Source organism: Oryctolagus cuniculus, chromosome 11, assembly GCF_051225735.1.
Source record: "Oryctolagus cuniculus isolate XC-2025 breed Fujian yellow rabbit chromosome 11, ASM5122573v1, whole genome shotgun sequence".
In the NCBI taxonomy this organism is placed as follows: domain Eukaryota; kingdom Metazoa; phylum Chordata; class Mammalia; order Lagomorpha; family Leporidae; genus Oryctolagus; species Oryctolagus cuniculus.
In genome coordinates, this window is record NC_142877.1 from 71,867,809 (window position 1) to 71,989,704 (window position 121,896).

General features: G+C 44.7%; 2 protein-coding genes, 1 long non-coding RNA gene and 2 pseudogenes across 6 annotated transcripts; 3 read left to right on the plus strand and 2 right to left on the minus strand.

Moving 5' to 3' along the window:
- Positions 1 to 4,034: 4,034 nt before the first annotated feature.
- On the minus strand, positions 4,035 to 45,858 carry LOC103348325 (uncharacterized). Its single transcript, XR_016216879.1, has 2 exons — positions 44,989 to 45,858; positions 4,035 to 7,698 (listed from the first exon to the last, which is right to left on the minus strand). It is a non-coding gene; the product is annotated as an uncharacterized LOC103348325 (long non-coding RNA).
- On the plus strand, positions 30,360 to 37,111 carry LOC108175363 (lysozyme C). Its single transcript, XM_002711324.6, has 4 exons — positions 30,360 to 30,523; positions 31,436 to 31,600; positions 34,177 to 34,255; positions 36,369 to 37,111. Exons 1-4 carry the CDS (start codon positions 30,388 to 30,390, stop codon positions 36,433 to 36,435), a joined length of 447 nt encoding a protein of 148 aa, XP_002711370.2. The 5' UTR covers positions 30,360 to 30,387; the 3' UTR covers positions 36,436 to 37,111.
- On the plus strand, positions 37,494 to 37,605 carry LOC127491235 (small nucleolar RNA SNORA40; annotated as a pseudogene).
- Positions 45,859 to 45,877: 19 nt separating the features above from the next.
- On the plus strand, positions 45,878 to 71,884 carry YEATS4 (YEATS domain containing 4). 3 transcript variants are annotated; one of them, XM_008256771.5, is made up of 7 exons: positions 45,878 to 46,200; positions 49,068 to 49,187; positions 57,618 to 57,684; positions 57,778 to 57,872; positions 62,796 to 62,888; positions 62,978 to 63,065; positions 71,236 to 71,884. In XM_008256771.5, exons 1-7 carry the CDS (start codon positions 46,150 to 46,152, stop codon positions 71,403 to 71,405), a joined length of 684 nt encoding a protein of 227 aa, XP_008254993.1. In that variant the 5' UTR covers positions 45,878 to 46,149; the 3' UTR covers positions 71,406 to 71,884. The 3 variants fall into 3 exon arrangements, with proteins under 3 accessions (XP_008254993.1, XP_069908713.1, XP_089164787.1); XM_089308661.1 differs by lacking the exon at positions 49,068 to 49,187 and having other exon boundaries at positions 45,889 to 46,200; XM_070052612.2 differs by lacking the exons at positions 57,618 to 57,684; positions 57,778 to 57,872.
- A 25,488-nt stretch (positions 71,885 to 97,372) lies between these two features.
- On the minus strand, positions 97,373 to 99,399 carry LOC149123520 (ubiquitin-conjugating enzyme E2 variant 2 pseudogene; annotated as a pseudogene). The gene has a single exon (XR_016216880.1). The product of XR_016216880.1 is annotated as a ubiquitin-conjugating enzyme E2 variant 2 pseudogene (transcript).
- Between the last annotated feature and the right edge of the window lie 22,497 nt (positions 99,400 to 121,896).

Consider the following 121,896-nt stretch of genomic DNA (forward strand, 5'->3'; position numbering starts at 1 on the left):
TCTACTGCACTCCCAGGCCACAGCAGAGAGCTCGCCTGGAAGAGGGGCAACCGGGACAGAATCCGGCGCCCTGACCGGAACCAGAACCCGGTGTGCTGTCACCGCAAGGTGGATTAGCCTATTGAGCCGCGGCGCTGGCTGCTTAGTGCTTTTTAAAAATGTATTTATTTACTTCTTTAAAAGGCTGAGACAGACAGAGATTTCCCATTCCCTGGTTTACTTCCCAAGTACCAACAAGAGTTAAGGCTGAGCCAAGCCAAATTCAGGAAGTCAAAACTCAAATCTGGGGGCTGGCACTGTGGCTTAGCAATTAAGGCCACCACCTGCAGTGCTGGCATCCCATGTGGGTGCCAGTTTAAGTCCCAGCTGCTCTACTTCCAAACCAGCTCTCTGCTATGGCCTGGGAAAGCAGTAGAAGATGGCCCAAGTGCATGGGCCCCTAGAGCCACATGGGAGACCTGGAGGAAGCGCCTGGCTCCTGGCTTCGGATTGGCACAGCTTCCACCGTGTGGTCAATTGGGAAGTGAACCAGTGGATGGAGGACCCCTCTCTCTCTCTGCCTTTCCTTCTCTCTAAGTGTAACTCTGACTTTCAAATAAATGGGTAAATCTTAAAAAAAAAAAAAAAAAACAACAACAACAACAACTCAGTCTAGTCTCCCACACTGGGATGGATCCAGCTACTTAACCGTCACCTGCTGCCAGCCAGAACAGAGTAGGAAGCTGCAACGGAGAGTGGATCAGGGACTTGAACCCAAGACTGCACTATGGGATGTGGACGTCTCAAGCGGTTGCTTCAACCCACTGCAGCTAATGCCTGCCTCAGGGTAGTAGCATTTTTTCTACTCCTGTGAAGAATGTCATTGGGATTTGGATAAGGATTGTACTGAATGTGTAGATGGCTTGGCTGAGTATGGACATTTTATTTATTTATTTATTTATTCTACAGGCAGAGTGGACAGTGAGAGAAAGAGAGAGACAGAGAGAAAGGTCTTCCTTTACCGTTGGTTCACCCTCCAATGGCCGCTGCGGCGGGCGCGCTGTGGCCGGCACGCCGCACTGATCTGAGCCAGGAGCCAGGTGCTTATCCTGGTCTCCCATGGTCTGCAGGGTCCAAGGACTTGGGCCATCCTCCACTGCACTCCCGGGCCACATCAGAGAGCTGGCCTGGAAGAGGGGCAACCGGGACAGAATCTGACGCCCCAACCGGGACTAGAACCCGGTGTGCCAGTGCAGCAAGGCGGAGGATTAGCCTATTGAGTCGCGGCGCCGGCCCAGTATGGACATTTTAATATTGATTCTTCTAATATTTGACACAAGATGTCTCCATTTTTGTGCTTTAATTTTTTTCAGCAATGTTTTAGAGTTTTCAGTTATTTAGATATTTAACTTATTTCAACAATAGTTTGTTGTTTTCAGAGGGCAAGTTTTGAGCTTTTTTAAAAAAATTATTTTATTTATTTGAAAGAATTACAGAGAGGGAGATATATAGAGAGAGGTTTCCCATCCACTGGCAATGGGCAGGGCTGAGCCAGGCTGAAGCCAGGAGCCAGGAGCTTCTTCCAGGTCTCCCACACAGGTGGCAGGGCCCGAGCACTTGGGCCATCCTCCACTGCTTTCCCAGGTACATTAGCAGGGAGGTGGATAAGAAGTGGAGTAGCCAGGACTTGAACTGTTCCAGTATGGGATGCTGGCATTGCAGGCAGCAGCTTTACCCACTGCACCAACAATGCAAGCTCCTGAGCTTTTTTGGTTAACTTATTCCTAAGTGTTTTATTCTTTCTTGTGCTATTGTAAAAGGAATTATTTTCTTATATTTGCTTTTGAATTGCTCATTGGAAATGTATAGAAATATAACTGAATTTTATATATTGATTCTGTGTGCTGCAACTTTGCTGAATTCATTTATAATTCCAAGAGTTTTAAGTGGATTCTCCAGGATTTTCTTCTTTTGATTTTTTTGTTTGCTTTATAGATTTATTCATTTATTTTCAGAGTCAGAATTACAGAGAGACAGAAAGAGGTCTTCCATCTCTTGTTTACTCCCCCAGATGGCTGCAGTGGCCATGGCTGGGCCAGACCAGAGCCAGGAGCTTCATACAGGTCTCCCACATGAGTGCAAGGGCCCAGGCACTTGGACCTCGATCTGCTGCTTTCCCAGGCACATTAGCAGGGAGCTGGATCAGAAGTGGAGCAGCTGGGTCTTGAACCAGCACCCATATGGGAAGCCAGCATTCCAAGGAGCAGCTTAACCCACTACGCCACAACGCTGGCCCCTAGAATTTTCTACATACAAAATCATGCCATTCACGGTTAGAGGTGGTTTTGCTTCTTTCTCTCTAATCTGGATGCCTTTTCTTTCTTTCTCTTGCCTAATTGGCCTGGCTAGCACCTTAGTACAATACTGGCTAGAAGGGGTGAGAAGGAACATCCTTGTTCTGTTCCTGGTCTTGCGGGGAAGCATCTAGTCTTTCTTCATGAAGTGTGACAGTATCTGTGAGTTTTTGTGGGTGTCCTTTATCAGACTGAAGATGTTTCTTTCAATTCCTAGGAAAACCCTTGGATGTTTTCATCATGAAAGTGGTTTGGATTTATTTTTCAAATGCTTTTTCTGAATCTATGGCGTTTACCATGTAATTTTAAAATCTGTACATTTTATTTATATTCTGATATTAACCCAAATTTACATTTCTAGGTTACATCCCACTGGGTCATAGTCTATATTTTTTTTAATTTTTGCATATTTGTTTGCATTGTATTTGAAAGATAGGCAGAGAAAGAAACAGATAGACAGGTCTTTTATCTACTGGTTCACTACCCCAGATGCTCACAACAGCTGTATCTGGGATGACAGGAAGACAAGTGCTTGAGCCGTCACCTACTGCCTCCCAGCGTGCCTTTTAGCAGCAAGCTGGAAGGACCAGCAGAGCCAGAACCTGACCTGGGCACTCCACTGTCGGATACGGGTGTCCCAAGCCGTGTCCTGACTGCTGCACCAAACACTGCCCTGAGATTATTCTTCCTGTGTTGCTGCATTCAGTGTGCTGGTATTTTTAGAGGAATTTTATATCAATTTCTATAAGAAATATTGGTCCGTGGCTTTCTTTTTTTAAAAACTTTTATTTAGTAAATATAAATTTCCAAAGTACAATTTATGGATTACAATGGCTTTCCCCCCCATAACTTCCCTCCCACCCACAACCCTCCCCTCTCCCGCTCCCTCTCCCCTTCCATTCACATCGATTCATTTTCAATTATCTTTATATACAGAAGATTGATTTAGTGTATATTAAGTAAAGATTTCATCAGTTTGCACCCACACAGAACATAAAGTGAAAAATAGTTTCAGTACTAGTTATAGCATTAATTCACATTGAACAACACATTAAGGACAGAGATCCTAATGAGGAGTAAGTGCACAGTGACTCCTGTTGTTGACTTAACAAGTTGACACTCCTGTTTATGGCGTCAGTAATCACCCTAGGCTCTAGTCATGAGTTGCCAAGGCTAAGGAAGCCTTTTGAGTTCACCGACTCCAATCTTAGTTAGACAAGGTCCTAGTCAAAGTGGAAGTTCTCTCCTCCCTTCAGAGAAAGGCTCCCTTCAGAGAAAGGTACCTCCTTCTTTGATGACCCGTTCTTTCCCACTGGGATCTCACTCGCAGAGATCTTTCATTTAAGTTTTTTTGTTTGTTTGTTTTTTGCCAGAGTGTCTTGGCTTTCCATGCCTAAAATACTCTCATGGGCTCTTCAGCCAGATCCGCATGCCTTAAGGGCTGATTCTGAGGCCAGAGTGCTGTTTAGGACATCTGCCATTCTGTGAGTCTGCTGTGTATCCCGCTTCCCATGTTGGATCGTTCTCTCCCTTTCTGATTGTATCAGTTAGTATTAGCAGACACTAGTCTTGTTTTGTGATCCCTTTGACTCTCAGACCTATCATTATGATCAGTTGTGAACTGAAATTGATCGCTTGGACTAGTGAGATGGCATTGGTACATGCCACCTTGATGGGAGTGTATTGGAATCCCCTGGCACATTTCTAACTCCACCATTTGGGACAAGTCCGATTGAGCATGTCCCAAATTGTACATCTCTTCCCTCTCTTATTCCCACTCTTATATTTAACAGGGATCACTTTTCAGTTAAATTTAAACACCTAAGAATAATTGTGTGTTAATTACAGAGTTCAACCAATATATAGTATTAACCAGAACAAAAAAAATACTAAAAGGGATAAAGTATTAAATTGTGCATGAACAATCGAACAAGGGCTGATCAAGTCACTGTTTCTCATAGTGTCCATTTCACTTCAACAGGTTTCCTTTTTGGTGTTTGGTTAGTTGTCGCCGATCAGGGAGAACATATGATATTTGTCCCTTTGGGACTGGCTTAATTTACTCAGCATGATGTTTTCCAGATTCCTCTATTTTGTTGCAGATGACCAGATTTCATTGTTTTTGACTGCTGTATAGTATTCTATAGAGTGCATGTCCCATAATTTCTTTCTCCAGTCTACTGTTGATGGGCATTCTTACATAGCTCTGTCCCACCCCCACTTTGATTTGAGGTATTGTTATAATACATGTTACATCTCATTCAACCCTAATGATGCATAACTAAAACAGTTACTTTACTGTTGAACTTTACCTTTGTTCAGTGAAACTTTGCTCCCACACTTCCTTGCTGTGTCATATGTTTGGCAATTTTTTTGAAATGAGGCATTGTAGACTGTCTATTATACAGGCAGACCTCAGAGACATTGCAGATCTGGTTCCAGACCACTGCAGTGGAGTTAACATCACAATAAAGCAACTGACACAAATTGATTTCTCAAAACATGTAAAGTTACATTTAAATTATACCAAGGTCTACAGCATATGTAAGACCATGTGTGTCTTAATTTGAAAATATTTTATTGATTTAGGATGCTGGCAATCCACAGAGCCTTCAGTGAGTTGTAATCTTGCTGGTGGAGGGTCTTGCTTTGATGGTGATGGATGTTGATTGATCAGAGTAGTATTGTTGAAGCTTGAAGTGGCTGCGACAATGTCTTAAAATAAGAGAGTGGCAGTTTGTGGAATTGGTTGACTCTTCCCTTCATGAAGGATTTCTCTGTAGCATGTGATGCTGTTTGATAGCATCTTATCCAGAGTCGAACTTCTTTCAAAATATGAGTCAGCAGTGAGCACAGCAGTTGTGATGCTGCTTGGAATGCCTGCCTCCCAAATTAGAGCGCCTGGGTTCAAGTGCTGGCTCCACCTCTTATTACAGCTTCCTGCTAATGCACACACTGGGAGACAGCAGGTCAAGTACTTGGGTCCCTGATACCTACTTGGGAGACCCAAATTGAGTTCTCAGCTCCGGCTTCAGCCTGGCCCAGCCCCAGCTGTTATAGGGACGATGATCTAGCAGATGGGAGATCTCTGTCTGTTTCTCTGTCTCTCTGCCTTTCAAATAAGTCAAATAAATAAATATTAAAAGGAAATTCGTGGCAGTTCTCTTAAACTGACACTGTTCTTTTCTTTTCTAAGATTTTATTTATTTATTTGAGAGGTAGAGTTACAGACAGTGAAAGGGAGAGGAGACAGAGAGAGGTCTTCTTTCTGCTGGTTCATGCCCCAAATGGCTGCAACAGCCAGAGCTGGGCTGATCCAAACCAAGGAGTCAGGAGCTTCTTCCAGGTCTCCCACGTGGGTGCAGGGACCCAAGCACTTGGGCCATCTTCTACTGCTTTCCCAGGCCATAGCAGAAAGCTGGATTGGAAGAGGAGCAACTGGGACTCAAACCAGTGCCCGTATGGGATGCCAGTGCCACAGGCAGAGGATTAACCTGCACCACAGTTCCGGCCTCGACACTGCTCTTTAAATATATATATAATGTTCTAAATACTTTGTTGTCATTTCAGCAATATTTGCAGCATCTACACCAGTAGATTCCATTTCAAGAAACCACTTTTTTGCTCATTCATAAGAAGCAACTCCTCATTAAGGTTTTAATCATCAGATTGAAAGTCAAACTTACTCTTTGACCCGTGGACTACAGAATGGGTGTTGTATTAACAACCATGAAAACAATATCAATCTTGTTATACATCTATAACAATTCTTAAGTAACCAGGTACATTATCAAGGACTAGTAATATTTTGGAAGGAATGGTTTTTTTCTCAGCAATAAGTCCCAACAGTAGAGTTAAAATATTCAGGCAACCATGTTGTATACCAGGGATGAGGGATGTGTAGCCCACAGAATGTATAAGGCCTGAGAAATCATTTGGACTGTGTCTCCCAAAGCAACCACAGGTGTGACTCAAAATTCAATAAATCTGTAGCAGGCTAATTTTTTTTTTTTTTTTTAACAGGCAGAGTGGACAGTGAGAGAGAGAGACAGAGAGAAAGGTCTTCCTTTTGCCGTTGGTTCACCCTCCAATGGCCGCCGCGGCCGGCGCGCTACGGCCGGCGCACTGCGCTGATCCGATGGCAGGAGCCAGGAGTCAGGTGCTTTTCCTGGTCTCCCATGGGGTGCAGGGCCCAAGCACCTGGGCCATCCTCCACTGCACTCCCTGGCCACAGCAGAGGGCTGGCCTGTAGCAGGCTAATTTTAAAGATTTATTTATTTACTTGAAAGTCAGAATTACACAGAGAGAGAGAATGAGAGGGAGAGAAAGAGAGAGAGCGTCCTCCATCCTCTGGTTCACTCCCTAGTCGGCTACAATGGCTGGAGCTGTTCCAATCTGAAGCCAGGAGCCATGAGCCTCTTTCGGGTCTCCGACATGGGTGCAGGATCTCAAGGGCTTGGGCCACCCTCCACTGCTTTCCCAGGCCATAGCAGAGAGCTGAATGGGAAGTGGAGCAGCCGAGAATCCAACCGGTGCCTATGTGGGATGCCAGCCCTGCAGGCGGCAGCCTTCCCCGCTACGCCACAGCGCTGGACCCCAAGCACGCTAATTTTCAAGTTGATAATTTTATATGGCCGACGACTAATGTTATAAATACGCAAATGGTCCCTGCTGGTAAAAAGGTTCCTCACCTCTGTAAGTAAATGTGCTGTCATACAGGCTCTGTTGTTCCATTTGTATAGCACAAGAATAGAGTTACTGTAATTCTTAAGGACTCTATGACATCTGTAATGGTAGGTGAACATTGACTTTAAGCTAAAGTCACCAACTGCTTTAGCCCCTAACAAGAGAGTCAGTCTGTCCTTGGGAGCCTCCAAGCCAGGTCTGACTTCTCTCCAGCCATGAAAGTCCTAGGTGGCATCTTCTTCCAGTAGAAGGCTGTATCATCAACACTGAGATCTGTTTAAAGCAACCGCTGCCATCAGGGATCTTAGCAAGATCTTGTGCATAACCTGCTGCCTGTGGTACATCAGCACTTGCTGCTTCACTTTGCACTTTGAAGTTGTGAGACGGTATCTTTTCTTAAACCTCATGATTCAAGCTCTGCTAACTTCAGACTTTTCTTCTGCAGCTACCCCCACCTGTCTCAGCCCCCATGAAACTAAGGACAGTCCAAGCCTTGCTCTGGAATCAGCTTTGACTTTAAGGAATGTTGTGGTTGGACTGATTGTCTGTCTAGACCACTAAGACTTTCTTCATATCAGCAGTATGCTTTCATAAGTATGATGCTTTCTTATCATTCCTGTGTTCACTGGGATGGCATCTTTAATTTCTTGAAGAACTTTTCCTTTGCATTGAAAGCTTGCTGTTTGGAACAAGAGGCATAGATTTTAGTCTGTATCAGCTTTCAACATGACTTCTTCACTAAATTTAATCCTTATTTTAAAGATTTATCTTATTTAATTCAGAAGCAGAGTTACAGAGAGAGAGGGAGAGAGAGACAGAGACAGAGAAAGAAAGAGAGGTATTCCATCCTCTGGTTCCCTCCCCAAATGGCTGCAATGGCTGGAGCTGGGCTGATCCAAAGTCAGGAGCCAGGAACTTCTTTCGGGTCTCCCACATTGGTGCAAGGGCCCAAGCACTTGGGCCATCTTCCACTGCTGTCCCAGGCCATTAGCAGGGAGCTAGATTGAAAGTGGAGCAGCTGGGACTTGAGCCAGCACCTATATGGGATGCTGGCACTGCAGGCGACGGCTTTACCCTCTACGCCACAGCACCAGCCCCAGTTTAACCCTTTTTAACTTTAATATTTAAAGCAAGACATGTGTCTTGTGAAATTTACCATCTTCTATGCATGCAGTTCATGGCACCCCAATACAATTACAGTAGGGAAGTCTAATCTCAGATCAGCATAATAAAATGAAAAAGCTTGAAATGATCTGAGAGTTACCTAAATGGGACATGACACAGGGACATGAAGTGATCACAAACCATTGGGAAAATGGGACTGGTAGACCTATTCTGTGCAGGATTGCCACATGCCTTCACTTTGTGAAAAAGCAGTAAAATGAAGGGCCATAAAACCTACCTATATATTTTTCCTATACATGTGTACATATCCTAAAGTTTAATTTATAAACTAAGCACAGAACAAGATTAACAACAAATAATAGAATAACTATAACAATATATTGTCATAAAAGTTATGTGAATGTGGTCTCTCTGAAAATATTTAATTGTGCTAAACTCACCTTTCTTCTTCCTGTGATGATGTAAAATGATACAATGCTCACATGATGAAATGAAGGGAGAATAGCAAGCATAATGACGTAACATTAGGCTACTCTGTAAGAATTACTTAAGCACAAGCACTGTGGTATCAAAACATTTGATCTGATAACTGAGTGGACAAAGTGACTAACGGACAGGTAGCATATACAGTGTGGCTACACTGGACAGAGGGACAGGTCACATCCTGGGTAGAATAAACCAAAATAGCATGAGATTTCATCACATTATTCAGAATGGTACCCAGTTTAAAAGTACTGAATTGTTTATTTCTGGAATCTTCCTTTGAATATTATTGGAACATGATCAACTTTTTTTTTTTTTTTTTTTTTTGCTTGAGAGTCAGAGTTACACAGAGAGATGAGAGGCAGAGAGAGAGAGGTCTTCCATCCGATGGTTTACTCCCCAGTTGGCTGCAACGGCCAGAACTGCGCTGATCTGAAGCCAGGAGCCAGGAGCCAGGAGCTTCTTCTGGATCTTCCACACGGGTGCAGGGGCCCAAGGACTTGGGCCATCCTCTACTGCTATCCCAGGCCATAGCAGAGAGCTGGATGGGAAGTGGAGCAGCCAGGACTCAAACTAGTGCCCATATGGGTTGCCAGCTTCACAGGCAGCAGCTTTACCCACTGTGCCACAACATCAGTTCCAAAAAATGACATTTCTATCCTTAGTTCATTGACCAGAACTAGTTACATAGCTCTGCCAGACCACTCAAGACTGAGGAAGTATGGTCCTCTTTGTGCCGGGAAGGACACAGAACCGAACATGCAAGAGTACTTGAAGTTTCTACCATAAGTCTTCTATCTCAGCTGCTCACCAAACAGAATCCTGTTCTGCCTCTAGTTCTCAGTCAGCTGGAAACCTGTGAGGCCTTCACTGTCTCTTCTGAATAGACTTTAGGTTCTCTCTCTGCTCCATCAGCACGCTATGCATCAGCAAAAAGACAGCATCTTACTGCATTACGGTTGTTTGCCTGTCCTTTAGAAGCAAACGGCCGTTCTTTCTGACTTTGGCATACTTCACACCAGTTTAGCACCTCTCCCATTGAAAATATTCAACCAACATTTATTATTTATTGAATTACGAATGGATGCATCCTTAAACTTTATAACCAAATATTACACTGTAGTCTTTTCTATAATAAAATTACACATAATTCCTTGACAGTATAGATTAATGTTTTACCCTTGTGAACTTTACTTTTTTAAAAAAGATTTATTTATTTGGAAGGCAGAATTACAGAGAGCAGAGGCAGAGAGAGAGAGAGAGAAAGAGAGAGAGGTCTTCTATCCACTGGTACACTCCCCAAATGACAGCAATGGCCAGAGCAGAGCCCACGTCTTCATTTTTGTTTTTTTAAGATTTATTTATTAGTGAGAAGACAGAGAGTTACAGAGAGGCAGAGGCAGAGAGAGGTCTTCCATCCACTTGTTCACTCCCCAGATGGCTGCAACAGCCAGAGCTGCGCTGATCTGAAGCCAGGATTCAGGAGCTTCTTCCGGGTCTCCCACACGGGCGCAGGGATGCCCTTGGGCCATCTTCTGCTGCTTTCCCAGGCCATAGCAGAGAGCTGCATTGTAAGAGGAGCATCCGGGACTCGAACCAACACCCATACGGGGTGCCGGCACTGCAGGCGGTAGCTTTACCTGGTATGCCACAGCGTTGGCCCCAGTGATCCACCTCTGATCCAGCTCCTTGCTTATGGCCTTGAAAAGCAGCAGAAGATGGCCCAAGTGATTGGGCCCCTGCCACCCACGTGGGACACCTGGCAAGAGCTCCTGGCTCTAGCCTGTCCCAGCCCTGGCCACTGCAGCCATTTGGAGAGTGAACTAGTGGATAGAAGATCTCTTTCTCTCTATCTGCCTCTATCTCTGTAACTCTGACTTTCAAATAAGTAAATGTCTTTTAAAAATAATAAAATACCTCAGTCTGAGCACAGAAGTTGACTATTACAGGTGGGGAGGAGTGGAAGGAATGGAAAGAGTTTGGAAAAATAGAGATGTGGTTTATTAATTGTGACAAATATACTCTACAAGCTGCTAATAATAGAGGAAGCTCAGTTCTATAAATCAGGCATGGATTACGATCCAGGCCGTAGCAGCAAAGCTCTGGATCATGGTATCCTGCTGGTTGGCTGCTATGGCTTTGAAGGAACACATCGGAATATCACTAAACATTGGCTTGTGAAGAACAGCTGGGGTCCAGAGTGGGGCAGCAATGGCTATGTAAAAATCTTTAAAGACAAAGACAATCACTGTGTCATTTCCAGGAGAGCCAGCTCCCCCACTGAGTAAGTGGAGGGATGGCAGTATGGAGGACTTGAGGATGCATGTCTGGAGGGATTTTTATCTTAAAACAGATAAACCCTTATTGTGCAAGGTGGGACACTTGAATTATTGAGAATCCAACTTGTGATTTGAATTCTGTGACATATTTAAAAAGAGTAAAATGTGAGCACTACTTTACTATTATTAACAGCTTTATGATATTGCAGACTTGTTGCTTAACTCTAAAAAACCAGGAAGCTAGACATGGCTTATTGATTATGGCATATACATCGCATTAATGTATTCATGGGGAGGCTGAGTGTGGGTATATGGGCACTTTGTACTGCTTCACAATTTCTATTTTGTGAATCAAACTATTTTGAAATTAAAAAGTTTCTGAAATTATTCTTTTTTTTTTAAACTCCAGGCTGTCTTTTATAATGAGTAATGATTTTCTAATGTTCAAGAAGGATGTCCTTCAGCAGTTTGTGGTTGGTTTTTGTTTGTTCGTTCATGTTACTTCATTTCATTACTTGTAATGTCCGAATCCTGTTTTTTTTTGTTTTTTGTTTTTTGTTTTTTTTTATTCTTTTGGCAGGCAGAGTGGACAGTGAGAGAGAGAGAGACAGAGAGAAAGGTCTTCCTTTTGCCATTGGTTCACCCTCCAATGGCCACTACAGCTGGCACACTGCGCTGATCCGAAGCCAGGAGCCAGGTGCTTCTCCTGGTCTCCCATGGGGTGCAGGGCCCAAGCACTTGGGCCAGCCTCCACTGCCTTACTGGGCCACAGCAGAGAGCTGGCCTAGAAGAGGGGCAACTGGGACAGAATCCGGTGCCCCAACCGGGAATAGAACCTGGTGTGCCGGCGCCGCTAGGCGGAGGATTACCCTATTGAGCCGCGGCGCCAGCCTGGAATCCTGTTTTAACATATGGTGGTCAGAAGACAAGAGCAACACTTCCATGGCAGGTAGAGTGCATTTTTGATACAGTGACTTTACACAAGTAACTGTGCACCTCAGTGGGAATGCGCAGGACAAGCCTTCAAGGAGTGTAAGTCCTCAAAGAGCACATGGTGGCAGGTATGAATTTGTGATAATAAATGTCAATCACAGATGACGTGTGATTGACGTGTACGTGCTATAAGTGCTGAGTCCTCTGAGCTCAGAGATGGCGTGCTCAGGGAGTAGAGTGGGTCAGAGGGAGAGACTGGAGTTAAGGAGATGAGGTAGAAGGCCATGTTGATGGTCCAGTCAGGAAATTCAGGTCTGAATCAATCCACACTCTGAAGTCCACAGAGGATATTTGACTTGCAGTCTGATTTTGAGAGAGATTTTAATTTTAAGGGAGATATTTTAATTTTAAATGTAATCTTTATGGCTTTAGGTTTGTTGTATTCCCATTGTTTTTCTTTTTTACAAAAATTAGTAGTCATGAATGTATACATGTGTAAACCTTTCTTTTAAAAAATACTTGTTTTAAAGGCAGTTAGAAAGATCTTCCATCCACTGATTAACTACCCAAATAGCCACAATGGCCAGGACAGGACCAGACCAAAACCAAGAGTCCTGAACTCTGTCCTGGTTTCCCATGTGAGTGGCAAGGTCCAAAGACTTGGGCTATCATCCACTGACTTTCCAGGAGCATTAGCAGAGAGCTGGATCAAAAGTAGAGTGGCCAGGACTTGAACCAGTGCTCATATGGGATGCTGGTGTCTCAGGCTAAACCACAACACCAGCCCCAACTTTTGTCTTTTAGAAGATAGTACACTTAGGGGAGCAGCTTAAAAATATCTTTGCTTCCCAGTTGTTAAAAATGTCCATGTTTAGGGGCTGGAGCTGTGGCACAGTGGGCTAAGCCTCTGCCTGCAGCACTGGTATCCCATATGGGCGCCAGTTTGAGTCCCGGCTGCTTCACTTCTGATCCAGCACTCTGTTGTGGCCTGGGAAAGCAGTAGAAGATGGCCCAAGTCCTTGGGCCCCTGCACCCACGTGGGAGACCCAGAAGAAGTTCTTGGCCCAGGCCCAGCCATTGCAGCCATTTGGGGAGAAAACCAACGGATGGAAGCACTTTCTCTTTGTGTCTCCCTCTCTCTCTAACTCTGTCTCTTCAGTAAATACATTTTTTTTTAAAAAATCAATTTTAAAGCAGATTGGAGTTTATCATTCTATACATTTTTAATTTACTGACTTTTTAAAAAAAATTATTTATTTGAAAATCAGAGTTAACACAGAAGGAGAGGCGGTGGGGGCGGGGAAGGAGAGTTCTTCGATCTGCTGGTTCATTCCCCAATTGGCTGCAATGGCTGAAGCTGTGCAGATCTGAAGCCAAGAGTCAAGAGCTTCTTCCTAGTTTCCCACATGGGTGCAGGGGCCCAAGGACTTGGACCGTCTTATACTGCTTTCCCAGGCCACAGCAGAGAGCTGGATTGGAAGTGAAGCAGCCAGGACTCCAACTGGCGCCCACGTGGGATGCCAGCACTGCAGGCGGCGGCTTTACCCGCTATGCCACAGCACCAGTCCCTACTGATTCTTTAATTGAACATCAGTTTGAGTCATCAAATAAGCTGTTTTCCAAGATAGATGTGTGAGATTCTGTCACCAGCCCTCATCATCTTTACGATAAGCTGACTTTGTTACAAGACCTGTGTGTAAATGCAGTGATGTTGGTGGGTTGGAAACAGACTGTTCCAGTACTTCACCGAGGTGTGCTGTTCGGGGGAGGACTGAAGAGTAAAGTAGTGTAGCTGCCGAGGCCAGCGCTGTGTTGCAGCAGGTTAAGCTACTGTCTGCAATGCCAGCTTCCCATGTGAGTGATAGTTGGAATCCCAGCTGCTCTGCTTCTGACCCAGCTTCTGGCTAATGCACCTGGGAAAGCAGCAAAAGATGGTTCAAGTGCTTGGCTCTTGCCACCCATATGGGAGGCCAAATGGAGCTCCTGGCTTTGGCCTGGCCCATCCCTGGCCATTGCCGCCATTTGGGGAGTGAGCCAGCACATGGAAGATCTTTCCATCTCTCTTATCTTGTAATTCTGCTTTTCAAATAAATGAAGTAAATCTTTTTTTTTAAGATTTATGTATTTATTTAAGAGGCAGAGTTACAGACAGGGAGAGACAGTCAACCATCTGCTGGTTGACTCCCCAAATGGCTGCAATGGCCAGAGCTGGACGGATCCCAAGCCAGGAGCTTCTTCCAGGTCTCCAAAGCACTTGTGCCATCTTGCATGCTTTCCTAGGCCATTAACAGAGAGCTCGATCAGAAGAGGAGCAGCCAGGACGCAAACCAGCACCCACATGGGATGCTGGCATTACAGGTGGAGGCTTAGCCTACTATGCCATAGTGCTGGTCCCCCCGCCATTTTTTTTTTTTAAATAATGTAGCTGCATCCAGAATAACTTAGAGTGATGCCAAAAGAGGGAACAGCATCATTTTCAATTTAATGTACATATAAATTGTTAACAATACAGTAAGCATTTTATCTGATTGGCTTCTAAGAGTTATATAAAATGCTTGTTTGTCAAGGGATGGAAAAATACAACCCAGTTTATGAGCCCACTCCCCTTTCTTGGTGACAATTTCTTCCCACCTTCCCCTGCCATCTGGATTCTCAGGTCTCCAGCAGTTCTTCCTGCATCCCATCTAGGGTGATTTTTTTTTTTTAAGATTTGATCCAGTTACTTTCCCATTTAAATACTCAGGAATAGTCTCCCTTTGTCTCCATCCTAAAGCTCCCAAGCATCAGGGTCTGGCCCTACCCATCCCCTCGTTTTCTTTGCTATTTTTTTTTTCACCAGACATCCTAGCTGTTCTTTCAGTGTCTACATCGACTCTTCTTGCCTCGTGGCCTCTGAGTTTTCGAACCTGCTGTTTCAGCCTCTCTCTCCCCCAGTTTCCTTACTCTTATTTGGAGAACCACAGCTCATTCATTCAAGTCTCAGCTGGAAACTTCTACACAAGTTTCTCTCTGCTGAGTTCTCCCATACGCACTGCATTCTCCAGTCTGTAATGCCTGTCACACTTAAAATTATGTGCTGTCAATCAGCATGGCTTACTATGCCATAAATTCTCTGTGGGCAAGGATGAGATCTTCATAGTTCCTCTAACGGCCTAAGTTCCGGTGTTTGCTTAGCAGACAATAAAAACAGCTCTAAAGAATACTGTCAAACAGTGTTTCTCACTCAGCTTGCCACCTGGCAAAGACAACCACAATAAAAGACATGCAGAAAGAAACACAGGAGCTGTGAAGTCACGGTAGCTTTTGCTAAACTGTGTCTACACTTCAAGCACACCTCCACGAGTCTTAACTTTACAGAAGTGTTCTCTTTCAAAACTACCTTCAGTGACTTCTCCAGGTGAGGCCCACTCCCCGTGCTCCCTGCCTTTGCTCATCCTGCCTCCTCCGTCTAGGACACTGCCCACCTACCCTCAATGCCCTCCAGGCCCCTGGTTTTCTTTGCACTAACTTTTCAACTACTTAAATGGGCCTGACTCTCATCCAGGACTGCCCCGTCTTCCTTGTTCCCTCTGATGTCTTAGAACCCCCTGCACCTGGCACAGAATGGTCTAGTCAGTGCTTAGTTTTTGTTGAGAAGTGAATGAAGTCAGGATTGGCGAAACACTGAGTCCTCCCTGTTAGGGGATTTGTGCTCTGATGATGAAAATAAGACCCATGATTGCAGTTGTGAGATAGAGTGTTATCCACAGCTTACATTTCCTTACACCTCCAATTCAGCCATGGTAGTCACTCTGATAAGTGCTTATTAGAGACCTACCATGTGCCAAGTACAGGGTTAGGTGTCATGGGAAAGGGAGATACATAAAAAGATCTTCAAGTCTAGTAAGAGAGGGAATTAGGTAACCAACTATATGAGACTTCCAGAAAATGCTGTTTAAAATAAAAAGGATGGGCACCAGGTTCTAGTCCCGGTTGCTCCTCTTCCAGTCCAGCTCTCTGCTATGACCTGGGAAGGCAGTGGAGGATGGCCCAAGTGCTTGGGCCCCTGCACCTGCATGGGAGACCAGGAGGAAGCACCTGGCTCTTGGCTTCAGATCGGCGCAGCGCCAGCTGTAGCGGCCATTTAGGGGTAAACCAACGGAAAGAAGACCTTTCTCTCTGTCTCTCTCTCTCAATGTCTGTGACTCCACCTGTCAAATTAAAAGAAAATAAAAAATTTAAAAAATGAAAGAATAATTGATCCTGATGGAATTTAGTTGAACTTTATAGAATTGGCAGGGTTTCCCTAGGCAGAGTAGATGAGAGAAGAGCATGCAGACTGAAGAAACAGGAGACAAGGCAGAGGAGAGAGCAAGTGCACAACAAACACCAGGAACAGTGTGTTTTCCTCAGTGGCTGGAGGGAACGCGCACAGCTGGGTCTTACTAGCTAGAGTGTGTGTCAGGCTAAATGAGCAGGTGGTGGGTTTCAAGCTCAGGAGCTTGTGGCTCTTGGTAGAGGCTATTTTAGCAGAGTATTGGCACTACATTAGCAATAATTCCTGTTACTCGGTCCTTTGGGTATGTTGAATAGCATTAGTTTCTCCCAGCATTAACTAGTAATTTGGCTCAAAATTCAACAACAGCAAGACCATAGCATAAATCAAAGTTAGGTGAGCGTTTGAGGTGAGCATAGTGGCGCAGTGGGTTGAGCTGCATTCCATATTGAGTGACAGTTCAACTCATGCATCCTGGGAAGCAGCAGACAATGACTCAAGTATCTAGGTCCCTGCCACCCACATGTGAGACCTGGCCCAATCCTGAATGTTGCAGGAATTTGGGGAAATGAACCAGAGGATGGATGGTCTCTGTGTGTATGTGTGTTTATGTCTTACTCTTTCAAACAGATGAAAATAAACTACATGCACACACACACATTTATATATATGATTTTTGGAGTTTTGATGGCATCAGAGAACTGAGGAAAATAATCTTCCTTGTTTGATCTGTTTTGCAATGAGCAGGAACATAAATTACGAAGATGTTGAGCACTAAAAGAACAGAAAGTGATCACCCATCCTTGGAAAGAAAATGCACTGGTCTGGATTAAACACACTCAAATCATTTGCATTTTTTCCTGGTGACCAGTGCACCTCAGGGGCCAAGCCCTGCTCCTGAGGCAAGGAAGGTCCCTACAAGAAACCACCCCGACCCTCCGCCAGGCTGCTGCCCTTGCAGGAAGCGGCTGCTTGGGGGGCTGCTTCTGTTCCCAGCCAGGACACAGCCAGGCAAAGGCAGCAGCACCACCTGGCTTCACCTTCAGCTTTCAGCCTGAGGGTGTTGTCCGTCCCCAATCCCAGCATCCATGCTGCTGCAGTGAGACAAGTCTAGGTCCTGTGCACCCACGAGCCAAACCCGGCAGGGCAGCATGAGCTGAGTAAGGAGTCAGGTGCAGCTGGCCTGACTGGGCTCCTAAGGTCCCCAACAGCATCAGGGGGTAGTGCTGCTTCACAGGCAAGTGAGGACTTGGACCCTTTGACAGAAACACATGCACCGCTTCCTTCCCTGAATGTGAGCACTGTTTGCCTCCGTCAGTGGTTTTCTGAGGCATTTTTTTAACAGCGTTTCATGTTTCTCTCCCAGTGGCACAAACAGACGGTAATTATTGAACACCAATAGAGAAAATAGGAATGCAGGAACAACAGCAGCAGCAGCAAAGACACCGAAGTAGTAGTGCTGTAAATTACAGTGAAACAGAATTATGAAAGCAGAGGGGACTGTCCCAACAGTCTGAGTCACTGAAAATCAGAATAGCTGGGACTGCCTGTGGGGTTGATGGTGACCCCATTCATGGGAACACAGAGCCATTTCAGGACAAGAGTTAAGCCCTAGGGATCCTAGGAGCCCTCTCGTTGTCCACTCTGCAGTCTTATGCTACTCAGACCAAGCAAGTCAAGATACTGTGCTGTAGTGGGTATAAATGGGCTCTACCAAAAATGGGTGCAAGAAACATCACTGCTTTTTTCTTTTTTTAAAGATTTTATTTATTTGAGAAGTAGAGTTACAGACAGTGAGAGGGACAGACAGAGAGAAAGGTCTTCCTTCCATTGGTTCACTCCCCAAATGGGTGCAACGGCCAGAGCTACGCCAATCCGAAGCCAGGAGCCAGGAGCTTCTTCCCGGTCTCCTATGTGGGTGCAGGGGCCCAAGGTCTTGGGCCATCCTCCACTGCCCTCCCAGGCCACAGCAGAGATCTGGACCAGAAGAGGAGCAGCCAACCGGCACTAGAACCGGTGCACATATGGGATGCCGGCGCCGCAGGCAGAAGATTAACCTACTGCACCATGGCGCCAGCCCCCACTGATTTTTCTAAATTAAACAAAACTCATGTCCAAGTTCCACCTCTCCATAAATAGTGAAGCAATAATATTTTTTCTTTGATTTTTGATTTGCTTTTTAAAAAATATGTATTTATTGGATGGACAGAATGATAGCAAGAGAGAGGAGAGAGAATGTGAGAGAGCTTCTCTCCACTGGCTCATTTCCTAAATAGCGACAGTGCCTGGGGCTGGGCCAGGCCAAAACCAGGAACCTGGAACTCCGTCTGGATCTCCCACGTGGGTGGCAGGGGCCCATGCACTTGGGCCACCTTCTGCTGCTTTCCCAGGTGCTTTATCAGGGAGTTGGATCAGAGGCAGAACAGCTAAGACTTGAACAGGTGCTCCAATACAGGATGCTGGTGTCGCAAGCAGCCGCTTAACCTGCCGCACCACAACACCACTTTTCTTTCATGTCTGTAGCTGATCCCCGGTGCAGAAGCTTCTCAAGAAACTACAAAGTCCAGAAAAACCTGGTGAAAACATTGAAGCTTCAGTCTGTCGGGATTACGCTGAGCTGTGCAAACTGTGGTTACTGCCCAGGCAGACGTGGCCATTCAAAGACAGGTGGCTCCTGTTCTCAGCTGTGTGACTCCCAAGGCAGGGCAGTAGTGCCCGTTTGCCCCAGAAGCTCTATGTGCCATCCAAGAGGCCTTTAGCATTGCCTCTGGGCCCCACAATAAGTAGGATCCAGGGCATGTGTTAATTCTTCTATGAAATGGGCTATTAAGGTGGTCATATTTTTAAATGCCAAGGGCTCCTTTTAAGAACTTTTTAAAATTTCTTTATTTTCCTTGTATTTAAAAGGCAGATAGATAGAAATGTAACATCTGCTGGTTCACTCCCCCATATGTCCACAACAGCCAGGTTTGGGCCAGGCAGAAGCCAGGAGCCTGGAACTGCATCCAGGTCTCCCACAGGAGTGCCAGGGAGCCTTGTGATGAGCCTTCGCAAGGATGTGTATTAGCAGGGAATTGGAGCAAAAGCAGAGCTACAACTCAAGCAAGGCACCCTGATAGGGGACACAGGCCTCCCAAAGGGCATTTTAACCACTGCACCAAGTGCTTTCCCATAGTGCTTCTTTCTAAATTCTCTAATTATCTCTTTATTATAACATACTTGCTTGTTCTATGGACATGGTATTTCTCTTGTCTCTCTCTTTTTATTTTTTTTTTATTTTATTATTTTTTTTTTTTGACAGGCAGAGTGGACAGTGAGAGAGAGAGACAGAGAGAAAGGTCTTCCTTTGCCGTTGGTTCACCCTCCAATGGCCGCCGCGGCCGGCGCGCTGCGGCCGGCGCACCGCGCTGATCCGATGGCAGGAGCCAGGAGCCAGGTGCTTTTCCTGGTCTCCCATGGGGTGCAGGGCCCAAGCACCTGGGCCATCCTCCACTGCACTCCCTGGCCACAGCAGAGGGCTGGCCTGGAAGAGGGGCAACCGGGACAGAATCCAGCGCCCCGACCGGGACTAGAACCCGGTGTGCCGGCGCCGCTAGGCGGAGGATTAGCCTAGTGAGCCGCGGCGCCGGCCCGTCTCTCTCTTTTTAAAGATTTATTTTTTTTTTTATTTGCTTGAAAGGCAGAGTTACAGTGAGAGCAGGAGAGACAGAGATCTTCCCTCTGCGCGTTCACTCTCCAAATGGCTGTAACAGCTGGGGCTGGGCAGGGCCAAAGCCAGAAGCCCAGAACTTCTTCCAGGTCTGCCACATGGGTGCAGTACTTGGGCCAAGTACTTGGGCCATCTTCTGCTGCTTTCCCAGGCACATTAGCCAGGAACTGGATGGGAAGTAGAGCAGCTGGGTGTCAAGCCAAGACCCATATGGAATGCAGGCATCACAGGCAGAGGCTTAACCCACTATGCCACAGGGCCGGCCCCTGTCTTTTCTCTTTCATATATCCATTACAGTTTTTATTTTATTTTGTGTTGCCATTGTTTCCTCTTCTCTATTTAATTGGATCTGTCATCCACATTAGCAGTTATCATCAAGTCTGTAGTGTTCAGGGGCCGGCACTGTGGCTCAGTGGGTTAACACCTTAGTCTGACGCCCCGGCATCCCATGTGGGAGCCAGTTCCGGGTGCTCCTCTTCCAATCCAGCTCTCTGCTATGGCCTGGGATAGCAGTAGAAGATGGCCCAAGTGTTTGGGCCCCTGCACCTGTGTGGGAGACCCGGAAGAAGCTCCTGGCTCCTGGCTTCCAATCGGTGCAGCTCCGGCCGTTGCGGCCAGTTGAGGAGTAAAGCATCGGATGGAAGACCTCTTTCTCTCTCTCTCTCTTTTCCTGCTTTTCTTCTCTATGTGTGACTCTGACTCTCAAGTAAAAAACAAATAAATAAATAAATTTCATTGTGGGCCCTAAATATTTGTACCTAGGGGATGTTTCTTCTGGTTCAGGCAGGCATCCCACAAAGGAGTGCTGCTGGATCCTGCCAGGGAGGTCATTTTGCCAGCCAGTTGTGAAGCTCAGTGGGGGCAGGTGGAGAGCTATGGATGGCTTCCTGCTCAGCATGCAGACTTTCACTTCATTTGCATGTTTCCTTTGTGGTGTCGTACCCCCGCCTTTGGCTGTGCCTTCATCCATCCCAGAGACTGTGGTTCATCATCTCAGAAGGTCATCTTCCCATCCTTCTTTTGTGGGGTTCAGAGGTTCTGTTATCTCCATCATTCAGACCCTGTGACCTCATTAGAGGTGTGTAGTACTGTTATTTTCTTAGTTTGTATTGTTAACGTTTCTTCAGGCCAAGCCATTCTTTTTTTTTTTTTTTTTCAAGATTTGCTTTTGTTTGAAAGCAGAGTTAGTTACACAGAGAGAGGGAGAGACAGAGAAAAAGAGATCCCCCATCTGCTGGTTCACACCCAAAATGGCAGCAATGGCCAGAGCTGGGCCAGGTTGAAGCCAAGAACCAGGAACTTCTGGGTCTCCCACCTGAGTGCAGGGGTCCAAACACTTGGTCCATCTTCCACTACTTTCCCAGGCACATGAACAGCAAGCTGGATTGGCAGTGGAAAAGCCAGGACTCAAACCAGTGCCCACATGGGGTGTGGTTATCCCAGGTGGTGGCTTTACCTGCTACACCACAATGCTGACCCTAGGCCAAGCTATTTCTACACTGATTACATCGTGAGGAGGTTTGAGGGTGGTATCTCTAGAAGACATAGAGCATTAATCAAAGGAAATATGTTACTTATGAATATATGATAAAGTTTAAATACAGTTCTAATCATTATCAGAACCCTATAAGAGCATATATCAAGGATCATGCTGGATTTCCAAAGGAAAGTCTTCAGTGGCTAAATTAAGACATTCAGGGTCAGTGGAGATATCATATAACAACATACAGGTAAGAAGTTAAAGTTTGTGGTCATCAGTTATCCTGTTTGGCTCATCTTATGTTTGTAAAAGACGAGTCAGTGATGGCTTTCACAGTCCTCATTGGTTTAGGTGTCGAATCAGGTGCATGCTTGAAGTGTGGATGTGTGTCCAATGATTGACTCCTTTCCGTTTGGCAGTGCAGGAGTTGGTAAGAAGTGCTTGATAGGGTCCTTTCCATCAAGGATGTGGGGACTCCTTTATCTGGTTTCTTTTCCAAAGCAAAAAATCTCCAGGGATATTTTTTTGGAAAGGCCAAAAGATGGAGATACGGGGGGACATTACATCTGCAGGTTCACTCCCCCAAATGCCCACAATAGCCAGGACTGGGCCAGGCTGAAGCCAGGAGCCAGAACTAAACTTCAGATCTCCCACATGGGTGACAGGGACCCAAGTACTTGAGCTGTCACCACTGTGTCCAAGCGTGCACATTAGCTGGAAGCTGGAATCAGAAGTGGTGGAGGAACTCTCACGTCTTAAAGCTACTCTTAAATGGGATGTGGGAGTTCCAAGCAGCCTCTTAACAGCTTAAAATGCCAGCCCCACGAAGCCCCAGGGTTCAGTCTGTGGTCTTTGGTGTCTTCATCTCCCAGGAGCTCACTGTGGAAAGACTCAATTAGCGATTTTTTATTTTTCTAACAGAACTTGTTCCTCCAACCCAGAGGACAGGAGGTAATACACAAGGTGGAAATGTTGGCTTATACGTTTACAAAGGGTGCTGTTGTTGAACCACAAGTCCTCCTATTTGCACACATTATTACTATTATAAAAAGTGAATTCATCTGAGAAAGGGAACATTTATTATTATTATAGGCCTATAGAAATGAGCAGATCATGTCAAAGCCCCATAAATCTTCCCATTCAAATGGGGTTAGGGAATTGATGAGTTAGAGTAAATGGAGTGTAACTGGGCACAGCAGTGTGACAGAACGTGACAGGTGCAGAGGTGAAGGGTAAGGAAAGTCCTTAAAGCATGCACCTTGATAAATCATGCCCTCACATCGCATGGTTAAACATGGCTGCAGAAACATCATAGCATGTGTGTCACCTACCGTGATAATGAAGCATAAGGTAACTCTCAGGTCAGTCTGAGTCGATCTGCACAGGCTCTGTTTACAATCTTGGCTGCCACAAATTATGTCTAGTCATATCAGGGGTTCTGGAAAGACATGGCAGCAGATTTTTTCTTAATCCCAAAGTATTATGTTACTGTGCAATAGGTGGGCAAATGACTATTGTCAGCTGTTAGTGTGTTATGCAGTGTTGGGAAGCTTGCTGTCCATGGTTTCATTGGGAGCCACTGAAGTCACCCTCATGCAAGGGCATGTTCTTGACCTATAAGGTCTAATTGTTGTGGGGAATTCAGTCCCCAGCTGGACTTGCTCCAAGTTTTTGCTTCCACGTGAGAAAAGAATTTAGGGAGGAGGGCCTAGCATTGTGGTGCAGTGAGTTAAGCCACTGCCTGCAACACCAGCAGCCCATCTGAGCTGGCCTGAGTTCCATCTGCTCCACTTCTGACCCAGTTCCCTGCTAATGCACCAGGAAAGAGTGGAAGATGGCCCAGGTCCTAGGGCCCCTGCTACTCATGTGGGAGTTGAAGCTCCTGGCTCCTGGTTTTGACTTGGCCTTGCCCTGACCATTGCAGTCATTTGGGAAGTGTAGCAGTGGATGGACAATCTCTCTCTGTCTCTTTCTTTGTCTCTCTGTCTCTGTCTCTGTCACTTTGCCTTTCAAATAAATAAATAAATCTTAAAAAAAAAAAGAAATGGAAGAGAAGATGCAAAGGTATAGAGGAGAGCAGGATTTATTGAAAGACATAGCACATGCTCAGATGTGAGTCCGGGCAACCTCTCTTTAGGAGGAGGGCAGTGCTGCTGCCCCCACCAGCAGGTCATCCTTTTATAGGCTAGGGGATGGTGCCCAGGGCAGGGCAGTATTCAATGGTGGTGGGGTTTGGGTGGGACTTGAACACCACTAGCTTTGATGTCGCTTTATTGGGGATCTCAGAAGTATCATGGTGTCTCCATGCAGGGTTGGAGCACACACTGCTCTCTCTAGGAAGGCGTCATGGCAGCTTATGCACCATGGGAAGTGAGGCTCCAGTGCATGATGGGGAATGGGTGTACTGAACCTGCAGTCAGACTGATACTTCCAGCCTGCAGGTGTCACTCACAAAAGGAGACGGGGTTTGGTCTGCTCAGGTGTGCAGTCCTCAGCTTCTCATTCCCTAGCTACCTGCCTGCCCACATCATAACTGTTGGCTACCATAGCTAACAGGCTTGTCCTAGGGCAGGGGCCTATGTCAAGACTTCTTTTTTTTTTTGGACAGGCAGAGTGGACAGTGAGAGAGAGACAGAGAGAAAGGTCTTCCTTTTGCTGTTGGTTCACCCTCCAATGGCCGCCACGGCTGGCGCGCTGCGGCCGGCGCACTGCGCTGATCTGATGGCAGGAGCCAGGTGCTTCTCCTGGTCTCCCATGGGGTGCAGGGCCCAAGGACTTGGGCCATCCTCCACTGCACTCCCTGGCCACAGCAGAGAGCTGGTCTGGAAGAGGGGCAACCGGGACAGAATCCGGCGCCCTGACCGGGACTAGAACCTGGTGTGCCAGCGCCGCAAGGCAGAGGATTAGCCTATTGAGCCACAGCACCGGGTAAGACTTCTTGAGAGTAATTACTTTGAGAAGTAATTTTAAATTCTTTTATAGATCATAGTATGTCTTGCATTGGATCATGAAATCCTGAGACTAAGGCTTTTAACTCTTTTTGTCCAGGGAACATACGTAGTATGTAGTTCCCCACATCCAGTGGGTTTGGTTCTAAAAGATGCAGTTACAAGATTTGTCCCTTCATGTAGGGTTTCCTTCCTTTCCTTAATTACAGGCAAAGGTTCAGCTGCGGGGAGGTGAGCAAACTTGAGATCTAGTGTATGAGGAAACTAGGGGGAGGAAGGACAGGGAGGAACTGCATGTAGAACAAGTGGGTGTGCAGATTCAATGTGGTTGGTTTTCCTGTTGCAGCTCCAGTGGCCCTTTTAAGTTCTGTGACAGTCCAAAAATTTTCTTACTTGCTTCATGTATTGAGATGAATTTATCATCCTCTTTTTTTAAGCTTCAAAGTACCAGTCAAAATAGCTTTTTTATTCTATAGATTTTGTTCAAGAGTCTACCCTTTCTAAGTTTTTAAGAAAAGATTCATTTATTTGAAAGGCAAATTGCTGGGTGGGGTTCAAGAGGGTTCATTCTCCAAACGCCTATAACAACCAAGGTTAGGCCAGAATTAAGCCAGGAATTCCATCCAGGAATCCCACATGGGCGGCTGGGACCCAAGTACTGGAGCCGTCATCCACTGCCTCCCAGGGGCATTAGCAAGAAGCTGGATTTAAATAAGACGCATGGAGTAGCTGGGATGCAGACTGGGCATGCCCACATGGGGTGCAGTCATCCCAAGTGCCTTTCCAATGTTTACCGAAGAAAAACTAATTTCACAATATTAAACATTTCCCATTTTGGAAATGTAAGACTTAAATCACCTTTAATAAAATGTTTTTATTTACTCAGATATTTCCATGCACACCAGAAAGAAGTTGATCTCCTTGTTGTTTAGTTTTTGAAATAGCCAATAGGTAGGATCAAGAAGGAGAGGCCTCTTACATGTGACTTAAGGTACTGAAAAGTGCTCTGAGCAAGAAGGACAAAAAGAAAAAGGGGAAAATGGGCCAGGAATAAACCCAGGACATCAATGACCAGAAGGGATGTCTGGAGGCCCAGGAGTAGTTAGCATTCCACCCAGGGGAGAAGCTTAGGTCAGAGGGGCGCAGCGTCCCATGCTGGTACCAAGTGCTAATCTGGACCTCCAGGGGTCCTGAGTCTTCTCTGGGTCCCACATTGGGCACCAAAATACTGTTGATGGAAATAAGCAAGATCTGTAAAAGGACACATTTAAGGTGTATTCGGGGCAGAAGCCCAATGTCTTTCAGCGAGACTTGGGAAGTGTTCTGAATGGTCAGTTCTTGCAAGAATTTATGATTCATGGATCACACAGTGAGCACACATTGGCTTGGCCTAAAAAGATGGGACTTAGGTAAAGGGGGAAGAATAAATTTCTTACTGGCTGAAGATTGTTTTCTTCATCTTCAGGGACAATGAGAGTTGGAAAGCAGCTATTGAAAAGGTTACTATTGGCCGGCGCTGTAGCTCCCTAGGCTAATCATCTGCCTTGCGGCGCTGGCACACCGGGTTCTAGTCCCGGTCAGGGCACCAGATTCTGTCCTGGTTGCCGCTCTTCCAGACCAGCTCTCTGCTGTGGCCAGGGAGTGCAGTGGAGGATGGCCCAAGTCCTTGGGCCCTGCACCCCATGGGAGACCAGGAAAAGCACCTGGCTCCTGCCATCGGATCAGCGCAGTGTGCCAGCTGCAGCGCGCAAGCCACGGCGGCCATTGGAGGGTGAACCAACAGCATAAGGAAGACCTTTCTCTCTGTCTCTCTCTCTCACTGTCCACTCTGCCTCTCTAAAAAAAAAAGAAAAAGAAAAGGTCCCTATTAACATTAGGGAGAATATTTCTGAGAATAGATAAGAAATGTATTGTCAAAGAACAAAGGATAGCTCAGGGTTGCTCCAGATGTGCACATCACCCACACCAAACTAAGCTAATCAATAATAGTAATAGCTCAGTGCATCCACTCAGATAAGTCTACTGAGTGTTTCTCTTCCATGGGGTTTAGGCCTTTTAGAGGCCCTATAATCTCAGAGTTAAAGGGACTAAAACACCTCTTTAAATAGTTACATATTATTATGCTCTCAGTTTCCAGATATTTGTTTATTCCACTCTAAGAAATTAGACTATAACTCTCCAACATTTGAAAAGAAGAGCGAATCTCATTGTCAGAGGCTGAAACCAGCTTAGGTAATGACTGGATGTTCTTTGCCCTTGAGTTTAGAAGAATATATAAGAGACTAGAGATGAACTCTTTTAGCTCCTTTTTTGTCTCTTTGTGTCCTGAAAAATCTGTCTCACTGTTTCAAAATTAGGCCTGGCCTAATACATAGAGTTATACTTGGTTTTTGGACAGGGTCCAGCAGTCATAGCCAATACTGACAGTCTGTAAAGGCCAAAGAGAAAGAGACTGTCGCTGATGAAAAATAAGGATAGCTACGAAGTGATGGTATTCTTGTGTGGCTCAGAATCTGTCTTCATAGGTTGATCTGGAAGGACAGTTCCTCTGGAGTGCTGATTGCATCATTTTTAAAAATGTACAGAAGGAGCACTATTTGCTGCAAGCACAGGTGGTAGAGGCCGGGGCCTGGGCTTAGGAGGCAGCATGTTTCTTGGTGCTGGGGTCGGGGAGCTGGCATGTCCTCCTGCTGGAGAACACTGATAGGCAAGTGTAGGGACTGAAGGAGCGCTAGGTTCTCAGGCAATGCTTTGTTGCAAATCCTGGAAGAGTGCCCCTCTTCCTGTCTTCCGTGCATATACTGTATGATTGCATTTGTTTTGGAACTTGACCAGGATTTCAGCAGTAGCTCATTGTAAAACTTGGCACCCTCTTTCAAAATAGCTATTCATCTGGCTCCTGTAGGAACTGGGATCTTGCACCAGCTGTCACATAAACCCCTGGCTCAGCCCCTCCTCCACAGGCCCAGCATCCACCGCATCCAGGATATCCTGGATGTTGCCAAACTTCCATGCCCATGGACTATAATCTTTTCACCCTCAGCAGGTATAACGTGCTGTTTCCTCCAGCGTATCACCCAGGACCCCAGCAACCTTCATGTCCCTTCCCTGAGCCCCCACAGCAGTCTTACTCTCCATAGCAGCAATCTGTCTGCTCAGAAGCTCAGCTGGTTCAGTTTAGAGGGAAAGATACAGCAACAATGCATTAAGTTTACTAAACTCCTTGCGCTTGTTAATATAGTGTACTCTACTGTACTGAATGTGGTATATAATTTCTGTATGTGGCTAAAAGCTAAAAGCTGTGCTCTTGTTCCATGTGAAATCTGCTGCTGTTGCAATATAAACACTAAGTGTAATGGGATTTGAAGTAAACTACATTACACTTCCTAAAATTTGAAAACTAGGAACTAAGCCTGGAAGTGAAACATGTGAGATTACTCTTCTTTTTACATGAGACATGGTTGGATGTCAGATACTTATAAAGATGGCTTCAGTGCTGATAGTCAAAAACTCAACTTTCTTTTGTCTGTTGATGTGCTTTGATTTCCAATATGCTATTTTGAGTAATCAAATCATTATAAATCTTTTTTTTTTTTTTTGACAGGCAGAGTTAGACAGTGAGAGAGAGAGAGAGAGAGAGACAGAGAGAAAGGTCTTCCTTCCATTGGTTCACCCCCCAAATGGCCGCTATGGCCGGCGTGCTGTGCCGATCCGAAGCCAGGAGCCAGGTGCTTCCTCCTGGTCTCCCATGCGGGTGCAGGACCCAAGCACTTGGGCCATCCTCCATTGCCTTCCCAGGCCACAGCAGACAGCTGGACTGGAAGAGGAGCAACCGGGACAGAAACCCTCGCCCCAACCGGGACTAGAAACCGGGGTGCCGGCGCCGCAAGCGGAGGATTAGTCTAGTATGCTGTGTCACTGGTCTACAAATCTTATAATTTAAAAATAAATTGCTTACAAGCTGGGGCTGGCATCATGGCAGAGTAGGTTAATCCTCCACCTGTGGCACCGGCATCCCATATGGGCACCGGTTCTGGTCCCGGCTGCTCCACTTCCAATCTTGCTCTCTGCTGTGGCCTGAGAAAGCAGTAGAAGATGGTCCAAATGCTTGGGCCCCTGCACCCACGTGGGAGACTTGGAAGAGGCAACTGGCTCCTGGCTTTGGATCGGCACAGCTCCAGTCATTGCAGCTACTTAGGGGGTGAACCGATGGAAGGAAGACCTTTCTCTCTCTCTCCCTCTCACTGTCTGTAACGCTACTTCTCAAATGAATAAATAAAATCTTAAAAAAAAATTACTTACAAGCCAAAAAAATGTGCAAAGCCTCCTCAGATGGGTATTTTAAAAGGTAACACTTAGTTGAATAAAGTCCTATTGCCTTAAAATGACCTCTTTGGGGGCCAGTGCAGTGGTATAGCAAGTAAAGCCGCAGCCTGCAGTGCTGGCATCCCCTATGGGCACTGGTTCGGGTCCTGACTGCTGCACTTCTGATCCAGCTCTCTGCTATGGCCTGGGAAAGCAGTGGAAGATGGCCCAAGTCCTCGGGTCTTGTTGCCCATGTGGGAGACCTGGAAGAAGCTTCTGGCTCCTGGATTTGGATCTACCTAGCCTGGCCATTGCGGCCATCTGGAGAGTGAACCACCAACTGGAAAACCTCTTTCTCTCTCTCTGCTTTTGCCTCTCTGTAACTCTGCCTTTCAAATAAATAAATGAATCTTTTTTTAAAAAAGTGACCTATTCCATTCTGACATAAAACTGGGAGGCCAGTCACTATGGAAAAGGAGTTAGGAAAGTTGTTCATATGACCCTTGTTTGTAACTGTAAAACACTGTTTTATAATAATAAAATATATACAACCAGTCTAAAGTAGAAAACCAGCTGAACATTGGGATGCCATGATTGGACTGGGCTCTCCCTGCCTGCCCCCACAAAAAAAAAAAAAAAAAAAAAAAAGCTTTGAGTGCAGAGGCTAGATACCATCAGGCCTCACTCAGTCCTCTGGAAATTCTGTCTTGGCTTAACTCACTGAACTGAGGGAGTGGTACAGCTGGCCCTCCAAGATTCCAGTCTCTAAGCTCATGAGGTCATTTGCTTCTTCAGTGGGTAACATGTGGGTGGCCAGTATTTTCTCCAGGGGTTCCATTAGGGGAAATCCCGGATCCGTGCCGGGGAATCCCAGGTCGGGGCACAAAATAACTACCTGCATGTAGCCCCCAGGCTGATTAAAGGCCACTTGACTGCCCTACCAGCAGAGCATCTGGGTGATGCATCGGGCTGGACTCCTGGCTTCCCACTCACCGCTGTCTGAAGCACACATTGCTTTTTTTCCTTACCTCAGTTTCTTCTACAGACAACCAGACAACCAGAGCATTAAACACAAAAGGAGTGTGCAGGCCTTGGTGCCTGGCCAGTGGGCCAACATGCAGCTGGCCCTTTCCTTTGTCCCTCTTATTCCTGACTCCCCTGTAGTTCTTTAAAAGCCCCAAACCCCCTGAAGGAGGGTGGTGGTTGTGGAGACCCTGGGGTCTGCCATGCTTTCATCTGTCAGCAGATTAAATGTTCTCTTCCCTTCATCCCAAACCTCGGCCTCATTATTTTGATTGGCACTGGGGTTAGGGACTGAGTTCTTGCTTGATAACAGGCTATGTACCCATGAGACAAGAGGCCAAGTGCCATGTCTATTCTCTAGAAAAGTATATAGCAAATAATTCTAAGTGGAGATGAATACAAAATAGTGAATTTATATTTACACAGACCATTTAATGGAAATGAAAATATTAGGCAAAAAATCACAGCTCATTTTAAGTTACATAGAACAGTCCTTTTTTTTCTTCACATTTGTTTTACTCCTAATAAAATAGAAGAAAACTTCTATTTTGGAAAAGTGCTACTTCCCAATTCTTCCTGAACAAATCTTTAAGCAATGTCTTTTCATTATTTTACTGAGATTAATGCTTAGGACATGAGACCGTTTCTCTTCAAACATTAAAAAAAAAAAAAAAAAAACCTTTCAAGTCAGTGAATCAGAAAAACAAGCATGTTTTCCACACAAAGGGTGGAGCCCTCACGCCACCTGGGGAAGAAGGAAGTTGAAAGAGGTTAAATACTGGGGCTGCCTCTGTCCTGTCAGCATAGAGGTCTTGCTTCCCAGTCAACATGAAGGCACTCCTGATCCTGGGGCTTCTCCTCCTTTCCACCACTGTCCAGGGCAAGATCTATGAAAGGTGTGAGTTGGCCAGAACTCTGAAAAAACTTGGATTGGATGGCTACAAGGGAGTCAGCTTGGCGAACTGTAAGTCTCCACTCTTTCCAACTTCCCGAGACCATACCCGGCCCATTCCCCAATGCCTTTGATAGAGATCATGTTGGGCCCCAGAATCTCTCCCCTGGCCTGTGAAGAGAGACCAGGAATCATGAAGACTCAAACTGCCCATATTAGCACAGTTAGCATCTTAATGGTAGATTTTACAGTGACTCACAGGCCCACAACAAAGAAAGGAACATCCGATTTGCTGTTAGACTCAGATAGACCTGAGCCTATCAACTCTTGATTTTTCTATTCAAGGCTGCATGTTGCCTGAGCCATGGGAGCAGGGAAAGGGTAAAAGCAAAGAAGAAACTGTTATTTTAATTTTTTTTTTTTTTTGACAGGCATAGTGGACAGTGAGAGAGAGAGACAGAGAGAAAAGTCTTCCTTTGCCGTTGGTTCACCCTCCAATGGCCGCCACGGCCGGCGCACAGCGGCCGGCGCACCGCGCTGATCCAATGGCAGGAGCCAGGAGCCAGGTGCTTTTCCTGGTCTCCCATGGGGTGCAGGGCCCAAGCACCTGGGCCATCCTCCACTGCACTCCCTGGCCACAGCAGAGGGCTGGCCTGGAAGAGGGGCAACCGGGACAGAATCCGGCGCCCCGACCGGGACTAGAACCCGGTGTGCCGGCGCCGCTAGGCGGAGGATTAGCCTATTGAGCCGCGGCGCCGGCCGTTATTTTAATATTTTTAAAGCACCTTCTCTTGCTGCAGTAGTTTCAGAAGTTGGTTTGCATTACAAAAATGGTTCTCTTAAGGGCCTTTCTTCACTAAAGTGTTCAGTTATAAGTTAAACACATCAAGTCATTGGTAAAACAGAGTTAGACACATGGATTGCTTTTTGTTTACACTGTAAGTCATTTTATGTTGCTGTTCATTACAAAAATTACTTTTTCAGGGATGTGTTTGACCAAATGGGAGAGCAGTTATAACACGCAAGCTACAAACTACAACCCTGGAGACAAAAGCACCGATTATGGAATATTTCAGATCAATAGCCGCTACTGGTGTAACGATGGCAAAACCCCACGAGCAGTTAACGCCTGCCATATACCCTGCAGTGGTAAGACAGGATAATACTTGAGTGATGGCACAGGACCCCTCTGGGTATCTTGTAAGAGTAGAGATTCAAGACAAATTCATGAGGGACCTAGGAAAACTCCCATCACAGCTTCCAGAAAGTTTTGTTATCCTCCTCCTAATTCCCCAAGTAAGAAAGTAAAGAGCTGGTATTATGAAAGGTTGGTGCTCTTTCATATGCACATGTTTCTGGAATGATCTGTTAACTGATTGTAAATGGCCTCACTGATGCTTTCCTCCTGCTGACTCAGGGGAGGAGAGGAGTAATTTGGTCTTGGTTCCTTTTTTGATTGTATATATATATTACTATGAAATGTTCTGCATACACAGAAAATTGGAGGTAGTAGTATAACAAACAGCCATAAATGCAGCTTTTTATTTATTTATTATCTTTATTTGAAAGATAGAGTTATGCAGAGAGAGGGAGAGACAGAGAGGTCTTCATCTGCTGTTTCACTCCCTAAATGACTGCAACAGCTGGGGCTGGGCATGCCAGAGCCAGGAGCCAGGAGCTTCATCCAGGTGGGTGTAGGGGCTCAAGCACATGACCATCTTCTGCTTTCCCAGGTGCATTAGCAGGGAGCTGGATCAGAAGTAGAACAGCCACAAATTGAGTAGCAACCATATGGGATCCCAGCATCACAGGCAAGCAGCATAACCCACTGCACCATATTCTGGCCCCCATAAGTCCAACTTCATACTTTATTTATTTATTTTAAATACAGAAGGACACACAGATCTCATATCTACTTCTCATTCCCTAAATACCCACAACAGCTGGGTGTGGGCCAGGCAGAAGCTAGGCGCCCAGAACTCAATCTCAGCCTGCCATGTGTGTGGCAGGGACCCAGCTACTGGAGCCATCACCTGCTCCATCTCCAGATAGCAGGGAGCTAGGATTGGGAGCAGAGTGAGGACTCTGAACCCAGGCAATCCAGTATGGGACGCAGGCTTCCAAGTGGCATCTTTCTTGCTCTGCCTAATGACTGCCCTCAGATATCTGACTTTTAAATTCTTAACTTTTTGCAGTAGTTGCTTCTTCTCTATATATTTTTTGTTGAAGGATTTTGAAATGAATTAAAAACATTATGTCTTTCATTTCTAAATTCTTTAGTTTGTATCTCAACAAACTGCAGTTCATACATAATCATTATACAAGAGCCAGCACTTGGCCAGGCCAAAGCCAGGAGCCAGGAACTCCATTTGGTCTCCCAAATGGGTGGTAAGAACCCAGATATTTAGGCCTCTGTCTGCTGCCTTCCCGGGCACATTGATAGGGAACTGGGTCAGAATGAAGCAGCCAGGACCTAAACAAGTTCTCTAAAAGGGGATGTTGGTGTCTCAAGCAGCAGTTTGACCTGCTGTACCACACAACACTCACATCAAGAAGATTAATTTTAGCATATTCTTTTATAATCTAGTTAATTTACTTTCAAATGTATTTTGCATTGTATAATAGCATGTAGTCATTAAATAAAAATTAGAAAATACAAATTGGAAAAAAATAGCAACCGTAACCTTACTACCAGAGTTGTCTGACCATTGTCACTTTTGGTATATATTCTTCCAGAATGTACATCAATCATGGACATGCAAGTAAAATTACAGGGACTGGCACTGCGGTGTAGCAGGTAAAGCCATCGTCTGCAGTGATGGCATCCCATATGGATGCTGGTTCAAGTCCCAGCTGTTCCACTTCTGATCCAGCTCCCTGCTGATGTGCTGGGAAAGCAGCAGAAGATGGCCCTAGTGCTTGGGCCCTTGCACCCAAGTGGGAGACCTGGAATTAGCTTCTGGCTCCTGGCTTTGGATTGGCCCAGCTTTGGCTGTTGCGACCATTTGGGGAGTGAACCAGTGGATGGAAGCTATCTCTGTCTCTCCCTCTTTTTCTCTCTGTAACTCTACCTTTCAAATAAATAAATAAACCTTAAAATAAAATTATATCATGTATATATGTACCCATATATAAACATGACAGCAATGTAAATTTTTACAAAAACTAAATTGTATTATATAGACTGCTATACGGTTTACTTCTCACACAAAATTATGTCCATATCAACAAATACAAATCTCTATTGTCATTTTAAAGGATGAGTAGAATTCCACTCTATGAATTTTCTGTAATGTGTTTATCTACTTCCTACTATTAAGCACTTAGGTTGTTTCCAGTTTTTCACTTAATAATTGCTGTGAACATCTTCCTGCAAACACCTTTGGATATATGTCTTATTAGTTCTTTATGAGGAAGTTGCAATAGTAGAATTGCCGAGTAAAAAATTACTAGGCATGCTTTTTCCTATAGTGTCTAGTATGCAGTGGACCTTCCATAACGTGGTAATTCCAGAGCTTGCATTGTAAATGAGACAAAATGCTTTACTTGCTGCCAGATGGAAAAGGGTGAAGAGAGTTTTTCCCCACCATTACTGCCTAATGGACTCTTGAAAAATAATTTCTTAATATTCTTTCCTCAGCCCAACAGAATAAAAGTGGCTAACCCCAAATGTAAAAGGAAATCGCTGTGCAATTTGTTTTCATTTCTCACCACCTCTTTTTCAGATTTATTGAAAGATGACATCACTCAAGCTGTAGCTTGTGCAAAGAGGGTCGTCAGCGATCCACAAGGCATCAGAGCATGGTATGTGTTTCATATATACGTGAGAAAAGACTTTCTAAACCCAAAATATGCTGTTGAGAACTGAATGTGGTAGTTTTGAGTCTGTGCTACAGTGTATTGCCTAAATCCTTGAAGAAACAATGTACTTTAATGGACTCAGAATCTCATTCTTTCATTCCCCCTTTTGGGGGATTTCTAGGGTTTCTAAGACTGTCCGCACTCTGCCAGTTCCTTGCCGTGTCTTGAGATTAGGTTTAGAATAAGCGAATGTGGAACGTGCTTTGTGTCTGCTGTTGCACTGAGCACCTCACTCAGTGTTTGCACTTGGCATCCTGTGCTCTCCTGAGGGCAGAAGGGAGGCTGAGGTGCTTTGTGTGCGTATTTCCCTGTAGCAAGTAGCAATGCCTCAGTCTGTCTGTGGTCTTCACTGTATTTATTTACTTGTCTACTTTTCTTTTATAAAAACTGAACTAGATAGTGTAAAATGTCATAACGTCAGATGGAACTGCATAAAACAGTTTGGCTTCCTTTTCTTCGGAGAAAGGTATTATTTGGAAACTTTCCCATCTGATCCACCCAACGCCCATTCTACATCCAAAGTCAAAGGCAGGCTATCTTTCCGGATCCATCACATCTTCTGAATTGTAAAACCACTAATCCTACTTTTTACAAAACTTTATTGAGGTACTAGATTTAAGGGACAGAGAGACAAAGACAGAAAAGATCTTCTATGCACCGATTCAGTCTGACATGGCCACAACAGCCAGGGCTGGGCCAGGCCAAAGACAGGAGGCCAGAACACAGTCTTAGTCTCCCACATGGGTGGCAGACATGCAAGTACTTGAGCCATCAGCTTCTGCCTCCCAGGGTGCGCATTAGCAGGCAGCTGGCATCAGAAGGGAAGACCTGGATTCTCACACCAGCACCATGGTGGATGCAGACATCTGGACAAGCATCTTCATGGCTGCGCTGAAGCCTGCCCCCCCACCCCAGCTTAGGCCACTTTTCTCCCATCTTCAGCAACCCAGAAAACTTGTGATGTGCTGTAGAAGACGCCACAAAAAGCATGGTGCACTTTGTAACATAGCAGCCTCCCATCCTAGGGAGGTGAATAGGCCTCCACCCCAGACACAGAACTCTCTTGTTTTCTTTCCATGTCCTTTTGACTAGACCCAAGCATGCATTCATTGAGCTAGCTGCAGCACAATCTGGTCCCTCCTTAGAGAAATGAAAAACACAAAATACCAGCCATCCAATGACTTCTGAGAAGAAAGTCAGCAAGCTGGAAGAAAAATTCCTCTTTTCAACCAAAAATGTGGATTTACCCAGGTAAATATACATATTTGACAAGAAACTGAAGATTTATTCACATACAAAATTAACCGTGATTTCTTGTCTTTATGCTTTTTTGTCACATCAAAGGTTTAACTGCAACATTGGACCTCAGTTCTTATTCAGTAAATCTGTGTCTCAGGAGGAGTCAAGATTGAAGACATCAATATGTGTCACTTTTTAGCATCTCTCCTCATTTCAAATTAGAACATGTATTTGAAATGTAGTGCCGTGGTCTCAGCTGTGCTGCTGATAGTGGCTGAAACCGGAAGACATTTTTTAAAAGCCCTTAGGTCATCCATCCTTGCTATTTGTGTCGCCTTCTTGTTTGGAACAAGAAGCAAAGAATTCACAGACACCTGTCTCAAACTCACAGGTCTTCAGCTTGCAAAGCCATTTCTTCATAGTGAATCAAACTTGAGGAGAAGGCCCGCTTCAGCTGTTTCTTTCTTCCTGGAGATGTAGGCAGGATAGCTGCATCCCAAGGGCAAAAGCAGAGTGTCCGTTTGCATTCCAAATCCTGGAAGTATGTGGAGAAGACCCCCACCTTTCCAGAACAGGGAGAGAGACTGGATAGGAGTCAGAATTGTGTCTTTTAGATGAACACGAAAGCATGCAGAGGTCAAGGCTAATGTTGTGGAAGCTCGCAGGGTGCAGCAGCTGCACTTGGCCATTGCTCTCCTTTTATATGGTGTTTTTGTTCATGAGGTGTTTTGTTCTCCCAAAATGTTTGAAGTCTGTACTTGTATTTTTCCATGAAGACATATTTTAACCCCTTCACTTGTTTTGCCTTTCTCTACAGGGTGGCGTGGAAAAATCATTGTCAAAACCAAGATCTCACTTCGTATATTCAGGGCTGTGGAGTGTAACTGCAGAATTTTCTTCTTCCGCTCATCTTGTCTCCTTTTCAGTAGCCAGCATTGCCTTTTCAAACAAACTAACATTGTCCCAGAAGCAGGAGCAAAATATGGCCTTTCTTCTTAGCTACCAAATACATCGCCAGTGCACTCAGTTCTTAAACAGAAATAACCCAGACTTACTCTTCCTCAGTTTTGGATGAAAACATTAAAGAGGACAGTCTCATAACACATGTGTCTAGGGCAGAATTCAGCTGCGTGGGCCCCGATGCCTCCTGTCAGGCACCTCCAACACAGGGACAGTGACCCCTCTTCAGTGGGTGATACACAGCTGTTAAAGGAGCAGTTGTACTGCCTGGGTTAAGAATTTTGTTTTCATAAGGTGTATGTGACCTTTGGTTTGCATATTTTCTGGGAAAGATTTCATTTATACATCTTTACAAAAAGAACGTCCAGTTAAATATCGATCTGTTTTAGCCCCTTAAAGAACATTTGGATGCATCTTGCTATTGTGGAGGGGTTAGATGAGCAGTTGCTGTTTCTTAACTTTATTAATTTAGATTTGTGCATTATAACTAAATCTGAGTCAGGTGAGCTCACAGGTATTGAAATGATTGCTGATTAACCACAGGTGTGAGATTATGCATGTTGTAAAAAAGTATATTATCATTAAAGGCTTTGCAGTGCATACCTTTGTCTTTCTTCCTTAAAAAATATTTATTTGCTTATTTTATTTGAAAGGAAAGGGGCAGAGATAGATGAACACACAGAGGGCTCCCATCCACCAGTTCACTCCTCAGATGCCTACAACCACTGGGGTAGGAGCAGGCCAAAGTCGGGAAGCAGTAACTCAGTCCAGGTCTGCATTGTGGGTGGCAGGGACCCAACCACTTGAACCATGACCTGCTGCATCCTAGGATGTGCATAGCAGGAAGCTAGAACTGGGAGTGAGTCTGGGTGTCAAACCCAGGTACGCCACTGTGGCATAAAGGGATTAGAACCGGGATCCACATGGGATGCCAGCGCTGCAAGCTGGGGCTTTACCCTGCTTCACCACAGCCCTGGCCCCTTACACAGTGTGTGTTTCAACTAGTGGACATACAGGTGCAAAAAATAAATCCTGTTTTGCAACCCAGAACTCATTGATCAGTATGAGTTTTGATATATACAAGCATTTATAAAATGAAAAAAAAAAAAAAAAAAAAAGATGGAACAGATAGAAGTTCAGTCCCCAACCCTGAGGGCAACAGGTACTGGGTAGCATTGAACAGGGGCCTTCAAATTCCACCAGGCATTTGCCCTGGCCAGGAATCAGCAGTTGGTCTAACAGGGGTAAGCTGTTCCTTAAGGACCAGGTCAAGGAGAAAGAAGGACTGACCGTGATCGGGGTCTAACAGCAGCTGTGGGTTCACCCAGACAAGCTGCCACTACATATCGTGCCACACTCTAAAGGTTGGCTCCCAGTGATCAGAGGAAAAGTACCTGTAGGCGCCATCAAAATGTTGCAGGATGTGACTGATTGAGGCCAGCACCATGGGTGTTCAAAGAATTCACCAGAGCAGTCAGATAGAGTGGAGAGAGTTAAATTCATTGAAGCTGAATGAGAACAACAGGCAGGCAGGCAGGCAGGCAGGCAGGCAGAGGCTAATGGCTGCAACATGGACCATAATCTGAGGTATATACTTGTAATAGCAGTCTCTTCTTAGGGAGAGTTTTCTTGTGGTCCAGCAGGTATTTCCAGGAAGGTAATTTGCAAGTCTTGGTGTGGCTGGGAAATCTGCACTACCCTTAGCTAGGGATTTTCCCAGTCTGAGAAGTGCCCTGGAACAATCCTCCATGCCAGAAGCATTAGCAGTGATGTGGGTGAGTGGGGGGATTTATTTGGTTTTTCACTGCAGGTCCTTGTCATGCACAAAGATATGCATTCTAAGTACTGACTCAAATAAGGTAAATTTTATTCAAAAGCCGGCGCCGTGGCTCAATAGGCTAATCCTCCACCTTGCGGCGCCGGCACACCGGGTTCTAGTCCCGGTTGGGGCGCCGGATTCTGTCCCGGTTGCCCCTCTTCCAGGCCAGCTCTCTGCTATGGCCAGGGAGTGCAGTGGAGGATGGCCCAGGTGCTTGGGCCCTGCACCCCATGGGAGACCAGGAAAAGCACCTGGATCCTGGCTCCTGCCATCGGATCAGCGCGGTGCGCCGGCTGCAGCGGCGGCCATTGGAGGGTGAACCAACGGCAAAGGAAGACCTTTCTCTCTCTGTCTCTCTCTCTCACTGTCCACTCTGCCTGTCAAAAAATAAAAAAAATAAAAAAAATTTATTAAAAAGGTGAGAAAGCCACCACACACACACACATTAGCATGTGGTGCACCACACAGAAAAACACCCACTGTGGGTAGGCAATGAGCCAAAAGATTTGCCCAAAAGGAGAAGGGGTGGGGACAGAAAGGGCACCTGCCAGTCCCTGCAGTCATGGTCTGCAGTGGAAGAGAGACCCTCTGCCAGTTGTTGGTCTCCTTTATCAGCCTCTCCATGTGGAGCTCCTGGGAATTATATGTTACCTCCACAAGCTTCCAGTGGAGTTCATATCCATATTTTCATGGCATCATCCCCCCTGGTCCCAGATAAAGCAGATGCATCCTGGGAAAGGGGGCATTTTGATTGACAAGTAGGCGGATAGAATCACACATGGGCACAGGGTATGGTGGCTTGCTGGTACCTCTAGCTCAGCAGACCTACCTGTCTGCCTGACTAGCCAGTAACAGCAGGAAACTGGATCAGAACCACAGAGTACCCAGAACTTGAACCAGGCACTCTGACATGGGATAAGGTTGCTCTAAGTGCCTTTCCCAATTTCAACCTAAGAAAAACTAGTTTCAGAGTATCGAATGTTCCCTGTTCTGGAAATATAAAACTTAAATCATCTTTTCTAAGACTTTCCCATCTACTCGAATAACTGCAAGTAAAAAATGCCACAGTTATAAAACATAAAGCCAGCTGATGCACCAGAAAGAAGTTTATCTCCTTGTTTTTTTTTTTTTTTTTTCCCTTGTTCTTTAGTATTTGAAATAGGCAGTGGGTAGGATCAAGGAGGAGAGGCCTCTTAAAGGCACAACACCAGGTGCTGAAAAATGTTTTCCTCAAATGTTCTCAGCAAGAAAGACCAGAAAAATGGGCCAAGAATAAACCTGGGGATCCACTGACCCAACAAGAAATTCTGGAGACCCAGGAGGGCTTAGCATCCCATTCAGGGGAGGATTTCAGGGTTGGAGGACCATAACGGGCTGAGGCTCATACCAAGAGCTGATCTGAGTAAGGCCTCCAAGGAGTCGTGAGTGTTCGCTGAGCCCCACATTTGGCATCCACATATGGTTGGTGGAAACAAACAGGATCTGTAGAAAGGTTACTTTTAAGTTTATTCAGGGCAGAAGATGAGTGACATAAGCGTGGGAGACACAGGCCCAGTGACTTTCAAGGAGTCAGTTCTAGTCAGCATTTACCTATGTCACAGTGAGCACACACTGGCTTTACCCAAGAGGTAGGACTCACTAAGTGCTGAGGGACACAGTTCTTACTGGTTGTAGATCACTTCCCTTACAAACCCCTTCAGAGAGGGACCGGCACTGTGGCGCAGCAGGTTACACCCTGGCCTACAGTGCTGGTATCCTATACAGGTGCCAGTTCAAGTCCTGGCTGTTCCTCTTCTGATTCAGCTCTCTGTTATGGCCTGGGAAAGCAGTAGAAGATGGTCCAAGTCTTTGGCCCCTGCATCCGCGTGGGAGACCCAGAAGAAGCTCCTGGCACCTGGCTTCAGATCAGTGCATCTCCCACCATTGCAGCCATCTGGGGAGTGAACCAGCAGATGGAAGACCTATCTTTCTCTCTATCTGTATCTCTCTCTACCTCTCTCTGTAACCCTTTCAAAGAAACAAAATAAATCTTTCCAAAAAATCATGTGTTGTATTTGATTGCCATATTTTTTAGTCTCTTTCATTCTGGGTCATTTCCTAATGATTATTTCTTTCTTTGCTTTTATGACCTAGACATTCTTGAAGACCACAGACCAGTTATACTGCAGAATTTCTCTAAGGTGCTTCTGATATTCTCTTAATTAGAGTAGGTTTTGCAACTTTGGCGGGAATACCACAGAAGTGATTCCCTTCTCATTGCCTTAAGTGGCATGCAGTTTTGATTTGATGATGTTCACTCAGATTACTTGATTTAAATGAGGTTGTAAGTCATGTCCATTGTAAAGTTTCTGGTAAGGGAGGTACTAGGAGACTGTTGCTCATCAAGTTTCCAGCTTCATTTATGAGATCACTGTGGACCCATGGTTTCTGTCTTAGTGAAATTATAATGAGTTATAATTCATTACCACCATTTACTTTGCTGTCCACACTGTGCCCTATTTAGCCAGTGAGCCCCTGCAAGCTGACTTCTGTTTCATTTTGACTTGTCTATAATTTTTTGAGCACTTAGTTGTTTCCTGGCACAAGGTACTCTAAGGTTTGCCTTGTTCTTTCCTTGCTCCAGCCCTGGAATAGCCGTTTATTCAAGAAACTCTAATTTATTACAGTGGTTAATAATATTTTAAAAACACGATCTGGACATTAGGGTGTTCCTAGGTGACAGTGTCAGTCGAAAGAGCTAGAGAATATATATATATATATATATGTACACACACACACACCATGTTTTTTTAATTTAAACAATGTTTAAAGTTTGGGGGTTTTAAAAAAAGATTTATTTCATAGGCAGAGTAAACAGAGGGAGGGAGAGACAGAGAGATCTATACACTGGTTCACTCCCCAAATAGCCGCAACAGTCAGAGCTGGGGTGATCTGAAGCCAGGAGCCAGGAGCTTCCCTTGGGTCTCCCAAGTGGGTGCAGGGACCCAGGGCTTTGGGTTACTTTGTGCTGTTTTCCCAGGCTCATTAGCAGAGAGCTGGGTAAGAAGTGAAGCAGCTGGAACTCGAATCGGCACCCAAAAGAATGCAGGTGCTGCAGGCAGCGGCAAGACTTATTTACCTGAAAGATTACACAGAGAAGGGGGCGGAGGCGGAGGCGGGGGCGGGGGCAGGGGCGAGGGCCAGGGAGGTCTTCCATCCTCTGGTTCACTCCCCAATTGGCTTCATGGCCAGAGATGAGCCAATGAGGAGCCTGGTGCTTTCCCCAAGTCTCCTACGTGGGAACAGCGGCCAATGGACTTGGGCCATCTTCTACTGCTTTCCCAGGCCATAGCAGGGAGCTGGATCAGACATGAGGCTGGGACACAAACTGGCACCCATATGGGTTGCTGGCAATGCAGGTGGTGGCTTTACCCACACTATGCCACAGTGCCAGCCCCATCCTCTTGGGTTTTTAAAGATTTTATTTATTTATTTGAGAGGTAGAGTTACAGACAGAAGGAGGGAGAGACAGAGTAAGAGCTATTCCTTCTGCAGGGTCATTCCCCAAATGCTGCAACAGAGGAAGGTGAGCCAATCAGAAGCTAGGAGCTTCTTCAAATCTCCCACATGGCTGCAGTGGCCCAAGCACTTGGGCCATCTTCTACTGCTTTCCCAGGCCAAAGCAGAGAACTGGAGCAGAAGTGGAGCATCCAGGACATGAACTGGCAACCCATATGGGATGCTGGTACCACAGGCAGCAGCTTAACTTACTATGCCACAGCGCTGGCGCCCCCTTGAGGTTTTTTTAAAGAACATTTTTGTACTTTTTTTTTTTTTTTTTTGACAGGCAGAGTGGACAGCGAGAGAGAGAGAGAGAAAGGTCTTCCTTTGCCGTTGGTTCACCCCCCAATGGCCGCTGTGGCTGGCGCACCACGCTGAACCGAAGCCAGGAGCCAGGTGGTTCCCCTGGTCTCCCATGGGGTGCAGGGCCCAAGCACTTGGGCCATCCTCCACTGCACTCCCGGGCCACAGCAGAGAGCTAGACTGGAAGGGGAGCAACCGGGACAGAATGCGAGGCCTGACTGGCACTAGAACTCGGGGTGCCTGCACCGCAGGCAGATGATTAGCCTGTTGAGCCGCGGCGCTGGCCCCATTTTTGTATTTTTATTTCTTTGAAAGACAGAGAAACAGAGGGCAGGCAGACACAGAGACTCAGAAAAGAGATACAGAGAGACCGATCTTCGGTCTGCTGGTTCCTTCCCAAATGCCCATAACAGCCAAGCCTGGGCCAGGCCAAAGGCAGGAGCCTGGATTTCAATCTAGGTCTCCCATATGAGTGTTAGGGACCCCACTCCTTGAGCCATTGCCTGCTGCCTCTAAGGGTGCACATTATCAGGAAGCTGGATGGGAAGCAGAGCTGAAACTCGAATTCAGGCACTCCAATATGGGATATGAGTATGCCAAGTGGTATTTCAACTGCTGTGCCAAATGCTCGCCCCAATTATATTTCCCCTATATCTTTATATTTATATCAAAATTCATTAATTCACACCAATACCTGCAATTCTAATCTTACACCATGCCATGGGGTTTGAATTTCTCCTTTTTCATGTTTTATGCTCGATTGTCTGACTGTGGGGAGCAACTCGGACTAAACTGTTACTGGAATTAAGACTTATTCTATGCATCTGCTCTCCCACAATATGGCGCTGGGAGAGGAGGAAACAGCTTCTACACAGCTGCCTCCAGTTCAACCAATAAACAGCAGGACCTGCTCCTGATTGGAGGAGAGCAGCGTACTCGGCGTGTGGGTACCAGAGTTGGGATTGGTGGAGAGGACTATAAAGGAGGAGAGAGACAACATGCACCAGGAACATCTATCCGAATAACACCTGAGCAGCCCCCGAGAGAGCCGGCCGGCGGTGTGCCGCTCCCCCGTGGAAGTGGGGAAAGTGGCAGGGGGAACCGCCCTTCCACGGAGGTGGAAGGGACGGTAGCCAACCTGGGAAGAACCAGCAGCAAACCCGGGGAGGGCCGAGCAGACAAAAGAACAGCGCAGGGTCCTGTGTCGTTCCTCCGCGAAGAGGGGGAGCAACATCTGACAGTGAGAAACATATATCCACCGTGCTTAATAAATAGCCTCAAAATATATCAATCAATCTCTCAACACAGGCACACCATGTAACAGGTGCCTCCACTAAGGCTCTGAAGCCCCTCGGGGGGCTGCTCCTTCTCCACACTGGATGCTCTCTATCTTGTCACATCTCTGACACACCATGCAGAGCCACTGTCCTGATAGGTAAGAGAGACGTGTTTGGCTCTTGGTCACCTCCTTATTTCAAACACCTAGAGCAGTGATTGGAATGAACATAAGTCGACTGAATAGCCATATTGCTCATGTAGTACATTCCTTCTGTGTTGAGCACTCTGAGATTTTCCTTACTCTTTAACCCACAGGATTCCCACGCAATAGTTTCTGCAATCCAGTTTTAACTGTTTATGTAAGTGTAGTTCATAGATCGGCCATGAGAGGGCAGCAGAGGGCCTTTACGCTGGTGTGTGCTTCGGCTTCAATTCTCGTGCCACTCTGATGCCAGTATACTCAGAAAGAATTTGAGTTAATTCAGATCAGTATAGCCCGATGTGTACAAGAATGAGTCAAAGTAGAGTACTGAGACTTGGAGAATGACAGTTCATAAACAAAGATGGGGCCTATATGATAGCCCAATAACGGGCTGACTGGAGAAACGGCCAGAGATCAACGAAAGTCGACTGAAGAAGGCAGGCTGGGGCCCGCCTGTGGGCAGTACGTTAAGCCACTACCTGCCACACCAGCTTCCATATGGGTGCTGGTTCATGTCCCCACTGTTCCACTTCCGATCCAGCTCTGTTGCCAGTGCGCCTGGGAAAACAGTGGAAGATGCACTGCAGCCATGTGGGAGACCTGGAAGAAACTCCTGGCCCCTGGCTGCAGCCTGGCTCAGTCCTGGCTGTTGTGGCCTTAGGGGAGTGAACCAGGAGATAAAAGCTCTCTCTCCCTCTGTCTCTTCTCTCTCTTTGTAACTATGCCCTTCAAATGAATAAATAAATCTTTCTTTAAAATTTGCTGGGATTTCTAAAAATTATCAGTTGTGATTTTCCTCTCTTTTAGCTTACCATGAGGAGTGTTGTAGTTACTTTGATGACTTTACATATTAGGTTTGGGGGCAGCGCTGTGGTGTAGTGGGTTAAGCCACCGCCTGTGGCGTTGGCATGCCATAAGGCGCCGGTTCTAGTCCTGGCTACTCCGCTTCCCATCCAGCTCTCTGCTATGGCCTGGGAAAGCAGTGGAGGATGGCCCAAGTCCTTGGGCCCCTGCACCTGCATGGGAGACCTGAAGGAAGACCCTGGCTCCTGGCTTCGGATCAGTCCAGCTCCAGCCACTGCGACCAATTGGGGAGTGAACCAATGGATTGAAGACCTCTCTCTCTCTCTCTCTCTCTCTCTCTCTCTCTCTCTCTCTCTCTCTCTCTCTCTCTGCCTCTCCTACGCTCTTTGTGTAACTCTGACTTTCAAATAAATGAATAAATCTTTAAAAAATAAATATTAGGTTTATATTATTCTCCCCTCCCCCATTTTAGGATATTGGTTTCTAAACCTATAGGAGTTAAAGATGAAGCTCTATACCCTCCTCTCCTACCTTCATCATGTAGATCACTCTCTCCAAAGCCCGGCCTTCCACGCGTGGGGTTAAATCAATACTCAGTAGTCATAAATACAGCTCCTTCTGTTGCACAGATCTTGTTTTCCCTGAAGCTAGTACCTGCATGATCCTTGAATCTCTTTGGGTTTCTGTGTATCCGTTCAACTCCCAGACTCTAGGTTGAACATTAAATCTCTTCAGGTTCAGGTGCAGCCGGAGTGCTGTCAAATCCATCCTCTGACACAGAATTTCCCAGACATTTCTGACCAAAAGGAAAGCTGGCCGGGGCAGCTGGCTGGCTGCCTGCGCACAGCTGGCATTGCGGGCTCTTTCAGCATCCTCTTGGCATTCACTATGCTCCCCTTACCTTTCGTATCTATTGTGTTTCCTGGGTTTCCCAATGTTCTCCTTCTTGGCTTATTCCCGCATTGTGATGGATCACATCTCTAGCATCTTCCTGAGAAAGGTGACTGAGAGGCACGTTTAGTTTAGATTGCGCATGTCTGAAACTTGGCGGATAGTCGTCCAAGTGTTGACAACTAAGTTGGAAGTAAGTTTCCTTCAGAAAATCGAGGGTAGCACTTCACTGCTCCCTAGACTGCTGCTACTGAGCAATCTGAAGCCGTTCTGATTCCAGAATCTTCATAACTGGCCATGTGGAGGGTCCCCGATGCTCTGCAAAGTTCGCCAGGTGGGTCTGTCTGCATCTTGGCACAGGGTGGACCCTTCCAGTGTGGAAACTCCTATCCTTAAGTTCCGGCAAGCCCTCTGAAACCGTGTATTAATTACGCCCCCCCTCCCACTGTGTTCTCTGAGCGGCCCTCCGGTGTCGGCAGGGCAGCGCTCAGGCGCGTGCGCGGTGTGCCCGGCGTGCGCGCGCCACCCCGGCGCGCCTGCGTACTGCGTCGCCGTCGCCCCTCCTCCCGCTCTGCCCTCCTCCCGCGCCGGGGCTGAATGGCCTTCAGGGACGGCGTCCGCCTGGAAGGGTTGGCGGCAGCTGCGCGCCTCGAGCCGCTGTGACTCGCCTTCCCTTAGCCGGAAAGCCTCCGCCTGCGCCCGCGCGGGAGGAGCGGGCCCTCTGAGGGCAGCGGCGACCCCGCCGGCCCCAGTCTCTTTCCCTGGCGGCGGCGGCGGCGGCGGCTTCTTCCGGGGGACAATATGTTCAAGAGAATGGCCGAATTTGGGCCTGACTCCGGCGGGAGAGTAAAGGTCAGTGCCGGCCCGCGCCGCCCTGCCGGGGGTGGCGCTCTCTCCCGCGTGTTTCCCCTTCGCGCCTTCTCCCCGGGGATTTGAACCGCGAATTCAAGGCGGAGAGCGAGCCAAAGGCGGAGAGCGAAAAAGCAGTGTCTGTTGGTCCCCAGCTTCGGCGCGTCACCGCCCCCACCCACCCCCACCCCCGCCAGAACACAGACACGACCAGCGGGGGCTTGGGGAGCCCCGACGCTGCTGCCCGCCCAGGTCCCCGGTAGGCGGGTGCCCCGCGGAGGCACCCAGGCGTAGGAAGTTCAGGAAATTGGCCGTGGTTCACGAGACGCCAAGGCGGCCGGCAAGAGACGACTGGATGCGTGCGAGGAACAACACTTGTGCCTGCCCGGCATCTAGGAAGCGGTGGACGGCGGCTGCTCCTGATGCTGAGAACCTGTTCCTACCCCCTCCTGGTTCTTAGCGCAGAAAGGAGATTTTTCTCTAAAAAAGAAATCGACCACTTTAAAAAAAAAACTTCTTTACATTTTAAAGACAAGCACAGTCATCTCCCATGTATTGGTTCACTGCCCCCAATACCCGTAAGGGCCAGGCTGGAGCCAGGGACCTGCAACTCCATCCAGGTCTCGCATGTGGGTGGCAGGGACGCAAGTGCTTGAATCATGGCTTGTGCTGCCCCCAGTGTGTGCCTACTTGTGCACCAATCTAGTTAGTCTGTAGATCTTTTTGAGTCCTCCTTGTCATATTATTTTTTGCATTATCTTAATTATAGTGTGTCTAAAATTATTACATTGTGTTTTTTAAAAAGATTTTTATTTATTTGAATGACAGAGTTACAGAGAGGCAGAGGCAGAGGTCTTCCATCCACTGGTTCACCCCCTTGGTGGCCGCATCGGACGGAGCTGCACTATCTGATGCCAGGAACCAGGAGCCAGGAGCTTTTTCCGTGTCTATCAGGCGGGGGCAGGGGCCCAAGGACTTGGGTCAACTTCTACTGCTTTCCCAGCCTACAGCAGAGAGCTGGATTGGAAGTAGAGTAGCCAGGACTAGAACCCACGCCCTAATGGGATGCTGGCACTACAGGCAGCTTTTTAACCTGCAACCACAGCGCCGGCCCCTAGATGCTGTATAAAAATAAATTATTTGAGTTTTTTATATTCAAGTTGTAACTGGACATGGTCAGTCTAGGTGGGAAAAGTTTAAGAGTGTTAAGTGTGCTTTTGGTTAACTTTTTCATGAAACTGCATACACCTTTACTATAAGACTACGCTTTATATGAATTGCCAGTGCCACATTGTGTTTTAATATCCACACATGGTGGAAATTCTTTAAAAATTTCAAAAAAATACTGATTTGTAATATAGAAGGGGAAAGAGATACCAGAGTTCACTATCTCAGACATAAACATACATTTTGCCCAACCTTCTGGACAAGGTTTGGACTGATAGGAAGCTGCTATCGGACAAAGGGTTAAAACATTAGATTTGGAGGAAAAAGAGAACTTTCTCTAGTTGAAATTGTGTTGGGTTCTAAAAGTTTCTAGGTTTCAGTGCAGAGCAATTTGCGAAGTTAAATTTTGCAGTCCTCAAATGCTTTTTCACCAAAAATAATGACACAAAGTTCAAAGTTAGGGGATTTATTACTCTTCCTCACTGATTACTATGTGCTCTTTTAGGCATCTTTTTCCCATTTAGATAAATTTCTTCCAGGTAGCCTCTGGGTGAGCGTTCTCTTCACTGAACTGCAAGTTCCTAGCAACACCGTAGCAGCTATGGGGTCTGTTACGCACTCACCACATCAGGGTGCTTGTACGCAGTCAGGCCTTGAACCCGCATTCCTATCTGCTCACCATAAAAATGTCAGCAGTAGTAGTTACTATGATTATTTAACTTTTTATTCAAACTGCTTGCCTTTTGAACTAACTTTAGATTTTAATGTTGGATTTCATTGTTAATTATCCAACCACAATTAAGTTTTTCCCTTTTGTTCATTTTCCTTTTGTTTTACTAATTTTGTTGGTTGTTTTCCACAAGGTATATCTTGCTCTTTGTCCATCATATACATTCCTACTGTTGAACAGTTGGTCTTACATTCACGTGGAACTGTCACTGTTTTCATTTAAAAATGTTAAACCCTCCGTCTGACTGTGTCAACACTCAACTTCCTTTATACTTGTCAAATGTGATGAGAAACATGCATCTGCATTTCAGAGCTGAGCACAAATGGAGCAGACATGCATCAGCCGGTGCTGACCAGGCTGCATTATACAGGCACCACTTTACCGTATTTGCCCTGGCTGAATCTTACTGTAACATTTATTGTGACACCTTTAAATTGATCCAGTTTTCCAAAGCTTCCCTAAGCACTAATATTTTAGAAACTGTGGATTTGAAATTCTAGTTACAGTTACGATCTTTCTCATACTGATTAAAGTAAACACAAAGTAATAAAGTGAAAAATGTTCGCCCTTACTCTATCTAAAATCCTCTCACAAACTGCTTTTGATATTTGCCCCATGCTTTGGGAACACTGCCATAGACTAAGGATATTGTCATCAGGGGATGCCAGTCAAAATTGGTGATTTTTATATCGATGCCCAGGGCTTTTTGTGTTCCCTTTAACAAAACTGTCAAAATGGTTTATGTGGCAATTTAAATAACATTTTCAAAGTGGAAACGTTGTAATTAATCCGATGTTACTATAAAATGATGGTAACTGTCTGATATTCATTTAAAAGAAATCCATGTTATAACAACTCTAGATTGTTAGACTGGGATTCTTTAATAAGCTTTCAGAATTTTCATGCTTTCTATTTAGGTAATGGAAAAACTTATGAAAAAAACTTGATGGTTTTTAAATTATTTTTCTTTTAGGGAGTAACTATTGTTAAACCAATAGTTTATGGTAATGTCGCTCGATATTTTGGAAAGAAAAGAGAAGAAGATGGGCACACACATCAGTGGACGGTGTATGTAAAGCCCTATAGAAATGAGGTAGGCACTCATTTTTCCTATAACTTTTTTTTTGAAGCTACAATTTGTTTTGCTTGAAGATAAATTCTATTTTTGTTTAAATGAAAACATGTCTTTTTTTAAATTTTTATTTAGTAAATGTAATTTTCCAAAGTACAGTTTATGGATTACAATGGCTTTTTCCTCACCAGAACTTCCCTCCCACCCGCACCCATCCCATCTCCTGTTCCCTCTCCCATTCCATTCACGTCAAGATTCATTTTCAATTATCTTTATATACAGAAGATCGATTTAGTATATATTAAGTAAAGATTTCATCAGTTTGCACCCACACAGAAACAAAGTGTAAAATACTGTTTCAGTACTAGTTATAACATTACTTCACATTGAACAACACATTAAGGATAGAGATCCCACATAAGGAGTAAGTACACAGTGACTCCTGTTGTTGACTTAACAATTTGACACTCTTGTTTATGGTGTCAGAAATTTCCCTAGGCTCTAGTCATGAGTTTCCAAGGCTATGGAAGCCTCTTGAGTTCACTGACTTCGATCTTATTTAGACAAGGTCATAGTCAAAGTGGAAGTTCTATCCTCCCTTCAGAGAAAGGTACCTCCTTCTTTGATGGCCCATTCTTTCTACTGGGATCTCACTCGCAGAGACCTTCATTTAGGTTGTGTTTTTTTGTTTTGTTCTGTTTTTTTTTGTTTTGTTTTGTTTTTTGCCATAGTGTCTTGGCTTTCCATGCCTAAAATACTCTCATGGGCTCTTCAGCCAGATCCGAGTGCCTTAAGGGCTGATTCTGAGGCCAGAGTGCTGTTTAGGACATCTGCCATTCTACAAGTCGGCTGTGTATCCCACTTCCCATGTTGGATCGTTCTCTCCCTTTTTGATTCTATCAGTTAGTATTGGAAGACTCTAGTCTAGTTTGTGTGATCCCTTTGACTCTTAGACCTATCAGTGTGATCAGTTGTGAATTGAAATTGATCACTTGGACTAGTGAGATCTCATTGGTACATGCAATCTTGATGGGATTGTATTGGAATCCCCTGGCACATTTCTAACTCCACCATTTGGGGCAAGTCCAATTGAGCATGTCCCAAATTGTACATCTCTTCCAGTCCCAAAGGAACAAATATCATATGTTCTCCCTGATCAGTGACAACTAACCAACCACAAAAAAGGAAACCTGTTGAAGGGAAAGGGACACTATGAGAAAAAGTGACTTGATCAGCCCTTGTCCTGACTGTTGATGTACAATTTAATACTTTATCCCTTTTAGTATTTTTTTTTGTTCTAGTTAATACTATTGGTTGAACTCTGTAATCAACACACATTTATTCTTAGGTGTTGAAATTTAACTGAAAAGTGATCCCTGTTAAAAATAAGAGAGGGAAGATGTCTGTTTCCATCTACTTGAAAGGCAGAGTGACAGAGAGAACTCTTCCATCCACTGGTTCACTCCCAGGATGTGTACAACAGCTAGGGCTGGGCCAGGCCAAAGCTGGGAGCCCAAACACTAGAGCCATCTTCTTCCTTCCAGGATGCGTTAGCAGGAAACTGGATTGGAAGTCGAGTAGCTGGGACTCAGACACTGATGTTGATTGCAAGCTTAGTAGCAGCTTAAAGTGCTGTACCACAACGCCCGCCCGCCCTCCATTTTTTTCCTGGGAAGGAAATGGTTTATTTTGACTTACAGTTAGGAGGTTCACAGTTCAGGAATGGGGACCCCATTACTCTGGTGTCTGATAGAGGCTGGCAGTGGCAGAGTTGGGTGCAGAGGAATAATCATATGGTGATGCAAAAAAGCAGAACTATACTATTCTATTAAAGTAATTTGCTGAGTATAAAATAGGCCCTTTGTAAAAATTTCGCCAAGTAAGTTTGAAAGAATTAAGAGCTGTCATCATCATATAATTGTTAGTAGAAATCAATTTCCCAGAAATGTTTTCTAATTAATATTAAGAAAACAAGAACTAGTAGGATATAAATACAAGCAAAGGCATTCCTTCCAAACATCACATCTTAAGTTAACATAGTCGTGAATCAGATGTTTCAGGAATAGCAGCTGATACTTCAAGTGAGAATGCCAGACATCACACCTCAAAGTAGCAGGGTTGAACCAGATATTTCAGGACTGGCAGCTCATACTTAAAATGACAATGTGGTTATAAGACCATCAGAAATTGTGAAAGATCTGCTCTATGAGTTTAATCTGGTTGCTGTTAATTTTGTTTTGCTGATAAATCTTCAGTGCCTGGAACATAGCCAGTAAGCAGTAGGTATTCAACAGGTAGTTATTGAATGAAGAGCTCCTCTATTTAAAACCTCTCAAAGGGGCAGGCATTTGGCGCAGCACTTAAGGTGTCGTTTGAGACATCTGTATCCTGCATCACAGTGCCTGGGTTCAGATCCTCCCTGTGTTTCCTGCAAATGCATCAGGTGATGACTAAGTAGCTAAGTTGTTGCTGCCCATGTGGAAGACCCAGATGGAGTTCCTAGTTCCTGGCTTTTGTCTGGTGCAGCTCAGAGCCGGCTGTGAAAGGCTTTTGGGGAGTGAAAGAGTAGGTGAAAGAGGTCCCCCTCCCCCAAGTAAATAAAAAATAAAACAAAGCCTTCAAATTACACACAAAAACTTGTACATGAATGTTTATAGCAGTATTATTCATAATAGCCAAAAATGGGGAAAAATAATCTCAACCAATGACTGGATAAATAAAATGTGGCAGAATATTATTAGGCAATAAAAAGAAAGAATGATACATGGTAGCACATGGACGAAACTTGGAAACATTTTGCTACGTGAAAAAAATACAAACGAAAAGTCCACATAGGATATAATTTCATTCATATGAAATATCCAGAATAGGTAAATCCATAGACATGGAAAATAAACTAGTGGTTGCCAATAGGTGGGAGGTGGAGAGAATCAAGAGTGAGTGCTAATAGGTATGGAGTTTCTTCTGGTGTGATAAACTTGTTCCAAAATTGATTGTGGTGGGGTGGCGCTGTGGTGTAGCAGGTAAAGCTGCTGCCTGCAGTGCCTGCATCCCAGATGGGCGCTGGTTCATGTCCAAGATGCTTCACTTCCAATCCAGCTCTCTGCTACGGTCTATGAAAGCAGTGGAGATGGCCCAAGTCCTTGGGCCCCTGCACTGGTGTCAGAGACCGGGAAGAAGTTCCTGGCTCCTTCCTTCTAATCTGCGCAGCTCTGGCCGTTGTATCCAGTTGGGAGTGAACCAGTGGATGGAATACCTTGCTCTCTCTCTGCCTTTCCTTCCCTGTGTAACTCTAACTTTCAAATACATATAATAAATCTTTATTTATTTATTTTTAATTTTTTTATTTTTTTTTTATTTTTGACAGGCAGAGTGCACAGTGAGAGAGAGAGAGAGTAAGGTCTTCCTTTTTGCCATTGGTTCACCCTCCAATGGCCGCCGCGGCCAGTGTGCTGCGGCCAGCGCACCACGCTGATCCAAAGCCAGGAGCCAGGTACTTATCCTGGTCTCCCATGGGGTGCAGGGCCCAAGCACTTGGGCCATCCTCCACTGCATTCCCAGGCCACAGCAGAGAGCTGGCCTGGAAAAGGGGCAACCGGGACAGAATCCGGCGCCCCGACTGGGACTAGAACCCGGTGTGCCAGCGCCACAAGGCGGAGGATTAGCCTATTGAGCCGCGGCGCCAGCCATAAATATAATAAATCTTTAAAAAAAATGATTGTAGTAATGGTTTGTACAACTCTGAATATACTAAAAGCCATTGAATTGTATATTTACATAGGTAAATTGTATGGTGTGTGAATTATATCTCGATAAAGCTGTTTCGTTTGTTTGTTTGTTTTTTGACTGGCAGAGTTAGTGAGAGAGACAGAGAGAAACGTCTTCCTTCCATTGGTTCATTCCCCAAATGGCCACTACGGCTGGCGCACTGCGGCGATCTAAAACCAGGAGCCAGGCACTTCCTCCTGGTCTCCCATGCGGGTGCAGGTGCCCAAGCACCTGGGCCATCCTCCACTACCCTCCTGGGCCACAGCAGAGAGCTGGACTGGAAGAGGAGCAACCGGGACTAGAACTCAGCGCCCATATGGAATGCTCGCGCCGCAGTCGGAGGATTCCCAAGTGAGCCACGACGCTGGCCCCGATAAAGCTGTTATTAAAACAATTTGGAGGCCGGTGCCGCGGCTCACTAGGCTAATCCTCCGCCTTTAGCGCCGGCACACCGGGTTCTAGTCCCGGTCGGGGCGCCGGATTCTGTCCCGGTTGCCCCTCTTCCAGGCCAGCTCTCTGCTGTGGCCAGGGAGTGCAGTGGAGGATGGCCCAAGTGCTTGGACCCTGCACCCCATGGGAGACCAGGAGAAGCACCTGGCTCCTGCCATCGAATCAGTGTGGTGCGCCGGCTGCAGCACGCCAGCCACGGCGGCCATTGGAGGGTGAACCAATGGCAAAGGAAGACCTTTCTCTCTGTCTCTCTCTCTCACTGTCCACTCTGCCTGTCAAAAAAAAAAAAAAAAAAACAATTTGGAGCTGGCATTGCTGCATAGCGAATTGTCATCGTGATAAAATTAGAATTCTCCACCACGTTTTAGAAGGCCTGCCATGGTCTTTCCCTCTCCTACCTCACAGCTTTATCGCTTACCTGTGCCTCATCATTTCTTCCTACTCTACATTCTATTAATATTAAATTACTCTCAAATTAACTAGTCTCAAAGGGACTCTTAAACTCCTTAACTCATTGCTCCCCAAACACACTATATGTCTTTATCCCCAGATGGCTGTAATGGCCAGAGCTAGGCCAAAGAAACCAGGAGCCAGGAGCTTCCTCTGGGTCTCCCACGTGGGTGCAGGGGCCCAAGCACTTGGGCCATCTTCTGCTGCTTTCCTAGGTGCATTAGCAGAGGGCTGGATCAGAAGTGAAACAGCGGGGACCAGGTACCAATATGGGATCCTGGCATTGCAGGTGGTGGCTGTACCTGCTACGCCATAGTGCTGGCCACTGGAATTCCTTTTTAACCACCACATCGGGACCCAACTACAGACCTTGTCCCAGTAGACCTCTTCATACTACATTGGGGGTCGGCACTGTGGCACAGAAGGTTAAGCCTCTGCCTGCAGTGCTGGCATCCATATGGGCACCGGTTCAAGTCCCTACTGCTCCACTTTTGATCCAGCTCCCTGCTTAGGTGCCTGGGAAAGAAGCAGAAGATGGTCCAAGTGCTTGGGCCCCTACACTGACATGGGAAACATAGAAGAAGCTCCTGGCTTTGGGTTGGTCCAGCCCTGGCCATTGCAACCTTTTGGAGAGTGAACCAGTGGATGGGAGATCTTTCTCTCTCATTTCTTCTCTCCATTTCTTTGCCTTTCAAATAAATAAATAAATCTTAAAAAGCAAAAGAAAACAAAAAAACACATATTAGACTGAGTGTCCTCTACTCAGCAGTAAGTGCCTTGTGCCTGTGGACAAGACTCTCTAATTACCATTGTATACTTAGCTGGTATAGCAGTATTGGTGGTCACTTAAAGATTTGTAGAAGTAGTGAAATAGTCCCACAAAAAGTCTTCAAAGGTGCATATGAAAATCTACTTCAGAATAAATCATTATGATGCAAGATTTTTTTTTAAAGATTTATTTTATTTATTTGAAAGGCAGAGCCACAGAAAGAGAGAGATTTTAATTCGTTTTAGGTTGTTTTGAATTATTTGTTCTTTTTAAATATTTATTTATTATTTGAAAGGCAGAGTTACAGAGAAAGAGAAACCGAGACCGACCTTCCATCTGCTGGTTCACTCCTCAAATGGCTGCAATGGCTGCAGCAGAGCTGATGCGAAGCTAGGAGCTTCTTCTGAGTCTCCCACACAGATACAGAGGCCCATGCACTTGGGCCATCTTTGATTGCCTTCCCAGGCCATGGCAGAGAGCTGGATCAGAAATAGAGCAGCTGGGTTTTGAACTGTACTCATATGAGATGCTGGCACTGTAGGTGGTGGCTTTACCTGCTACGCCACAGAACTGGCCCTAGATTTTTTGTTTTTAGCATTATATAATATAGTATCTATTTGATTTATTAGATTTGCCTTGATTTATGTGATTATTTCTTTAAAAATACTAGAAATGTACTGTTAGTGGAAAAATCAAAATTGATTTACAGTATTGTTTATTGTGGTATCTAAAAGCAGAATATGCAAAACAAGTGAATTAGCATAATTTAGTTCTATGTACTATAAATTATGAGAGAATTCACAACAGGCTTGTTTTAAAAAAAAATTGCCTCCAGTATAATTGTTTTTGTTTTTTATTTTAAGATTTTTATTTGTTTTTTTGACAGAGTTACAGACAGAGAGAGAGACAGAGAGAAAGGTCTTCCTTCCGTTGGTTCACTCCCCAAAGGGCCGCCACGGCCGGAGCTCCGCCAATCCGAAACCAGGAGCTAGGTGCTTCTTCCTGGTCTCCCATGTGGGTGCAGGTGCCCAAGCACTTGGGCCATCCTGCACTGCCTTCCCAGGCCACAACAGAGAGCTGGACTGGAAGAGGAGCAACCGGGACTAGAACCCGGCGCCCATATGGTATGCCAGTGCCGCAGGTGGAGTATTAACCTAATGCGACACTTCGGCAGGCCCTCCCCCCCTTTTTTTTTGAGATTGATTTATTTGGAAGGCAGAATTACAGAGAGGGTATAATTTTTTTCAAGATTTATTTGTTTATTTGAATGACAGAGTTACAGAGAGAGCGAGAGACAGAGATCATCCATTCACTAATTCACTCCCCAAGTGGCCACAACAACCAAGGCTGGATGGGGCTGGAACCAGAAGCTAGGAACTTCTGGGTTTCCTACTTGGGTGCAGAGGCCCAAGCAATTGGACCATTTTTTGCTGCTTTCCAGACACATTAGCAGGGACCTGGATTAGAAATGGAGCAGCCAGGACTTGAACTAGTGCCCATATGGGATGCTAGTGTTATAGGTGGAAGCTTTGCCCTCTAAGCCACAATGCTGGCCCTCGTAATTTGTGCTTTTAAAAAAATGGGGTTGCATGGGGCTGGTGTTGTGGTTCAGTGGGTTAAGCCACAGTTTGTGGTGTTGTCATCCTATATTGGAGTGCCAGTTTCACATCCTGACCTCTGCTTCTGATTCAGCTTTCTACTAATGAGCCTGGGAAGTGAGCAGGAGGTAGCTGTAGTGTTTCACCCCTGGCACCCATGTGAGAGACCTAGCATGTGTGTCACCTAACATGACAGTGAAGCACTAGGTAACTCTCGGGTTAGTCTGAGGGGATCTGCACAGGCTCCGTTTACAATCTTGGCTGCCACAAGTTAGGTCTAGTTGTATCAGGGGTTCTGGAAAGACATGGCAGCAGATTTTTTCCTAATCCCAAACAAGTATTACGTTACTGTGCAATATAGGTGGGCAGATGACTATTGTCAGCTGTTAGTGTGTTATGCAGTGTTGGGAAGCTTGCTGTCCATGGTTTCAGTGGGAGCCACTGAGGTCACCCTCATGCAAGGGCATATTCTTGACCTATAAGGTCTAATTGTTGTGAGGAATTCAGTCCCCAGCTGGGCTTGCTCCAAGTTTTTGCTTCCACATGAGAAAAGAATTCAGGGAGCAGGGCCTAGCATTGTGGTGCAGTGAGTTAAGCCACTGCCTGCAACACCAGCAGCCCATCTGAGCTGGCCTGAGTTCCATCTGCTCCACTTCTGACCCAGTTCCCTGCTAATGCACCAGGCAAACAGTGGAAGATGGCCCAGGTCCTAGGGCCCCTGCTACTCATGTGGGAGTTGAAACTCCTGGCTCCTGGTTTTGACTTGGCCTTGTCCTGACCATTGCAGTCATTTGGGGAGTAAACCTTAGGGTGGATGATCTCTCTCTGCCCCTTTCTTTTTCTCCCTTCTCTCTTTCTCTCTCTCTGTCTCTGTAATTTGGTGTTCCTGGTTCCTGGCTCCTGGACCACCTTTCTCTCTGTCACCCTACTCTTCAAATAAAGAAATGAATGAATCTTTTAAAAAATAAAATGTGTTCCATAAATTTGAGAGAAAGTGTGTTGTGGGTCCACCGTTGCGGTACAGTGGGGTCAAGCCGCCAGCTGCAACTCCAGCATCCCAAACTGATGCTATTTCAAGTCCTGACTGCTCCACTTTTAATCCAGCTCCCTGCTAATGTCCCTGGAAAAGCAGCAAAAGATGGCTCAAATGCTTGAGCACCTGCCACCACTTAGGAGACCTGGATGAAACTCCTGGCTCCTGACTTTGGCCTGGCCCAGCCATAGCTGATGAGGCCACTAGGGAGTGAACCAGCAAATGGTTTTTTTTCTCTGTCTCTCCCTCGCCCTCTATAACTCTTTCAAATGAATAAATAAATCTTTTTTTTTTAAAGTGTGTTTTACAAAATTAGGTGTATATGTTCAATGTATTTCCATCCTACTTTTCATTTGTACATGATAGAATAATTTCTGTTTTAGGATATGTCAGCATATGTGAAGAAAATCCAATTTAAATTGCACGAAAGCTATGGCAATCCTTTAAGAGGTACAGAACAGTTTTTTGACTTGTATATAAAGTTAAAAAGATACAGGAAACTAAATCAGTCATTTACAATTTTAATTTTTTTACTCTTTCCAGTTGTTACGAAACCTCCGTATGAAATTACCGAAACAGGATGGGGTGAATTTGAAATAATCATTAAGATATTTTTTATTGACCCTAATGAAAGACCTGTGAGTAATGTTGTTTTGCAAATGTATATTCCAAGCAAATGTTAAAATGTAACAACCATTAATACATATCTAGTGTTCATTCAGATGTACTTTATGTAATCTTATGGTATGGTGTATTTTGCCATGATTTAAGGTTTTCCATTTTTGGGTGAAGTGCCTTTCAAACCACCCCCCATTGTTTTTTCTCAAGCATGGAAATAAAGAATATAATTGCATTGGAAAGAAACCATGGAAATCAGATGATTACTGCAACAACAAAAAAAGCATTCAAAATTCATTAGTGTCATTTGGCTGTTCATATTACACAAGTTGAGTCCATATGCTCTCTGAAAAGGGAGTATTCAGTTTTTATGATGAAAGTCTTAAGAACAATCTTTTTGCCTTTTCAAACTGCCATCAGTACTAACAGCTTTATTTTTTTATGAGTTCTTATTTATAACCATTGACTTTTTCAGTTGTGATCTCTTGTCAGATTGTTCCTTGATAATGTAAAAAAATCTCCCAAAACATTCACTTTGATCCCTCAGCAACTTTGTGAAGTTGAGGAAATTCTCATTTTAGAGATGAGGATACTGAGGTTCAGGTTAAGTCGTGTGCTCAGAAACACTCAGTTTAAGTAATTGTGGCAGGGTTAGTTTTTGAACCCAGGTGTTTGCTTTCAGACCAAACACCCTTTCAGGTACTTTTTCTTGTGACCAGAACTAAGTTGTCTGTTTCCTTTTTAAAAACAAGTGGGGTCCGAAATAATTTATGGCTGTTTCATTGCACATACGTGTGGCTCGGGGTTAACTCTAGTTTCGGGACTTTGACTTTCATCACTATTGATTTTTGTCTTAGAATCAGCTTGGGCTGGCGCCGTGGCTCACTTGGCTAATCCTCTGCCTTCGGCACCGGAATCCCATACGGGCGCCAGGTTCTAGTCCCGGTTGCTTTTCTTCCAGTCCAGCTCTCTGCTGTGGCCTGGGAAGGCAGTGGAGGATGACCCAAGTGCTTGGGTGCCTGCACCCGCATGGGAGACCAGGAGGAGGCACCTGGCTCCTGGCTCCGGATTGGCACAGCGCCAGCCGCAGCAGCCATATTGGGGGTGAACCAACGGAAGGAAGACCTTTCTCTCTGTCTCTCCCTCTCACTGTCCGTAACTCTACCTGTCAAATAAATAAATAAATATTAAAAAAAAAAAATCAGCTCATTCCTTTATCAGATTACATTTTTTGAAAGTTCTGGTTTTTTTGTTTTTTTTGTTTGTTTGTTTTTTGTGTTTTTTTAGATTTATTTATTTATTTGAAAGTCAGAGTTACACAGAGAGAGGAAGGGCAGAGAGAGAGAGAGAGGTCTTACATCCACTGGTTCACTTCTCATTTGGCTGTAACAGCCAGGAGCTTCTTCTGGGTTTCCCACACGAATGCAGGGGCCCAAGGCCTTGGGCCATCCTCTTCTGCTTTCCCAGGCCACAGCTGAGAACGGAATTGGAAGTGGAACAGCCAGGACTCGAACCAACACCTATATGGGATGCCGGCACTGTAGGCGGTAGCTTTATCTGCTATGCCACAGTACTGGTCCCTAAAAGTTCTAATTTTAAGGAAGCTGTACTTTATGTTATGCTTCCTTAAACTTTTCCAACTCTTCATTACATTAGTTTTCTTTTCTCCTGAGTAAACATCTATAGCTTATTAAATATTTTTCATGTGGTGGGATTTCCATATCCCCTGCTATTCTTACTGTCCTTGTAGACCTCTCACAGACATTCTGTTCTGTTTGGCAATAAATTATGAAATGTGCATTATTTGCAAGATGTTGTTCAAGGGATTGTGAAGGATACAGAAATGAAACATGCCTGACATTAATGAGAATAGTTTGAGGGAGAGAAGAGCACAGAATGCGGATGTTGAGAGAGATGGAGGAGCCCATGATGTTCCTAGACCAGACACTTACTTTCACTTTTGAGATTGTCCTGTTTTCATTTTCCTTTTGAGAATTTGCTCTTTACCTTTGCCTACAAATCTGCCCCATGCCAACACAATTGGAAACATTTTCTGTGAAAGGAGTCTCATATAGCCTGTAACCTCTGAGGGCGAGCTCTCAAAGTCATGTATGGAAAGGTAAAGTAATATCACCTGTTGGACTTCTGCAGTGATTAATCTATTGGGTACATTCCCATAGAAGATCTACATAGGCCTAAATTTTGTTTCCTAAAAAAAGTTACAGCGTTCTTTTGATATAATGAAACAGTTATACTTTTTTAGTAGTTGGCTCTTACAGAAAATATGTCATCTATTAAGGTTTATTTAAAACATAAAGACATAGGTAATTTATCGTTAACTTCTGTTATCCAATAATCTGTTATAGGTTAACCCACTGTAAATTTTCTAAAAGCAAAATGCTAAAATTGGGTTTCATTCTTAGAAATAGGAATTTCTAGTAGAGGCGGTTTCATTGCTCTAAGAATTTTCAAATACTACTCAAAATTAGAAACATGTCTTGAAATTGTTTATTGTCTGTATTTGTATGCCTTTGGAAGTCTAAATAATAAATTTAGGGAAGGACAGTTTTATGACATGATTGTAAAAGAATTTTTTTTAATTAGATGTGCACATGGTTTAAAAGACTTTTTAAAATACTATCTGGGAGGGAGCTTAAAGCAGTAAACATTTATTCACACATTCCTGGAGGTCAGGAATATTCCTGTTCTTTTCAAAGCCTCAAGGAAGAATCTTTTTTTTTTTTTTTTTTTTTTGCCTCTTCCAGCTCCAGATAGCCTCGGGCATTCCTTGGCTTTTGTTAGCATAACTCTTGTCTCTATGTCAGTTGTCATAGGAGCTTGTCTCTCTCCCTGTCAGTATCTCCATTCCTTAAGGGTCCCAGTCAGACTGGATTAGGGCCTGTCTGATGACCTCCTTTTAACTTCTTAACTACATCTGCAAAGACCCTATTTCCAAGTAAGATGACATCCACAGGTGCTAAGATTTAGGATTTCAACGTATCTTTCTGGGTGATACAGTTAAATATGTGAAATCGTGTTTCCCTGTCTCCTACCTGTTCCCCAGGAAAACTACTTTTTAGCAATTAATGTTTTTCAGTTCTTGTAGAAATTGCTCCCGTGGATCTCATATATTTAAACTGTTAATTTTAGATTTCTCAACTTTAGATAGTATCTTTCAGCTGGTAGTGATGACAGATGATTCCTTCTTTTTTTTAAGATTTATTTATTTGAAAGAGTTACAGAGAGAGAGGTCTTCCATCCGCTGGTTCACTCCCCAGATGGCTGCAATGGCTGCAGTGGCTGGAGCTGCGCCAATCCAAAGCTAGGAGCTTCTTCTGGGTCTCACAAGTGGGTGCAGGGGCCCAAGGACTTGGGCCATCTTGTACTGCTTTCCCAGGCCATAGCAGAGAGCTGGGTTGGAAGAGGAGCAGCTGGGACTAGAACTGGCGCCCATATGGGATGCTGGTGCTTCAAGCCAGGGTGTTAACTCACTGTGCCACAGCACCATTCCCCCCCCCCTTTTCTTTTTTCAGGTTTCTTTTTTTCATTTTGCTGAACTAATTTCTTCAGAAAAGATTATTGAGAAATAAACTTTTGTAAACATTGCTCACTGAAAAGGTCTTTATTTTCCCTTCATACTTGATTTGTTGGGGTGAAAAGTTCTAGATATATGCTTTCTAATCTGTTCGAAGGGGGAAGGGAGGGTCAAAAGGCCCGCACTTGATGACATTCTTCATCTTAGTAACTGCCAACTCCGGAGCTCGTGGGCACTCTGGCTCCCACCAACTGATGCAGTTTTCCTCCTTAAGTTTTCAGGTTGTGGTTTTTCTCTGTTATGCTTTGTCACCATTTCACTGTTGTCTCATCTACTTTCTGTCTGTTCTAGAAAATCGCTAAGCTATCTATTTTAAAGATGGCATATGATTCATGCTTTCTTATTTTTAGATTGTTTGTCTTTATTAGTGTGCTTAGAATTCTGTGAATTTCCCTTCTGCCTCCACATTCTTAATGCACCAACTTGAACCTGGAAAATGTCCTTTAAATAGGATACTTCTGGTTGAATCATGTCCAGGGAAGCCCGACATTTCTACAAATTCAGTTAGATTGTCTTTAAAGGGAGTTGATGATACTTTTCAAAATCAGTTGCAAGAATTTTTGTAATTTTCTGATTTCCTTTACTCCGTATTTTGTGTTTAGAAGAATAGCATTCCCTTATTAATGATTTTACGTAACTTTTTGGAAGATTCTTGAGGCTTCTAAATTATCTTCTGTAACTAAAACATGAACTCTGTTGCCAGCTAGGTTTTATTTCACTGAAATGATTAACATTGTACTGCACAACTTTTCCTTTGATGTGTTACTGCACTTATATTTAAGTATTTGAAGATATGCTCTTGCCAAATGAATTACCACTGACCAGCTTTTTTTTTTTTTTTTTTACTTTTTATATCATTTATGTAGTAATTTTATAGATCCCCGAAGAGGTTATCTTGCCCTCACTGAACATTTTAGTATTGGACATTTCATTTGAAAATACTAATTCTTTTTTCCCCCACAATAAATTTGTAAACTCTAATCTTCACTGATAACTATCACAATCCAGTATTGATTTTGTAAATAAAAAAATTATGTCTTAGTGATTTCCCAGTTTAATTCCGATTACTGAATATTGTGTTATATTTTCTTACAGTTATCTCTAGATGTTCTTGAACATATCCTTATTTATTTTCTTAAAAACATTCATCAAAATAGAATGGATGGATGGTCGTAACCAGTGGGAAAACAGAAGTGCAGAGAGATTGGATGATTGACCTCAATAAGTTGCAATTGAAATAAGATTCTGAAGCTGATAGGTTTCAATCTCTAATTCAGTTTAGGAAGTGACAATGTCTCACAATGGTGGTACAAGCCATTTCACAGATGTGACTCTTTTTATTTCACAGGTAACCCTATATCATTTATTAAAACTGTTTCAATCAGACACTAATGCAATGCTGGGAAAAAAGACAGTGGTTTCAGAGTTCTATGATGAAATGGTAAGAAGATTTAATAATACTAAGAGTTTTTAAAACAAGTTGGTAATCTTTGAAGTTATTGGACTTTTTTTTAAATTCTGTCACCTTAGATATTTCAAGATCCAACAGCAATGATGCAGCAATTATTAACAACATCTCGTCAGCTAACATTAGGAGCCTATAAGCATGAAACAGAATGTAAGTGCCACATTTTCTTAATTCTGAAAAGCAATATAATCCGTAATATGTGTGAAAGGATTGTATTATTGAGCATTAATCTTTTTTAAATAAGTAAATCTTTTTTTAATGATATAAGTAAATTTTTTAGGAGTTAAAATTGGTGTAGAACTTATAAAAAAAGGATGTTTTAAATTGTGCCAGCATTCAAAATAGTGAAAGATTCTCACATTGTCTGAAACATTGGTGGTCTGTTTTGTTCCCTAATTACATTTAAGTCCAGTTTCTATTAGTCTAGCCTGTTACTTAGTCATTTTCTGTTTACTGGTCTTTGCTAACAAAATTTGTGTGAAGGACCTTGCAGAATATATTTTGTGTACTGTGTACTATGAAAGAATCTGTGTCACGTTTTTACCAATGTCATTTTATAGACAGTTTCAAGTGAATGCTTTAATGATGAAAACCTGAATGCCACATTGAAGGTCATGTAATAGTTTCCCCAAGCTGATGTGTCCTCAGAATCCTCTGTACATCACCAGTGCATCGACTGCCAGTGATTTGTGGTTGACATTTAAGATGACACCTATGTGCCATCCCTAAATTATCTGTGATGTTACTATTCATTCAGTCATTCCTTTGATCTTTAATTCATTCATTTACAATTTATACTGAACACAGGTTTTATGCCAGGCAGTATTATGTGCTGAGGATAGAGCAGTGTCCAACTTAGACATAAAGCTCCACCCTCCTGGGTCTTACATTCTATTCTAATAGGAGACAGACAGGTATTAAATAAATAGAACAGTGAAGTATAAGGTAATGATTGGGTGCTGTGGAAAAAAAATAAAGTAGGTCAGAAGCACCTTTGGTAGGAAATGGTTGGAGCTCTGAAAATTAGGTCAAGGAACGCATTTGGTACCTAGAGAGGCATGGTACTGATCTGAGGTAGAAGCCCTGAGGTGAAAGTGTAGCTGGTATGGCTACGGACCAAGAAAGAGGCTAGTGTAGTGAGAAGAATAGAAAGGAAAGAGGAATGGGAGATGAGACTAGAGAAGTTCACAAGAGATGAAGTCATGTTGGGACTGTGGATAACATTTATTTAGGAGTTTAGATTTTTAAGCTGAATGAGATGTGAAGTCATTTGTGGGTTTTGAGCAGGGGAGAGACATTATCAGACTTAACATTTTTAAAAGATCACATAATAGGTACATGTGTTTGACCACAGGGATTAAAACTCCTCTTGGGACACTTACATTTCATGTCAGGATGTGTGGGGTTTGAGTCCTGGCTCTGCTTCCAGTTCCAGCTTCCTGCTAATGCACACGCTGGGAGACTGCAGGTGATTGTTCAAGTACCTGGGTCCCCGCCATCCACATAGGAGATCTGGAATGAGTTCCAAGGTTCAAGGCATTGAGGTGGCCCAGCCCCAGGTGTTGCATATGTTTCAGGAGTGAACCAGCAGATGAGAGAGGTCTCTGTTTCTTTCTCTCTGTATCTCTGCTTTTCAAATAAGTTTTAAGTCTTTTTTTTTTTTAACAGAATAACCTTCAAATTAATTTCCTCTAAATTGAGACTTCTTTAGGAAATTAAAAATAAACTTTTCCTTTTTTATTTATATAAACAATAAATAGGGAGCAGAAACCTGGAACAAGCTAAAAGAAGTTTTAAAATGTTTTCCCCAAAAATCTCATTGCTGATTAGCCCAGGACTTCTTCTAAATACAGCAGGACCCTTGTAATCCTTGAGTTGCCAAAAAAAAAAAAATCACAAATTTAATAACAAGAATTTGTTTTGTCTACTGTGAATGCTATTCTTTTGACAATTAATTAAAATCAGGTGTGCTTGACTAGATTTAAAACTCAGACATACAGACTCCTGTTATTGCTGAAATGTCCCAGAGGGTTTTTTTTTAAAAAGGTTTGTTTGTGTATTAAAAAGAGTTACAGAAAGAGAGGGAGAGACAGTAAGAGATATCTTCCATCCACTGGTTCACTCTGCAAATAGCCACAGTGGCTGGGGTTGAACCAGGCAGAGGTCAGTAGCCTGGAACTCCATCCAGGTCTTCTACTTTGGTGGCATGGCTTAAGCTGTCTTCCACTGCTTTCTCAGGGTCGTTATCAGGCAGCCAGATCAGAAGTAGAGCAACTGGGACTCCAACTAGTGCTCATACTGGATGCTGGCATTGCAGGCAGCAGCTTAATCCCAACTGTGTCACAATGCCATGCCAGAGGAGTCTTCAGAAAGTTCATAGTAAAAGGGAATTAAAAGTAAGTTCATTTTGTTGTAAAAAGTTTGCACCAGATGCACTTTTTTTTTTTTTAAAGATTTATTTATTTGAAATGCAGAGTTACAGAGAGGCTGAGGCAGAGAGAGAGGTCTTCCATCCACTGGTTCACTCCCCAAATGGCCACAATGGCTGGAGCTGAGCTGATCCAAAGCCAGGAGCTAGGAGCTTCTTCTGGGTCTCCCATGAGGGTGCGGGGACCCAAGGTGTTGGGCCATCTTCTACTGCTTTCCCAGGCCATATCACAGAGCTGGATCAGAAATGGAGCAGCCAGCTGGAGCCGTGGCTCACTTGGCTAATCCTCCGCCTGCGACGCTGGCACCCCAGGTTCTAGTCCTGGTCGGGGTGCTGGATTTTGTCCCGGTTGCTCCTCTTCCAGTCCAGCTCTCTGCTGTGGCCCGGGAAGGCAGTGGAGGATGGCCCAAGTGCTTGGACCCTGCACCTGCGTGGGAGACCAGGAGGAAGCACCTGGCTCCTGGCTTCGGATCAGCACAGTGCACCAGCCGTAGAGACCATTTGGGGGGGTGAACCAATGGAAGGAAGACCTTTCTGTCTGTCTCTTTCATTGCCCATATGGAATGCCAGCACTGCAGGCGCTGGCTTTACCCGCTACGCCACAGCCACCGCGGCCTCCAAATGCACATTTTCCATGAACTTTTTTTAAGACCTCTCATACGCATGGATTTCAAAAGAAATTGGTGATGGGGTGTATGTGGCATTGTGTTGCAGATTAAGTCGCAGTAGCTGGGACAGTTTGTGTTCTGGCTGCTACATTCCCAATCTAGCTCCCTGCTAATGGCCTGGGCAAAGCTGCAGAAGATGGCCCAATTATTTGTGTCCCTGCACTCACTTGGGAGACCCAGATGAAGCTCCTGACTTCAGCCTGGCCCAACCCTGGCTGTTGTGGCCATCTCGGGAGTGAACTAGAGGATGGAAGATCTCCCTGTGTCTGTCTGTCTCTAATCTGATTTTCAAACTAAATGAATAAATCTTTTTTTTTTTTTTTTTTTTTTTTTTTTTTTGACAGGCAGAGTGGACAGTGAGAGAGAGAGAGACAGGTCTTCCCTTGCCGTTGGTTCACCCTCCAATGGCCGCCGCTGCAGCCGGCGCAGCGCGCTGATCCGATGGCAGGAGCCAGGAGCCAGGTGCTTTTTCCTGGTCTCCCATGGGGTGCAGGGCCCAAGCACCTGGGCCATCCTCCACTGCACTCCCTGGCCATAGCAGAGAGCTGGCCTGGAAGAGGGGCAACCGGGACAGAATCCGGCGCCCCGACCGGGACTAGAACCCGGTGTGCCGGCGCCGCAAGGTGGAGGATTAGCCTATTGAGCCACGGCGCCGGCGAATAAATCTTTTTTTTTTTAATTTTTATTTTATTTATTTATTTATTTTTTTTTTTTTTTGACAGGCAGAGTTAGACAGTGAAAGAGAAAGAGACAGAGAGAAAGGTCTTCCTTCCGTTGGTTCACCCCCCAAATGGCTGTTACGGCCGGCACGCTGCGCCGATCTGAAGCCAAGAGCCAGGTGCTTCCTCATGGTCTCCCATGCGGGTATAGGACCCAAGCATCCTCCACTGCCCTCCTGGGCCCCAGCAGAGAGCTGGACTGGAAGAGGAGCAACCAGGACAGAATCCAGCACCCCGACCAGGACTAGAACCTGGGGTACCGGCGCCGCAGGCAGAGGATTAGCCAAGTGAGTCACGGCACCGGCCAAATAAATATTTTAAAAAATGAGTGGTTGGGACCAGGGTCCAGTGCAGAGAGCCCTTCATCCCTGGAAACGGGGCACGGCCGGAAAGGGGGCCACCCTCTTGCCCATCACACACCGCACATTTGTGGGGAACCTGGCACTAAACCATTTGTAGACGACCTTCTTCTGGGTCAGGGTTTCATACGTAGCAGAGCAGCTCCCTCGCTGTGATCTATTGAAAGTCAGCCCTCGACACAAAGGTTTGAAATAGAAGAAAAAATATAAAATAAAAAAAAAATGAAAAAGTAAAATAAAAAATAAAAAAGAAGGAAAAAAATGAGTGTCTGGTGCTGTGGTGTAGCGGGTGAAGCCGCCGCCTGCAGTGCTGGCATCTCATATGGACGCCTGTTCAAGTCCTGGCTGCTCCACTTCTGATCCAGCTTTCTGCTATGGCCTGGGAAAGCAGTAGAAGATGGCCAAAGTCCTTGGGCCCCTGCACCCACGTGGGAGACCAGGAAGAAGCTCCTGGCTCCTGGCTTCAGATCAGCATAGTTGCAGCCAATTAGGAAGTGAAGCAGCAGATGGAAGACCTCTTTCTCTACCTCTCCTTCTCTCTCTGTGTAACTCTGATTTTCAAGTAAATAAATAATTCTTTAAAAGAAAAAAAATTAGCAAGGTCAGGGTTGTGACATAACAGGTAAAGCCACTTCATGTGATACTGGCATGCCATCTTCTATTGCTTTCCCAGGCCATAGCAGAGAACTGGACTGGAAGAGGAGCAGCCGGGTCTAGAACTGGCGCCCATATGGGGTGCTGGCACAGCAGACAGAGCATTAACCTACTGCTCCATGGTGCCGGCCCCATAAAAAAAATTTTTTTAATGTATTGTGAACAAACCAAAGACAGACAAGTTGTGGAAACCTGTTGCACTAATGTCACAAGTAAATTAGTTTTCTTAATATACAAATCAATGGTTCCTATAAATTCAGTAAGAAAGGCCAGTAACCCAATAGAAAAATGAACAAGGGGAAAGCAATTCATAGAAAAGAAGGGAGATATGCCTTAAACATAGAAAAAAATTTTAGTTGGCTTCGGTATAATAAGATAAATGCAATTTAAGACCACTTTGAAATAATCTTTTTACAGATGTTATTTATTTATTGATTAGTTTATTTGAAGCACAGAGAGAGGTGGTCTGTCCTCTGGCTCACTCCCCAGATTCCCACAATGGCCAGGGCTGGCCCAGACCAAAGCCAGGAGCCAGGAACTCCATCCAGGTCTCCCACATCGGTGACAGGGACCCAAGTATTCTGGCATCGCCTCCTGCCTTCCCAGCTGCATTAACAGGAACCTGGCTCAGAAAGGGAGCATCCAGGACTCAAACTAACACTGTGATAGGGAATGCTGGCATCCCAAGCTGCAGCTTAACCCACTGCCCCACAAAGCTGGCCCCTGAAATAATGTTTGTTTTTTGTTTTTGTTTTTTTATCTTTTAGGTTTATTTGTAGGGAAACAAATATATAATACTAGTGGAATTAAAACTTGGTAGACCCTCTAAGAGTTACTTGAGTGGCTGGCATTGTGTCATAGCAGGTTAAGCCCTGGCCTGCAATGCCAGTGTCCCATATGAGTGCCAGTTTGAGAACTGGCTGCTCTACTTCAAATCCTGCTGCTTGCTAGTATGCCAGGGAAAGCAGCAAAGGGCAGCCTGGTTACTTCGGCCCATGCATTCACATGAGATACCTGGAAGAAGCTCCTGGGTGCTGGCTCCTGGCTTTGGCCTGGCCCAGCCCCAGCTCTCGACAGCCATCTGGAGAGTGAACCAGCAGAAGGAAGTTCTCTGCTTCTACCTCCCTCTCTGTAACTCTGCCTTACAAATAAAAATTAATCTTAAAAAAAAGTTACTTGAGGGCCCCGCACCGTGGTTCACTTATCCTCCGCCTGTGGCGCCAGCATTCCATATGGGCGCCGGATTCTGTCCCGGTTGCTCCTCTTCCATTCCAGCTCTCTGCTGTGACCCGGGAAGGCAGTGGAGGATGGCCCAAGTGCTTGGGCCTTGTACCCGCGAGGGAGACCAGGAGGAAGCCTGGCTCCTGGCTTCAGATCAATGCGGTGCACCGGCCGTAGTGGCCATTTGGGGAGTGAACCAATGGAAGGAAGACCTTTCTCTCTGTCTCTGTCTCTCTCTCACTGTCTATAATTCTACCTGTCAAATAAAAAAAGTTACTTGACAAGTACATAAATCCTTTTTTTTTTTTTTTTTTTGACAGGCAGAGTGGATAGTGAGAGAGAGAGACAGAGAGAAAGGTCTTCCTTTGCTGTTGGTTCACCCTCCAATGGCCGCCACAGCTGGCGCACTGTGGCCGGCGCACCGTGCTGATCTGAAGGCAGGAGCCAGGTGCTTCTCCTGGTCTCCCATGGGGTGCAGGGCCCAAGCGCTTGGACCATCCTCCACTGCCTTCCCGGGCCACAGCAGAGAGCTGGACTGGAAGGGGGCAACCGGGAAAGAATCTGGCGCCCCGACCAGGACTAGAATGCCGCTAGGTGGAGGATTAGCCTATTGAGCCGCGGCGCCGGCCTACATAAATCCTTTGACTTAGCAATTCCACTTAGAGAAATTTATCCTATAAATATATTGATTATCCAACAAATATAAAGAAATGACTGTATGCAGCATTGTTTGTAGAAAGAAATGGGAATGATGTTGTGGTATAACAGGTTAAGCCGCTGCCTGTGATGCCACCCTCTTGTGTGGGTGCCAGTTTGTGTCCTGGTTACTCCACTTCCTATCCAGCTCCCTGCTAATTGCTTGGGAAAGCAGTTGAAGGTGGCCCAAATACTTGGGCCTCTGCACACATGTAGGAGACTGGAAGAAGCTCCTGGCTTCAACCTGGCCCGGCCCCATGTGTTGTGGCTATTTAGGGTGTGAACCAGTGGATGGAAGATCTGTCTTTCCCTTTTTCTCTGAAACTCTGCCTTTCAAGTAAATAAATAAATCTTAAAAAATGGAAGTACTCAAGTATATAAAAACTTACCTTTAATTCTACTTTTTATTAAAGATTTATTTATTTAAAAGGCAGAGTTACAGAGAGAGAGAGAGATCTTCCACCCACTGGTTCACACCCCAAATGGCTACAATAGCCAGGGCTGGGCCAGATGGAAGCCAAGAGCCAGGAGCTTCTTCTGAGTCTCCCATGATGGGGGACAGGGGCCCAAGCACTTGGGCCATCTTGTGCTGCTTTCCCAAGGAGCCTGATCGGAAGCAGAGCAGCTGGGACTCAAACTGGCACCAATATGGGAAGCCAGCATTGCAAGCGGCATGTTTACCTGCTACACCGCAATACCAGCCTTTTTTGGCCCCAAAGTAGACTTACCTTTTAATTTTTCCTCGTGAACTTGATATACTCTTATACTTTAAAAATCAGCAGCAGCAATTACCTAAAATGTCCACCAGATGGAAATGTTGGATATATACAGGCATTTTTCTTAATGCTACACTATTCAAGTAACATATTTAAATTGGTATTTTGTAGTAATGACATTTTCTTTAGTGATTTGTTATATAGCCAGCTAGGTTATTTCAGATATCATTTAATGTCCTATCATCATAATAGTTCGATAGGACTTTTTATGTACTTTTTATGTACTAGGCAGCATGTGGATATTTTATATACACATTAATTCATTTAAAATTTTAACAATATTATGAATTGTTTCCCATTATAATTTCTGCTTTATAAACGAGAAAATTATCATAGAGAGGTGAAAAACCTTAAGAGTGACACAGCTAATAAACTGTAAAGCTGGAATTCAAATTCAGGCAGTCAGTGCTGCCTCTTTGAGAAAAAAGATATGGGCTTATTTTGATAGTATAATTTTGATTATATAAGTTCACCTGTACATCAATTTAAGAATACTTTTATAAAGTGAGTTCATCTTACTAGCTGAAGTCTCTTGGGTTTGTATGGTCCCTTTTTTCCAACTATAAACTGTGCCTCCGCAACCAGAGTTTCATTCTTAGCTGTAGAAAACGTCTGAGCTTGTCTGTTGGGAAGTCAGACTTTCTTTCCTACCCCACCCGCCACATTTGATGTTTACGATCTTCTGTTGTCCGTATTTTATCAGGGGAACATTGACTGAAGAAAGTGCTGTTTGTGATTCTGTGACATATTTTAAATGTAAGAAAAATTAAATAATTCAGTAAAAGTATGTTTTCCTTAGTTGCAGAACTTGAAGTGAAAACTAGAGAAAAATTAGAAGCTGCCAAGAAAAAAACAAGCTTTGAAATTGCAGAGCTGAAGGAGAGATTAAAAGCAAGTCGTGAAACTATAAATTGTTTAAAAAATGAAATCAGGAAACTTGAGGAAGATGATCAGACAAAAGACATATAAATGGCTTTGAAAAGAACTTGCTAAAAATAAGGTGGACTTTGATGGAGAAAAGGACTTAATGAAAATGCTGTGATGTTTCTTAGAGGAACTGTATATGTAGTTGTTGACTAGATTCTCGGCAATGGAGTCAAAGTATTTGTACTGCTCAAGCAATCTTTAATGGGAAATACGTGTTCATTGAGGATGAATCCTGCATAGGATTTTACCAACCCATTTTGGGGAAATTCTATGATGTTAAGCACAATTTTTAAAATATTTTTATTTTAGTATATGTGTAGGTTATTGTCCTTTGACAGGTATCAAAATTTCATTACGAAGAATAACTTGTACAAATTTTGTGTGTATTTCTTTAGTAGTTAGAATTAGTGGTAAAATTAGCCTGTGTATTTAATTTCTCAAGTTCTTACCTGCCCCCATGTTACCTGTCTTGTATATGGTGTGCCCAGTACATAGTCAATAAATGTAGTTTACAGATCCTGTTTGTGCCTCTTGATGTGTTTCTTCCTCTTTGAAAACTTTCTGGCATTCCTTCAATACAACGAACATACCTTCGTAGTGCTGTGACCTCACATCTTTTAAGAGGTTTTGCAGAGGTCTGTGTGGTTTGAAATTCCTGCCTGGACCCTCTGGAATGGCACTTACTGTTCCAGGCATCATTCAGCTTCCTCCTGCCTCTATGCTTCATGCCTACCAGGCCCGTACTATTGGGGAAGGCATGGGGATAGATCCTAAACTGGAGGGAAAAGTGCCATTATACTAGGGGAGCCTTGACATGAGAAACCATCCTCCTAGCCGGATTAGACCCCAAGAATATACTGGTTTAGAAGACCAAAGTTGGGGGTCAGCATTGTAGCATAGTGGGTAAAACCGCTGCCTACAATGCTGATGTTTCGTATGAGCACCGGTTCAAGTCCCAGCCACTCCACTTCTGATCCAGTTCCCTGCTAATGGCCTAGGAAAAGCAGCATCTTAACCACTAGGCCAAATACCTGCCCCAAGCAGTTCATTTTTATGGCTAAGTAATATTCAGTCATATAGATATACCACATTTATTTATCCATTGGTTAACGAACATCTGTGTTTTTCTTTTGGGGTGGCAATTATACATATTACTACATATTTCCATTTCTCCTGGGTACCTATCTAGGAGAGGAAATGCTGAGTTATTGGGTAACTAAAGTTTTTGAAGAATTGTCAAACTGTTTTTTTTTTTTCTTGTTTTTGTTTTTTTTTTTTTTTTATTTGACAGGTAGAGTTATAGTGAGAGAGAGAGACAGAGAGAAAGGTCTTCCTTCCTTTGGTTCACTCCCCAAACCGCCGCTACGGCCAGCGCTGTGCTGATCCGAAGTCAGGAGCCAGGTGCTTCTCCTGGTCTCCTATGTGGGTGCAGGGCCTAATCACTTGGGCCACCTTCCACTGCCTTCCCCAGCCACAGCAGAGAGTTGGATTGGAAGAGGAGCAGCCGGGACTAGAACCCAGCGTCCATATGGGATGCCGGCGCCACAGGCAGAGGATTAACCAAGTGAGCCACGGCGCCAGCCCCCAAACTGTTTTCAAAAGTAGTTACGTCATTTGATATTCCTACCAGCAGTGTATGGATATTCCACTATTTCCATATCCTCACCAACTTTTTTGTTAAAACTCATGGCCATCCATCCTAGTAGGTGTGAAGTCTCACTGTGGTTCTGATTTGCATTTTCCTAATGATACTGTAAATCTTCTCATCTTATTGGCCATTTCTATATCTTCTTTGGAGAAATGTCTATTCAAATCTTTTGCCCATATTTAAACTGTTTTGTCTTTTTTTTTTAAGATTTATTTATTTATTTGAAAGGCAGAGTTAGAGAGAGGCAGAGACAAAGGGAGAGGCGGAGAGAGAAGTCTTCAATCCACTGGTTCACTCCCCAAATGGCTGCAACAGCTGGAGCTGGGTAGATCCAATGCCAGGAGCCAGGAAACTTCTGGATCTTACACATGGGTGCAGGTGCAGTTTCTGGGTCCCCTACCCTGTTCCAGCTCATGACTGTAGCTAGCTGCTAATGCAGACTCTGAGACACAGCAATGATGGTTCAAGTAATTGGATTTCTGTCACCCATATGGAAGACCTGGATCAAGTTCCTAGCTCTTAGCTTTAGTCATCAGCCCATCCCAGGACAATTGTGGGCTCTTGTGGGCTCTTAGAGGGGGGACCAGCAAATAAGAACTCTGTCTCTGCTTCTCAAATTTTTTTTTTAAAGAAAGTATTGATTCTGCTACAACATGAATGACTGTGCTAAGTGAAAGATGCCAGGCATAAAAAGCTGCATTATTGTATGATTCCATATATGTGACATTCCAGAATATGCAAACCTGTTGGATCAGTTGATTGCCAAGGTATGAGGAGAATGGAGGGTGCTTCATCTGCTGATCGAGTGTTTTGGAATTAGTGGTGATAGTTGTACAGTTCTGTGATTTTACTAAAAGCACTGAATTGTGCTCTTCGAAAAGGTGAATATTATGTAAATTTTAATCTCAATAAAAATTTTGAAACATTTCAAAAAGAGCCAGGAGGTGACCAAAGCTACATAATGGCAATGGCTCATTCATCTGTCTATGCCAGATGAATCATTGGAAAAGTGATTGTGACAAAAATCTGCTAAAGTGAGCAGGCTTGTTCAGGATCTGTTCATATTATTTAAATAGACAGCTACTTGGCTCATGTGCTCCCTTCAGCAGTGCACTGGTGGGGATGTTATGCTTCTCAAAACTTCACTTGCCCACCAATGAAGCATATGAAGTGTGAACCAGGTGAAATCATTTTCAGAGTTGTAAAGTCAGGAAAACCTTGTGCAGGAACTCCCTACCTGGATAATCCCAGTCAGTTTGGAAACCACCCACCTATCCAAAAATCTGAAAGAACTTGGTATCTCTTCAACACAGTGAAGCAAAGTTGGAAGGGACCCGAGGGAAAGAATTATGTTTTTGCTTTATGGAAAAAGAATTTTCCTAAATTTCATCACAAACTCCCAATTTCTCCTGTCACATTTACGAAATAGCTAAGAGTAAATGAAGTAAAAGGATTTCCAATTTTTTAAAATAAAAATTGCTATTTTTTAAAGATGTGTTGATTAATTTGAAAAGCAGAGTGACAGATTTTCCATCTGCTGGATTGTTCCCCAAAGGGCTGCAACAGCTGGAGCTGATCCAGGCTAAAGCCAGGAGCCAGGAACTTCATCTGGGTCTTCCACGTGGGTACAGGGATGCAAGCACTTGGGCCATCTGCTTCTGCTTTTTCAGGTGCATTAGCAGGGACCTGGAATCAGAAGTGGAGCAACCAGGACTTGAACCAGTGCTTCGATATGGGATGAGCACAAGGTTGTGGGCAGCTTAATTCAAGCACCGCAATTCCAGCCTCTATTAGAATTTTTCATAAAGTAAACATACTTTCCTGTTACACTAGGAAAAAATATTTCAGTGACAAATTTTGCTTAGGATGATAAAAATCTCTACAATGTTCCGAAGGTCTTGATTTCTGTTTCCTCATTCTACCAGTGGAAGAGAGTATTTATTTACCAAGGAATCATTCCTTCATCTCCACAAGAGCTAGAACAATCAAACACTCAGCTAATTAGACAGTTTACTTCTTTAAAGAAGATCAAAGTTTCATTTTTCTAAGCAATGTAGGTGGTTACTGTCGTTATCCATACTTTACAAATAGGAGATTAAGAGACTATAGCTTGCTGTTGCATCAACCACCGGGTCTCAGATGAGTAATCCACAGCTACAGGCTTCTCTGCCTCTATAATACTTAATTCTCATGTTCAAAGCATTAAAACATTTTTAATTTTCTGTTGCTCATGTCCAAATACTTCTTAAACCTCCCTCCTTTGGAGTAATTTAAAACTATCAAAAATGAACGTCAAGTGGCACAAAGGCAAAACACTATAGATGTGAATCTTGCAAGCCATTAGTACGATGTAAGGAAATTCTGTTGAGGACTGCTGGGTGGAATTCTAAAGAAAAGGTATTTGAAATTTCTTATAAAGACACTTCAAGGGGCTGGTGTTGTGGCATAATGGGTTAAGCCACAGCCTACAATGCTGGCATCCCATATAGGCACCTGTTCAAGTCCCAGCTGCTCCACTTCTGATCCAGCTCCCTGCTAATGCATCTGGGAAAATGGCAGAAGCGCCTGAGTGCTTGGGCCCCTGCACCCACATGGGAGACCCTGATGAAACTCCTGGCTCCTGACCCAACCCCAGCTGTTGCAGGTGTATGGGGAGGGAAACAGTGGATAGATCTCTCTCCCTGTCTCTGCAACCCTGCCTTTCAAATAAAATAAATACATCTTTTTTAAAATTTTTTTCAAGTTCCTATTCCTTGTGCATTACTTTCAGTGTCTCCAGTTTGCTTACTAATTATAGATTTCAACTGTGTGTGTTTGTTTTTAAAAGATTGAAGTATTTATTTGAAAGAATTACAGAGAAGGAAAGGCAGAGAGAAAGATCTTCCATCCACTGTTTCACTCCCCAAATGGCCACAATGGTCAGGGGTAGGCCAGGGGAAAGCCAGGAAGCAGGAGCTTCTTCCAGGTCTCCACCATGAGTACAGGGGCCCAAGCACGTGGGCCATCTTCTGCTTTCCCAGCCCTTCAGCAGGGAGCTGGATCGGAAGTGGAGCAACCAAGACTTGAACCACCACCCATATGGGATGCCAGCATCACAAGTGGTGGCTTTACTCACTACACCAATTTCAAACTCTTGAGACTAAAATAAAAGGTGTTCCAACAGGTACTGGCTAGAAAAAAAAATGAATAAATATTATTTTCTTGAAATTGGAAAGAATTTCAAATTTGAGCTTAGGAATCTCCTAAAATTTGCTTTAAATTTCTCTGGAAAATGGAAGATGGTAGAGAAAAATAGGGAAGACTAATGAAACAGGATTTCCTATGTGTCAATGAATGTAGAAGTGGAGTAACGAGTGGATAGGAACTTACATTATTTTCTCTATTTTTGTAAATGCTTAAGATTTTCCATAATAGAAGTTTGTCAGTTTCAGAGCTAACCATTATGATTCCTTTTTTCTTTTCACTAAAGTCAATAACTGATAAAGTTGTGTTGATACTTGATCAGAGCAACACTTTCCAGTTGCAAAGTTAGCATGTCTATATTTTAATAATTCCAGCAAATTCTTCCATACTGATTACTGAATATAAGAAAACTCTAGAAAGATAGAAGGGAGGAGAGAAAACAAGGGAGATAAGAGAAAGAAAATCCCCTGGGGAGCTTTTTTTTAACAAGTACAGAGTTCTGACGTGGACATTTGCGTGGACATTTGCGTAGGGTTAAGATGCACAGGTTCCATATAAAAAGTGCCTGCTCCTGACTCAAACTGTATGCCGATACAGACCCTGAGAAGCAGTGGTAATGGCTCAAATAATTCAGTTCTCGACACCCACGTGGGACACTTGGATTGAGTTCCTGGCTACTTGCTTCAGCTGTTGTGGGCATTTGAGGAATGAACCAGGTGATAGATTTCTCTCCCTGTAACTCCCATTAAATTAAAAGAAAAAAAAAGTACAGAACCCTAAATTTCACTCCCAAAGATCTGATTAACTAGATGTGGAATAGAGCATATTTAACAAATACGCATTTGCTAAAGGTATCTGGATGATTTGAGAAACTGTTATGTTGACACAAGTTGATAAGTTGGACTACATAGAAATGCAACCCTTCTGGATGAGAGAAAAACAATAAAAGTATTATAAAGGAAAACAGACAGATAACAGTGTCTTACTCACTGAGATAAAAAAAAATGCTTGTAGTTCATTAAGGAAGAGGAATGAACCACTGGCCAAAGACTTAAATAGTTCATTAAAGAAGATATTTAAATAAGTATGCTTGACCCTACTAAATCTTAAGGATATGCAAATTTAAATAGCAAGTGTTTCTTATCCATGTTGGTGAAGATAAATGGTGATGACAAATACTGGTGACAGAGAAGACACCACTGAAACCAGAAACAGACCAGCTGGCAGTTGGAGATGGGTGATCTTTATGTTTTGTCTGAAATTCAGACTTACTTAAATATTGAAGTGTTTTTCCTACTCTGTATCTAGGAAAGCAAAACAAACAAACAAAAAAAAAAGTCACCCAGTGCTAGCAAGAGAGTGGGAGAACAAGTCCTCTGGTACAACGGTGGGATTGTAGATTGGCTCAATGTTCTTGAAGGACAATTTGCTAATATTTACTAAAATACTCTGGCTCAGCAACTTCACCTTTTAAATTTACACTTTTTAAAGATTATTTATTTGAGAGAATTATAAAGAGAGGGAGAGACAGAGAGAGAGAGATCTTTCCCTCTGCTGGTTTACTTCCCAAATGGCCACAAGAGCCAAGGCTGAGCCAGGCTGAAGCCAGGAGCCGGGAGCTTCCTCCAGGTCTCTCATGTGGGTGCAGGGGCCCAAGGACTTGGGCCATCCTCCGCTGCTTTCGCATGCTCCTTAGCAGGGAGCTGGATCGGAAGTAGAATAGCAGGGACTCAAACCGGCGGCCGTATAGGATGCTGGCACTGCAGTCGAAAGTTTTACCCACTATGACACAGTTCCAGCCCCGTAAATTTACATTTTTAAACTTTTTGTTGGAAGCAATTAGACTTTTAAGAATGTATTATTTAGGGGCTGGTGCTGTGGTGTAGTGAGTAAATCGGCCACCTGCAGTGCCAGCATCCCATATGGGTGCCAGTTTGAGTCCCGGCTCCTCCACTTCCTATCCAGCTCTCTGCTATGGCCTGGGAAAGCAGTGGAAGATGGCCGAAGTGTTTGGGCTCCTGCACCCATATAGGAGACCTGGAAGAAGCTGTAGGCTCCTGGCTTTGGATCGGTGCAGCTCCAACCATTGTTGCCATCTGGGGAGTGAACCAGCGGATGGAAGACCTCTCTCTCTGCCTTTGCCTCCGCCTCTCTGTAATTCTGCCTTTCAAATAAATAAATACATTTTTTAAATGTATTATTTAGAAAAATCCAAATATGCAAGATATATACAGGATGTTCATTGCAACACTGTTCACTTTAAGCAATGGAAAAAAATTGAAAGCAAGGCAAATGTCTTATTAACTGTTATGGCATACAGTGATACAATGGAATCCTCTGTGATTGTCAAAATGAATAGAACAGATCTGTATGCCCTACTGTGAAAGCAATATCTGGATTAGGCTGGTGAGTGAGAGTGGGGGAAGGTAGTTTTAAAAGCTATGTCTGTGATCCCATTTTTGTAAATATATTACAGCATGCAGAGAAAAATGACTTGGAATCTTCACCAATCTTAAAAGGAAAAAAAAAAATCTCACTGCACTATGTATCTAAATGTTTGGATTTGTTACAATAAGAGTGGATTTCATTTGAGTGAAGGAATAGAAATAAAGAGTTAGGAACAACAGATGTCTTGATTATCAGAACCTTGCCTTCCATTAACCAGATCGTGATGAAGTGTCATGTGCTAGTTCAGAGACATAAAACGTGACTTGCAAATGATGTGAGGGACTGAGGGGCCAGGATATCTTCAGGGATTTATGGATAAGGTGCTTGTTGTGCAGGGCATCATGCAGCAAATAACATCATGATCCTGATAGAAAAATAGGTGATGAAAGTTGGGTCTTACCCATATTCTGACTCATCTTGGGCTCTCAAGTCAGGTCAGCCTTTGATTCCCTTTAGTTGCTTTTAATTAGTAAACTGATTATTGACCACCGAAGTTCCAGGAGCCTTATATGTGTTTGATATGTCTCATGCCAATCCCCAACTCTTAGTAGCCCTCCCCTACTCCCACTGCATTGTTTACTCATTCTCACTTTCACTGGTTAAATGCTCTCTGTCTTCAGTCAGGCTCCATTGCTCTTTAGTAAGTCCTTAGTCTGTCTTCAGGGAATTCCTCATCATTGCTGTTTAAAAATTTCCAGTCAACTGAATCATCTGTCCCCTTATGCACTGAGTGAATAGGGCCATCAAAATAGAAGGGAGCTTAGGAAGCATCTAATTCAGTTCCCTCATTTGATAAGGGAATAAGGCCTTGAAGAAATTAAATGACTTTCATCATCACCCACTCCACTGAATTCAGCATTCCCTCCCTGGGCAGTCATGGGTACTTGAGTATCAAAGTACAGCTTCACCAAGGCTTAGAGAAGGGTGTTGTGAGCTGGAAATCAACTTGGAAACTAACTTTTGAAGACACCAACTTTCAAAAAAGACTCTGGAAACTGGGGTTTATTGTGACCGATAGTCAAATCCTTATCATCAAAAATTTTGTCTATTCTTCCTGTAGCTGATCTGGTCAAATCATGTTCTCAAAATTAATGAGAATTGTCATCTCTACTTGGTCTAATTACATGCATGAATTAAAACCACAAATCTATTTGATCTTATTCTGCACATCAGCAGATGACCTCAGTTCTTACATCACTGAGATCATTGATGCCATTCAAAATGGCTGTGTAGACTTCCACCCTACAAAGTTGCTCTTTGTCCTCACTAAATCCTGCTTTCTTCATCTGCCTAAATGTTTTCCTCCTCTGTAATTTCACTTCCAATTAGTACTATGTGCTGCTGAAAATCTATAATTCGGAAATCAACTTTCCCGAGCCTTACTTACTGTGGTGAATGAGAGTGCTACCCACTTCATGGGATTCTGTTTAAGGGTAAGTGAAATAGCACTGTGAATGATAGGAATAAAGAATATAATAAAGCTAGATGTTTGCAAAAATGCTCCACAAAATAAAATCCAGCAATTACAAAAAGGACTAAGTGCATTATCAAGTGGGATTAATTTCAGGAATGCAAGGTTGGTTCCACATATAAAAATCAATCTATGTGATACACTACTATGAATTGGATTGTGTCCTCTCACTGCCCAAATTTATATATTGAAGTTCTAACCCCTAGTACCTTAGAATGTGACTGTATTTGGAGATAGTGTCTCTAAAGAGGTTATTAAGTTTACATGAGGTCATTAGAGTGGGCCCTAATCGAATCTGACTGGTGTCCATGTAAGAGATTATGACACAGACATGTATCACCATGGGGAAACACGAGGAGATGGCCCTCAACAAAGGCTTCAGAAGATACCAACTCTGCCCACACCTTGATCTCAGACTTCTAGACTCCAGAATTGGGGAAAATAAGTTTCTGCTGTTTAAACTTCCCAGTACGTAGTACTGTGTTAGGGCACCCCTAAAATTTAATACAGATAGCATATTAATAGAATAAAGGACTAAAAAAAAAAGCCACAGATGATCATCTCAATAGATGCAGAAAAAGCATTTAACAATATTCAACATTCATTTATGATAAACACTCAACAAATGAAAAACATACGGAACTTTTTCAACCTGAAACATACATAACAGTGACAGATGGGTATTTTGCCAATTAGATGTAAAGAACAAGACAAGATGTTCAATCTCTTTGTATCTATTCAACAATGTGGTGGAGGTTCTAGCCAGGGCAATTAGTGAAGAAAAATGAAGGGGCCAGCCTGTGGCATAGCTTGTAAGCACACCTGCAATGCTGGCATCCCATATGGGCACCGGTTCAAGACCTGGCTGCTCCACTTCCAATCCAACTCCCTGCTATGGCCTGGGAAAGCAGTAGAAGATGGCCCAAGTCCTTCCACCCCTGCACCCATGTGGGAGACCTGGAAGAAGCTCCTGGCTCCTGGCTTCGGATCGGCACAGCTCCAGCCGTTGCGGCCAATTGGGGAGTGAACCATCAGATGGAAGACCTCTCTCTCTCTCTCTCTGCCTCTCCTCTGTGTAACTCTGACTTTCAAATAAAATAAATAACTCTTTAAAAAAAAATAGGAGCCAATATTCTGTAAAACCTGGAAAGATCCTGTGTGGGGCATGGCTGGAAGGACTTTGATGGTAAATTAAAAATAAATGTATAAGTTAAAGAATTAGTGTATACATGCCCTTGACTTCAACCAGTAGGCTCTTCACTCTGTTCCTTGAATGTACCCTGAACTTGTCTGACGCACTTGCTATCTCCTTCCTTTGCTGAAATATGTCCTTCCCACAGGGCTGGAATCCTCTACCCCCAAGCAAGCTCACCTTCCTCTAAACTGACAGAGCACCTTGCTGGCCTCTCTTTTTTGTTATCCTTGCTCGCAGTTTACTGTTTTCTGCCACTAGTTACTCTCAGTGCCTGCACTGGGTCTGTTCCATGCCAAGGCACAAAATCTAGTGTAATTTGGCTTTCCCTTCTAACCTTATCCTGTCCTAATGCTGGGCACAGAGTCTTGTCCAGCTGTATGCCAACATATTAAAAATAAATACTGGGCTGGCGCCACGGCTCACTAGGCTAATCCTCCACCTAGCGGCGCCGGCACACTGGGTTCTAGTCCCGGTTGGGGCGCCGGATTCTGTCCCAGTTGCCCCTCTTCCAGGCCAGCTCTCTGCTGTGGCCAGGGAGTGCAGTGGAGGATGGCCCAGGTGCTTGGGCCCTGCACCCCATGGGAGACCAGGAAAAAGCACCTGGCTCCTGGCTCCTGCCATCGGATCAGCGCGGTGCGCCGGCCGCAGCGCGCTGGCCGCGGTGGCCATTGGAGGGTGAACCAACAGCAAAGGAAGACCTTTCTCTCTGTCTCTCTCTCTCACTGTCCACTCTGCCTGTCAAAAAATAAAAAATAAAAAAATAATAATATAAAAAAATAAATACTTAGCTAACTACATGTTAAAAGTGAAAACCCTTGAATTTGGCCTAAAATGAGACCAAAGTGACCATTATTATGATTAATTATAGTTTAAGAAACGACGTTATGGGGCAGACGCTCGACCTAGCTGTTAAAATGCCTACATCCCACATTGAAATGCCTGGGTTTAAATCTCAGCTCCAGTTCCTGATTTCTGCTTCCTGATAATGGAGACCCTAGGAGGCAGTGGTGATGGCTGAAGTAATGGGGTTCCTGCTGCTCAGGAGACCTGGACTGAGTTCCCAGCTTCCAGCAGACCCAGCCCTGGGCCTTGCAGGCATTTGGGGAATGAACCAGTGAATGGGAAAGCTTGCTGGTGTGCTCCCGCTCCCACCCTCCCTCCCCTCCCCCTCTCTCCTTCCCCTCTCCCCCTCCCTCTCTCCCCCTCCCTCTCTCCCCCTCCCTCTCTCCCCCTCCCCCTCCGCATCCCTCTGCCTCCTCTCCCCCTCTCCCCCTCTCCCCCCTCCCCCTCTCCCTCTCTCCCAGTCTCCTTCCCCTCCCTCTCCCCCTCCCTCTCCCCCTCCCCCTTCCCCTCTCTCTCTCTCCCCTTTCCCTTTTCTCTCTCTCTCTTCTCCTCCCCTCTCCCATTCTCTCCCTTCCCCTCCCCTCCTTCCCCTCTTTCTTTCTCTTTTTCTGTGGAGACAGAAAGAGAGAGAGTGCTAGAGGGAACAAATGACACTTTATTTTTACCAATAAATATGGGAAAAGTTTAATGAACAAGACTGTGAGGAAGTGTGTTGTTTTGAACTGCCTGAGGACAGGGTCAGCCCAAGAAGAATTTCAATAGAACTGCAAATGAAAAACTGTTTCTGTAGGGAGAGACCTGAACTGACATGCTGTTCCCCAGAGCTGCTCAGGCACATCTGATAACTAATCGGGACATTCCATCAAGACCACATGTGCAGGGCCATAGCCTAGATGTCAAAGCATTCAAATTGCCAAAGGAAGTGTTGAAGCTACACAAAGAAGGGGCTTTGTGCAACACCCTTTTTGTTGAAAAGATCCATTTAAATGAAGTCTTTCTAGGGCATTATGTCCAAACCACAACCAGAGAAGTCTCTGCTTTTCCTGTGTTAGTATTTTAGGAGGGAAAGTCAGCAAATAAACAATACACAAAATAATGAATAGGTCAACTATAATTAGTTAAGTTAGAAGGTGTTAGGTGATATGAGAAAAAGAAAATTAGAACAGGGTAAGAGAGTTGGGAGTTACTGGGGGAGAATGTGGATAATGTGGCAACTTTAAATAGGGTTGTATATCTAGGACTTATGGGAAAAGTGGCATTTAAGCAAGACAGGAAGGAGATAGAAGAGTGAGAGGCCACATATCTCAGAAATAATGGTCCAGGCAGAAGGAACAGGCTGGACAAACTTCATGAAGCAAAAGCATTCCTGGTGTGTTTGAGTAACATCCAATGGCCAGAGGCTGGAGCTCAGTGAGCAAGATGAGATCAGGGTGGATATCAGTAGCCAAACCATGTAGGGTCTTGGAATCCATTGCAAGGACTTGAGTTTTTATTCCAAGTGAGACAGGAAGCCAGAGGAGCAACATGAGTTGACTTTAGTTTGGGAAGGATCCCCCTGGCTGGTCTAGATGGAAGCAAAGGTAGAAGCCGGGGTTATCGGGACCCTGTTGCAGACAGGAATCCAGACAGGAGATACAGTGGTGGTAAGCTTGGGAACAGTGGATGTGCTGTTTGTGCAAATGGACATTCCTTTTTCGGCAAGTATTCATAGGCTCTAGGCCTGAAACACTGAAGCAACCATGCTGTCAAGACCCTCCCCATCACTTTAAACCACCTAAGAGTTAACATTGTTGGAAGGTTTGCAGCATGTCAAGTTGGCTCTAGGCACTTGAAGGATCTTTCCTCAGTGAACTTGATCCTATATCAAGGTTTCAGGTACCACGATTGCCCCCCCCGTTTTGAGCTGAAGAAGATCCAACACCGAGAGAGTTAACTGCCAAAGATGTACAAAGTTGGGATTCAATGCACAGGGTTGGGCCACAGAGCACCTCTCTAAAGAGAGCAGGTGGGATGAGGGTTATAGAAGGATGACGTGAAAGAGAACAGAGGGAGGGCCACCTGAAGGAGGTGACACTGGAGCAGAGGCTTAACAGGAGTTAGCCAGGGCTAGAGTGGATGCAGGGAGATTGGAAGGCAGAGGGAAAGACGTGCACAGAAAAGACCCAGAAATGAGAAAGCAGAATGAGGGACAGGCTGCAGAAAACCCACAGGGTTTGCTCCCCAAGAGTGCAAGTGGTGGTGACAGACATTGCACCAGAAAAACAGGCAAAGGCTAGAACTTCGAGTTAATAAATCCTTTGGTCAAAAATCTACTAATAAAACAGATTTGGCTGTAACATTTTCTTTTTGGGACTTCATGTTGTAAAATATATGAACTAGGGACCAGCGCCATGGCTCACTTGGTTAATCCTCCACCTGCAGTGCCAGCATCCCATATGGGTGCTGGGTTCTAGTCCCGGTTGTTCCTCTTCCAGTCCAGCTCTCTGCTGTGGCCCAGGAGGGCAGTGGAGGATGGCCCAGGTGCTTGGGCCCCTGCACCTGCATGGGGGACCAGGAGGAAGCACCTGGCTCCTGGCTTCAGATTGGCGCAGCTCTAGCTGTAGCAGCCATTAGGGGAGTGAACCAACGGAAGGAAGACCTTTCTGTCTGTCTCTCTCTCTCTCACTAACTCTATCTGTCAAATAAAAAAAAAAAAAATGAACTAAAAGAAAGTGGATCTTGGAATCAGAGAAGCAATAAGAGCCCCAGAAGTAGCTTGCATGATGTGGGGGAGGGGGCAGTAAAAAGTCTCCCTGATCACTTCTCCCCCCTCAATCTAACCCAAATAAATGTGCTATATAAAGCAACCAGCTGGCTAAGCAAATACAGTGTCAAGACAAGTCACCTGCACACATTCCCACCAAATGCTGCCCCAGCCCTTCTCATGTGAAAATCCTGGAGCCACTGTCACAGGCAATCCTGCTCTCCCACTTATGAACTGTGAAGCAACACAAGTTATTTCACATCTACCAGCTACATTTGTCTACACTGTAAAATTAACATGATATTGTTCGTCGTGTAAGATCATCACCACTTTCAACTAAGCCAATGTGTATAAATTGCATTTTTGGCACTTTTGACCATTTGTAAAACTCAAATATATAAACAATGACTGTATATTCTGGTAGAGGGTGCATTTTTATTATTCCACACATTGAACAAATAATTTACTCTTAAGTGATACAGGAATACAAAAAGATTCAGATGTTTGGTTTTACAAGCTCTATCTGCACAGAACTTTCTGTTCAGTTTACTTTAAAATTAGATGGAAAATTTCATGGCATATGATATCTGGGAGTTGGACAGCACTTTTTTTTTTAACAGGAATCAAAATTTATTATTGATGATTAAGGAGCGCAGGAGACTGAAGCCCTCATGAGCAGAGGCCCGCCACTTGTCTAAGGACCACAGTTGGGGATATCTTTGACCCCACAGTCACCCAGGATGAGCCACTTCTCAGCCACCATGTCTTCAAATTCATCCACATTACACTCAGTAAAGCCCCACTTCTTTGAGATGTGGATCTTCTGGCGGCTAGGGAACTTGGACTTGGTCCTGCATAGGGCCTCAACCATGTACGTGGACAATATTTTTTAAAATATTTATTTAGTTAGTTATTTGAAAAGCGGAGTGACAGAATGGGGTGGGGGGAGAGAGGGATGAAGGGAGGGATATCTTTGATCCATTGGTTCACTCGCCAAATACCCACAACAACTAGAGTTGTCCAGGAGCCAGGAACTCCATCCCCGTCTCTCAGATAGGTGACTGGGACTCAAGTACTTGGGCCATCATCTTCTGCCTTCTTGGGTACATCAGCATCAAGAAGCTGGATAAGAAGTGGAGGAGCAGCCAGCGCCTTGGCTCACTTGGCTAATCCTCCACCTGTGGCGCCAGCACCCCGGGTACTAGTCCCGGTTGTTCCTCTTCCAGTCCAGCTCTCTGCTGTGGCTCGGGAGGGCAGTGGAGGATGGCCCAAGTGCTTGGGTCCCTGCACCCGCATGGGAGACCAGAAGGAAGTGCCTGGCTCCTGGTTTTGGATCAGCGTAGTGCCAGCTGCAGTGGCCATTAGGGGAGTGAACCAACGGAAGGAAGACCTTTCTCTCTATCTCTCTCTCACTGTCTATAACTCTCTCTCTCTGTCTCTCTCTCTCACTGTCTAACTCTGCTTGGACAAAAAAAAAAAAAAAAAGTGGAAGAGCCAGGACTCCAACTAGCACTCTAGTATGGTATGTGGGCATCCCAAGCAGTGGCTTGACCCTCAGTACTACAATACCTACCCTGGGATGATACTTCTTACATAATAATGAATCACCTAGACTTTCAGGGTGATTGCTGGTTTGGCTGCTAGGAGGTGCCCAGACTTTTAAACCAAACCAATTTGCGAGTGATGTAGTTGAATGCTTATCTATGCTATTGGGATGAATTTGCTCTATTACATGACTTTATTTCTCAGAGTAAACATACCATGCTTTATGGGTTATCAGTAAGGAAGAAAGTCTTCAGCAAAGTATTGTCGTCAGGGCAGACATTTGGCACAGTGGTTAAGACACCACGTGGGATGCCCACATCCCATACTGTGTTGCCGGGGTTTGAGTTCTGGCTCCTCTGCTTCTGATGCCCACTTCTGCTCCTGCACACCCTGGGAGGCAGGAGGTGCTGGCTCAAGTACCTGGGTCCCTACCATTCATATGGGAGACTCAGAGGGAGTTCTAGGTCCTGACTTCAGCCTGGCCCAGCTGGCTATTACAGCCATTTAGAGAGTGAAACAGAGAATGGAAGATCTCTGTCTCTCTGTATGTCTTTCTCTGTCTTTTAAATCAATATAAAAACCTTTATTTTTTTTTTTAAAAAATTGCAGGGTACACATAGGCATTCACGGAATACAGAAATGGAGTTCGGAAGCTGTGGAATCGTCCATGGTGCTCAGCACACAGAAGGAGCAGCCCTTTGGCCTGGAAGCCAGAGACCAAGAAGGCCGCGAGAGAGGAGCAGGGAAGCTTGTTTTCCCAGCTGGCCTCTAACTTAAGCTGTTAAATAGGCACAGCCAGTGTACTCCATGGTTTTTCAACCAGCATTTGGTTACTTTGGAGCTAGTAATAGACCTGGTGACAGGGGCATTGTCAAAGCGAGTATGGATTCAATGGCAAAAATGGCAGAGGAGGGGCTGGTGTTGTGGTACAGTGGGTTAAGTCACTGCAGGTCCTGGCCGTTCTGCTTCCAGTCCAGCTCACTGCTGATGTGCATAGGAAGCAAAAGATGCTCCAGTGCTTGGGCCCCTGAAGCCCATGCGGGAGCTGGGTGTTTCTGGCTCCTAGTTTCATCCTGGCCCAGCCTTGGCTGTTGTGGGCATTTGGGGAGTGAACCAGAAGATGGATGAACTCTCCTTCTCTCTCTCTCTCTCTCTCTCTCTCTCTCTGCATTTTAATTAAATAAAAAGAATAAACAAATTTTTTTGAATGAGAGAGGAGCAGTCTCTGTGCTTAGAATAGGTAACTACAGCTATGAAAGACACGGTTGTGTGTTCGTGGGTGAGGGGAGGTGACCACGTGTGAGATAGAAGCCGAGGGAAAGGCTCGTGCGAGCACAAGGGCCTGGTCAGGTCATCACAGACATCAACACCAGCCCTTGAGGGTGCCATGAGCATTGCCGCCTGAAGGTGGCATCTCTCCCCCTGAAGGGTTCCTAGGGAGAATCAGAAGCCTTGGAACACATTTTTGGAAGGTCAGTTCACATCTGTTTTCTATTTGTCATGTTCTGTCAGCACTTCTGTGAGAACAGAACCATTACACCAGCCGGCAAAGCCAGGGGCGGCTGATCCTGAGGCCTGGCATCTCCCGGGGCCTAAGTCCCTCCTTGGTGGAAGAGGAGTGGAAAATCCTGCTGTGCCTCTGCTTCTATTCTGCTGCTGCCCTGCCACTAACTCTCCTCCTCAGACTGGGCTTCAGAGAGCAAACAGGTACCAAGGATTCAGCCTGGTTAATGAGTGGCTGCACTCCCCCCTCTGCCCCCTGACACACACACTCCCCTTAAAAAACACAACATCAACGCCCACAAACACTGGGGAGGCTTTTTAACCTCGGCTGTGTTTCATTAGCTATTTAGCAAGCAGCACAGGAAAAATGAAATTCCCCTGAATTGCGTACTGCGTACAGTCCTCTAGCTGGGCAACTGGCGTCTGCCCAAGAGCCACACTGCAAAGTGATTGGCCCCAGGGAAAAACCCAGAAGGCACTCACACTCACTGTGGCCTAGCCATGGTTATCAGGACAGTGGGGATTTCCCCAGGGTGCTTATCAGTGGGTGGGGGGCAGTTATCACAGGTAAGGAGAGATGGCCATGGGTTGGGTCAAAGGGCAGCCCAAGAAGCACACTGGGTCACATTCCATGCCCACCTCTTTACAAACCTCCCGGTGCCACCTGGTTACCCAGGCTGGTTTCACCTGGATTTGAGTTTGGAATGACAAGGCAAGGCTGCCAGCTCACATCCCTGTCAGTCGGCGTGTAATCCTCCACCTCCCAGGAGGGCAGTGCCCCAGACTGGCTCAGGCCAAGGATCAGGATCTGGAGTGAATACTCCTGAGTTTCTGGGCAGAGGGAAGGGATGAAGGGCTACTGCCCAGGTGGAAGACTGCCCAGGTGGGAGGCTAAAGCTCCCACAGCGAGAAAACCCATGGCCTGTGTTCTCCTCCAGTCATTCACTGGTGTTTCCAAGCTAGCTTTAAGATAGAGAAATACGTAATATTACTGATCACTATGCAAGGGCCGTGTTTCTAGGGCTGTTTTCTTCCTGGTGTTTCCACACACACAATAGCCACCACTTGTTACTGTGGTCACAGTCCCCCTGTAAATCAGCAGGATGTACGTGATGTTTGCATTCTTGTTGCACACCTCACCAGAAGTGCTTGACAATATTTTTACAATAGGGAAAAAAAGCAATCAAAACGTTTGAAGCCAGCTGTCCCTTAAAAACTAAAGAAAAAAGAAAAAGAAAGAAAGAAGGAAAAAAACCTGCTGATGGAGAGCTCTGCTCTCATGTAAAAAGAGATTTCAGTTCAGATGATCAAATGAAGTAAGTTATATTTAAAGTTGCTGGGTTTTTTGCTTATCTTAGTCAAATAAGGCTGTGTATTTTACAGATGAAATCAAAGGTCATTCTCCTGGCTGAGGCAGATTCTGGGAATTGTCTTATATTAGGGAAGCCATTTTAGCAGTGACTTAAGCTTTGGCAGGTGGCTGTACTACTCAAGTCATGTTCAGTGAATGGAAGAGTTCCAATATCAAAGCTGTTTTTGGTCTGCAAGAACCGTATTGCAATGGGTGTGTGTGTATGACATTTTTTACTGGTTTTCTGGTCAGCACCAGATCTTTTTTTTTTTTTTTTTTAAGATTTATATATTTATTTGAAAGGCAGAGTTACAGAGAGGCAGAGAGAGAGAGAGAGAAAGTCTTCCACCTGCTGGTTCACTCCCCAAATGGCTGCAATGGCTGGAGCTGGGAAGATCCGAAGCCAGGAGCCAGGAGCTTCTTCCGGTCTCCCACATGGGTTGACACCAGATCTTGATTATCAACTCTGTATTCCTCTTTTTAAAAATGTCTGCAATGTAAAAATGCTCATCTAAAATAATCACCTGCCAACAAAGTGAAGTAGGCACTGGAGGGAATCAACAACCCAGAAGTAGAGTGACTCAAGTTTTCTCCCTACATACTTAACTTGGTAGAATTCATCCCTCTGTGATAGGGCTAAGCTTTATTTATCTGTTTCATACCAAACTAAAACCTACATAATCTAAATAAACTCGGGTTAATCCTTCAACTGGGGTACCTTATCATCCTCACAATGGCCAATAAGTTATATAAGCATCGCTGGCTTTAGTTTCACTTCAATCATTACCTCTGCTCACCTCTCTGATCAGTCTTCCTTTAATGCCTGATTGAAGTGTCACATCCTCTACACCCTAACTTTTCCACTCTCCATCTCCCCCCATGAGTAAAGTTTCCCTATATTTTCTACATACTTCTATGTTTATCATGCTTTAGTGTCAGTCTCACCAGTCTGAATGAGAACCCCATCAGGACAGGAACTATGCCTCTCCCATGTATGTATGCTAGGACCTGACTCAGTGCCCACTGTTACAGGAAGCTTACACAGAAGCTTGTTGAAGGAAAGAATGGTATGTATTGGATGCTCTGATGGGATAAAAGGTAGAGGAATTAGTCCCTACATAATATAGTGGGCCAAAGAAAATCCAGCTATAAAAGAATGCCAGAATGTCCAAGGGATCTCCAAAAGTTCAGGAAAATAAGCATTGTCTTCTTTTTTTAAAATTTATTTATTTATTTGAAAATCAGATTTATACAGAAAGAGGGAGGGACAAAGAGAGAGATCTTCCATCTGCTGGTTCTCTCCCCAAATGGCTGCAACAGCTAGGGCTGGGCCAGGCCCAAGTCAGGAGCCAGGCTTCTTCTAGGTTTCCCACTTGGGGACAGGAGCCCAAGGACTTGAGCCATCTTCTGCTGCCTTCCTTGGTGCATTTAGCAGGGAGATGGGTGGGAAGTGGAGCAGCTGGGACTCAAACCCATATGGGATGCCGGTGTCACAGGTGGCAGCTTTTCCTCCTGTGCCACAACATCAGCCCCTGGGAGGACCTTCTTAACAATGGGCCTGCATCAACAAAGGGAGCAGCATGGTGCAACTTCAAGTTGTCTGGTGAACATACAGTCATCCAGGTGATGTTAGGTGGATATCAGAAAGCAATAGGTTGGGTCTGGATGGTTGAAGGTCGTAAGTTTTGGATTTTCTTTTTCAAGTGATGGGGAAAACTAAAAGTATCTTAAATACCAAGAACGGTATAGGAAAGGTGGGCTGTCATTCTGTTGAAGTCGAAATATAACTGGATTGCCAAGAAGGAAGTGGACGAAAATCCTGACAAATCGCCATGTCTCATTCCCTCAGCTACCAAATGTAAAGTAGTAGAAGAAAGACAGGATCACAGCAGTGTTTTACAAAGATGGTTTTGCCAGGGTGCAAGGAATGAGATTTGGATGAGGGACAGGAAGCAAGGGGAGCGGTTGAAAGGAGTTATGAGAGTGGACACTTCCAAAGCTGAAACATAAGGACAAAACCCACAAGTCTAGGGGACTGCAAACTCAGATGCTTCCCAGGCCCTTACAGGTAACAAAAGTGAGCATAGAGGGCCAGAAGCTGTTCTGACCACCTGGTGGTCACACGTCCTGCTCAAAGGTCCCACACCATTGTTGCCATGTGGAAATGTGGCCCCGAGCAGCCAGACCATTAGGGAAAAGACTGAAATCTTGATTTTTAAGTGAAATTTCCAAATTTTAAAAACACCGTGAGGGTCAAGTGAAACACCTCTATGGGTCATGTTACCTCATATTTGAGCCACCAGTTGTAGAACCCCTGCCACAGGGCTTGGCTGTGTCATTGACACGGGGCAGAAATCTGAGATGTGAGACATTGCGAGGGTGACCAGTGTGACGGGTGTCTAAGGACTGGAAGGAGACAAGAGTTCTAGCAGGTATCAAAGGGAAGACAGAAGATTCTGGAGCGAGAGGTCCAAGGCCATTAAATTCTTAGGCAGAAGACACTTTTTCCTTGTAGATGGGTGATGAAGACAGTGAGCAATCAAGAAACATCAGGCGTTGAGAATGAAGGTTGAGTTGAGAATGAAGATCAATGAAGAAAGATTAAGAGCCTTGATATTAGTGTCATCATTGAACTCTAAGCAGAAGTCCAGCTCACTGGAGTCCTCATTTTCAAGATGACAAAGGAAAAGGGATCAATGGTTGTGCCAAAAAGGGCTAAGGCCACATGCAGCCTGCCCACATGAACTGAACCCAATGTGTACCCAAGGATGAGGCCACTAAGTTCATCATATTTAAAAATATTTATTTTATTTTATTTTATTTTATTTTATTTTATTTGGAAGAGTTACAGAGAGAGGTAGGAAGGTGGGGGCAGGAGGTGTCTTCCATCCACTGGTTCACTCCCCAAATGGCTGTAACAGCCAGAGCTGAGCTGATCTGAAACCAGGAGCCAGGAGCTTCTTCAGGGTCTCCCACATGGGTGCAGAGGGACTTGGGCCATCTTCTACTGCTTTCCCAGGCTGGATTTAGCAGGGAGCTGGATTGGAAGTAGAGCAGCCAGGACTTGAACCGGCACCCATATGAGATGCCAGTGATGCAGGCTGGGGCTTTAAACCTGCTGTGCCAAAACACTGGCCCCTAAGTTCATCTTTTGAAGCACAGTGGAGGCTGTGGTTTTCTGGGACATTTCTGAAGGGAGTCCGTTTGACAACCGTGTGCTTCCCAGGCAACCTGGAGTTGTGGCATCCACAGCAAGGTAGTCTGAAGTAACCCTCAGGAAGTCCAAAACACCCTCACCCTGAATTTAGACCGTGGGTGTTGTCACACAACCTCCACCAAAGCCCATGCAAGGAGTTGAGCCTTAAGGACTGAAAACAAAACAAAAAAAAAAAAAAAAAGAGAGAGAGAAATTTTACTTTAAAATAAAAGAAGTTGAGGTTGAGATCACCCGCTGAGGATGAGGGAGGCAGACTGGACTGGAGGCTGTCGGAGGATGGGGAATGTTTGGAAAGTCCTTGAGGTGGCATTCAGCTAGTGACAAATCAAACAAATGAAAACCTGGTGGGGTTGGAGTTGAAAGCACACATCTGTAGAGATTTTTCATCTCATCAGCACTTTTAAAGTGGCTTCTGAATTCTGGGTACCGGGCTAAGCCCTGGGAATTTCCAGTCTGGTGAAGGAGATAAATGAAAAAGTAAGTAGCTACCACAAGCTGTAAATGCCATAAAAGGAATGTTAGCAGAGCACTCTTTCAGAAAACAGAGAACTTTCTGGAAGATTTTCTGAGTAGAAAGTATTTAAGTTTGAAATGTAAGTTGCAGTTGTTAGGAAGATGATGCAGGAAACCAGTAGAGGCAGGAGAGTATCTCCCCTTACCCAAGGTCTTGTTTTCTACAGTTTCAATTACCTGTCTGAAAATATTAAATAGAGAATTCCAGAAGTAGAAAATAATTCATAAGTTTTAGACTCTATGCCATTCTGAGTAGCATGATGAAAGCTCACACTGTCCTGCTCTGTCCCACTCAGGACAGGGATCATCCCTGTGTCCTGCGTATCCATGCTGTATCTGCTACCTTCCTGTTAGTCTCTTAGTAGCCATCTTTCTTATCAGAGCAACTGTGGTATCGCACTGCTTCAAAAAATTTTTTTTATTTATTTATTTGAAAGTCAGAGTTACAGAGAGAGAGAGAGAGGAGACACAGAGAAAGAGAGAGAGAGACAGAGACAGAGACAGAGATCTTCCATCCTCTAATTCACTCCCTAAATGGTCGCAATAGCCAGGGCTGGGCCAGGCTGAAGTCAGGAGCTTCTTCTGGGTCTCCTGTGTGGGTGCAGGGACCCAAGGACTTGGGCCATCTTCCACTGCTTTCCCAGGCCATTAGTAGGGAGGTGGATCAGAAGTGGAGCAGCCAGAACTTGAACCGGCGCCCATATGAAATGTCGGCACTGCAGACAGCGGCTTAACCAGCTGCACCACAGCACTGGTCCCCACATTGCTTCTGAGCAAGTAATCCTTACATTATGCCTAATGCTATGTCATAATTCCTATGTCATTCACTTCACTTCACCTCATCTCATCAACACAAGAAAGGTGAGGACAATACAGTAAGACATTTGGAGAGGTCACTCACATAACTTTTATTGCAATATATTGCTTTAATTTTTAGTTTTTTAAAAAAGATTTATTTATTGATCTATCTATTTATTTAATTATTTACTCTGAAAGGCAGACTGACAGAGAGGGAGAGACAAGAGAGACAGAGAGATTTTCCATCGGCTGGCTCACTCCCCAAATGGCTTCAATGACTGGGGCTGGGCCAGGTCGAAGCCAGGAGCCTCAAACTCCATCCAGGTCTCCTATATGGGTGACAGGGGCCCAAGCACTCAGTTGTCTTTCACTGCCTTCCCAGGTGCATTAGTGGGGAGCTGAATAGGAAGTGGAGCAGCTGGAACTTGAATTGGCGCCAACATGAGATGCCAGCATCCCTGGCAGGAGCTTAGCCTGCTATGCCACTTTACCAGCCCCTAGTTGTTATTTATTTTGTTATATCATTTAATTCTCAGTTATTATTGCTAATCTTTAATTGTATCTAACTTATAAATTAAACTTGATTATTATTATGTATGTATAGGAAAAAACACAGCAAATAGAGAGCTCAATACTATTTGTCTTTTCTACCATTTCCAGGGGATCTGGGAACTTATCCCCATAAATGAGGGGACCTGTTGTATTTATAAACCACCAGAGGTTACAACCAGAATGATGCATTCTGGGAATCTCAGCTAATTGCACATATCTGCAACAGAGTGCCTGCCACAGAGTGAGAGGGGATAAAACTGAAGAGAAGGCCGGCGCCGCGGCTCACTAGGCTAATCCTCCGCCTAGCGGCGCCGGCACACCGGGTTCTAGTCCCGGTCAGGGCACCGGATTCTGTCCCGGTTGCCCCTCTTCCAGGCCAGCCCTCTGCTGTGGCCAGGGAGTGCAGTGGAGGATGGCCCAGGTGCTTGGGCCCTGCACCTGCATGGGAGACCAGGATAAGCACCTGGCTCCTGGCTCCTGCCATCGGATCAGCGCGGTGCGCCGGCCACAACGCGCCGGCCGCGGCGGCCATTGGAGGGTGAACCAACGGCAAAGGAAGACCTTTCTCTCTGTCTCTCTCTCTCTCACTGTCCACTCTGCCTGTCAAAAAAAAAAAAAAAAAAAAAACTGAAGAGATCACATGAAGAAGCATTAATAGTCACATGTGGTGGAATGAGGTGAAAAGTTCATGCCAAGATGGCCACTGAGGTGAAAAGGTCATGCCAAGATGGCCACTGACAACAGAAACTGCCTGGCAACAGGCCGTGATTGGATGACTTCGGAAACCACATGACAACAGAGGAAACCACATGACAACAGAGCCTGAGTGACCGCAGGCCGTGATTGGATGGTTTCAGAAACTGCCTGGCGGCAAGAGCCTGACTGGCAACAGGCTGTGACTGGATGGCTTTGGAAACTGCCTGGCAACAGGCTGTGATTGGTTGGGGCATAGACCGCCCCTTGACTGGATTGGCTGGTCTTGGTTATATAAGCTGTTGTACTAACTCAAATAAATGAGCCTGCCGGCTGCAGGCCTGACTCTGGGCCTCTTGCCCCCACCACGCTCCACCTCTCAGAAACGAATCCACTGCAACACTGTTGAGAAATCAACTGCAACAGTCACAGAACTTGGACTCGCCCTATAGACAAGGAAGAGGTATTTCCAGTGTAACATTGACATCATCGGGTTGTTAGAATGAGTGCACTGACCAGGAGGAAGGAAATCGAGGAGGCTAATTATAAGCTCTCATTCACCGTTTCACTCCTGAAATGCCTACAAGGATCCCCAGGCAATCTTTTTTATATTTATTTATTTCTCATCTGCTTGAAGAGAGAGAGCAAGAGGGAGGGAGACAGAGACAGAGATCTTTCATCCTCTAGTTCACTCCCCAAATGTCTGCAACAGCCAGACCTGGGTCAGATTGAAGCCAGGAGCCCAGAACTCCTCCCAGGTTGCCCATGTGGCTGGCAGGGACCCAGGTACTTGGGCCATCATCCTTTGTCTCCCAGGATACATTACAGGAAGCTGGATCAGAAGCAGGCCGTTATCTGGCACTCTTCTATGGAAAATCTCTCATATGGGACACAGGCATCACAAGCAGTGGTTAACCTGCTGCACCACGATGCCTGCTCTGCATCACAGCAGTCTTCATCTCTTTATCCTCGCCTGTTTTGACCTATTTTGTTGGGGCTTGCAGCCCAGTTCAGGTCCATAGGGTGTGAAAGAACATCTACAGGGGCCTCTGAGAACGTTCTTTGGGAAAAAAAAAAAAAAAAAAAAAAAAAAAAAAAAAAAGGCAACTCTTTCTGCCGCCTTGCTTCCTTCTTTTTCTGTGAAGATGTAGTGTTTGGAGCGGAAGCAATCATTTTGGGATTCGGAAGGAATAAGATTATGGGTGCAAGTCAAAGGTGGCAGAATAGGAAAAAGACCCTTTGTTCTTGGTTACACTTTTGGTTTCCAAAACAACTCTGGGATGACTTGCCTTGAACTAAGTAAATAATATATTTATGGATTAGATTATGGTTATTGGATTTTTTTTCCTTAATTGCCAGAATGCCTTATATGTGGCCATAATGGCAGAAAGTTTAGGGAGCACAAGACCACCATCTGCTACCAGGGATCACTCACGTATAGTCCTCTTTCCATGCTCAGGAGACAGGATGCATATTCTTGGCTAATTTTCCTCGTGTCTTGCAGTCTATCCTCTTCTGTATGTCTCACCCACATTAGACAAAGCTGCCCTACTCACCCATGTTCTCTTCCTTGCCGCTTTCCTTGCTCTCTCCCAGACAGAATTCATGTTTCTCATTTGGAGCTCCAGGGTCGTGGTATTTAGTATATTAAATTACAGTTTATCATGAAGCTAAGGCCTTGTTTTATTATCTTTGTACCCATGGCAAAAAGGCTGGCAAATAACAGGCGCTCAAAAAGTGTGTTTTACAGGGAATTTGGAGATAGGGCATTTGAATATAACAGTATTGGACTTTTCTTTGTGTTCCCCAAGATCTGCCTCCCCGGCTTCCCAGCTGCTTTCTAACTGGAGGGGCTGGTGGTGCTTCCTTCCCTGGGCACAGGGACCATCACGGCCTTGGCCTCCACTGCACCCACACATGAGAGCTGCAGCAGAACCAGTTCTCAAGCTAGCCCAACCTGACTGGTGGAGTCTGGCTGCTGCTGCCACTTACAGACTCAGAGGCAGCTCTGGGCCTCAGGCTGTAGCTTCCAAAGTGGTTGCCTGGAGGAGTCTTAGATTGCACAGCCCAGGAACACCAGGAAGTTAGCTACCTGTGGGGTCTACTTTGACCAGCTAGAGACAGGAGGTGCCAAGGAGCCAACACGTTAACTTATGTCCCTTACTCCATGAGGAGCCACTCTGTGTACAGGATTCCAGGTACCTGACCATGCGGCCCATCGTATGTCCTTGTGAAGCTGTGGCCACCTTCTTAAGGCACCACTTTCTACTCCTATTTGCTCCCCCCCCCCACCAGGACACTTTCCACATTTTATTTACATTTTATGACTAACTTTAATCTCAAAATCACATCTCCATACACCTATTTTCTTTTTTTGTTGACTTCACTTGAACTTAAATGCATGGTTTGTTAAACAAAGAATGTAAACAAATATTTACCATGTCTGTTACATGTAACACACAGGAACAGCTTTTAACAGAAATTCATCAACCCCCCCAATGTTTTTTTTATTATAAATACAGGTATCAAAACAATCCTGAACATATTTTTATACTGCTGGTAGTCAGCACCCACACTGCTTTAAAATTTAACACAATTTGTGACAATATTCATTGTACCTGCTACTTTAAACAATTTCAACTGCAGCTCTTTCACTAAGCAAGATGGATAAAGCATGCCATTTCTGTTTGTCCTTCTCGGGATTTTTACTTTTCAGAAACACACGTTTCCACTGCCATCTCACACATCTTGCCACGCTTGCGTCTTGTAAACCCGAATCCTACTTGGAGCACTCCAGGTTTATGTTTAAATGACAGTGCCTCAACAAGAGAAAGAAAAATTGTGCTGCATTTTTCCTCCCGTTACCTGAAAACATAATGGGTGTACATATATTAAATATATTACAAATGTCCGGGTCACATATACCAGCTGGAATTCTTTACTGAATGTGTGGGTATTCTGCATTGTGATATTTAATCAAGACATTAATATGAGTAGAAGGTTGTTGATTTAAGACAAGTTTGAGATCCATTAAAATTAATTGTTGTATGTTTGTCCTTCTGGTGGCTGTGGAAGCTTCATATTTTCTTTGGGCATCATTAGACGTCTTAGCTCTTGAAGTACAACTTTAATGCTACATGAATTTTTCCATTTTGCTACTACTGGTATGCTCCGTGCATCCACCATTCCACTGGAATTATTTATCCCATTCATATTAATTTTTGTTAAAAATCTAACTGATGGAGGAGCTTCTGGGTATTTAGGTCCACATTCTACTTTCAGGCTATATATTCTGTTCTCATAATTTGTCCTTGGTGGCCCAATAATCATGCCTGTCCACCTTGTAAGTGTCATATCTTCATCATCTTCAAGGCCCCAGCTAACCGTAGCATCGCCTACTCCTTTTTGTCCTTCTTCAAGTTCTTCCAACAAGCGAAAATTATGAGGAACTTTAACTCCTGTGGAGACCGCCATAATCTCCTGCAGCCAGATGCAGCCTGCTTTTTTTTTTTTTTTAATATTTATTTTATTTGAAAGTAAGAGTTACACACGCAGAGAGAGAGAGAGAGAGAGAGAGAGAGAGCGCTCTCCCATCCATGGACTCATTCCCCAAAATGCCTACAACAACTGTGGCTAGACCAGGCTGAAGTTGGGAGCTGGAAGACCAGAACTCAATCTGGGATTCCCATGTGAGTAGCAGGGACCTAACCACCTGAACCTTCACCTCTGCCTCACAGGGTACACATTAGCAGGAAGCTGGAGTCAGGAGTAGACCTGAGACCTAATCCCAGGTCTCCTATCTGCTGTGTCAAATGTCTGTCCACCTCCCTCCTAATAAAATATGAGCATATAACTTGCCTCATCCTTTGTCTTCTAGGCTAAGACAAAAAGTTACAGCAATTGTTCAAAATCAGTTTTCTTGTTTTGTATTCGTAGAAGCTACTTCAGTTTAAATTTTCTATCAAACATAGGCAGTCAAGGATGCTAGAACAGCACAGGATTTTTAAACATTCTATTTGTTCAAGTAAAGCATTACCTACATGGGGCCTTTCTTAAAAAATCAGTCTGTCTTTTTAAAACACTTAAAGGAGGTGAAACAAGATCTCAAGGGTGGTAAATTAACTCTGAGGATAAGCAAAAGTTTAATTGTCCTTGATTTTCAACATTGAGTTGTCAGTTTGAGCTTCATAATGGTTCCTTTAAAGTAGCATTATTTATTTCTCAATGCATCAAGCCTGTGTTGACAAGTTTCTTGAAAGCGAGTGGGAAGAATAATTGAAAGATATGTAATTATTCTCCATGTGATGTTTGGTTATCTTAATCCCATCTAATATCAATAAAGTTACAGCAAATGATGAGTATGAGTTATTTTCTTTTGACAGATGTGGAATATTGCATTATTTTGAGCATTATTCTGTTTATCAGAGAGATCTTTTTTAGAAAGATTTATTTATTATTTATTTGAAAGTCAGAGTTACACAGAGAGAAGAGAGGCAGAGATAGAGAGAGAGAGAGAGAGAGAGAGGTCTTCCATCTGATGGTTCACTCCTCAGTTAGGCGCAGTGACCATAGCTATGCCCATCCGAAGCCAGGAGCTAGGAGCTTCTTCCAGGTCTCCCATGTGGGTGCAGGAGCTGAAGGACTTGGGCCATCTTCTACTGCTTTCCCAGGCCATAGCAGAGAGCTGGATCGGAAGTGGAGCAGCCGGGTCTCAAACCGGCACTCATATGGATGCCTGCGCTTCAGGCCAGGGCATTAACACACTGCACTACAGCACCGGCCCCACAGGGATATCGTCTTGATGTAGTTAAATTTGTGTTATATTGAATTCATGTAGAAGTAATATATAATATGAATGGAAATAGCCTCAGGAGAAAAGGGAGGCTGGATTCTCAGGAGCAGAGAAATCATCTTGAATTTGTGGATGTTCCTGCCTGCAGAGGTCTGGAATCATTAACCAAAATAAATGGAAAACATAATATGCAGTGAAGATATTAACCTACATAATCTTGTTTGACATAGGAAACAAAGTCCTAAGATTTTAGCATATTGCTAAACCACCCTGAACAGAAGCACATGAGTAAACTGAGAGAGAAATAAAGACAATATAAATATTGGGTATGCCTGGGAAAGACAAATAGAAGAACTGCAAATTTTAACAGGGATCCACTGGAAAAAAAAGAAAAGAAATCTGGCAAAGATGGTATTCTTGATTGTATTTCAAATTATTCAACTAGACTTTGTTGAGAATAGAGAACCTTCAAAACATTCCCAAATGAGTTTGGGAGATAACACTGTTCTACTGAAGTAAGTACGTGTCCAACTTGGCTAACTCGAAACCATCCTGCTAATGCGTGACAGTACAGTTGGGTCCCAATCAATCAGCAGAATTTTGTTAAATGTTAGATAGGAACTGAGAAGGAGCACGTGTGCCTGCAGCCCAGGGCCCCGGCTTCTGTCACTCTGTTCCCTGGACACACCGAATACTACCAGTGTCAGTCAGCACCTACTCCGCAGTGAGCTTGCCCAGTGCCCAGGTTCTCCGGAGAAGAAAAGACGATAACAGGCAAGGAAGGAGTAGTCAAGGGGAGTAGGAGGGCTCAAGGGAGGAGGGTTTAAGAGGGCAATGACCGGTGACTCACAGGAGCCCCATGACAAGAGAAATAAGGAAAAAGCTTTGGATTTATCTTGAAGCAGTTGCAGATACTCCAACTTCTGGCCATAATGAAATAATCAGAACTGGAATCAACCTTGTACAACTAGAAAAACAGACATAATACATGAAAATATGAACTCTTGGCGCTGCGGCTCAATAGGCTAATCCTCCCCCTGCAGTGCCGGCACCCCGGGTTCTAGTCCCGCTTGGGGCACCGGATTCTGTCCCGGTTGCTCCTCTTCCAGTCCAGCTCTCTGCTGTGGCCCAGCAGGGCAGTGGAGGATGGCCCAAGTGCCTGAGCCCTGCACCCCATGGGAGACCAGGAGAAGCACCTGGCTCCTGGCTTCGGATCAGCGCGATGCGCCGGCTGCAGCGGCCATTGTGGGGGTGAACCAACGGAAAAAGGAAGACCTTTCTCTCTGTCTCTCTCTCTCTCTCACTGTCCACTCTGCCTGTCAAAAAATAAAAATAAAAAAAAATAAAAGATGAACTCTTTTCAGACCTTGGACAATGGGTGGATTGGTTGGGTGACCCTAGAGAGGAGTGATCTTACAATCACTTTCTGCCTATGAAAGACCCATGTAGGGACTAGAGCTGGGAAGGGAATCAAGATGTTGAATGTCTTGGGGCTGGCATTATGGTATAGTGGGTTAAGCCTCTGCTTAAGGGGCCTCCATCACATGCTGGAACTCGGATTCAAGTCTCAGTTGCTCTGCTTCCTATCCAGCTCCCTTCTAATGCACTTGGGAAGGCAACAGAGGATAGCCCAAACACTTGGGCTCCTGCCATGCATGTGGGAAATCCAGATGGAGTTCCTGGCCCAGCCCTGGCCACTGTGGTCATTTGGGGAGAAAACCAGCAGATGGAAGATGTCTCTTTCTCCATCTTTCCCTCTCTCTGCCTTTCAAATAAATAAATACATAAATACATTTTTAAAAAAGAGATGCCAATGTCTTGATGTCAGGCTTCGAGCCTCCAGAACTGGGAGAAAACACATTTCTGTCATTCCAAGCCACCCAGTGGAAACGAGCACCAGTAGCACAGTAAGAGAATTTACCTCAGAATTGCTCTCATCAAGCTTTGTTGCCATGGAAAGGGTTAGATTCCACACTGAGGAGAAATCCTTGAAGCCAAGGATACATACACCTTGAGCAATGTGTAGAGAGCCTGCAGGCCCGCAGCCCCTCTCTGAGAAGCAGGCCCCTGGTGATTTGTTGTCTGTTGTCTGGTTTCATAACACGTGAAACCAACCCTGCTACCCCCGCCACACTTGGTTGCAGCCAACGTGCTTGGGGAATGAGTTAGTTTCAAAGGTCAGAGAGAACTCGGTGTCAAACTGCCCAAAAAGGACACGGTAGATTGGACAATAGCAAATCAACACAACCAGGAAACAGAAATAGTAAATAAAAACAAACAAACAAACAAACTAGGCAGCATGCCTGAGCCTTTGCTTCATTTCCCCATGAGCCTGTAAATGCTCCCGTCTGAGAAGCTCTGGGACACAGAGGGGCTGCCCAGCTTAGGACGCCAAAGCCGAAGACATCTTATGCTGCCTCATGGATCCTAGCAACAAATCCCATTATCCAGGCTCAACTGGGCACGCATCTTGTTTCAGCCTGTTGTAATCAGTTCGAGCTGCCATATCAAAATGCCGTAGATTGGGTGGCTTAAACAGCACAAACGTTTCGCACAGGATCAAGGTGCCTGCCAATCCTGTTGAGGCTCTTTGCCTGGCCTGCAAGTAACCACCTTCTCACCCTGTCCTCACATGACCCTCCCTCGGGTGGACAAAAAGTGGGAGGGGATCACTCTCTCTTCTTAGAGGACCGCTGATTCTATCGGATTGTGATCCCATCCTTAGGACTCCATTTAACCTTAACTACCTCCTAAAAGCCCTGCCGCCAAATAGAACCACATTGATGGTTAGGACTTCAACACGTGAAGTGGGGTGGGAAAGTGCTTAGCAAACCTTAAAGGATCTGAGTCTGGCTAGGCCAAAGGCACCCAATCACCTGATATCTAAGAGGTATTTTGAGGGGCAGAGGTGGGGGAAGCAACTAGAAGCTGTCATAAATTTGGCCACTGTTTGCACCTCCTCCAGGCCCTGGTGGCATCACTTGTAATACCCCAGCTTCTGAGGTCTTCTTTCCAGAATGTATGCCGGGAGCTTGTTTCATGAGATTGAGAAGACCAAGTGTATTCTGGGAATGTGTGCACAAATTTATTTTTTCCCCCTTACCATCTTAGAATCTTTTCACTAAACAAAGGCCAGCTCATTCATTATTCCAAAGAAGGGGTCATAATGAAAGACAATCTTAGATAAAAATTTCTGTGACCCAGGGACCAACACTGTGATGTACTGAGTGAAGCCATAGCCTACAATGCTAGCACCCCATATGGGTGCCAGTTCTAGTTCCAGTTATTACACTTGCAGTCCAACTACTGCTGCTGCTGCTTGGAAAGCAATGGAAGATGGCCCAAGTGCTTGGGCTCTGGCCACCCACATGGGAGACCTGGATGGCATTCCAGGTTCCTGGCTTAACCTGGGCCAGTCCTGGCTGTTGTGGTCATTTGGAGAGCGAACTAGCAGATGGACAATCTCTCCCCTCCACCCTTTCTCTCTGTAACTCTCTCTTTCAAATAAATCTTTTTAAAAAATTGTTACATCAAAAAGTTCTTATAATTATATAAACAAGAAAGCACACACGTAGACACATGGGGCCTTCAAAAGTTCATGGAAAATGAAAATAAAAAATAAGTTTTTTATTTTATTTACTTATCTTCATTTTGTTTGAAAGGCAGAGAGACAGAGGTCTTCCACACGCTGACACTCCCCAAATCCCACAGCAATCAGAGTGGGGCCTGACTAAAGTCAGGATCTCAGAACTCAATCTGGGATCCCCACACAGGTGGCAGGGACCCAGGTGTCTGCTTCATCATCTGCTGGGTCACAGGGTGCACATTAGAAGAGGAGCGGGGACTTGAACTAGGCATTCTGAAGTGGGATGTCGATGTCCCAAGCAACAGCTTCACCAGTGCTCCACAACACCTGTCTAGTAAGTTTATTTTGGCTTAAAAAGTTTTAAAAACCCATGCATGCAAAAAATTCTGTCTGGATTTAAAAATATTTTGCACCAAAATAAATTTATCTTTGAATCTATTTTTCCATGAGCTTTGTGGAATATATATATATAAAATATGTATGTAAATATATATATATATACATTCAATGTGTTAGACACTGTGCTAATTTCTAATTCACTTTATCCTTATAGCAAACTCACAATACAGTAATATTATCCTTATTTAACAGCACAGAAAATTGAGACAGAGGTTAAATAACTTTCCCAAGATTATACTGCTAGTAAGTGCTAATGCTGGTGTCTGACCCATATGCTTTGGCTTTTTAGCCCATGCCTTTAACAATCACACCCAGCTATGAGAAACTGTTAGTGTGGTGGTTGGGGCAAGGGATGAGCAAGGGGTATACATGGTAAGGTCAAAATGTGAACAAACAACTACAGTGCAAAATATGGAAAATACTACAGTCAAGATTATGTGCAAAGAAACAAAGAATCAAGAAATTATTATGGGAAATATGTTCTTTTGGACAGACCATCTCTCAGTCAGTTTAGTCTCTGTAGTCTTTTATTGACCATATAGGAACCCACTATGCCAGAAATAAAGCTGGCTTGCCTTAGAATAAATGCATATCATTGCGTAGCACCATGAGTTAACTTCATCTGTGTTTGGACAGTGGGCAAGCTACTTGGCATATGTGGAAAGAGATGTAAAGTCTTACTGCCTGCCCTGAGCTGTTCACTCTGAAGTTTTGTCCCCAGGGCAGAAAGGGAAGAGGATTGTGTTCCTTCCCATTGCTCTTACTAATCAAGTGCCCCTGTGTGCTCCAACAAGAGGTTCTTCTTAGCTGGATGAATGGATGTGTAGAGAGGCAGGAGGCCAGGACTTATGGGCTCAAGAATGTGTAAGATTTATTGGAGCTGCTGGTTAGAACACTGCTGTTTTCGTGAACTGGACCAAAATGCTCTCACACCAAGCTTTCACCAATAAAATAAATAGCCTCAGGTGTCCATCGACCTAAGAGGACCTGCTTGTAGTTGATATAAATGCCAAACCACTTGCTGGGAGCTTGACAGATGAGTCCTTTAGCTTTCAATCCAGGGTGAGAATTTGTACCCAAAAAGGAGACTAACACTTTTTAAACCGAAATACAAATCCCTCTTTTTTTGAACTTTCATTCATTCAACAAATATTTATTGAATGTCTATTATGTGATAGGATTGTTCTTGGAGATTGGAATACATCAGTGAGCAAGGGGAAAATTCATACATACTACAAAGGATCTTCAAGAGTTTCACAGAAAATGTATATTATGAAAAATTTATGCATGGATTTCAAAAGTGTATGCAAGAAAATTAGCTTTATCTTTTAATTCTATTTCTCCACAAATTTTTTGAAGTATCTTCATAGAAAATTAGCAATAAGCATACTAAATAAGTAAGTAATATAGTGTGTGCTGGGAGACTCTAAGTGTTATAGAAAAACTGTAGCACAGAATAAGGGGGATTGAAAGCATGAGGGACTGGTTGCAATTTTAAACCGAATTGTCAGCATAGGACTCATTGAGAAGATGATACTGGAACAAAGACTTGAAGATGTTGAGAGGATTAGCCAGGTGGCTCTCTGGGGGACAAGAATTCCAGACAAAGGAGTGTCTTGGTATGTTGGAGAAGGTGGCTAGAACAGAGGGAGGGATGGGGGACCATGATAATGGAAGAGGTCAGACCAACCCAGTTATGTGTGGGCCCATGGGTCATTACTTGGATTTCTTACTTTTATTTTGTAGGACTTTTACTTGGAATGAGATGAAACTCTACTAGAGAGTTCTGAGCAGAGGAGTGACATATTCTCCTTTACATTACAACCAGATCACTCTGACTGCTATAGTGTGAGTTGACTTTATGAGAACAAGGTTGGAAACAAGGAAACCAGAAAGAATGTAATTGCAATTATCGAGAAGGAAGATGGTGCTGGATTGGATCAGGTTGCAAATGGCGGAGTTGGTGGGAAGAAGTTGTATTTGGGGTAGAACCTGAAGGTAAAGTCGGCTGGAGTTGCTATGGATTGGATGTAGTGTGTGAGAAAAACAACAACAAAAAAGACAATTCAGAGGATGATGACCACTAGGGTGGAGAAGGCTACAGGTGAGGCACATTGTGGGATGCACAAGTCTGGAGTTAGGGGAAGATTCCGGGTGGAGATTTAAATGTGATAAATGAGGGGCTGGCACTGTGGCATAGTAGGTAATGCTGCTGCCTGCAGTGCTGTCATCCCATGTGGGCGAGTGTTTGAGACCCAGCTACTCCACTTCCGATCCATTTCTCTGTATGGCTTGGGAAAGCAGTAGAAGATGGCCCAAGTCCTTGGGCCCCTGCACCTGCATGGTAGACCTGGAAGAAGCTCCTGTGTCCTGGCTTCAGATTGGCCTAGCTCCAGCCGCTATGGCCATTTGGGGAGTGAACCAGTAGATAGAACTCTCTCTCTCTCTCTCTCTCTCTCTGCCTCTCTGTAACTGCCTTTCAAATAAATATATATTTTAAAAATAAAAATTAAAAAAATAAAAATAGGGGCTAGCACTGTGGCATGGCAGGTAAAGTCGCCGCCTATAGTGCCAGCATCCCATATGGGCACCAGTTCAAGTCTCAGCTGCTCCACCTCTGATCCAGCTCTCTTCTGCCTGGGAAGCAGTGGAGGATGGCCCAAGTCTTGGGCTCCTGCACCCATGTGGGAGACCTGGAAGAAGCTCCTGGCTCCTGGTTTTGGATCAGCCCAGTTCCAGCCATTACGGCCATCTGCTGAGTGAACCAGCAGATGGAACACCTTTCTCTGTCTCTCCCTCTCACTGTCTGTAATTCTACCTGTTAAATAAATAAATAAAAATCCTTAAAAAATAAAAAAAATGTGATTAATGATAAAGGTTGGTTTAGATCACAAGGAAGTGAGTGTGGATAGAGAAGAGGACCAAGGACTGAGCCTTTGAGCACCACAGCATTAAAGGGTTGAGAGAAGAGGAGGGATCAGCAAAGGAGACTGTCGCTCCCCGTCTTCGTGGAGGAACGACACAGAACCCTGCGTTGCTCTTTCGTCTGCTCGGCCCTTCCCGGGTTTGCTGCTGGTTCTTTCCGGGTTGGCTACCGACCCTTCCACCTCCGTGGAAGGGCGGTTCCCCCTAGCCACTTTCCCCACTTCCGCGGGGGAGCGCACACCGCCGGCCGGCTCTCTCGGGGGCTGCACAGGTGTTCCTTCAGATAGATGTTCCCCTTAGATGTTCCTGGTGCATGTTGTCTCTCTCCTCCTTTATAGTCCTCTTCCACCAATCCCAACTCTGCTACCCACAACGCCGAGTACGCTGCTCTCCTGCAATCAGGAGCAGGTCCTGCAGCTTGTCAAGTTGGTGAGAGGCAGCTGGGTAGAAGCTGTTTGCTCCTCTCCCAGCGCCATATTGTGGGAGAGCAGATGCATAGAATAAGTCTTAATTCCAGTAACTTAGTCTAATCCGAGTTGCTCCCAGTTGCTCCCCACAGGAGACCAAGAAGGAGTAACAGGTAGGAGGAAAATCCAAATGGTAAGTTCTGGAAACCAAGTGAAGAAAGTGTATCAAGGAGGAGGTACATATCAAATATCTCTGTAAAGTCAAATAAAATGAGGATTGAATATACATTATTGGATTTAGCAATATAGAGACTGCTGGTGATTTTGCTAACAAAAGTTTTGTTGGAATGAAGGAGGTAATCCAAATTGGAATAGATTTACAAGTAAATGGGTGCATTGTATTATATGTAAATTACAACCCAACAAAGTTTACTTAAAAACTCAAAAAGAAGAGAAGTTTAGGATAACCAAAACCTGGAAATAACAATGTCCACCAATTTAGAATGAATTAAAAAAAAAAAAAATCTATAGCATATTCGCTTGATAGAATTCTAGAGACTAAGTCTGAGTTGGCAAATATGGCCTGAGAGTCAAATTTGTAAAGTTTTACCTGGACATAGCCTCGGCCAGCTGTTTTAAGGAAGTGTTATCTATGAATATTTTAGAGAGCTACGGCCAGAGATGAGTAGTTGTGATAGACTTTATGACCCACAAAGCCTGAAATATTTACTATACAGTCTTTTTGCTTACCAATCCCTGGACTAAGGCAATCAAAATGAGAGCTATTTATAAGAAAAAAGATAAAGTTCCCAAATATAATGGTGGGAGACTGAAGCCAGGTGAAAAAGAATATATATCTTTATGCAAATGAATTCATTTGTTCATTGTCTAAAAACAAGACAACTAATCTACAGTGCTAAAAGTTCAAACAGTGGCTCTCTTGGGGTTAATGACTGAGAGGGGTCAGGAGGTAAGCTTGATAAGGTGCTGATAAGATTCTATTTCTTGATCTGGGTGCTAGTTACCAGAAGTGTTTACTTTGTGAAAATTAACTCAGAACATAGGATTTTGTGTGCATTTCTAAATGTCTAATATAAAGTTTACTAAACATTAAAAATGGTAAGAGGAGGAACAGGAGAGAAGGTTCAGAGCAATGGTTTCATGAAGTTTTGCTGCAGAGGGGAGGAAAGAAATGAGGGAAGAAAGGGTCAAGCGGTTTTCTTTAAGAGTAGGAAATCTAATAGCATGTTGATGTGCTGATGGGAGGAGAAAATGGAAGATTTACTGAGAAGGCGAACAAGGCTGGAGTGATGTCCTCAAGTCAGGGAGGAGGGATGTGTTCCCTTGCATGGGGAGAGACTGGCTTTGGACAGGAGCACAGGGAGTGAGCACACTGACGGCAGGAACTGAAGGCACCTACAACCTGGCCCCTATCTTTCTACATGTAAAGAATAACCCTTGGTTACCAGGGAATTCCTTTATGATCTTCTCAAAGCAGTTTCCTGCTGGCCACAAGGTAAATAATATTTTAATAATAGCGAACACTTCACAAGTGTGCTAAAGACATCTCCTACAATACTTATCTTCCAAGGAATGCAGTATATGAGGGTACTTTAAAGAGTTCATGGGAAAATGGAATTAAAAGATGAGTTTTGGGGGCCAGTGCTATGGCACAGTGAATTAAAGCCCCAGCCTGCTGTGCCGGCATCCTATATGGGCACCCATTTGAGTCCACTGCTCCACTTCTGATCCAGCTCTCTGCTACGGCCTGGGAAAGCAGTAGAAGATGGCCCAAGTCTTTGGGCGCCTGCACTTGCGTGCAAAACTCAGAAGAAGCTCCTAGCTCCTGGCTTCCTATCAGCTCAGCTCTGGACATTATGATCATTTAGGGAGTAAACTAATGGAATGGAAGACCTTTCTCTCTCTCTCTCTGGCTGTACCTCACTCTGTAACTCTGTCTTTCAAATAAATAAAATAAATCTTTTTTTAATGAGTTTTGGAGTGGGCATTTGGTGCACTGGTTAGGATGTTGCATGGTTGGGCCTATGTGGTGATGCAATTGGTTAAGCCACTGCTTGCGATGGCTGCACCCCATTTAGGAGTGCTGTTTGGAGTCCTGGCTGCTCCACTTCAATCTTGCTCCCTGCTAATGCACCTCGGAAGGCAGTAGAGCATGGCCTCAAGTACTTGGGCCCCTGCCACCCACAGGGGAGACTTGGATGGAGTTCGGGACTCCTGGCTTCAATGTGGCCCAGCTGAAGCCATTTGTGAAATGAACCAGCAGATGGAAGATCTCTCTCTCTGAGGACTGTGAAGAAGAATCTGTTCCATGCCCCTGTCCTAGTGTCTGATGCTTTGCTGGTGGATTTTCATTTTCCTTGACTTGTAGATACAATCTCTGCCTTCATGTTCACATGGTATTCTCCATATACATGACTGATCACATCTCAACAATCTTATTTATAGAGAAGATCGTATTCTGAGGTACTGGCGATTGAGGCTTCAACACGTGAATTTTGGGAGAACACTTTTAACCCATAACCTTCTCCTAAAGCCACACTGTCAGCCTAAATCATAGTAGATTCGGCAAACGCAGACCCAGTAGGATTTGAGAGCCAGTGGGATTGCAGAGGTCTTCCTTGTATATTGCTCTAATGCCTAATCTCCTATCATTTGAACCCATTTTTTTATGTGATTTCAATGTGACGTTTTGGGCCTGTTATGGAAGCAGAATCTTGAAGAGTGGGAGGTAAGACTGGAAAGATGAAGACAAAAGGGACTGGCAGGGTGTTCCTCTAAGGCAGCCTTTCAGCCTGTTTGGCCCAGGACCACAAGTGTTAGATACATGTTTTCCTCTTATCAAATGCAGTTTCCTCAGTCTACACTCCTGAGATTTTGATTCTGTAGGCATAGGGCCCAGGAGTCTGCATGTTTACACATATTCAAGTGATTCAGATACTGCACTTTGACAAAAATTTCCCAAGGAGCCGCTGGTCATGGTATGAGGAAATTGAAGCAACCAGACACTGAGTTGGAACAAGACTGGGCTTTGTCATTCAGTGAGAGTGGACAGAATCATAGAACCCAGGAGGTCAGAGCTGGACGGGCTCTGAGAGACTGTCAAGATGACCTTCACGTCTTCTAGACAAAATAAAGTCCCGAAATGGTGAATCCAGGGCACTTTGAGCTCTTAAGAGAAGAGAGAGAAGCAAAAACAGGACTTAAATATACTAAGAAGATTACAATGGATCAAATGAAAAGAGAGAAGAGAAATGTGAGCTGTCCCTTAAGCCAGTGTCTAGACTGGATAATGTCTCCTTTCTCCTGTGGGGTCACAAACCTTGTCATGCTTCAAGAGTGGACCACTTCCATGTTTCTGGAGCAAGCCTGAGGTCTTGACACTTGCATTAGCTCACAGGACAAAGAATATGTTTGTTCGGAATGATTATTTGTTAGAGTTCACTGCTTCTCATGGGGTCACACTATTTTTTGCAGGCAAAGCTTAAATAACAACCTCAGGAAAACATTTTAGCATACAAAGAACTCAAGAGAAACACTTTGCATGTGTGTGAGTGTGTGATTAAACCAACAGATAATGAATTCATTATGATTCCTTCATAGTTAGAATTTCTTTTTTTTCTTTTTTCTTTTTTTTTTTTTTTGACAGGCAAAGTGGACAGTGAGAGAGAGAGACAGAGAGAAAGGTCTTCCTTTGCCGTTGGTTCACCCTCCAATGGCCGCCGCGGCCGGCGCGCTGCGGCCGGCGCACCGCGCTGATCTGGTGGCAGGAGCCAGGAGCCAGGTGCTTTTCCTGGTCTCCCATGGGGTGCAGGGCCCAAGCACCTGGGCCATCCTCCACTGCACTCCCTGGCCACAGCAGAGAGCTGGCCTGGAAGAGGGGCAACCGGGACAGAATCCGGCGCCCCAACTGGGACTAGAACCCGGTGTGCCGGCGCCGCTAGGCGGAGGATTAGCCTAGTGAGCCGCGGCGCCGGACCCATAGTTAGAATTTCTAACCACAGTCTGTGTCTATGAATCTGTATCTGCATAGTGCTTTTTAAAGATTTATTTATTTATTTATTTATGTGAAAGGCAGAGTTACAGAGAGGCAGAGAGAGAGAGAAGTCTTCCATCCACTGGTTTACTCCCCAAATGACCATGATGGCCAGAGCTGGGCTGATCCGAAACCAGGAGCCAGGAGCTTCCTATGGGTCTCCCACACAGGTGTAGGGGCCCAAGGAGTTGGGCCATCTTCTACTGTTTTCCCAGACCATAGCAGAGAGCTGGATTGGAATAGGAGCAGCTGGGACTCGAACTGGCACCCATCTGGGATGCCAGCATTACAGGTGGCGGCTTTACCCACTCTCCACAGCGCTGGCCCTCCTGCATAATTCTTAATGATGCTATCACCTTCTTGACCTCATTTAGTGTTCACAAGAACTCCGTGACAAATATTGCCCTCATTGGACATGCTTTTTAAAAAAATTTCATCATTTTGAAAGGGAGACAGAAAAAGAGAGATTGTTGGTCTGTTTCCCAAATGCCAACAACACCTGGGGTTGGGCCAGGCTGAAGCTAAGGAGCCAGGAACTCCAAATGGATGTCTCCTATGGGTGTCAGGGATTCAACACTTGCTGTCCCTCAGGGTGCACATTAGCAGGAAGATGGAGTTGGGAGAGAACTGGAACTCACATTGGGCACTCCGCTATGTGATATGAGCATCGCAAATAGGTCTCAGCTGCTGCACCCAGAGCCTACACCGGACAGATATTTTCTAGGTGAAAATCTGATCCGCCCTCTCCCTACTTGTCATCCTGCACTGATTCCTGTCTATCCATCCAGTGGCTCAGTAATACTTCCTTGACAAAAACTCAAACGTTCCAAGGTAAAAACCTAGGAGGAAAAAAATGCAATTTGTACAAGCATATATGTAGCAGCATTAGTCATGATATTAAAAAAATTGGAAACAAATCAAAATCCAGCCATGAAGGGCAAGGCTAAGCAAATCCCACTCTGCCATTCTCTGAAATACTGTGTGCCTCCTTTAAGTGATGTGAATCTGATCTACACTGAGGCATGAGTGTGTGTCTACACGTTATGTTTGAAGGTGTTTTAAGTGTGAAATAAGCTTAAAAAGAAGGCTAATGAATAACTTGATTTCAACTATGTCAAAACTTACATACACACTGACAAGGACTATTTGGTATCAAAGAGTGACAAAATATTTGACACTGAATGTGAATCAGATCTCCTGTTAGTGTGACCGAAACGTCAATGAGAAAGACAATGCCTTGGAAATTTTGTTCTGAGGACACTCATGTAGGATTTCATTCTGAGAGAAGAAAACTAGATGTGGCCTCAAAACTTCAAGACCTCAGTAGAGCAGGGTGGGCTGGGGGTGTGGTGACAGTTCATGTTGGGGTGTCAGTGCTTAGGTCAAGTCAAGTCTGGACAGGGGTGGCCATGGCAGCCTTTGGCACTTGTCTAGGCATGCTCAGATACTCATATACATGCTTGGCCTGAACTTAACCTCGGTCACTGCTGCCACAGCAGTTCAAGGCCAGTGAGAAGTCCCGGGGCAGGAAATGGTTTGCCCTGTTAACTGAGCGAGAAAAACTGTCCAGACTTGATGAAGCAGAACATGAATTTTGATGTCAAGTTGACCTTAGCGATGGTGGTGTCAATGAGCTCCCAAAACAGTTTGCCCAGTTCTTGTCTCTTTATGGGTAATTTTTGTGGTTGAAGCCATAGAAGCATAGCAGGAAGGAAAGCTCACTCCTGGTGCACACAAATGGCTGAAGGACCTGAACTTCGACATCTGTTCACATGGGCTCATTAAGTTCTTCCAGTCCTCTTTCAAGGTTAGTCCACACCCACGACACACACATGTGAGTCCAAGAGGATCTGACTTTTGTACCTCTTGGTGAGCCGTGTGACTGTGCTCAAGTCCTGTTTAGATCTACTGTTCCACTGGGTACAGATGAGGAAGAGGTCAGGGAAGATGCTGCCCTTCTGCATGCATTCAGCAGGTGTTCTGCCTTTTGTAGGTCTGGAACCTCAACCTTGGCTTCATCTGTCTGGGTTGATCAGACCCTATTAAAAACTAGCTCCTGCACCCAAACTCATGTGAGTCTGATTTGTACAAAAAATAAATTTAGGGGCCAGCACCGTGGCTCAGCGGGTTAAAGCCCGGGCCTAAAGTGCCGGCATCCCATATGGACGCTGGTTTGAGTCCCAGCTGCTCCTCTTCTGATCCAGCTCTCTGCTATGGCCTGGGAAAGCAGTAGAAGATGGCCCAAGTCCCTGGGCCCCTGCACCCACATGGGAGACCTGGAAGAAGCTCCTGGCTCCTGGCTTCAGATCGGCGCAGCTCCAGCCATCGCGGCCATCTAGGGAGTGAACCAGAGGATGGAAGACCTATCTCTCTGTCTCTGCCTCTCTCTGTAACTCTGTCTTTCAAATAAATAAAACAAATCTTTAAAGAAATCAATTTAATCATTTACCATGAGAAACAGAACAGCAATTGGAATGATATATACGTCAGCCAGTCTGTGAGTACCCTTCCCATGGAGGATTCCAAACTACGAAAAATGCCTGTGACAGCTGAGGCTGGGCCAGGTCAAAGCCAGGAGCATGGAACTCCATCTAGGTTTCCCAAGTGGGTGTCAGGAACCTAAGTTCTTGGGCCAGCACCTGCTGCTTTCCAGGTACATTAGCAGTGAGCTGGATCAGAAATGGCGGTAGGACTGCATACCAGGCACCCTGATATGGGATGCATGATATGGGTGTCACAAGTATTGGCCTATTCTGCTGCACCACAACACCCACCCCCAAAGTGGTTCTTGATGAACCTGTTTCCCCTGCTGTCTTGGTAATTGGGGCAGAGGCTCTCTTATCCACGTTTGTTTCCCCATTGCCTCGCACATAATAGGCTCTCAGTAAAGGATTGCTAAATTGATGAATGAATGAATGAATGGAGTTATTTCTCCATCGACCTTAATGGCCTTTTCTAAATCAGATTTTTATTAAATGGATGTAGATATTAAGAGTATGTGAAGGGGACAGCACTGTGGCACAGTGGGTTAAGGCCCTGGACTTAAGCGCCGGCATTCCATGTGGGCGCCAGTTCTAATCCCAACTGCTCCTTTCTGATCCGGCTCTCTGCTGTGGCCTGGAAGGGCAGTGGAATATGGCCTAGGACCTTGGGCCCTGCGCCCACGCAGGAGACCCAGAGGAGGCTCCTGGCTCCTGGCTTCGGATCAGCTCAGCTCCAGCCGTTGCAGGCATCTGGGGAGTGAAACAGTGTATGGCAGACCTCTCTCTCTGTCTCTACCTCTCTCTCTGTAACTCTGTCTTTCAAATAAATAAATAAATCTTTTTATTTTTTTATTTTTTGACAGGCAGAGTGGACAGTGAGAGAGAGAGACAGAGAGAAAGGTCTTCCTTTTGCCGTTGGTTCACCCTCCTATGGCTGCCGCGGCCAGCGCGCTACGGCCGGCGCACCGCGCTGATCCGATGGCAGGAGCCAGGAGCCAGGAGCCAGGTGCTTTTCCTGGTCTCCCATGGGGTGCAGGGCCCAAGCACCTGGGCCATCCTCCACTGCACTCCCTGGCCACAGCAGAGAGCTGGCCTGGAAGAGGGGCAACCGGGACAGAATCTGGTGCCCCGAGCGGGACTAGAACCCGGTGTGCTGGCGCCGCTAGGCGGAGGATTAGCCTAGTGAGCCGCAGCGCCGGCCTAAATAAATAAATCTTAAAAAAAAAAAAAAAAAAAAAGAGTATGTGAAGACAGAGAGAGACAGACAGACAGACAGAGACAGAGAATATCTGTCTCCTAACCATGAAAGTCCTGCTCAAACGTTATCCTGCGAGGAACCCATAAAAGTCAGTTGTAGGCAACCCCCAGTGCTTTAATTTTCATCCAGTTTTACTTGTTGCATCTATCCTCACCATGGGCCTTCGCATTCCTTGTTTTAGTAATCAAGTTCACTCCCTGCTCAAGCATATTGACTGGGATTCTCTTAACTCACCTTTACCCATCTCCTCTGCTAATGTTCAGGGAGCTTTAAATCCCTTTACTTCTCAAAGGAGCAGCAGCATCAGCCTCCCCCGTGAATTGTCAGAAATGCAGAACCTTAGGCCCCGGAACCACTGCACTGGAATCTGTCTTCTAACAAGACCCCCAAGTGATCTGATTGACCTTAATGTAGAGAAACTCTGCTTTAAATCTTAAAGGATCTGCTCCTGAATTGTGGTTTCCCTCTGTACCTTGTCTCCTGCTACTTTCAATGCACCAGCATCCATTGTATTAGTTATCTATGAGTATGTGTCAAATCACCCCAACTTAGCGGCTTAAAACAACAAACATGGATTATCTCCGAGTCCCATCTGGACAAGACTGCTCTGGATCCTCCGCTCAGGTCTCTCCCAAGGCAGCCGTGAGCGTATCAGCCGGGGCTGCCATCATCTAAGGCCCAATGGGGAGAGTCTGTTTCCAGGGGTGTTGGCAGCCCATGTCCTCGTGGGTTGCTGGATGGCCTCAGTTCCACACTGGCCATTAGCCAGAGGCCTCTCCCAGTTCTTTTCCTGGTTGGTCTCTCCGTCTGGCAGCTTGCCATGTGGCAGCTGGTGTTGTCAGAGCAAACTCGTGAACAAACAAGGGAAGGTGAACAAGACGGAAGCCAGTCTTCATGTACGTAATTTCAGAAGTAACAGACCATTATTGTTGCGGTATTGTATTTCTGTTTTTTTTTTTCTTTCTTTCTTTTTCAGATTTATTTATTTATTTATTTTTTATTTTACTTGAAAGGCAGAGCTATGGGGGGAGAGAGAGAGAGAGAGAGAGCGAGAGCGAGAGAGAGCAAGAAAGCCTGCCTCCATCTGCTGGTTCACTCCCCAAATAGCCACATCAGCAGGGACTGAACCAGGCTGAAGACAAGAGCCAGGAGCTTCTTCTGGGTCTCCCACGTGGGTGCAGGGACCCAAGCACTTGGGCCATCCTCTGCTACTTTCTCAGGAGCACTAGCAGGGAGCTGGCTGGGACTTGAACGGGCACCCATATGGGATGCCAGCATTGTAGGCGAGGGCTTTACCTGCTAAGCCACAACACTGGCCCCTGATGTATTTATCTCCTAGTTCAGTTACCAGGAGCTGGCATTGTGTCACTGTGGATTAAGCCATCACGCACTATGCAGTCATCCTATATTAGTGCTAGTTCAAGTCCTGGCTACTCCACTTCCTGTCCAGCTCCCTGCTAATACCCCTGGGACGGAAGCAGATCATAGCCCAAGGACTTAAGTCCCTGCCACTCATGTGAAAGACCTGGAAGGTATTCCTGGATCCTGACTTCAGCCTGGCCCAGCCCTGGCTGTTGCTGGCATTTGGGGAATGCACTGTCTCTCCTTCTCTCTGTCAGTCTGCCTTTCAAATCAGCCAGTCTTTTTAAAAATACTATTATTGGGAAAAAAAAAAAAGCTGCACACAGAAGGCTTCCTGTGGTTGGCTAATTATTTATGGCCTTTCTATAAACCTAGCCACATTCATAGTCACCTATTTGATTTGTGGGGTTAACGTCTTCCCTTCTACTTAAGTGAAAGGTCTAGGATTTTCTGGCTTTTCTTCCTTTTCAGGTTGATGAACACGCCTGAAGGAAAGGATAGAGTTGTGCTGATTGGATTCACCATGAATATACGCTAGCTTCATCTAGGTACTGCTGTTTTTCAGGAATGCATCCCTACAGAATTTACTCAGCAGTAGGTCCAGAACTTTCTCCTGCTCCTCAAGTTCCCAAACTCAACTGCACTATTCTTGGTCTATCCAAAACCTTCGTCCAGTGGAAAACCATTCTCCACTTCGGCTGTCTTCATCTTAGAATGCTTTCAGCTCTCCAATTATTATTTTTTGGCCCTCTATAAAATTTTTAAAATTTTATTTATTTGAGAGTCAGAGAGAGAGGTAAAGAGAGACAGATACTGAGAGAGACAAAGCTCCTGCCTGCCAGTTCACTCTGCAAATATCAGCAATGGCCAAGGGTGGACCCAGGCCAAAGCCAGGGCCCAGACCTTAGTCCAGGTCTCCTATATGGGTGGCAGGGCCCATTACTGAACCATCACTGCTGCCTCCTAGGAGCTACACTAGCAGGAAGCTGGAAACAGGGCCAGAGCTGGGAGTTAAACCCAGGTACTCTGATCTGGGACTCATCCTAATCAGGGGTTTTACCCCAGGGCGAATGTCTCCCCCTTTTTTCCTCTTAGGGAACAAGGTACTGATGATCGGAACACTTACGTCCTTATAGCCCATCCTTTCCCACTTCTTTGACTTAGCTCCACCAGTCCCGCCTTTTCTCTCCTGTATTGCTTCCTTCCCTTCAGCTTACAAACATGCCCCCATAAAAACAATGTTGACAGGGCCCGTGCACAGCAGGTTAAGCCTACAGTGCCAGCATCCCAATGTTGGTTGAGTCCCAGCCACTCCACTTCCAATTCGGCTCGCTGCTAATGTGCCTGGGAAAGCAGCAGAAGATGGTCCAAGTCCTTGGGCTCCTGTACCCATGTGAGAGACCCAGATAAAGCTTCTGGCTCCTGAATCCTGGCTTTGGCCTGGCCCAGCCCTGACTGTTGCAGCCATCTGGGGAGTGAACCAGCACATGGAAGACCTCTCTCTCTTTGCCTCTCCTCTTCTCTCTGTATTACTCTGACTTTCAAATAAATAAATAAATAAATCTTTAAAAAAAAAAAAACAGTTTTGACTCAGTTACCCCCTTCAAGCTACTACTTTATTGCTTTCTTTCCACAACTAAACTAATTTTTATTTTACTATACTTTTCAAATATACAGAGAATACCATAATAGAGGCCACTATATCTGTGCCTACATTTAATGGTTGGTTGTGTTTGCTTCATCCTTCTTTTCCTGAAGTATTTTAAATTAAATTATAGGCATTGTTATATTTTATTTCTGAATATTTTAGAATGCATCTCTATCAGTATACTTATCACAACTAGTAAAACTAATACTTTAATATTATATAATAGACCATTTAGAAATTTTCCTAATGATCTAAATAAAGGCTTTTATAGCTGTGTTTTACAAGACAGAATTAAATTAAAGGAATGTGTTGCATAGGTATTGCTTACTTCTCTTTTAATTTCAACAGTGCCTCCCCTCTCTTTTTTTATGTCACTGAATTGAAGAGACTGAGCCCCTGTCTAACGTCCCATCTTCTGAGCTTGTTAATGTCTGTGTTTGTGTTTTGACTTGTTGGTCTATCCCCTGCATTTCCTATAAATTGGAGGGGAGATTTAAAGGCTGGTTGCAATTCAGGTTCAACATTTTGGTCAAGAATGCGCATAGCTGGTGCTATATACTTCACATTGTGTCCCATTTGGGGCACATTCCTTCTGATTTTCCTACTTTTTGTAATGCTAACATTGAGGATTGAGTTAAGGAAGCAAGAGCCAGATCTTCCCTTACAAACAGCATATATATGTGGGGCATATAACCAGGTAAGGTCAAGAATTTTTGCTGCCTTATACTCCATTCACTGTTTCTTCTTCTGCCACTATTACGAAACTCTTATGTAGCTGGTCACTAGGGACTTTCTTATCGTTAAAAGCAAAAGGCTTTGCTCATCCTTCTTGAGTATTCTGAAGTGTTTTCTATTATTTCATCTTTTTCGAGAGTTTCTTTTCCCCTGTATTCCATGAAGGATTCTATTTCAAGGGCTTCTGCTTCTCTAACTACTTATTTGCATCTTTATTGAATGTTTTTCTTTCTCTGACCCTGCAGAGGGTCAAGGTTCTCTGTACTTTGTCTTCAACCTGATCTCTACACTGCTCCCTTTAGTAACCTTATCCATTTGCATAGCTCAAGCAGATCACTGAAAAATATGTGTCTCTAGCTTGACCTTCTCTACCTTGTTGACATTTCTACTTGGAGGTCCATCAGGTAGAACTTAAACTCGACTATCATAAAAATGACATCTTTCCAAAAAACTATTGTTCATGATTCTTCATCTGTCTTAATGGTAGCAAAATCCTCCTATTCATTCAGACCTTGGCATCTCCTTTGCCTGTATTTCTATCTTATTCTCTATTCAATCATTTCTAAGGTCTTTTATTTTCTATTTAACTTTATTGAGTTAACGTTAATTTTTATGTAGTAGTACATATACTACTATCAACAAGTTGAATAGTTCTACAAAGTTCATCTTTTTTTTTTTTTTAAAGATTGTATTTATTTATTTGAGAGGAGGAGTTACAGACACTGAGAGGGAGAGACAGAGAGAGAGATCTTCATTCTGCTGGTTCACTCCCCAGATGGCTGCAACAGCCAAAGCTGCGCCGATCTGAAGCCAGGAGCCAGGAGCTTCTTCTGGGTCTACCATTTGGGTGCAAGGGCCCAAGGACTTGGGCCATGTTCTACTGCTTTCCCAGGCCATAGCAGAGAGCTGGATTGGAAGAAGAGCAGCTGGGACTTGAACCAGCACCCATATGGGATGCTGGCACTGCAGGTGGAGGAGGATTAATCTACTATGCCACAGCGCTGGGTCCCAAAGCTCATCTTAAAAACAAATACAGGGGGCCAGCACCGTAGCTCACTAGGCTAACCGTTCACCTATGGCGCCGGCACCGCGGGTTCTAGTCCCAGTTGGGGCTCCAGATTCTGTCCCGATTGCCAAATGGTAGCAGCCAAATGGTAGCAGCCATTTGGGGAGTGAACCAATGGGAGGAAGACCTTTCTCTCTCTCTCTCTCTCTCACTGTCTAACTCTGCCTGTCCAAAAAAAAAAAAAAAAAAAAAAAAACAGGGCATGGGAGAGGGAGGAGGAGGAGGTGAAGTGGGAGTGTGGGTGGGAGGGTGGGTATAGTGGGAAGAATCACTATGTTCCTAAAGTTGAACTTACGAAATGCATGAAGTTTGTATTCCTTAAATAAAAGGTTTTTTAGGGGAAGAAAAAAGGAGGAAAGAAAAAAAAAAAAACCAAATACAAGGAGCAGTCTCTTGGTTCAGCTTTGTTCATTGAGCAGTACTCTATAAACATGATTATTTTCAACTCTAGTGCTTTCTTCCTTTTACTCTTATATTTCTTTTTTTTTCTTTTCTTTTATTTATTTATTTTTTTTTTTGACATGCAGAGTGGACAGTAAGAGAGAGAAACAGAGAGAAAGGTCTTCCTTTGCCATTGGTTCACCCTCCAGTCACCACCACGGCCGGCGTGCTGTGACCGGTGCACCGCGCTGATCTGATGGCAGGAGCCAGGTACTTCTCCTGGTCTCCCATGGGGTGCAGGGCCCAAGCACTTGGGCCATCCTCCACTGCACTCCCAGGCCATAGCAGAGAGCTGGCCTGGAAGAGGGGCAACCGGGACAGAATCCGGCGCCCCGACCGGGACTAGAACCTGGTGTGCCGGCGCCGCAAGGTGGAGGATTAGCCTAGTGAGCCGTGGCGCCGGCTCATATTTCTTTTTTTTTAAAAGCCTAAACTATTTCCTAAGTTTTAAATTTTTTTTTATTTTTAGCCTTATTTATTGTTTGCTGAATGAATTAGACTTTAGGTCCTTATACCAGCCCACAACGATACATACACTTGCTTTCTACTATGGTTAGTCATGTACCAAGATCTATACTCTCCCTTCTAGACTGTAGAACAGTGCTGGGAAGGAATACCTACCCAGAAATGATTTGTCAGCTGTCTTCCATCTGAGTGTGCCCACTGGCTGAAGTCTAGTCAGTACAATGCAAGCATAGTGATATGTACTGCTTCTAGGCCTGGGCCACCTACTGAAGATGGAAGACGGCAGAGCTATCATCAGCTAGCTTAGACCATTATAGATGTTGAGATCTTTTTGTTTCAATAGTTAGTCTGGGGGCTGGTGTTGTCACGTAGCAGATAAAGCCACTGCCTGTGACACCAGCTTCCCATATGGGTGTCAGTTTGAGTCCTGGCTGCTCCACTTCTGATCCAGTTCCCTGTTAATGCATCTGGGAAAGCAGTGGAAGATGGCCCAAGTGCTTGGGCTCCTACACCCATGTGGGAGACCTGCAAGAAGCTCCTGGCTCCTGGCTTCAGCCTGGCCAAGCCCTTGCCGTTGCGGCCATTTGGGGAGTAAACCAGTGGATGGAAGATCTCTCTCTCTCTCTCTCTGTCTCTTCCTTTCTCTGTGTAACTTTCAAATAAATAAATAAATATTTTAAAAAGCCTTCTCTAACTAATAAATCCTATCTCCGTCCTCCCAATGTAAAAATTTTTATGAAATCAATGTTCATGTTTATATTATAAGGTTCATATTAGGTATTACTCACTGCTGAGACATAATTGATGACATCTCCTTTATTCTAAGAATAACTATAATCATAATTTCCTAGTTTTTTTTTTTGTTTTCTATGTACTTGTCACAATTTATACTTTTCCTCTCCCAGAGCTGTACAAGTCCTCTTTGTACAGCCAGATATATCAGATACTCTATGATTTTCATGGAATTTTTTCCTCCACTTAGAAATAGCCTTTCTGGAGATTTCCATCATTTTGCTGTGATTGTGACTCTAGGCCTGCCGCACAGCTGGCTCCCCAAGCCTGCTGGTTCTTGTTCTCATGCTTAGGTAAGACTTTCTTTTTCTTGGATTGGATGGAGGCCTCTTTCTTGGTTTCCTCCATTGTTTTGAATGAACACTTTCTCCAAAACCTTCCTGAGAAGTGAATGCCTAAAGGTAAATTTTTTGAGAC

Bases quoted from the DNA above. Each gene is read 5' to 3' on its own strand.
- LOC108175363 (XM_002711324.6), top strand. From the start codon at position 30,388: ATGAAGGCACTCCTGATCCTGGGGCTTCTCCTCCTTTCCACCACTGTC. The intron at 30,524-31,435 runs GTAAGTCTCCAC...TTACTTTTTCAG, and splicing joins GGGAGTCAGCTTGGCGAACT to GGATGTGTTTGACCAAATGG. The intron at 34,256-36,368 runs GTATGTGTTTCA...CTTTCTCTACAG, and splicing joins CCACAAGGCATCAGAGCATG to GGTGGCGTGGAAAAATCATT.
- YEATS4 (XM_008256771.5), top strand. From the start codon at position 46,150: ATGTTCAAGAGAATGGCCGAATTTGGGCCTGACTCCGGCGGGAGAGTA. The intron at 49,188-57,617 runs GTAGGCACTCAT...TTTCTGTTTTAG, and splicing joins TAAAGCCCTATAGAAATGAG to GATATGTCAGCATATGTGAA. The intron at 57,685-57,777 runs GTACAGAACAGT...TACTCTTTCCAG, and splicing joins CTATGGCAATCCTTTAAGAG to TTGTTACGAAACCTCCGTAT.